We start from the raw sequence: 144179 nt of genomic DNA, 5'->3' as shown, positions 1-144179 counted from the left end.
AGCAATTATCATTGCAGAAGGAATAATAGCATATTTGTGATACCAGGTGACATCAGAGGAAGAGCTATTTTTCTTATGAGGGTCCCTAAAGAACCAAGTTCTGTGCCTAAGGAAAAAACAGAACATTTATATCAAGATCCATTAAGAACACATATTGGAATTTTCCATGTTGTCCAATGCTGTGATATTTTTGCTTTCTTACACTGCCAGCCAAAAGCAGGGAGGGAGGAGGGTGGGAGAGGAACAATAGATCAACAGTTCTATGTTTAAAAATTCACAGCACCTCTGCTACACCATAATATTATGTGACAATAATGTTAGGCCTCTGATTTATACCAACAGATGCAGGGAAATTCCAAATTAAGGCTGTCATTCTCCCCTCGCTGCAGATCCTCTGCTGGTACAACTTTATGTAGCACCTCTGAGTTTGGTGGAGAGATGCCAGTTTACATCAGCTGAGGATCTGGCCCACTGCGGTGCGGAGGCCTTAGCTCTGTTTAAATCAGATCCACAGTTATTGTTAACAGAGTTGCTCGATACTTAAAATACATATTTACAACGCGCAGGTGTAAAACACACACAGGAAGGTCATAAATTTGGAAGCTTTCATTAAAAAGCTTCCTAGTTATGAATGGATTTTTAAAATGTTCCCTTTGTTTTATTTTCAAAAGATGTAGACCGCTGGAAAAATATGCAAACACTATGCCTTTAAAACACCAAATGCAAGTGAGTTTTAATAACCTATCAGGATCTTAGTCCATCATAATATTTAATCTGCATTACATCTCACTTCCTAATCGCTACTTTCATTCCAATTGTGAGCAGAGAGGGTGGGGGAGAGATGAGAATTTCAGATAAGTGCCAGTAAAACAAGTTTGCTCTACAGCTGGCAAGCGCTGTGCACACGTTAACGGTGCCTTATGGCAGTATTCAATCAAATGATTCTATAAACTAAAAATAATCACTCTAATACTAATACCTATTATTCTTCATTGTTACTGGTCGCTATGGTGCTGCATCTGACTATGAAGAATTCACCGCCATTATTACCCTCAGTGTCTCTCTCTCTCTGAAATGTGATCTAATTGCAGAATCCACACCTGTTCGACAGTTCAATAGAAGCCTGCTTTTGATGGAAGCAGACTTTCAAGCACACACACACACGCTCATACACAGGCACACGCGCACACACAAATGCGTGCACTCTTAGGCACACACACATCAATTCACGGAAGAGTTCAGCTGGAGGAAAAATAGAGTGTGAGTTGATCAGAAAATAATATTGCGAGGAGTAAAAAGGAAAAAAAAAAAAAGCTTGTGTTTTGTGGTCATTGGAAGATTGCTGATGGGTGCATAAATAAAGCATGCTGGAACATCTGTTCTTTGTTGTGCATTCAGCTTTTTAATGTCTTCAAAGAGCAGCACTGACGCATCACTGACTACCACTCCCCATTCAGGCAACATTTTACCAGAAAATAATAAACCTTCCTGGTGGGGTGCAAGGAGCCAAGGCATTTGGGCAATGCCATTAATTTGGAAATATCTCTTTTTCTGGGATTTTTAAATATCTCTCCCTTTGAACGTTGTTCAAATTTTGGGATCCAGCCTGGAGTCCCTATCAGCCTGAGCAGTAAATCAGCCTGAATATTCCACTCAAGCTTTTTCTTTCTGTACCAAAAAAAAAAAGAAGGAAAAAAGGAAAGGAGAAGGCTGGTGTCAAGTCAAAGTTTATGCACATTTCCCCCTTCTCTTAATTCTATTAATGCTGAAAATTCTGTCCAGAGGGATTGTTTTTCCTTAAGTTACAGTATTTATTTATACTGGTAAAATTCAGTGGCAGCAAAGACCCCTGACAGTTTAACAATATTGGCTGGTTATTTTGATACACTGTGCTAGGCAGCAAAAGATTAAAACCAGAGCATCCTAGACTGAGAGAAACCAGCTTGAATTCTAAAATAAAATTTTATCAGCATGGATTTCTCTTGCCATAGGCTATGAGGCTACTATGAATTTCAGATGCATCACCAGAGCTGTCAATGAGGTGGAAAGATGGGATTGGCATTACAAAGATTTGTTGCAATGTGATTCAATGTAATTGCAATCGAAGGTATAGCAACATTAAATCGCAGCTGAGAAAGAGCTGTTTATGCATGTACAGTATAGGAACAGGCATTTGCCCTACCACTCTAGGACCATGATGACATCTTTTTTGTGCTACTTTCTTCTGCTCTGCTCTTTATTTTTAGGTCACAGCTCAAAGATATTGGAATACCAATTAGATGCTGCTGGGTTACATTTATAATGAGCCTGACATGGTCTTGTGACAGAATGCTTCAGAAAACACAAACACCTTTTAGGACACTTTGGTAATTAGACAATATAATGTCTCTGTTCTATGCTAAGAAGTTTTTTGCCTCTTGATAGTTCATCTTCATTTTATCTGCTCTGACAACTAACTGTTGTTGTGTAGTCCAGCGCAGGGAGTAGAGGGTGGTCGTTCAGGCATACCATTGACATCGGTGGGTACCATTCCTCTTGCTTTGGTAAGAAACATCAGTGATGTCCATGAAGCTTCTTAGCAAGGTTTTGCCATCTTAGACCAACTGAACCCTGATCTTAGAGCTGGGACTTGGGGTGCACTCATGTCAATCCTGAGGAAAACTGTGTTATTTTTTGACCGGAAAAAGCAGGAGATGTATATCTTCCTTCTCAGTGTATTATGAAGCCTGTGGCATGACAGTGTTACTACCAACATCAAAGGGTGTCTTGCTATATATAGATTTTAATAAGAGCAGGAAGAGTATCACCAAGATCATTAAAGTTCTCATGGTGCTTTGAGATCCTTAAATGCAGTTAGGTAAGAACAGAGGCACCATATTCATCACAGGCATTGAAAAGCTCAAATTAATACATTAGAGGCTCACTGACATGAAGGACGAATCTTCCTATGGATGAGATCCTTGTCCCTGCAGCTCCTCAGTGCTTGACATTAAAGCAATGGATTTAATTCTCAAAGCACCCCTGACAAAAAGGAAATAAACTATCCTGATCTTGTGGCTGGGGAGCCAAGGCAGAGAGCAGCTGCAACAGCTCACAGAAATCAAACTGGAACCCAAGATTTCAAATGCTGGCCACCTCTGTCAGGTAGTGTCCTTCCTGCTCCTGATGCGGGGCTGCCTTCTGCTCAGAGGGGGCTTTACTAGCATACTCATACCTGGTCAACAGAGTGGGGAAAAGAGGAATGTACCCCTTCTCACAGATCTTTGGCTTCTGCACTTTTGTTATTGTTCTGCACTTTAACCAAGGAATTGTTTAAAAGGGGCACAGAAAGGGAAAAACAAAAAAAAAGTGCATGGAAATATTTTTATTGACAACGGAAGCAGGACAGGTTGACTCTAATAACACAATATTTAAATGTGTTTGTTCCTCTGCTTAGAGATTCTTTTGCACAGTTCCATTATGCTGTACTTACATAGTAATTGCTCATTGACCATTTAATTACACAAGGCTGTCACCTTTACTCATACTCGGTACATGGCTTCCAAATAGTCACTTTGGTATCAAGGAGGTGGGGGGCCGGTTCACCTGGTAGCAGTAGGCAATATGAATAGGGGGAGCAAAACCTGGCCTGCAATAATTACCATGTAGCGACATAGTGTTTACATAGTAATTACCTTATTATTTTTATGGAAAAATACATGATTATTCTTGTCCTCCAGCCCAGAGTGCAGGCCACACAGTAATTACTTTTGAGCATAAGTATAATTGTACAAACACACTTTTTATCTCCCTGCCTCTTTTCTGCAAGCACATAGTTAAATGTGTTCACTGAACACAGTTACTCTGGGTATTTATCACCGCATCTTATTTAAGTCCTGAATCAAATAGTTGCTTTCTGGTACATTGGCCTTATAAATTAAAAGGTCATAATGAAGACTTTTCCCAGAAAGCAATCACAATGTCCACCTAGATTTGCTTTTCTTAGCCTGTGATTCTTCATCAGTGCATACCTTCATCCCAGGCCTATTGGGGCAACGGGTCAAATCCTTTTGCCTCTGGGAACATCTGTTAAAATAATATTTTAGAGCTCAAATGGACTTGGAGATATACACTGTGTGTCCTTGACAGATGGGGTCAGACGCTTGCTATAGTCTGAAAAGAATATATTGACTCACTAGCTCATCTTCTTTTCATAGTGTGAAGTACTCCATTGATGACATTTCATGTTTAAGATGTAGATAGCTTTGCTTGAAAAGACAAAGCTGGAGGGAAGGGAAAGATGTAATATTAGACAATCTACATACCAATGTACAACAAAGGCCAGTTTCAATTCTGAACTGACACTGTAGGTGGATTTTTACAGTACTTGTGACTGTTACTAATTGGGACTAAATCTGAATGTTCTGCAACATGGCTCAAAAATAGTTTAGACCATACAGGAGGAGTTATTTTCCTGTACTTCTTGGGCATCAGTTTCTAGACACTGCCAGGGTTGCTGCAGAAAGAGAAAGAGAGAGCTGTGCCCAAGCCTTGGATGAGGAGGGACCAAAACAACAGTTAGTGTGAATTTAATGTCAATAGGTTTGTGTCAGTTGACAACTGAAGAGAATCAGGCCCAAAACAGACTCATAAGAGTATGATCAGCTGTGATTCAATAAATATCTCTAAGGTGAGAAAAATCTCTAACATATGAGATGAATATATGAGACGAGAATATATGAACTCCATGTTTAAAAAAAGGTATATTTTTTGAACTGTTCAATCTACTTCTAATGCTACCCATGAGTATTTCTTAAATTTGTATGTTTTCCCTGAATGCACTGATTGTTGAAGAAAAAAAAGGAAGATAATACAGCACAATATCACCTAATAATTTACCCCCATTTTTTAAAGGAAATTGTCAGATATCCTATTTGGAACTTGGCTATTTATGTTAATATGTTACCTGAAATGTAAGTAGATTTGGGTGTCTATTGCACTGAAGACATGACAAAGATTTATAAAGCTTCATCACAATGAGTAGAACTCTCTGAGAATATTGACAGTGACTAATGCTGCCTGTGTCTCAATGGCAGCACTCTATACCTTACCCATTTTCTACAAAGAACAATCATATTACTACCGATTAGTTCTTTCTATCCATAAATGAAAACCCTCCTTGCTTATTGATTCACTTAGTTCAGTCATTTATGATACACTTGAGTAGATATATTCTAGTTTAAAAAGGCTGGGATATTTTCTTCTGGTCTGTGATGGGCTTGGAGAATCAAGTTTGCAATCCTGAGACATTTTACATCTTTAATAAAACCAGTATACACTTTTGTGGCTTATAGAAAGTATTTTTGGCCTTTGATCTCCATGTCACTCAACACACAGAGACCTAGCCAGGAGAAAACCAAAGGAATACATCTTCTTTTAGCCGTGTGTTCTCTGCCAAAAATATGTAATTCATTGGCAGGTCCTTGGTTGTGGATGAACAGATAAAGAGAAAAAGGATATAATGACATGAACACAATGGAAGAAAGAATGGTAAAAGAGAAAATAGGCAAGGGAAAAAAGAAATGTGATGCATGGTAAGAAGGAAAGGTAAAGAGTAAGGCTTCAGAAAATGCTTTTTTTTTTTAGCAGATAGTGGTGCATGCAGCCTTCTTTAAAGTGTGTGATGTGCCCTCTAAAAATATTAAATATCTCACTGTCTCCATGAGTCACATGAATTATTTTTCTCATGTAGACATGGTTTCCACCACTACCTACAGTTATCTGAGAGCTACAGCATGGTTTTCTAATCTGTTTAAAAACTCTGGTGGACTGGGTCTATTTTCTAAAGAGTAACTGGGAACTTCAGTAATTAAATACCTGTAGTGGGGCAGCAGAGCAGATGAGGGGAGGAACATAGTTTCATCTTGCAGACTACAGAAAGTACTTAGCAGGCTGTAGCTGACAAGCAGTTGCCAAAAGCTATCTTCTTGTTCATTCTGTCTTAGTATGGAATTCCCTAGTCTTTGAATGCTCTTGAACCAAGTTGAGAACATGTTAAGAGGTCAAAACAACAACAAATGATAGGTTTCAATCCTCAGGAGGACTCTATGAACAAGTGAATTTCAGGGGCCCTTCCACAGCTAAAAGATAGCCAGCAGCTATGTTGTGACCTTTCAGATTATTTCCCCTGGGTGTCTGATGGGCCTAACACAGGTCCCAGGGGAATAAACCTCCCTACCAACCTTCGTCTAGTTCCACTCGAGAGAAAGCTGGACTTAAAACAGAGTGTCAGAAGTAAAGGTCAGTGCTTTATTTACATGAACTTTATATGCTAGACTTCTCCCCTTTGCTTTCTCTTTCCTTCCCCAGAGATCGCTGCTTAAATCATTCCATCCCCTGAACTACTTCTTAGTGACAATTTTTCTTCATCCACAAGCCAGGGCTAAAGCAAGTCTTGTCTTTTAAGACACATATTCAGGCAGTAGTATGGTAAATAATGGCAGGTTTTGTCCCATAATTTGTGTGCCTTTCCTCTGCTATCTGAGGTTTTCCTAAGTTTCACTATATACGACAGAACAAAGTACGTATTTGCCGTTAGAAGCCAGAGAAATATCAGCATTTGAGAGAAAGTACCGTTAAGTTCCTTATTTCACAGGGAAGAGTTGTAAGTAGCTCTGTCTTGCGAAGTGTTGTGAAATCCCCAGAAGAAAAGGTCTTTGTTACAAGAGTACCTATTAGACTTGAAAAACTCTGTACTCCTGGAACAGCCTCTACTTTCAACCACACCTGCTTTTTTTTTTTTTCCTCTCATTGGTAGGTAGGGAAACTCATTTAACAAAGTTGGGCTTTCTTCCAGTGACTCCTTATATCAGTGGAGACCTTTCTACTGACTTCAATGAGAGCTGTGTGCAGCTCCTGAATTGCTATCATTTTCCAACTAGCAAAGACACATGAGCATCTGGTGCTGTTCTAGCAAACTTCTTACACAGCCTTGGTGAGAATTTTGAAGCTGACATAGAAAGAATTTTCCAGGGCTCACAAGCTCTTTGTATCTTCTTTTCTTTTTTAAAAAAAAAAAAAAACAACACTCCTGACATGCTTGTGATACTGTTTGAATATGAAAAAAATAGAAGATAAAGCTATACTGAGCATTGTAAAACATTCTGGGCAAGCGTTTGCTTGAGTTTAAAAATGGACTTGCTTCTCTGTGCTTATACAATTTTTTAGCACTTTGGAAAGAACTGAGATATGTGATTGCTCTTGGAACACGGAGTTCAACCCCATCCCCCAGACTCGGCAGGCGACGCGAGTCTGGGTTGTGAAGAAATAGCCATGCTGGAGGCAACACTGGCACAGGCCTCCTGGGGTGGCTTCTTCCTGAGTTTGGGTGGGCAGTTTCTCTGTCTCCCACTGTCATGGCTAACCTCTTTCATGTGGGGCTGAGGAACACTGGTGACAATCTTCCCGTGTTAGCCAAATGATGTCTTAAGTAAGGTTGGGGTGCCCAGTGTAAATATACACATCTAATACAAGTCTAATCCTGTTCATCTGTACTTTCCCTTTGGAAACAGATCACCCATTCTTTTTTTCCATCCTGTGAAGCAAACCTTATTGTTTTTTGTTATGATGGCACTAATGATCTAGAAACAGGAAAAATGCCATGTGATCTGTGTGACCATAACCGTGAAGGGGCACAACCAAAATTTGTGTACCTAGTGTCAAATATTCACACTAAACTACCTGTGCTCTTGCTATAGAGGAAAAACCTACTCAAACTCTGTGGAATGAGAATCACATTTAGGAAAAAGCAGTCTGCTCACGTATGTGCCATTAGTAGAAAGACTGGCAAATAAATTATCTGCTGTGAATTACACACTAATACAAGTGCCTATGTGATGTGTGTCTGCGAATTCATTTACACATGTCGAGCTATATGTATGCATATGAACATAAGTGGATCTCCTCTCTACCTCTCTTTCACCCGTTGGTACAATAAGGACCATGTTACTGCCATGTTACTCCTCAGACACAGTGTCCCATCTTCTGTAGAGGCTTGGGTATACTTGCTTTTTTCCTCTCTTTTTAATCATTTAAGCAAAGCGGCTCTCTCCTTGATACCCCCTTCCAAAACTCCCACTCACTCACTTCAGAACAAATCCAGAATTGCTTGTACGTGTGCGCGTGTTGAACAAACCCTCATAAAATGCCTATCACATCATTATTTTGTTTAAACATTTTTATTTCTCCAGAGAATTTAAAATACACAAACATGTGATTCCATGAGGAAATGATCCAAAAGAGATTATAAATACAGCTATAAATGTCAAAGTTCTCAAAACATTTCACTGGCTCTATCTTCAGAAGAGACTGTTTACAGAGAAAACCCACGTCAATGTGTTTTATTATTGTTATTGTGTGTTAAATGTTACAAATGCAATCTGTTTGCTTTACACGTAAACCATAGTCTCCAAATATCTTTAAGAATCACCTCTAATAGTTGTATTCAGAGACAGAAGTATAATTTAGTAGGATATTAAGCAATCTCTCCACAGCAGGAAGGGTTTCTGAGTTTCATGCAACTCTCATCAGAGGCACCTATGCTTAATCTCCCCAGAAATTACTGTTTTGCAGTGGATCATCACCCTGGGCTCCATGTTTGTGAGAGGGATTAGAACACAGAAAGCTCAAAATGTAGACCTTTCAAAACTTGAGTTCTTGCAGACTTGGGATCGGGCTGTTTTTATTTATTAAGAAGAATCATCAAAGGCTTCTCCCCCCCGCCCCCCATCATACAATTTTAAATTTCTTTCTGCATCTGTCTTCAAAGTGATGTGTAAGAGACCCCTACTATGAGAAGTTCATGCTTCTTTCCTTTTTTGATGCAAGAGGCTGGCTCCAGAAATGAATGATTCTGAATTCACAGAATCACAGAATGTTAGAGATTGAAGGGGACCTCAAAGATCATCTAGTCCAATTCCCCTGCCAGAGCAGGAACGCTTAGATAAGGCTACACAGGTAGTGTCCAGACAGGTTTTGAATGTCTCCAGAGTAGGAGACTCTACAGCCCCCTGGGCAGCCTGTTCCAGTGCTCTGTCACCCTCACTGAGAAGAAGTTTCTTCTCAAATTTAAGTGGAACCTCTTGTGTTCCAGTTCGAACCCACTGTCCCTTGTCCTACCGTTGGTTGTCACTGAGAAAAGCCTGGCTCCATCCTTGTGACACTCACCCTTTACACATTTATAAATGTTAATGAGGTCACCCCTCAGTCTCCTCCAAGCTAAAGAGCCCCAGCTCCCTCAGCCTTTCCTCATAAGGGAGATGCTCCACTCCCTTCATCATCTTTGTTGCCCTGCGCTGGACTCTCTCCAGCAGTTCCCTGTCCTTCTGGAACTGAGGGGCCCAGAACTGGACACAACATTCCAGGTGTGGTCTCACCAGGGCAGAATGAAGCAAACAAGCACCTGATCTCTTGCAAAATACAGTATGCCTAGATTTGACAGTGTAAGTTTAAAATCCACAGCATGGAATGAAATATAATACAGAGGACTGGAGTAGCATATAGCTGAAATTTGACATGGACATTTAACTTGTTAGGAAAAATATTAAGACTGGAAGATCTTTTTCTTTGCTCTACTTGAATGTTGATCACAGCTTGTTTTTTGCAATTATGGAAAGCAAAGTAATATTTAAATTTCAGAATTTCTTTTTACAGGCTGCATAGGAATGTCGGATATAATTTCCCCATAGTCACAGGAACCTGTGGGAGACATTTTGTCTGAAGTGTGGTCGCAGAACATCCATTTTATGTTTCACAAGCTGCAAAGTCTTTCACTATATCCTATCCACTTATTTAAAGGCAACATCCACAAACTTGGAGTGTTCCACAGGGGGAGATCAACAGTGGACAGGGATGTTCACCAGTGCACTAGCCAGTTGCGAGTGCATTTGTTAAAAGAAAACACCTCTGCAAGAAGATATATCTTACTATCAGAGAAAACAAAATTCCTCCCAATTCTCTAACAATCTTACATAGGGGAAAATAAAAAAAACCTTCCTGAGTGCAGATCAAATGTAAAATCCAAATTATGTAAACAGTAAATTATGTAAATACAGACTTGTGTGTCCCTTTTTTCTTGATGTTATTGTCCTTCACATTTCTTTGTAACAAGAAGCATAAAGGGCTTGAAGTGCACAGTATTTCAACATGCTTCATTTCAGTATTTCTGTAATAAGTTGTGCTTCTAAACCCTTGGATTTCATCAGTAGCAAATGGTAAAGTTTTGTTCTGAACCATTCATCCTCCCTATGCTCTAAACTGTCAGGAACTTGGAAGAGAATGAACAGAATATGAGAACAATCTGACCACAGCCCCCTCCAGACCTGGGGCCCTATGGGAACTGTGCACAAAAGGGAGAAAATCTGACAGATCAGTGGGGCCAAATCACTTGCTCTTAGTTTTTAGTGGTGAAATTTATTTATTGGCTAGGATTTACTGGCCCAATAGTCCAGGATTAGAGGTTTATCTCCTGAAAGCGGAATGTTTAATTCTAGTTTTGATTTTACCCCAAAACAAAGTCTCTGTAATTCTGGTTTTATGATTTATTGGCTGCAGTTTTCACGAGATGAAAGTAGGAGTTCAGCAATCTGTTCTTGGAAATCCAGCATTTTGCAAGGATTCTCTGTCAGCAAACATGTGATAAGCAAAGACATTTTCTCGAGTTTCAGGCCAGTGGCTTATTCACAAGATATTTTCCTCTTCGAAAACAGGTCTTCACTCTTACTGTGTTGCTCTATTGATCAATCTGTTTTGAGAGAGCGTGAGAGCTCAGAAGAAGGAAGTTTCTTTTTTTACCATATTAAATCCACTGTATTTGCCTGAGCCAGACATGATTATTCTCCAAATGGAAAGGGTTTTGCTCTAAGTATCTTGTAAGCTTTTCTGGATGCTCCTGCAACATGCAGGGAAAGGAATCAGCTAAGCTTCCAGAGATGAACAACTTTGCAGAACAACTCCCCATGGCAGAGGGAATGAACACATTGCCTCCTGACACAAGCCTTTACCCACATCACTGAATATTTTGTGTCTGTTGTGGGAAGGGAAGAAGGGAAAATGGTTGCATTCTGCCAAGCCTGAAGTGAAGGACGTATGTGAAACACATAGCTTTCAGAGCAATCCCAATGCTACCGTAGCCTACACTGCCTGCCTACGTGGGCACGTTTGTTCACACAACACTCAGAGTAAGTGCTTACCCTTTGGTGGGACCTGGGAAGTTTAGTCTTTATCTATTTTTCCCAAGGAAAAGGGTAAAGTTTTGTTCTGAACCATTCATCCTCCCTATGCCCTAAACTGTCAGGAACTTGGAAGAGAATGAAGAGAATATGAGAACAATCTGACCACAGCCCCCTCCAGACTGTATAGGACTTTCTAGTCCTTGAGGCCATCCGTGGCAAATTGATCCACATATGGAAATTTCCTATAGGAATGTGGTACATGGCAATGGTGAAAGAACATTTTCAGCTCTGATCTTTCATCAGCTTCTTCTGGACTTCTGCAAAAGTTCATCTTTTTGTATCTTACTTGTCCACACAGAATCAATGCCACAGTCGTCACCCTGTTTGTGTCCATTGGCCTCTCTGGGGGCAAGGATTGAGGACTTTGAATAAATATTTCGTTTGTTCTAGTTTGGATAATTACTTGATAGCTGGCCTGTGACTGAAAACATAAGAGCTTTGGTCTGCGACCTCTAGCAGAGGTGCCTAACACTGGAATTCTGATTAAAAAAAACCCACTCATGGTGATATTACAAGCTCAATTATTTAGTTTTCCACCTTAGTGTTCAGTAACTCTGGTGTTCAGTACTAGCAAAAATCTTGCAAGTAATAGAGAAAAATCAGAAGACTTTGATGCTTACATAAACCAGAGTCACATTACCAAAACCCATCTGATCTTCAAAATAGTCATAGAAACTTTTGAAGAGCAGCATGTTTTTGTAAGACTGGTGGTTCTTTTTACCCTCTGTGCTTGAAACACTAAACCAGTCATACCACTTTCCACACTTGACAGCAACAGTAAATTCAGAGACTTTCTGGGAGAAAAAAAGCTGGGAGGAAGGGCATGTTTTTAATATGTCCTTCTCATTGCCATTCACAACCTCTGGAAAATAGAAAATGAAATTTTCTACATTTAAAATTTTGTGTCACCTTTTCCTATACTACATTTTATCAACCGAAGATTTTTAGGATTGTTTTGATCCAGATTCCCAAGACAGAAAGAGTAGGAGAGAAATCAATGCATTTGAGTCTATGTTTTTGCTTCAGCTTGCAATCCTGAACAGATTATTCCATTTGCTGTGCTTCAACTTTCACTCTTGCGAAAATCGGAAAGAAGAGCTATTTACTGCAATTATTTCCCTACCCTCTATTCATGTCTAAAACAGTGACAAAAATATAATGGATCACTTTGTTCATTGGATAAACAACCCACAAATGCAACTTTATAAGTTACATTCCCAGGAAACAGATCTATAAACCTCGTAAAAGCACCAAGACCCCATCAGGGATGTTTGAACTAAATCTTAATTTGTCATTCATGAACACTTCACATGCCCCTCTAAATGAGTTATGTACTGCATCATCGACAGGAAATATAACAGACTGCACGTTGGAGATACCAAAAAGGGCTTGTGGGAGTGTTTTATTGAGCATTGCACAGGTGTTAACAATAGAGTGGGTAACACAGATCAAAGGATTGTGCAGAAGCCACTTGATAAGTTATAAATTGTTCCTCATCTACCTTGTTTGATAATAAACTGTAGGTCCACTCTGGCTCTTCCATTCACCCTGTGAGTGATATCTCAACAGAATAAAGGTGAACAGTAATGATATCACTGCTAACTTGACTCCGCAGCTTCAATCCCAGGTGGTTTTTATAACAACTCAGAGCAAGTTTGAGGCTCACCTAAACTGTGATGATAACAAGTCTGGCCAAAAAAAAAAAAGAGCCTGCTCTAAAAGAGCCTGCTCTAAAATAAACTCAATTTCCCACTCTTATCTGGTCTCCTCCATGACAGGGATGGCACAGTGGCAGTGGGAGATAGCCCAAATGGACAACAACACATCACCATGGTGAGACTGTGTACTTAGGTATCTGAAGGACCTCCTCAGCAATGAAAACCAGCTTGGACAGTGGAGTAAGGATGGAGTCATTCAGTTGAGAAGGATTGCTTCCAGACCTCCAAAGAACATTCCATAGAAAAGCCAGACAGTAGTGATTTAGTTTTCAGATACTAACTTCTCTTTGTAACAGGCACGGATTTATAGAAGAAGGGAGATTTGAGGTTACCAGGTGATTGACATGATGCGGTGGTACCCTAATAGCTGTACACCCACCTTCTCAATCTTCCCTCCCTCCTTTTCCATCCTCACTGGAGCTGTATTATCTGTCCTGATTATCAAATGAGGGTGTGAAAAACCAAATGACTGGGGTCATAGTGTCTAGAGTTCTGTTAGAACTTTAATCTTCTCTGGTTTTCTTTCAGTTTGCAGGTTCTCCAGTTTTCTGTATGCTTGAGAGCTTTGCTTCAGATCAGTAGTCATGGTGGCAAGTGCTGGGCAGTGGGCTGAAACAGTTTTATCTTGATGTGATAAAATAAAAGTGCATTACAAATGGCACTGACAAGGTTTTAGTATTGGCAGTCTCACTGAAAAAAGGATGCGAAGAATGTCTGCCCACTGGTCCCAGAAGTTGTTACTGCACTGACTGTGCTACAGAGGCACTTGTGGTTTTTGAGACCAAAGAAACAGATGGAGACAGAAAACACTGATTTCCATGTATACATTCTGTTAACATCTTCTCAGCTTAAAGTTCGCTTCACGTCCTTGAGCCTTCCAAATAGCACAGTAATGAATATGGAATAAAAGTGCGTGTTTTTGACTCAGCATCAACAGAGTACAACTCAGTACTCTGTGAAAAGAAAAGTACTGTGAAAGAGCCCTCCTTCTAAAGGTTATTATTTTTGTCTGAAGAACAGAGTCACATAGCAGGCAAGGCACCAGTTTGCAAGGCATTGCACTGAAAAACATTAGGGGCAATTCTTACTCTGAAGACCTTGCAGACAACTTGGGATTGCTTTGCTCATTTTATAAATAAGCAACAAAGGCAAGCAGTGACTGAGGAACTGCATCCTGTTCCAGTGTCCAAACCACGGGAATTGTCCTCTTTCTCACAGCTGCCCCATGTTGGAAGTGTTAGCTGACTGTTGACTCCCGATATCTAAGCTGTAAAGAAAGGTGCTTTGTTTGGAAAAGCCCAACCTAGCAACAGCCAGAGCAAGAAAATGAAAACATTGCATCCAGGCACTTGTATTTTGAAGTTTTGAAAGTGTTGGATTTTTGTTTGTTTGTTTGTTTTTTCCTTAGTCTATTAATTTGCTCTTCCAACCAGTAAGTCCCACAAAGACACAGCTCTCAAGGCACAGACCTCGCCAGCAAACCTGCATCTGCAGAAGGTCCATCCTTACATTATATGCAAATCCTTCTGGAAGCTGGGAATCATTTGACTTATGATGTTCCTGTCTCCTATACCCAAGTCATTCATCTAATTTACATGTATTCAGCTGCTTGTTTGTTTGCTTAGCATGCAAAGTATCAGTTTTTAGAGAGATTCACCATCTATATATGCTCTTTATAGGGTGTGCTCATGTGTTACACAAAGGCTGTTTTGCTGTTTACCTCCTGCTGACTCCCTGAAGAAGTTTGTGATGAGGTCTCCTATGCACTATGTGAAGACTTAATTCCATGCTGTATAGTATGTATGATATAGTGTGCTTCTTTATCCACCCTTGTTTTTGGGCTGACGCATTAGTTCTATGGTCTTCTCTCTCTCCTTTTCTTAGCAAATGAGACACGACATTGTTTTGCATTCTTTTTGTTCACCAAAATAAACAAATTATGAGCAGTACACAACACAGCAGGGTGAGTGGGTCAGATAATTCCCTTACGCACTGTCAGGAATCACTGAAAGAATGGGTTCATAAATCCTTCCAGGACAAACTGGTCTCCAGCCAGAGTGGTGGCATAACCTTTGGTGATGTATAACTTTCAAACACAAGTTCAGTCAAACAGAAAGTTGCCCTTAAAAAAAAACAAACCAAAACAAACCCACCCACCATCAAGATAGAAATTAAAGAAAAGACAGGCTGTTTCTTCTTTTTTCTCATGAAGAGTATTTTTCAAATTTTCAAACATGGTGCTTGAAGATGACATATTTGTCCTTGAGCACCTTGAAAAATGCAGCTAGGCTTTCAGAGTTGATGATTCAAATTTCCACTGATGATAACGGGGTTTGGATCAGGCCCTCTGTTTGTACATGCCTTGTAAGTAAACAGAAACTTTAACATCTCTTGCTTGTAATCCTCTCATACGTGCAGAGAACAAAATTCACCATGTGAAGTAAGGAAGGAATAAAATAAACATATAGGTCATGCTTGCCAACAAAAGCAAACAGCAGGCCCTCCAAAGCAGCCTAAAAACCTGCCTGTGAACAGTTCTGGAGTCTCAGTGCCATTTTAACATAACAAACCCCTTCTGGGACTGCCATGGTAATTGCTGCAAGAAAAATCATTTTCATCTGGTAGCTAACTATACTGTATTTCAAGCCAGTGCCTAGATTATCCTTAAATACCTTTGACCCCAGGGAAATTTAAATTTAACCTTCTGTAACACTGCATTTGCCAGTTCCAAATTACCATTACCATTATTTTAAGTTATATGTTTGATAGACTATGTGACCTAGTGTAGATAAGATATAAATGAGACTGGTCAAAAGTAAACTATTGTTTCACAAGCTGTTCTGGGAATTGATCAACGTATTAATGTCATATCTTGCAGAGTTGATTGATCAAGTGAAAAAAAAAAAAGAAGAATAAGAGAGGTTTTAATCCATCTGCTTTCACAGGGCACCCTTTCAGCTTGTACCTCAAACTCTTCTCTTTCTACAGCTGCAGATAACCCCGGGCTGAAAAGAGAGGGGTAAAAGGTTTTCTCCTGAAGCAAAGTTACCCCACATATTGGACTGTAGCGCATTTGGGATGAAAAAGACATCATCCACTCATATCCCCTTGAGATCTAGAGGGCAGAAATGAATGGTTCACATGGTATCTCTCTAACTACTCAGTAGCATCTCCATAGGAATGTTGTTCACAGGGTAAATGTTATTTTTGACAATGCTTTCTGGAAAGCTGTAGTATAAACACCAGAGTAAGTTCAATAACATTCATATTGAGAGCGCTGAGAACTGGGAGAAAAAGACCTACAGCTTCTAGAAGCCTGGAAAAAAAGCTAAGAGTTATGTAAAAAATACTAGAATTAGTAAGAATCTCTCTTTGTCCTTCAGCTGTCCTCTCTTTTTTCTATTAAATCTTTAGCAAAAAATTACAAGAGTTCATCTATTTTATTAACATCTTTTCTTCCCAGGAGAATTAGATGGGTGCAGACAGAAAGGATGGAGAGGATTATTTTAGGCTAGTACCTAGGGTATTAATTATATACCTAGGGTATAATTAGGGTATAGCCAAGAATTCTGGGATAATTATAGGAAATGGAAGACCGAGGCTGAATATTTGAAAAAATTCTTTCTGTCTGTACTGAGTTGTAGAATAGTTGCCCATGAAATGTTCATTATTTTGCATATGTGAAAAAAAAAAGTGATGGACTATAAATTGGGCAATATATGTTATAAATGTCTTTGCTTTCAAAACATGCTTCTCACTTTAAGTTCCAGATGATCCACATCTGTTGGTGTCCTCTGGTTTTCGCTTGTGTATTGTTTATATCAGAAATAAGAGATCATGGGATTGAGGTTAGAGAGCTGTTCATGTGCTTGAAATCCTGAGATATTTGCTTTTCCATGCATTGCTTCTACTATTGTTACTGTTTCAATGACAATTGCTCACCTCTTTTTTCCACATCATGTCTAACCTGTTGCTTAGGGAAAATGGAAGCTCTGCTGGGAACTACATCACAAGGCGCAAGCTTTCTATGGAAGGAAGATGAACAGGGTGCAGGAACAAGTCTCTCCTAACTCTGACTTTGGGGATTATCTGAAAATGATAAGGAAAATTCAAGAGGAGGAACAGAAGGAGGACAGGATGAGTCCTCCTACTGCTAGCATAAGAAGGCCACCCAGAATGAAGCCAACACTCATTCGGCTGTGAAAGAGACTGTATTCTGTCATGTCATCTATTATGTTGCTCAGCCAGAAGCATGAGCATGAGCAGAAACTCTTCCAGTCACATTAGCTACAGGGAGGGAGGGCTTACGGGAGCAATACCATGGTAGCTTGGGTAAGTGTTTCAATGCCAAACACCAACTCAATTGCTAAACACCAACTCCAGAGCTTAGCCCACCAGCAAACTTTTCAATCCACTGATGTGTGTGAACATTTTTCAGGGCTTCCCACAGCACCTGCAATCATCCCTTAAAGGTGTTCAGGAGCTTGCAGGGTCTGATCTGCCCCAGAGCATGAACAAGTGTATGCAGGTGAAGCACAGGCAAAAACATTATTTGAAATGTCCTTTTAATGACCATGGGCCTCTGGGCTGTTCCACTAGCATTGACTTAGGCTGGATTATTTGTGTACTTTTTCCTCCAGCAGTACCTGGTAGTGCCTGCCACTGAGCTTCTTGAGGGCAGAGAAAAGGGAAGACTGAAAACTGCAACTAGTATTTTGAACTGCAGGAGAGTGTCCATATTTTTCTCTTGTTCTTTGCAGGAAGCTAATTGCTGTCATCTTTCTGGGAGAGAGTGCCCTTACAATTGAATCTCAAGAGTTTTATAACATGTCTTAAAAATGGTTTGTTTATTATTTTGAGTTTTTCCTGTTGTTCCTCCCCTCTCTCCACTGTTTTGTTTCAGAGAAGCTAAGTGTACTGTACATTAACAGCTACAGCAAAAATGACTTTCTGTTTTTTTCTCCAGATTTTTCATATGTTTTTAATGACTTTCAATCAGGGACAATCTGTAGTTGTAATAAAGCAATGGATGTTTATTATTATTGCTATTACATTATTATTATTAGACTGTACACTATTATTATTGAATTATAAACTTGAACTCTGTGGCGCATTTTTACAATATTCTGTGACTTGCAAGTGTTTGGGGGATCATTTACATAAAATGCAGAACTGATGGAGTTTTCATGCATCCTACAGTGAAATTCACTTTGTAGATTTGTTTTAAAAGAGTAAAGTCACTCATTTTTGATTACCTTGGTAATTTTCTCTGCCTCTAGTTGGTCACAATTTTAATTTGAGGAAAGGATTCAGTGTCTCAGAGACACTGGTGGATCCTGCCAGTGAATGCCACTGCCGGTGGGAAGTGCTGATTGATATTCAGAGCTTTAATACTTCCCATTTTGCTGAAGGAGGAGCTTCATCACAGACATTCTAGCTCTTTGGGCCCTATTTTTCACTTTTTTACATCCCAACCACGTGTCTCGCGCTGTGCCACAGCTACAGTACTGAATTCCTCATCAGAGAGCTCTCTGAAAGCAAGATAATACTCCCGCAGTCTCAGCACTTACAGTGTCCTCTGGGAGGTAAAATATCAGTGGTGGGGATGGATGGGACCTGCGTTCTTTTTTTCCTCTGCTTTCCTTGGTGCAATAAAAAAAATACATACAACTTCTCTTGAAGAGGGGCATTTGTTTAAGGTTGTGCAACTTGCCATGCCCTGAGACAAACACTAGTTACTGAATGGACAGATTTCAAAGCCATCTGGACATCTGTATGGGTTACAGCATGGAGGACAGCAATCGTCCCTGCTGTGATCCCAGGTGGGTACTGTTTTTGAAGGGTTCACAGGCACACTCCCACATCTGTAGGGTACAGCAAATCACAGGGCACACAGGTGTGAACTGGAACTGAGCAAAGGCAAAGATGATGGCTCTAGGCATGAAGTTGATGGTCCTGTTCATCAGATCTGCATGACAGTCCATTTTCTAGGCATTTTTTGAACAGGATCAATCAAGGGGATGTTTGAATACCTGGGATGGTTTGATCTGTGATTGTGTCAGCCCTGTGAGGAAGCTTGTCATTCTCAACTGCCCCTTTGCTGCTTTATCCACCAGCTTTTTCTCACCATGTCCTTTTTAACTGGGTGAGGTTCATCTGTTTTCTCACCATGTCCTTTTTAGCTGGGTGAGGTTCATATGTTTTAACCCTATGCTAACCAGCCATTGCTTAAAATCTTGCTGCTGAGCTGAGAAGAAAGCCAGTTGTACACCCAGAAAGCAGTGCACGGACTATGCTTTTCCCTCCAGCATCACACAAAGATGTCAGAAATGTCTCCTTCATGCTCACGTTTTCAGCAGCTACCCCCAAACAGCTAAAGGATTAACCTCATTCTTCCTTCTGAATATGGCTGACACAGGCCACGATGAATGTGGCGTGACAATTTCTGATAATCTTGGCCTTTTTTTTTTTCCCCTCATGAAATACATTTATTTGTATTTTATCTGCTTTTGGCAAAAGCAAGCAAACAAACAGACAAAATAGCTACAGTGGAAAGGTGGGGCCTGAGGCCTGCAGGAAGGCAGCAGCTTCTGGCAAAGAGCTTCAGAAAAAGCCCAGAGGCCCCCAGGGGTGGGAGCGCTCTTTTAGCATTTCTTGGAGACTTGAAAAGGAAAGGACAATGGTTTTAGGATCCAGGCAGGTTATTTCTGTTAAAGCTCACAAGACAGTAAAAGTAGGGGTGGGTCCATGAAGAGTTTGGGCAACTTTGGTCCCCCGGAGTCCCCAAGAGGAGAGGCCACCACAGCCCGATGCCGCATGTGTGTAGCTTTGAGGAGCAAGAAGGCAAAGGCAACCCTGAAACCCAGCTTGTGTGAGTTAAAGCAATAAAGTGGAGAATTGCAGCCTCCAGGGAGAATGCTGGGTGGAGGACACGCTGGCAGCGCAGGGCTCCTCGGGAGCTGTGTCGTGGACCTTATGGTAAGAGCAACAGGTAGGAAATGAGGTGAGCAGCCATGCTTCAGTGAGCAATGGGGTCATGACCAACACTTTCTTGGCTGAGGAGGTGACGCCTGAACCCAGAGCTGTGGTAGCTGTGGAAATGTTGCATCTTCGTGACGGTCAGTGGGCCTGAGAAGGAAAAAAGCAACTTGTCACCTGTGCTGTCACTCATCCTGGCCGAGGGTAGGCTTGGACTATGGCCAGCATGCTCTGAAGGCTGGTAGTTGGCCATAGGAGATCATTAACATGCTCTTATTTTATTTCCCTTTTGTTCTTCTCTCCCTTTTGCAACAGATGTTCTGTTAGTGAAGTCCATGTGCTTAACTCATTGCACATGAGGGAAAAAAAAAAAGAGTGCTCCGTGTGCACCCAAGGCACAGGTTTTCTTAGATTTCTGGGCTTGGAGCTTATGCCAGGGTTTAAACATTTCAGGAAGAATTCCCTAGAGGCCCTTTGCAGCTGCCAAAAATCATCCTGTCAGACGGGTTGTAGCTCCATGACTTGATGCAAGGGAGTGGGAGGACATGCCTGCTCAGCATGTCACGGCCCTGACACCTCCCTGTGCTCACGCTGCTCTTCAGGAGCCCACCCTGCCCGGCAACAGGAGCACTCCCAGAGAAACTCTCCTTGCATGGAGCTATTGATCTCACCAAGTGGTGCTGTAAATGTTCACTTACAGCGTGGTCTGTAATTGGGAGGAAGCTGAGATTTATTGAAGATCCCCTCCTCAAGGGGCCAGGGGTATTAATCTGAATTCAGTGGGTCCTCATTTTCCCAGTGACAGGACTGTGCAGATCCTCAATCATGGCCTTTTCTCTTTCACAGCAGCAGACTCTTTTCTTCTTGAAAACTAGAAGGGCAAAGGCTTCCAAAACAAAACCCCTTGTCATAGGTTAAAAAAAGCACAAAACACTAATTAAAATAAATAACTAAGGACATACTGAGAATGTTTGCCCACAAGGCAGGTTCTTGCAGGCTGTATTTTTCAACATTCCAGAAAATAACTACTGAAAATTTTGCCTTTTTTTTTTTTTTTGCAAGCATCTACTTGCAAAGTCCTTTCAGTAGCATGGTAGTTTCTCTTAAACATTTATCACGTCGCTGTTTGCAAAAAGGCAGTGAATATTTTCTTAGCGCATTCTAAATTATTTGAAGCTTTTTGCTAAAATAACAAATTAGTGCTCACCTTAGCCAAAACCACAAATATTTGTACAATTAAACAGCAAGCTTTGTAGTCAGAGTAGGAAAAGCATTCTCTTGTATTTTGTGGCGCCAAGCAGATTTTTTTTTGTCCTGCTAGGTTAGGTTAGATTAACCAATCAGATAAAAAGAGTAACACTGAATGTATGAAACAATAAATTAAAGCCTTCTTTTTTAGGACTACTTAATTCATTAGCTTTGATATTTGGAAAGACTGAAATGCTGTGGAGGTGGGATAGAGATAAGGTCTTATCCGGCAATTATACCTATGGGTTTTAGAGGATTAAGGAGGGTTACTGTAGCGTGCAAGTGGGTCAAAACCAAGTGAATAGAAAGCAAGCAAGGTGGCATGATACCTTCAGCTATATCTCTTAGAAATGTCTCTTTTTTAGGCCTCATGTAAGTCACTGTTATGTAAGTGACCTGCACTCAGTCTTCCTTGTTTTTGCCTCCTGTCCGTTGTAGGCAGCTGTGAAGAAGGTAGAAGTGAGAATAAGGTTAAAAAGGGAAAGGAGAGAGATTAACTAGTTCCTCCACCTGGAGCAAACCTGAGAAGAGCTCTGAAGGTGAGGTCACTGTGCCAGCAGGGAGATTTCAGGAGAGGGTTGACATGCCAAGAGGTGTCCGGTAAGGAGACAGTTTTCTGTACAACAATGCAAGGAGCCTCTGCTGTAGGTACAGGGCAATGTGTGTGCAGATTCTGTGTCCCCTGGCTTGCAGAACACCCCTTTGGCAAAGACCCTTCTTGCGGGAGGAGGACATTGGTGGGATTTAGGTTGTGCACCAGTGCCCGCTTAATTTACTATTTCCTGTGATGACTGAGAGTTGGAAAAGGGGGTTACCGACCATCAGAAGGGAATGTGCTATTTTATATATGGTACATCATCCTTTTATTGATAGATGTAACTTGCTTACTCTCTCTGTAATTCACTAAGGACAAGTGAAGGCCAAATATTTCAAACGTAGTTGTAAAAGTGATGCCCATAGCTGAAGAAAAGGGTGTAACCCCCTCCTCTCCGAGAAGAAACATGGCTGTTTTGTGGAAAGTGTTGACATACTAGAAACTATTCCATTGCTTTAATATAGAATTTCAGCTTTTCTGTTTCCAGGGATATTTTCATAAAGATGTGGTCTTTATTGCTTGAGAGATCATCTGCTCCTGCTGCTTATTCATCACTTGCAGCCATATAACACACAGTCCTCTGTGACATCATAATCATCTCCAGAGCAACTAATTATGATGCCACAATCACAGGAGTGACTTCAAGTGAGGAATAAGCAGCAGGAGCAAATGAACTTGCTAAGTAACAAATAGTCTCTTTTCATGCAAATGTCCCTAGTAATAAAATAGGAGGAGGGGGGAAACCTACAGAAAACATGACACATGGCCAGAAATGTTCATAAATAGAACATTTAACAAAGTTTTTCACAAACGCCCCTTTGATGTCACATGCTGTAACTAGCTTCTCTGGGCCAAATTCTGAAAAGCTGGAATAACTCCAAGGATTTGAGTCACTTGTATTGGCAAGGAAATGTTATGCACCAGATTACTTCAGATTTGCCCCAGTGCAACTAAATCTACTATGGAAATAGAACTGAAGCAACATCACAAGGGACTTTCATGTTCAGATTAGGCAAAAGACAGGAAAATTGATCAGAATTGATAACTCTCAAAAAACAATGGCTTTAAACTGGTCTAGAATTTGTTTCTGTAGACTCAATGGCTATACATACATAAGCATGAAAGAGAAACAATGCTTTCCACCTGTGTTACAAGCCTATCATAATCTTGAAATGTGGCCCTTAAAAAGATTAAAATGGTGACTTCGGCCAGAAAATACCATGACAAACCTCAGATTTCTTGTGGATCAGCTTGGTTTCAAATAAAGGGGGGGGGGGGGGGCGAGAAATGAAAAGGATTTTTTTGGAAACCGAAGACTGGGTGAAGAAGTAGTGCAGTTGTTTATTGTTGTTTGGTGGGGTGTTTTTTTTTTTTTTTAATTTCCAGAAAGTATACTCTGTATTGAACAACAACAGATGTCCTAGGAGTGAATGCAGGGCCGTAATTCACTCTCAAGGCTCTGCTGCTGTTCATAAACTGCTCAGGCGCTGTCTGACATCGGCAGAGTCCCGCAAGTGAATTACAGCCCCCTACCCACATTGGGGCCATACATTATTGGATGCAACGGACAGCCAAGACACAGTTGGCTCATGTCACCAACTGGTTTGCAGGCAGACTGGTAGTGAAGCAATATTTTTATTAATCAGAGATATTTTTTCTAAACACCTTTATGACTTAGGGAATACATTCTGAAGCAAGTGTCAGTATGGCAGAGCTGGCTGCATTAACTTTGGGATTTGCTGCTAGAGGAGATGCAAGAAGCTTTGAGGAGCATGTTAAACCTCCAGGAGAACATGCTGTCTGAATTTCATTCATTTCTGCCTGTTCAACACCATGAGAGTAGGAAAGGACATTAGTGCCCACAAAATGGTCTGGGGAACAGGTGTTAGAGCCGATGGCAGGTTAAAATAGACCTGGAGGCTCCAAGAAATAGCCGTTTCCCTACTACTAGAGAATAGCCCAGATGGTAGATATTCTGATATCAGTGAATCTTTAATACTATCTCATAAAGATTTAAAATGCAGTTCAATTTCAGCACAGTTATAAACTCACATCTTACAGTCATATCAAAAGCTCCCTTAATACAATATGGCTGCTTGCACTAAAAGTAACTTAAGCTAAGGATCACTAGTAAATCACTTGTTTTATGCTCAGTTTCTCTGAAAAAGTATTTCCCAGATGTAGTAACTTTGTTCTCAGCATTTTCCTTCTGGGATTTAAACAACCCACAATCTCTTCTCATCTTACTAGATACCTAAAATGCTACATATTAGAAGAAAAATTGGCAAGAATTCTTCACTTGAAAGGAATATTCCATTTATTTAGAATCTTTAATAACTACAGAGAACCTCCCCCATCCCCCAAAAGAAGACTTTACTACCACTCCTGTCCTCAAGTCCTGGTGCCACATCTCCCATAATTACCAACTCCCAGAGGCTGATTTTGAAGCCATCTATCTGGAACAGGCACAGCTGAAAGGAGTGGGAGGAGAGCAGTGACTCAGCACTCCAGACTATAGCGCAATTTGCTTTCTTTTTATTTCCACTTCACCACTAAGAATTTAGCCAGAAAGGTTAAAATGGGGAACCTGGCAATAGTCAGGGCCAAAGTCAGAACTGTAAAGAAAATTAATGATTTTTTTTTTGTTGTTTACTTATTATGCTGGGGTTTTTCCTCTGCAAAGCACTGGGGAAGGATGGGACTATAAAAGCCTACCCTTTGGGTGAACTTATTATATTAATACGGCCCAGGTAGTTGCTGAAAACAAATTAGGGAAATCCTGTGATAGCTTTTATCAACATATTGAAGAGTTATATTTTAACTACTTCTTTGTTTTCAACACAAAGGAGCTGGTGTTAGGCATCAAATTTAGAAGAGGAAAGAAATAGTATGCTAATGTAATTCATGGTCAGATGATACAAAGTCAAAAGAAGTTGCAAATCTGAGTGAAGATAGAAAAATTACAATAGGCCATAGAGAAGCTAGAAGCATTGGCAAAAAACAGCATAAAGAGATTCAGTGTGGGGAAAAACAGTAGCTCAGATAGAACAATAGAGGCAAGTGATCCAGAACATTGAAATTCAATGGAAAGCAAAAATATGGAAAGCAATTGCTCTGTAAAAAAGGAAATGTTGTTACTGGGCAGTAATTAGATATGTGTTTGAATTGCAAATAAATCAGCCAAACAAAAAAAAATAAAAATCAGGCTGTATATGTCAAAGTGCAACATGAGCAGAGACAGTGGTTCTTAAGAAACTGCTTAGGTTGACTCTTCCTTTCTGAATGCCAGACTAGCAAAAGAAAAAAGTCCTAGCAAGTCATTACTTCTTTGAGTCTTTTGTGAGGAACTTCATATTTGTGTTATCTTTTATCCTCCAATGCTTTTCAATCAGTGAGGGACTATTCTACTCTGATTTGAAAAACGCTCTTGCCTTAATTGAGTCTAAATTTGTTGGACTACCCCAAGGCCTGAGTCTGCCCATCCACATGCAAATGCTGACTGTTCTTCCAGGTACCTCTGTTATTAAATAGCCTCTCTGCTGACATACCCATATCAACCATTACTGAGGGTTTTTTTTCTGTCTTGAAGAAATACACTAGTCTCAAACCAGTCATCTGCATGTTAAGCTGTATTTAGAACAAATCATTTTAAAGCAAAACAACAACAAAAACAACAAAAGAGCCATGCTGATTTTTTTCTAGATTTTTAACAAAATGTTTGATGTTGTAGAGATTTCCAAACAATTAATGTGAAATTGGGGATTGTTGTTCCCATGATTTATTTACCATCTATAGAGAACTCAGCTGTGACGCTGCTGCTATTGCTACTTTTCCTTCTGCATTTAGAGTTGAAAACTGGTAAGCTTTTTGTTGGGGCACATTTCCATTGAATTAAAGCATACTGGCACTGCAAGATTCAAACTATAGCAGTGTGAAACAGTCATTTCAACAAAGCACATGCAGAAGAGGCTGGCTTGGGGGTCTTTTTTCTTCTTTCTCTCCCTGATGCACTGTGTAACCTTTAGAAGTCCTGAAGAGTCATGTTTTTAAACAGAAGGATATTTTTGTGGAGAGGAAGGTAGCGCTGTTCCCACATCAGGGGAAGGCAGATCACCTGTATCCGATGGCTGTTGTTTGGAGCCAGTGTTCTCCCTGCCTATTCAACGCTCACCACTTGCAGTTAAACAAGTCATCCTTAAAGGTCATTTCCTCTTGTAGGCTTCATACCCCTTCTAGAAAACTGCAGTAAATTTGTGACACGCTTCATTTGTGTCTAGAAAGTATAGAATAAATAAAGTAGGCAAATACCTCGTTTTCTTTGGAGCACTGTGGGCTTGCTGTCAAAAAAGGTCCTTTTCCACAGAGGAAGAAAATGTCCAGGTTGCAGCAGATGTAAGGAATAACTTGAAGGATGCCCTGAATTTTTGTTCTGTACAGCTTAATAGAAAAAGTGTTGAGCCATCAACAATACATTTAAAGTGAGCTTAAGTAGTGTGGAATATTTTCATGTCCCATCTTATCTGAATCACTGTCATTTTACTCCATAAACTCACCTCAGCAGCAGAGGGAGGGGTGGAGGGAAGCAGGCTGGTTGGTGGTTCATCACAGACAACACCAACCCTTCTACCCTCACCTCCTGCAGATCCCCTTGGGCCACTCCAGGCAGGAAATCTTTGTCCTGGCTTAAGAGACTTCTTCAGTCACTGGTTTCCTTACAACATGATTCAGCTGGAGCTGCGAATGTTGAGCTGTTTTCACTAGGCTGTCTTTTCGCAAAGGCAAATCTCAGAGGGCAGGGGTAGCTGCTGGGGCCCAGCTGCTTTCTACTTGCTCCAGCCGGAGTCAGGTCTTCCCTGTCCACATGCTTTATAAGCACCTAAATTAGCAAATTTAGTTCCCCCTACACTTTGCTGGCCCCCGGAGGGGAATAGTTGACTGGTTTCTGTCTATATATAGGATAGAGGGAAGCAACACAGAGATTTGTGGCAGAAGCCGGGAGGGGAAGGAGGATATTTTGTTTGTGCTTTCCTCAGCTAGAAAAACATTTCGATTTTTTTTTAACCACTGCTACAGAGAATCCTATTTCCCCTGTCTCTTGTTTTAATACTGTGGGGCTGCTTTTAATGGTGGCAAGGTAGCCAGAATTAGATCTAATAACGGCCATCATATAGAGAATCCTAGATGCAGCGCCACATAAATAAACCAGACTGGGTATTCTAGAAAATCGTAAAAATGAAGTAAGGAAGGTGTGAAGTTAGGGGGCTGATTTATATGTGGAAAACTCATGCCAAGAATATTGTTATGGGCCTGGCTCCTAGAGGCAAGATTTGTTAGCAGAAACTGTCTCTAAATATTTATGCTCAGCTAAATAACTGCTAAATAATTCCCATTCTCAGCTGGAAATTCAGGACCAGGCCTAGCCCAAATGGGTGGCTAAGTAGGATGGTATATTGGTATTTTATACTGCAGTCCTCTTACTCAATGACACTTGTAACTTTCGGGATATAATTAATCTCTTTTTATAAAGTACTCTTCATGGTCTGTCATTGGAACTCTTCTTTTAGAAGTATTTCTTAAAAATAAATGAAGCACTTAAAAGGAATGTATTTGGTGCTATTTATTTGGGAATTAGTGAAGAAAGTTGCGCTTTTCTGCTCTGACTGTGTACTCTGCTTTGCATGAACTCTATTTTAGTCGGTTAACAACTTTTTGTGTGAAAGTGAGATTATGCTATTACTGTCATTATTTAGGCTTCCGCAGCTTAGGGACAAGATTTTTTTTAATGTTCTTTTTACCATGTTGGCTAATACTTACTGTGCTCAAGATTAATGGTGGGCTCCCTGTAAGGAGTTTTTTATGGAGAGACTCTAGAAGAAATTACCTCTTATGAACATACAGGGAAGAGAGAGCCTCATCACTCAATGCAGCTGGGAGACAGACATCTACAGTACAATATTCTTGTATTTTCCTCATCTCAGAGCAGTGTTACAGAGATGTGGCAAAGGGGACTATTTTGAGTTTATGATTGTGAAACAAAGAAACATTTTAAAGGGACCTTGTCAAGATTGGGGATTCTGATATTGGTACAGACCCTCCCGTGGACTGGCTTTTGGTTACCTCTGTATTCTCCCCCAGACCATCCCCTCCTCCCCACAGGACCCCTTCTGTAAATCTGTTGAAATAACCCACTGTTGGGATTTATTAAAATCTGATCACAGCAAAAGGGAGAGGAATTGCTTCTGGGTAGTTAGCACAGGACTGCCAGGGCCTGGCAATGAGCAGCAGGCATCGCAGGCTACTCTACACACGTGCTCTGGGATCTGGGGGTTACGGATACCAAATGGTGTGATCTTGCCATCGATGAGTCAATGGCTTAGTGGTTTTGAAAACTGAGCCCTTATTCTCGGAGATGAAATGGCATTGATCTGTTTTGAAAATCAGATGCTAGGAAAAAATATATGTTTTTCCCAAATAGAGGTTGGGGGATTTCTCCAGGCTTTCACCTGCTTTGATCTGTAACTCATTTGTACCACCAAACTTCTGGACAAACCTGTCATGGGTTGCCACAGTAGAACCAAAATCTTTCCTTGTCTTCTCTCAGATCCCTTTTCTAAAGCACTGGACTGCCAGAAGCACTCCCTCTCCAGAGTGGGAGAGGCAGTTCTGCAATGTTAACAAATGACTGGCCCACAAATGCACCCTAGAAACTTAGGAGTCTTAATCTCCTGGACTCTAAAACTTTATCGGATTTATGGAAGATAAAGTATCTTATATCACTTCAATGTAAAAAGCAGCACCTATCTTCTGAACGAGATATATTTTGAATATTTATGCAGGAACAGTTCCTTTATGCATTTTCAAATGTTCCTGATCTAGTTTAATCAATTAAAACAACATTAAATTCATTTGAATATCTCAGCTCTTTCTCTTATCAATATAATTCTCAAATGTTTTCTTTTCAGAGCCCAAGGTGATGAAAAATAGATTCATTTACTCTATTACTTCTTATAATTGTGGCGCCAAGATTTTTTTTTTCCCTAATTTTGAAGCCACAAGAAGACTTTATGTGGCTCTAAAACTGCTGTTGGTTTTCATACCACAATACTCAAGGGCATATCTCTCCTTCAGGCTGCTATTGTTTGCAATCTGGAGATAAAGGCACACTTGATAAAACTCTTTTAATGATGTTAATATTAATACTTTGGTGGAATACTTTATCCTCTAGTAACAGCTTTAAAGAGTTTGTTGAGATTTTGTCATCTCATACATTTTAATAGAAAATTAGGTTTGTGATTAACAAGAAAAATATATCTACCTGTTACTTTATTTTACTTACAGTGTCATATAATGGCTGCCAGTGGAATAATGTATACCTTGCACCATATGTAGCTCAGCATTCATGGTGAATACTTGATGCTTCAGACAGAAAGTGAGGTGCAAACTACTTATGAGCATTAATATAGGCCTTGCTGTTCAGTGTCTGTCTCTTGGGAAGCTGTTCACGGAGGTAAGCTGCTTCAAATGGGAATGTGCGAAGCACTTTTCTCTGAAGGAGGGAAAGCCCCCAATCCCACAGGTAAATCCAGCTGCTCTGATACTCCCTTTGCAAGGAAAAGGTCATTTTCTTATCTGTAAGCCAGCAGTGCTGTGTAGGCTCTGGAGCTAAGCCAGGAACTTGTAGTTTGTCCCTCTCTGCTCCTTTGGGAAGTTTTTATAGTCAAGGAAGAAGGAATGGCAGCTTGAGAGCACTTTACTGCAGAGCCATGGTGAGGAGGGCAGAGGAGTCCCCAGCTGTGGAGGGCTTTGTTGGCTGGAAACATCATCAGTAACTCTGTGTGTGATCATAGTTGCTGAAGCCATGCAGTGTCCCCATGGAAGAAGGCTCAGGTGAATCCAGGGCAGGGAGATCCCATGCTGGCTTCAGCTCCTGAGGAGCTCAGGCTGCAGAGCACGCAGCACAGAACCACGTCCAGATCATTGCAGCGGGGTCCACTCTCATAAAAGCCAGGTTAAAGAGACAGTTCAGGGGCCGCTCGGTGCTTAGGGACATGCCTTTACTGCTGCGTGTCTAACAGCCATGATGCATACTCTGCTCACTCCTTTAGCCCCCATTTCCAACCCCCTTTTGCCATATTTGGCATGGATCTCCTGAGTCTCAATCAAACCCGCCATCCTCAGGGCTTTAGGTTCAGGTAGTCACAGTCACATTTCACTACACTGCCTGCTTTAGAAATAGAAATACTGATGACATCATTAGCTATTGAATCCGCATCCAGCTCTCCAACAAGTACACAAGCAGCCTAAAGCAAAGGCTTAAAGGGACTTAAGCCCCTACATGAGAAGTTCTCCTATGGGCTGTAGCACTGCTCTCTAACAGGTTTTCTTAAGAGAAGTGGAAGCACACCTGCTTAAAGGAAATCTGATCAAGACATAGTCAATGGTATCCAGTGCTATTGCTCTATAACAGGAGGGAGGCAGCATTCACCAAATAGGCCAGGTTTACTCACATGAAGGAGAGCAGGGAAACAACCTCCAGCCCCCTTGGTGTAGGACAGCGCTGCTCTGCCCAGCATGGGACTGCATCGCAGTGATGGGAGTGATATCACTATCCTTGCATGGGTCAATCGCTTCAGATGCTATTGCATTCCCAGCTGCATAATTTATTGTGGTTGCCACGTGAGAGCTAACGAAGACAGCCAGAATGAAGTGCTGTGCCAGTAACAGCCTCGGTAAATTAAGTAGTGATGGGCCTGAGTGGTAAGATTTCGATATGGATCTGAATTTTGAACAGCTCGAGTTCAAGGGAGCTGGGATCCTGGTTTTGGGCCCTGTCCCATTTAGAATTACAGCAAATGAACACATCACCATTTTGAACCCAATGTTTCACACTGTGATAGTGGCTGTGGGAACACTTGATCAGCTGCTGTCAGTCAGAACAATACATTGGCCAGCTTTGTGTCAGCTGATGAAAATGCTGCAGGAAAAAGTGCAGGCTTTAAATGTCCTTTGGTTCTTTGGTTTTTTACTCTCAGGCTAAAAAAAAAAAAGGTCTTCATAATAATAGAAATAAGAATGAATTCCCTAGATTCCCCTCTCTTTCAAGCTGGTAAAACAATCATCTTCTCTTCTTGCAATGCTCATCAGAGCTCAACTTTTTGTGTTGCAGCCAAGTACAGAAAAGCCACTGCAAATTAGGGAAAATAAACATTCTCTTCGTGTTTGTCATTTGAGGCTATCTTAACCTGATTCTAGCCGATTGACACTTTACAGGGCCTCATTACACAGCCCAGCTATTTCTTCACCTGAAGGAACTTGCCTTCTGCTGAAAAACTTCTCAGAGAGAAAGAACTTTTCATCTCTCACTTATGGAAAGATTTCGATCTGATACTAGACAGTGTGCAGAATTCATGCTTCATAATAAGCTTGCACTGTGAATCAGGATGGGACTTTAAAGTCGTTTGGAGTGGTGTAATGTGTTGATGAAAGATAATCCTGCTTGGAGATCCCTAAAAAGACATAATGACTATTGAGCAAACCAGTAGGACTAACTGCGCTGGTAGTTCAGCAAGCTCAGTCTGTATGAGTGTTTGTTCGGGCTGTTCTCAGTGAGCCTTATCATCTTCCAGGTACGCTATCCAGTGTGTAGCTTCTGGGTGACACTTAAGTGGTATGTTTTCCCTGAGACTAAAGCTTCGTTGCAAAATTCTGTGTATGTTGGTTACTTTGCAGGAACTGCAGAGAAACTCTGCCAGGGAGTGTAGCATGACAGGAAGTCTTCAACTTGCATTAAGAAAATATTATGTAGACTACATAGTAGCGTTCTTCTATTTAGTGAGGATCTGGACTATAATTTCCACTCATCTTTACAATCTCAAGTATTAGAGGTCTCCTTGATCTGTGTTAGATGTCCTATAGTTATGCGCATGAGTACTGGAAATATAAAGTAAGCAAAAATGAGTGATTTCTTGCTGAATGCCCAGTGTTCACGACACTAACTTTTCCCTTCCTCTTTCTGCTGCCCCAGGATTAGTTAACACTATTTTCTAGAACTCTATGTGTAGAGAGACAATTTATCAGTTAATGTATTGTTTGATTTGCTATTCTAGATGTAGATGTTATTCCTGAGAGTTTTTCTTTCTTTTTTTTTTTTTTTCCAATTTTTCTTCCAGCGTCATTTCTCTTCCAGATAGTTCACATTGCCCAGTGTAACCTTGCTATCAAAGATAATGGACTTTCTAAAAGACTCTTTAAGTCACTTCTTCTGTGAATAATCCTAATTGCCTAAACAGCCCATATGGCTTCCATGAGATTACTTGTTTAACTAATGGTTTCTCTCTCATGCCTTACTGTCTCTTTCAATCCATCTGGTAATTCAAGGTTATAATTGGTCACAAATACTTTGTTAATTTGTTTTTGCAATTAAAAAAAAAAATCACTGAAAAAATGGTTCTTCTTTGCTCACCTTGTAAGGCTATCACTCTTTGTCAATTCAATATCCTAATGACAAGCATTTTGAAATGTTTTCATTTGCTCAGCTCTTCTGACTAATATTTTTAAGCTTCATTTTCCCTTTTACAAAGCTACTGCACTTACCCAATGTGTATGCCTGAGAGTCAGTCTGACAATATCAGGTGACAAATATGATTTAGTAAACATGGTTATTCTGAGAAGGGTATTTCTGTCTTGACAGTACCATCATGTCTTGTGGTCCTTCGCTGTCCTACAGTGCCTTTTGAGCAGTTGTCTTTCTCCAGTCTCAGGAGAACTTTTCAAGTGTGACGAGGTGATAATCTGTAATAGGATTTCTGCCTACAGAGTACTCACAGGATTTTGAAGCTAATAACTTTAACTGAAGATATTAAGCATTCTTGAAGGAAGCATGCCCAAAGAAAGAGTAATCTCAATTCCAAGGCAGAACAACAGATCACCAACTTAAAGGCTAACAGATGAGTGCAGATATTCAGAGATCATGGCTAATTACATCAAAAGCTGGCAACCACTGAGTTCTAAGTATCAAATGCTGTTTCTCAAAAATAAGTGATGTTGCTCCTACCCAAGAGCCTGCCACCACTGTCAAGAAGCTCATAGAAATGTTCGAGGTCTCAGTGGATCTACACCCGAGCCATGGTATAACTTTGAAGCTGCTGGTGCACAGATACAGATTAATGTTTGTGTGTTCAAGACCTAGATAGTAGTGCTCCAGTCATAAGTGTGAGAATTTCTTTCTTATCCTCTTGAAAACAATCTTGCTTACTATTATTTGATGGGAAATTTTGTAGGGAAATAGGGTACCAACAGTAATGGTGAAATGTTTCAAGATGATTATAGGCATTCTGCAAATACTTAGTCCACTGTTCGTTCTGTCACTTATACCACCAATCAAACCTTGGAAAAGTTTAATCTGTTTATTCCATTATGCACGAATACTTGAGATATGTCTATCTCTCGCAGTTGCAGGGAGTGGATCGGCTCTGTTGAGCTCTGTGCTCTTAGCTCTGCCTGTCTGCAGGCAGGAGTTGCTCCTCTGTGTAGTTTGGAACAGCTCTACCTGCTGTTTCAGCTCAACCCGACTTCTGTCCTCTGTCCAGGGGTGAGATTTCTCCAGGCACAAGGGTGGCTTGTCTCAGCCAAGGAGTCAGGCAGGATGGAAAGGTGGAGAGTCTGAGTTGGAGCACCGGGCTGGCCAGACAGTGTAGTTATGTCTGTGTTGTCTGAATTCCCTTTTCTTTCAGTGACTCTTGTCCTTGGACTCTTGGAGCCCTGGAGACCTATGCAAACCAGGTGCCCATAGATATTAGTTGTGAAGGAAAGAAAATATTCTGCAGTAGTTTTACACTAAATTTTTGAAGTTGTGCATTTGTATTGCTCTATATTCTGAGAGAACATTTGTGAAAGAAAAAATGGATATAAAAAAAAGTGAGTGAGTGCTGGGGGCTCTGTAGTTTGAGTTCCTAAACACAAGACCTCATCTTCTGTTTCATTATAGTAAATGGCAACTTGACCAGCAATTTGGGGAATACAGTCCTTATGAAATGCAATGTCAAACATCCATTTTTAAAAAGTCCATTCTGTGCAGTTTTTATGATACATTATTTTCTCTATATTTCAAAAGTGTCATCTGTCTTATGAAGGAAACACTTTCTTTGAAATAGATGTATATGGAGAATAAAAAAAATGGGTTTCTAGTCAAGACCAGATGTAGAAGTAACTATATTTTAAGTAGGAGGAGCTCTAAAAGGGCAACATGGAAAGTTACCGTGATAAATTTAGTCAGAAAGTGTCAATGAAATAACATGGAGTTTAGCACTTAAAAAGGCAAACCTTTTATCCATTATTAGTTATGACCGTAATTTCTAGCTCATAACAGCTCACATAGAGATTGCTATCAAGAAATCTTCATTTGGAGTGAGAGATGCCTCATCAGGTGTGCTGGAGCACTTGCTACACTTGCACCTTCCTGAAATTGCCTATAACCGTGACACTTACTATCCTGCTGTTTACTCACATTTAAGATTAAGAAATTATTCATTGTTTAATACAGCATGTAATGCCTCCTCTAGAAAACACCTCATCTGTGCAAACGTAGCATGTATTTATTATGAATGAAACTCATTAATAAGTAGTGCAATCAATATTTGAGCTCTCACAAATATCAAATGTTAGAAGTTGCTGTTTGGCTGCTATTCATCTTAATGTCAGGTTTTGGAGAACAGGTTGTACTTCAGATGAGGTATCAGTTTCCATAAGTCAGAATCAGAAGTCATGTCACCTGTTTTGCCATCTACTAAATCTTTCATCTGTCTCTTACACACATGCACACAAGCTGCAATCACTAGTTAAGGCTGTGATAATTACTGGCTTCACTTTTAGAAGAGTTTGCCCCACCAATATGTTTATGCCCAAGTTAGGAATGTTTTCCAAATGACAACCCCTTCAATTACCTTCTACTCAAAACAATTTCCTCATTCTTAACCAGACTCTCATTGCCATCCACACTTCATCACGTGTGAGGCCTTCAGTCTAGTCCAACTCCCCAAAACTCAGAAAAAGTTGAAAATGTGAGTAGGACTGATCAAATTTTTCAGTGTGAACCACTGTGTATTCTTCTGTTGGCTGTTTTCCTTGCTGTATTTTTCTATTGTGAATCCAGTGCATAGAGGTTGCACGAATACAGACCTGATGAACAAGCAGGGCTGTAGCATGAGGTGTGTAAGGTGAGTATGAGTAAATGAATAAATCTGCAGGAACTGAGAAATGATCGCACTGACTGAGCTATGGGCAAGGTGTGAGATTTAACATAATTAGAAAACTACTGCTTTTAAACAAGTTCAAGCCCTCTCTGACCATGGCTGGAGGTCACAGAGATAAGCAGCTTGGGGGGTCCTCAGACCATATATGGTCTTTGCAGGTCACTGCACAGGTTTTGGTCCTGGACATGCACCCCACACCGTAGGGTGAGCAGCTCCTGGGGTGAGCAGTCCCCTACTTTCCCTGTCCTCTGTCCCTGCCTCATCCTGCCAGGGATGCTCACTTCCCTGCTCTGCCCCTCCCCCTTGCAAGCGTCTGTCCTCCGATGGGCTCACCACAAAGGCCAAGTGCCTCCTCCAAAGACTTCTGCTGTTCTGTTTTTTTTCTGGTGAAATTTCTCATGAAGAAATACTCACCTAAATAAATAAGATATACACTTTGCAGAATGTTTCCCAGATATGACGCTGTTTACTATGGTCAGGAGAAGAAATATTGAATTAAATGAAAAACTAATTCAGCTGTTTCTCAGTGTTTCTTGCATTTCTCCTGACAGGTCTTTGGACTTTGAGTGATGTCCTTTTGGGAGCCTAAACGATTCCTTTTTATAACTTCTTCTTAACCTTTGAATTTCTTTTATTGAACATGAGATTACACATATTCTGTTCTTTTTTGTTCTTTATCCTTACATGAATTCTTTTAAAATGCCTGTTCTACATTTATTTTATTTTTTTTTTCCTTTTGAGAGAGCACCAATCCTTATTCTACATAAAGCTGGGCTGGAGCCATCCTGTTATTTGTTAGGGCTGATCTGTTCAGATTATTTATTTTATTAAGTTTATGAGCATTGTAATACCTGAGGCATTCACAGACAGACATCCAGGCATCAGGCTTCATAGCCTCTCTACAAGCAAATACATAATACAGTAAAAACTAAGAATGTAGCAGGATCAAGAGTGTAAGCAGAGTTCATAATGTACAACTAACCTCATTAGTTGTATGAAGACAGATACCACAACAGTAGCACATATGCATACAATTTAATTCTGTTACGCAAATATTTTTAAATGTCAGTATGGCACTTTCTAAATTGAAATTTCAGTCTTTTGTTTTGGGGATGTTAAGAAGTAAAATACCTATCTGTTCCTACAGGAAAAATAGATATAGGTTTCCTGATTCATTTTCTGTGATAGGTCTAGAAACCTTCCCTCCTCCTTATCTTTTTCACGTTTATTTTCTTCAGGTATGTAAGAAACACATTTGCACAGCAGTTCAACACAGTCTGTGTAAATCAGTGTCACTCCATCCAAATAAGCAGAGCTATGCTGATTTACACCAGCTGAGGCACCAGCTGAAGATGGTCGTAAATTTTGTGGTGGGTTTTGACTTCAGAGTTCCTCCTTTTCCAAGGATATGTGTGATGAGATCTCTCATGTAGAGCATGGACAAACACACTATGCCTTTCCTTTTAAGAAGCTGTGCAGATTTGTGCTACATATAACCCCTAAAGGTGTTTTTAACTGTCCTTGATTGTTCTTCTACTAAGACGTCAGTTAAGCATAGTTCTGAAGGGACACAGATTTCTTACTCTGACTCTAGTTTTCCATGCTTTTTTTTTTTAAACATTGACATCCTTAATGCATGAGATGTTAATTGAATAAATACTACTTCAAGCAGCACATAGGTGAACTTAATTTTTAAGGGAGAATATCCTCCTCTCTTAAGCATCGCTGAAGCTTATACACAGAAAAAAGAACAGTTATCTGCTGAACTGTATCAGCGTCCTCTGATATAGCCATCTTTAAAGCACTCCTTTGGGTAATAGTACTAATTAAATCCTGCAATGCTTATTCAGTCTTCTGTCCATAAAAACTCCCACTGATGGGATCTGAGAGTCCTCTGAAAAGCAGGGCTAACTTTATTTACGTGTATAGATATGGATTCAGATGCCTAACATTACACAGTCTGTTGGAAAATGTTGGCCCCCATGCTCAAGGACCACAGAATAAGAGTCTTCAGAGATGGAATGACAGTCAAATAGGGTCTTTCACAGCCTTCTACCAGTATAAAGATGCACAGTAAACTACAGCGTTAGACTGCTGTGTAGAATGTCTTTATTTCAGTGAAAAAAAAAGCATTTAAATAATAGAAAAGGAAATCAATAGTGACTGATTCCACAGTATAGAAAGAATTTGTGGGACATGAGTTCAAGGTAATGCACAATTACAAGAATAAACCATTTCAACTACTCATCCATAATGCTCTGTCCCAAAATATTTGTTAACTGCTCTGGCAATAAGCTCTACACAAAGCTGTCAATATCAGAAAAAGTGGTTTCTTGAAACATTGGTTTGATGAAAAAAAAAACAGAAAAATGAACTATACCATAATGTGAGCTGGTCCTATTGTATATGAGTAAGTCCTTTTTGAAGTTTTGTCACAATTGAGTGCATGGCACATGACACAATGCTGATTCTTCTATTAATTGTGATTTGATATCTCCTACCTTGTCCTGTCCAGATTTCTGTGATTTGAGCAGTGGAGCTTTTTTCCTGACTGAAATAGATCTTGTTAGGAAGTGCTTTGTGATCTGCCTGGATCTTACCAGGTTTTGGGGATGAGTCCTGTATTCTCCATTGCCAGGTCATTGTGAACATGATCTTCTTCAAAATGTCTTCGTAATTCCACTTAAACTTGCCAGATCCTGGCACCTCTGTTTTTAAAAGCCTGATGGGAAGTCCGTGAGACTGTGACTCCTAAGACAGATTGTCAAAGCTGCATGATTACATTTTGATGATTTGGATTTTGAAGTCCTGAAAGTTGAGCATCTAAATCCCTTTGGCCTTGCAATGCTCAGGGGACTGAAGAGAAACAGGGATGGTTTCTATATATCACTTGGAAGAATATCAGGTAGTTTATTTTTGCTTGTTCATCCAGCTGCTCAGCCATTTACCGTCCTAATAAGTCTAAGTAGGCAACCTTCTGTTTCCCTAAGGAGTCTAGATTGCCTGTGGCTACGTGGACTAGTCTCTAAGAGGCAAAATATCCTATATACAGAGGAGGTTGTGCTGGTGCATTGACATTTGCTTGGGGAGGGGAATTTGCTATTGCTGTCCATCCCCTCAACTGTTTTGCGGGCCATTTGTGTCCCTTCCGCAAAGGCCAGGGATCCCACGTGTTAGTGGCCCACCTTCTGCAGAGGTGACCCTCTCCCCTCTGCAGGTCTGTGGGCACTGTTCTGTCCTGGGGTGCAGGAAATCTGCACCCTGACGTGGGATCGGGGCCGACGTGGCTCAGGCATCGCCTCAGAAAGCTGCTTGGCATGCAGTGTGCCTGCTGCGCTTGGCAGCCCGGCACTTCATGGCTAATCAGCATGTGCTGGAGCACAGACAGCACAGTTTAGAGTGGAACCGACCCCCAAATGTCCCTTTTTGTGAAAAAAAAAAAAAAGCAGCAAGGGTCAGATTAAAGTAAATCTCATAGCTGAGATGTCTAGGCTGGAAGCTCTTTTTAGTCTTGCTCCTGGCTCAAGGTGGCAAAGGCCAGCTGGGTGTGCCCAAAGAGGGGAGCAAGACCCCCTGTCAGCTGTCCCCCATGGCCATGCCACCCTTGTCCGCAGCCCCCCGGACTAACCAGCCGGCTGGTAAGCCTGCAGGGTAACCGTGCTCAATCCTCAGCCTGCCACAGCTTCGTCTCTGGGGACAGGGGACATTTATCTGATGTCAGCTGTTATCAGTTTGACATTAATATCTCCAGCAATTAGTGCTTTTACAAATCAGTAATGAACTGCAGCTTTAAACTGATTTTAACAACCAGAGCACACTGCCACTAGGAAATGAAAGCAAATTTTTTGTCAGCAATATTTCCACTAGGAAAGAGAAACAGACTGTACCTGCTGTACCTGCTGCTGAGTCCTTTGTATTGTGTTTTAAAGAAAACTAGAGTTTTGTTGCCTTTTTAAAAAAATTTTCCTTAGTAGTAGAAGATCAGTTTTTCTGGCTGGACACAACACAGGAGAGAAACTCTCAGCCTTGTAATTCCCTCAGACAGCCAGTGAGCTTGCAGGGCAATTATGGGCTTCTGTGGATTAGGATAAATAACCTCTCTGAACTACAGTGTTGCTACAAAAACCAAAATATATCCTACAGCAATCTCTGCTGTGCTTTGATCTAGCTTGAACGTGCCAAAGACTAACTCAATAGATGATTTTCTCATAAGCTTAGCAATACGTAGACATACTTACAGTATTTCCAAACAGCTAAAGCAGTGCTTGCTTTTCCTCACTCCTAAGGCACAAGGAAGCTCAGTGTCACTGTTTTTTTCTGCAAAGGGATCCAAGGAGACATGTTTTAGTGTGTTGTTATATTCTCGTGGGCACTCAGAAGGTCCTGGATCTCTGTCTGGGAATGGCAAGAGAAATGAACAATTCTTTTTCCCAATGAAATTTTGAAGTAATTTTAGGAAAACAAAAAAATGGTCTCATTATTTCCAGGAAGATGCCAAGGATGTGATTGACTGAAGGCCCGCTTGGATCTTAGTGATGTGTAGGTAACCAGATGTCACATTCTCGATTCCTCTTTACCCATGTGTCTATCATGACACTGCTTTTGTTCCCTGGCACAGAAAGAGATGTGTTAGTATGCTCTTCTAGGCTTTTTGGGTTTCTCGGTTGTAGAAGTAGGAGGAAGGAGCAGATCCCCTCTTTCAGTAGTCTTCAGGGGCTCCTGGCCTTCAGACAGTGAAATAAGGAAACAGAAGAGTTAAAAAGGCAGAGGACAGGGAGCAGCAGAGTGCTGCTTAACGCACAGCTTTTCTTCCAGGATCAGGGTCCATCCCATGTCTGGGGCTGCTGGGAGTGTGTGGGGATCCTGCTGCTGGATCAGGGTGCTTCACCTGAGCCCTTGTCCACTTACCATCATTAAAGAAACCACAAGCTTTTAAATGAAACATGACTTAGCCATTACATTCTGGTTATGTTCCAAATGAGTAATCATATTTTGCACAGGTTGTCTTCAGGGAGAGTTTTTGATCTACACTTAGGATACTCACTATTAATAATGGGGACCTTTGCAGAGGTAGGTGATAGCTCATTAACATTCTTCCCAGGACCTTCTGTGTTTAGATATTGTGTTGATAATGCCGTCTTCTGGTACAAGTGCTCAGAAATAAAACTAATATAATCGGCAAATTAGCTGCAGAATAATAAGCTTCATTACAGCTAGCCAGCTACTCCAGCCTTCTGCTTTTATCAATGAATTAAAAGCTCTTCATCTGCAGTTATTACTGTAACATGACACGGCAGCAATGCTGAACAGTTGAGAAGGCGATTTTGCTTTGATAAGCATGGTCCCCCACAGACTCTGTGGTTCTGTAGCATACATCCCTAGCCTTGGGATTGTTCTCCATAATCAAAGATTTCATTTAAAAATAAAACTGCATTACATCCAATGTGCCTGTAAAGGCAGCTTTTAAAATAGTCCTCCAGTGTATGACAGCGTCAGGATGTCAGTCTGAGTCTGCAGGCAGACAGGAAATTACCCAACCTAATTCAGCCACTACGATCCTCCATGTACTTTGTGCAGGGGACAATGAGAAAGTGCTCCAGTCCCTGCACTAGGAGTAACTGTGACAGTGGATTGTCTGGAGAAACCTGAATTTCTCTTTGGGCTTCTGGATTTCCAAGTGGATCTCTGTGGAGCGTGGGTTCTTCACTGTTGTCGGTGTCTTTTTCTGATGTATTTGTGTTTGTACTAGGTAAAAATTGTAACTTTCAATCCTTCTCCTTTCTGAGATTTAGAGATCTCTATGCCGACCCTTTCCATGGTGGATTTCCCATGATGTTTGTTAGAAGCTTACCTGGCCTTTTAGGGCTGGTAGATGAAACAAATGTATGATGAAAAACAGCCTGAAAAATATTTTGAGAAATAATTTAAAAGTAGTTGTCAGCTCAAAATCTGTTTGGAAATCCCTACTGATTTCAGCAGAAGTTACCCTGAGCTTACATCTCCCAGGTACCTAATTACACCTTTGCTCATTTTGAAAGGGACCTTGTCACTCCTTGGCTTTGGCAGTAGCCAAAACCTGTCTCTTCCAAGGGGAAAGTCCCTTGAATGGTGGTCACCAGACACAAAGACACAAGTGCCTTGTAAGAGTGCTCCAGAATGGATGTCTTGGGTGCTTGTTGCCCAGGCTGGAGAAAGTCTATTTGAAGCAAGAAGTCTGCAGAAACTTCAGCTACATTTCTCCCTGCATTTGTCCTGCTCTGGGCATTATGCTGGGTATTATTAAGGTTGGAAACTGCTGCAAGAAATGGGAGGAGAAGGTAAACCCAGAAGAACCCAAGAGATGTGTTATGCCAAAGTTTGACCACAGCCACCCTCTCCTCACTGACACTTTTCTCAGGTTTAAAAATTGCTAAGCAGTGTAATAGCACACTAAGGAAGTGGGCATACAAAATCTTTTTTCTGACGAGGAATTTATCTTAAAAACCTCATTCTCCCACGCTATCTCCAATAAATCTGGTAACAATATTTCTGTTAGTCTTCTCCTCCTTCCAAAAATGTTCCTGCATGGTACATTAGCTGGGATGCTGGGAGCAGCCTCTGCTAGCTTAAGTACAACTTAATACACCCTACTGGCAGAAATAAAGGGTTGACATGAAGGTGCGAAGGAATATCCAGCAGATGCTCTTTAGGCTGCACTACAGTTCAGGAAAAGTATGTACTCATATGTAACAAATTTAAAACCATGAAAAAGCCCTCCCTTCAACATATAGAAAGTCATTCTTCCTTTTTGGAAGTTTCTAGCTTTTAATCTTCTTTCTGCAGAGATAAGCATATACACTGAGTGCACCCTATGGAGTCAAGAACTTGGAAGAGTATTACAAAGATCCTAAATCTTTATTAAAATGAAAAAAACTAAAAGAAATCTCAGCCTGAGTCCCAGTGCCTTTTGAGTCCTTTATACCTGACTACATAGTTCAGTATCTGGAAAGAGTAGCTGTTATCTATTTATCTGTCTATCTATCTATCTATCTACCTATCTATCTACCTACCTACCTACCTATCTATCATCTATCATTTTTAATTGAAAATTGTATTTCTGAAATAAATGCTGTGCAACAATGCTCAAATAATTTTATTTTTTTTTAGTTTGCATTATTTTTTGTGCATGTATTTTGAAATATCAGTACAAAATGAAATGCAATTTTGAATTCCTTCCAGATTGGCCATAGAAAAACAATGTTTTCCTAACAAAACAATTATTTTTACACTGATTTTTTTTTTTTTAAATGAGAAAATGAATGGGGGTTTTGTTGTGATTTTAATCAACTTTAATAACGATTAATACCAGATGTCACTTTATACTGAGTCTTACCATCACATGCCACAGATAGTACATGTATTACATGTTGGCTCCAAAAATAACCAGTCCAATCCAGGTAACATTAGCCTTTGCAGGTGCTGATGGAAGGCCGGGCAAGAACTGCTCTGCTCCTTGGACAACTCAGCTGCTGATTGCCAAGGAGCTGGTGTGGAGGGGCCTGGTGTTGCCAACTAGTCAAACTTCTCAGTGGAATCAGTAACACCACGAATATGCCAACATTTCTGGGCTTGCAGGTTCTTGGTGGCCTTCCTGGTCATGGTATCCTGTGCTGGACGAAAGCCAGATATTTTCATAAGGCCAGGGCAATAGGTTTCCATTTTCCATGAGGCAATAGTCCATTTGACAGCCAGTTAATATCTATTGTATTAACTCCTTCGAGGAATTTTTATTTGGATTTAGTAGGGCTGAGCATTGGTTTGATTTCTGTTGCACATTCATCTCTGTGTAAAGATGAGGCAGGACTATTTCTGCGCCAAGGAGAGGCCCATCATTGCAGGAGACAAGAGAACAAACATTCTCACAGTATAATCAATCTTATAGAGCAGATGGATACAGTAATTAGAGCAAAAACAATTTTGCCAAGAATATTAACATTTCAACAGTTTATCAGAAAGGGGGTGTTGACACCGGTCAATAATTTTCTGATTATTGCAAAAACATCTTAAGTTGTTGACTACTTTGTGCAAAATAGGACAGACTAATTTTGGCCTTCTGACCTTGTTTACAGCAATGGGAGGTAGCATTGCCACCAAAACCTTTCTTAAACAAACAAACAAATAAACATGTGTTTTTCCACATGAAGGTATCGTAGGCCATAAAGATGTATGGGTTTTCCAAAGAGCATATTTATTTATATTTTACTCAGTCTCATGATAGTTGGGTGCATGTTGCAAAAAATTAAACAACTGTTGCCAACAGTTAGCACAAGTCAAGCCTCCCCCTCTTCCCGTGCGTGGATGAGATAAACATCATGCCTATGAGCCCAAAGGAAAGAATAATAATAAAAAAAGAACTTAAAAGAATCCAAGTCCATCAAAGTTTAACACTCCCTTCACTGGAGATGAAATATATTCCATTTGATTTCTACCAACTGAGTGAAAACCTGGCAAATCTTTTTGAGACATGGGAGCAAATACTGAAATAAAATGAGCATAGATGAGGGGTGGGACATTTTACTGCCATAATTTTATATTTCAGTCATCTATTTGTGTTTTATTTTCTTTTTTCCCTCCTCACTTTATTGCTTCATCCATTTTTTTTCCAATATAAAGACAATTCTTCCCATTCACATGTTTTCTTGCCTGTATTGTTCCTCACTCGTGTCTGATGCTGTTCTCCCAGTGCACCCTCACTGGTGGGCCATTAAGATGCTGTCACACAGCCCCAGTGGATTTCCTGCCCCCATGGCCAGCCCTATAGCTCACATTTGAGTGTTGTGAAAGGACTGGGAGTGCAGAGAAAAATTCACTTTGTGTCTTGCTTTCCTTTAATAAATCACATGAGTTGGGCTCTACCAAAGCCCAGGAAGGAGAAATCAGCAGAAGGGATATTCCTTGACGTCAGGAATGCCCTCCAGCCTACCTGCCAGTCCCCAGTGCTGAAGAAGTGGATAAAAGACCACATCGCCAGCCAGAAAACTGCAGTTACCACTGCTCATCTTTTGTGTTGCATACAACTTCTTACTAGCAGCACTAACACTTTGCAGCCAGTGCTTCATAGCCCTAAACTATGGCGGCACAGATATTTTGATAATGATGAGCAGTGCTTGCAGCAAAACCAAAGAGCTGTAGGGTAGTATAGCCTCAAACAAGATTTTTAAACCCCAGTCTCAGGCTGGCTGAAAATAGGACCAATTCCTATCATAAGTCAGACCAAAACAAAGATGGTACTGCACCAACACTGCTCCCCCTTCAGCATTCTCATCTGGGCCACCTATGCATTCAGAGACCTGAGCCCAAACACTAGGCTGCAATCAGAGTTGTTATTAGGGTTCAGAAAGTCAGAAAGTCACAAAGCCTACAGCTCCAGGGACACCGGGGCTGCCAAAGGCATGCCAAGGGGAGCACACCAGTGCACCAACATTGCTCCCCCCACAACTTTCTCATCTTGGATATCCATGTATGAGCCCGAGTCACTGGGAGGTGTTAGGGTCACAGTTAGGGTTAGGATTCCAAGAACCACAGAGTCTACAGCTCCAGGGACACTGGGGCTCCAAAAGGCATGCCAAGGGAGCAGGGAACTGCACCTACGTCTCTCCGTCCACACCTTTCCCATCTGGGTCATCCATGCATGTGGGGACATGACCCCAAGGACCAGGTTGCAATTACACTTATGGTTAGGGTTAGGGCTATGATTAGGGTTCTGAGAGCTACAAAGCCTACAGCTCCAGGGACACTGGGGCTGCAAAAGGCAAGCTGAGGGGAGCACAGCACTGCACCAACACTGCTCCCTCCACACCTTTCTCATCTGGGCTACCCATGCATGTGGGGACCTGAGCTCAAATTGCTGGGTGCACGGTTAGGGTCACGGTTAGGGACAGGGTTCCGAGATCCACAAAGCCCACAGCTCATGCATGTGTGGACCTCAGCAGTCAGGTTTGAAACAGCCTACCATAGACCCTTGCTCAGTAGATAACGTAGAAGTTAGGAGTGTAGTATCCCAAGTCTGAGACTTCTTCAGATATTTTTAGGTTGTAGGAATATCTGCCCCAATGCCTCTTTAAGAACAAGCTGATGTGTTAAAACTGACTGGCAGGTAAAGCTTTCCTGTTGTGTCTTGCACCTCTTACTCATTTGCTGGCTTTGTGCAAGGTAGAGCTGCCCTAGGCTACTCTACATCATGACCACACTGGTTGGGAGTTGGCTGTGACGTTTCACCTCCTTTCTTACTCTAGCAGTGAGTTAAGCCTTTATATTATGATGTCTAGAAAATAATGTACTTTTTCCTCTTGCTCTAGCAAAGTAGTCAGAGACCATCAGGAGAGCGGCTCAGCAGGTGCAGTAGAAAAGGGGCAGCTGCTACTCAGTGCTCTTGCAGCTGCTCCATGCTGGACCCAGTGGGTTAAAAGTCTGGACTTAAAAGTCCTTGTGAGAATAATTGTCCCACCTACTAGCTGTCTGGCAGTGGTAGTGATCAACAGCTGACATACTGATTAAACAGGGGAGAGAATGGGTAAGCAGATAGACTTATATTTGCAAAAATAAGAGCACATGAAATTGAAGATAAATCACTGGAAATCTGCCCCCTTGAATCTTTAAAGGTCGGGAGCGTGGATCAAAGATCAAGAAGTTCAGGAAGCGGCAGGGGAATAAATACCCTGAAGTACCTGAAACAGCCTGAGTTTTGGCCTTCAAAGTTTGTGCAAAGCATCTCCCAAAAGGAAGTGGAAAGGAGGAGGGCAGTCTGAAGCCAAGCCCTAGGGCAGATGGTGACAGATGCTGCACGCTGGAGCAGTGCTCCACGGGACATGATGCCAGCCCGAGGGTCTGCCTGCACAGGAATGATACATTGGATTAGGCTATTCACCCTGGCTTCAGGAATGAGCTGTATCAAACGTGAAATGCAATCACATTGCTTTGATCTGCTTTCCCACGGTGCATTTTTGGTCCAACAGTGCACTTGCAAGCGGGCTTGTGCTCATATGCCGTGCGGCACCCTGGGGAGGTACCCCTGGCTGCAGTGACAGTCCCTCTGCTCGTGGCTCCCCAGAGTGTGTTGCAGAAAACCCAATGACAACTGAAAGAGACCTGGGATCAAACTAGTACATTCCCCTGGTTCTTCTCCCAGCCATCCTGCAACACACCCTAGAAAGCTTGTGAGTGATACCTCATGAGGGGATGATGCAAATATATATATTTTTTAATTATTTTATTTTATTTTTTTTTTCTGGTCATCTTGCAAGCCCTCACTTAATCTTTCCCTGGTGTGAACCTTTCCCAGTAGGCTTTTGAAGAAGAGAAAGGAACAGGTCATCTAAACCTGACTGAAAGTGGGATGTGTACAGAGGAAGCTGAAAGAAAGGTGATACCACGTGATAAAAAATGGCCTAGTTTTGTAGGCGAATAGGGTCAAAGGAGCCTTACTTTATTCTTGCTGCAACTAGAGCATAGTTGTGAGTAGCGACTGCACTGGTACCATGGCAATGACCAAAATGATTTGGTTATAAATTTTTATGCTGGTATGCGTGGGAGGGTATGTTTTGTAAATATGAGGTGACCTACTCCTCAATGAAATTATTCCGATCAGTTGTTTTAAAATCTAGTTATGAACAAGATACAGAATTAAGTACACAAACTGCATTTAGCATATCTGACCAAGAACACAGTACAAATCTCAGCCCACTCAAATTCATCTCACTTGTGGCTATGGACAACTCAAAGCAACAATGTCCCTGACTGGCTGCTGGACATTGTCCGTGTGGATACCATCACTGGGCCACAGAAAAAAAAAAAATACAGTGTAATATGCACATGTTGTCTGGCACTACCGAGTGAAAACAATCCTTGGTCTCTTTAAAAGAAGGTCAGATTTAACCTTTGCTTTCAGAAATTCTTTGAACTTTTTTTTAAGCTGTTTTTGCTTTTGATATGAAGGGGTGTGTATAGCAGTGAGTTCAGCAGTTAAATGTGCGGAAAACTGCTCCCTTTTGCTGCTTTTTCATCCTGCTAGTTAATGATTTTGCAGGTATTTGCTAAAAGAGCAAGCTCTCAACTACCTTTTTGCAAGCCTTCTCTGTTTAATCTTTCCTCTGAAACAACTCTGTTAACTTTGTTCACTCTTTCTGTATTTTTGCAGGACATCCAGTATGTGAACCACAAAATGCTCCTCACTTAGTTTTTCCTGGTGGCTACCTCAGATCTCCTTCAATTTTAACTAGTGTTGCAATTCTCCAGTCAGCGCTAAGCATGACTGCCTCCAATAAGTTCTTATTTAAATATTTCTTCTCACTTCTCCTCTTTTTCTGTCTCCTTCAGTGGCTCAGCTGATATTAAATCCTTGTTAGGCTGGGGATATAGCAGTTTGCCTACTAAGGCAAGCCAACACCACCACCTGTACTTATTTCCCAGTCCAAGCTGTCATGTTGATAGTGATAAATAATCACTTTTCCTACACTTCTGAAATGACATCCTCATTTACCTTTCCCTGCCATAGTTTGATCTAAGATAAGTTGTCTTCTGAATTGCTTTCCTCAGGTAAAAATGTTGACTGTGGATGAAAGGCCATGTTTAGGCTGATGATGGGAGAATAAAGAAGAGTTAAGCCATTTTGGGGCATGCTACACGCAGGGAAGTCCCCTCAAGACAGGGCAAGAAGCGACACACAGCTGTGGGCAGTGCTGCTAGTTGTCAGGATGGCATCCCGCTTTAATGTGGATGTGGAAGAACAATGATGTTTGTAAGGTTGGTCCCACAAAGACTGTTTATTTGGTAATGTGAATAACAAACCAGAGTGTTCTCTGCTTTAAATTCTGTTCTGGGAGAAAGTTCCCTGCAAAGTTAGTGGGATTCTGCATGAATTTTTCTGTCCCCAACAATTTCAAATCATTGCAACTGATGCTTTAAAATGATTATAGCAGTATGAAATCTCTCTCTGAAGCCTCTTGGGGCAACTTTGTTGCTCCAAAACTTCAGAACTGTGTGTTCTTGTACAACTCTGTGTGCCCACAGAAGTCATGTTTTATTCTGTTCTCTTTCACTATAATAAACATCTGTGCCATACAACACTTTTTTTTTTTCCCCTTTTTTTTTAACTCGTGGCACATCTGGTCTGAGGAGGAGCAGAGCTGTAGGAGACAGCTCAGAAATGTAGGTTTGAGGCTGCAAACATACTGCTTGTGGTTGGATGTTATCCTGGAGGAAAATTAGGGTGTTTACAGCCTGGATATTGATTTAGCACATTGTGTGGGTAAGCAAATAGTCTAGAAAGTGAGTCCTAAGTGCATCTGCCATGGTAGCTGTCAGCCTGCAGCTGATGAAAGGAATCCTGCATATCCTACACATGGGGATAGTACCAGAGGACAAAGTTCTAGGGGTCCTCTTTGGCTATGGACAGCTGAGGAGGCTTTTGTCTTACCCTGGATATTGCCTGCCAAGATAAATCCCATGATTGGAGACCACTGCAAATTTCAGATCAGGAACATTTTCCAAGGAGTCTTGGCAGCACCTTGCAGCATTTCCTGGTGTCACTGTAGCTCAGCTTGCAAAAAGAGCCAATTCCTCCAAGCAAGGGTAGCTATTGTGGTTTTACTGATGCTCCCATCTTTCTCTGGTGCCTTCCTCATTCTTTTTTTCTGCTCCTTCCTGGGATGTATGTCCCTTTGCTCCCTCTACTCCATCAGCTCAGAAATTACTTGCCTGCTGGTAGGTTCACTCCAGTTGTCGCTCTCTTTCCTATTCCAACGCAAGTGGCCTATTCCAGCAACTCTGCAGGGCTCACAGTGAGAACGGTGATGACAAAGGGTAGGTGACATCAGATACACGGAATCACACAGAATCGCAGAATGTTAGGAATTGGAAGGAACCTCGAAACGTCATCTAGCCAAATCCCCCCACCAAAGCGGGAACACCTAGATGAAGTTACATAGGAAGGCGTCCAGGTGGGTTACATTCAGTCCTTGCTGCCTCATATTAAACTGCAGCACATATACCTGAGCTCTGGCATGTAACCAGGAGAGATGACATTTGGGCAAGATGACCCAGAGCAGGGAGGGCATCTGGGCCAGGCGAGTGCGAAACAATGCGGCATGGGATGGCAGGAAGACTGCCAGCAGCAGGGTGGGTGAGAGGGCTCCCATATGAACCTGAAAGCAAACAAACTCACTGCCAAGTAGCTCTACTCCTGCTCCAAGGGGGATCACTTATTGCAGTTTGAATTATTAGCTCATTTGTTGTAGTAAAAGACTGTGTGGACGCAAGGTGCTGTGAAGGGACCAAACTAAAATTACATCTGTGTGCAAAAAAGGACCTGAGAGTATACTTACATCCCCACTTTGCTACGGGACTGTTATCAAAGCACAATATAAATCATTATGTAAAAATCAAAATAACTTTGGTCTCTGCAACGTACCTGACATCAAAGCACAAGTTCAATAAGTTAAGCAGATCTGCTAATATTTGATGCTCAAGTAGATCTTCTGTAGTATCTAATTTATACTGCTCTTAACATATGGGGCATTTGCTTTGGCAAATGAACTTAGCAATGTTTCCCAGCCCACAACCAAAGTCCTGACTCAGTAAATCACTCAAACAAAATCACAAGTTTGGGGGAATCTTTCTCCATTGCTGCTCCTTCCTGACTTAAAGAAAAAATTAAGTTAAATCATTTACTGCACATTTTTTATGCATCATCCGAGCAATTTAAAGTAGCTATACAAACCACAAATATAAAGTCCTGCATTGTAGGGTAGGGAGTCCTTATAATGATAAGCAACATTTGTACGTGTGACTGGGGCTTGAGACTGTCCCCAAGCCATGGACTTCTTGGAATCTGGGGCCTCTTTGGTTTTCTTCAGATTTTAAGGGGACTCTAGCAGATACACATAAATCCTGCCAGTTAAATGTAGATTAATGGGAACCAGCAGGGAGTAGAAATAACCTCCACTTTTGATGGTAAACACTATAAAACATGGTAAATACTTAGGTTTATTGCAAAAACTGTCCTGCCATCCTCACCCAGCACTCAGTTCCCTCTTTTCTAGGCATTTGGTTTTCTTTGCAGCTTACATTTTATTCCTAGTAAGCAATATTCTTTCCCCATACTTTCCTAAGTATATATGAAATACTCATTTCATACATGCTCAGTGGACTCCCACTCAGTGAGTTTTACAAGCAGCTTCCCAACTATTAGTGTTTTGATGTTTCAGTTTGTGTTATTCGCTACAGAAGTTCAGTCTGACTTCTTAATCTTTGCAGAAATGGAAAGGCTTTTTTTTTGGTAGGATTATGTCAGATGGTAAGATGAAGGAACAGAAAAGAATATAAGGTAATTTTCTAGGTAGTCTAACATAGTCCATGGGGCAAGGTGGCATATGCTTGTAGTAGCTTAGTACCTAAAAGTATAAATCTCTCACAACCCCATGAAGTTGGGATCCTTAATACACATATCACCTTTAAAAACGCTGCTAAGGATTTAACAAAAATGGTTCTTGTCACTTAGGCCAAGTTAAAAGACTGTACTTGCAGTCCATCCACTGGGACAAAAAAATGCACTGATTCAAACCCCTGTGCAGCTAATATGTGACTACAGAGGGTGAACTGCTTGGGAAGATAACCTCAGCTAAGCTAGGAGAAAGAAAAATGAAGATAACAGAAAAGAAATAGCTATAGTAACCATCTGCAAGCACATATAACCTCTACTTCAGCACCCCCAAAAGTTAAAAGGATAAATATGGTTGGTTGACACTGGGTGGACATCGAAGCCCACCAAGATGCCCTATCACTGCCCTCCTCATCTGGACAGGGGAGAGAAAATATAACAAAAGGCCCATGAATTGAGATAAGGACAGGGATAGAGATCAGTCTCCAATTACTGTCATGGGCAAACCAGATTCAACTTGGGGAAATTAGTTTAATTTATTACCAATCAAATCAGAGTAGGGTAATGAGAAATAAATCCAAACCTGAATTCTCCAGCTCCTCCCCGCGAGTGGTGCACGGGGACAGGGAAAGGGGGTTGTGGTCAGTTCATCCCACGTTATTTCTGCTGCTCCTTCCTCCTCAGGGGAGGACTCCTCACATCCTTCCCCTGCTCCGGTGTGGGATTCCTTCCCCAGGAGACAGTTCTCCAGGAACTTCTCCAGTGTGAGTCCTTCCCACAGACTGCAGTTCCTCACAAACTGCTCTAGTGTGGGTGCCTTCCATGGGGTGCAGTCCATTAGGAACTGACTGCTCCAGCGTGGGCTACTCTTTCCACAGGGCCACAGGTCCTGCCAGGAGCCTGCTCCAGCACAGGCTTCTCTCAGGGTCACAGCCTCCTGGTCACAGCCACCTGCTCTGGTATGAGGTCTTCCACATGCTGCAGGTGGGTATTTGCTCTACCATGCACTCCCACAGGATGCAGGTGGATCTCATCTCCACTGTGGACCCCCATGGGCTGCAGAGAGACAGCCAGCCTCACCATGGTGTGCACCACAGGCTGCAGGGGAACCTCTGCTCCAGCACCCAAAGCACCTCCTGCCCTCCTTCACTGATCTTGGCATCTGCAGAGCTGTTTCTCTCACATATTCTCACTTTCTCCAGCTGCTGCTGCCCATTTTTTTTCCCTTTATAAGTGTTACCTCAGAGGCGCTACCACTGTCACTGATGAGCTTGGCTTTGGCCAGCGGCGGGTCCGTCTTGGAGCTATCTGGCATTGGCTCTGTCAGACTTGGGGAAGCTTCTAGCAGCTTCTCACAGAGTCACTCCTGTAGCCCCCCTGCTACCGAAACCTTGTCATGCAAACCCAATAAAATAAAAGGAAATTGCTTTCAAAACAGCAAAAACAATTCTATAAACATTTTTCCTTATGCTTCTATAGGCTGTTGGATTTATTGCCCTGTTTCTTTTATTAGGAGAGCTGCGTGTACCAGCCTTTAGCATGTAGAGAGGTGTATTCCAGGAAAGTCTTTCCTTCGTTCCCTTCTATACTGCATATACATGCATATTAATTTAAAAGCATTTTTTTTTTTTCTTAAGCAGCCCTATTGCAACGGTCGCTTGGCAATTCAGCCAGCTTGAGGGTACCAGTGGTGGTGTCCTGCAGGTCACACCAGCTTGCACTGCATGGGCCACATTTCATCCTGCCCCGTGGCTGTGAACAGGGCTCTGTCCTAGCCTTGAGTGGCTGTGTGGCCATACAAAGCAATGATCCCATTTGAAATGAGTGAAGAAATCCAACGGTAACTGCAGTGGCTTCCCTGGACCAGGCTTTAAGCTTTGCCCTTTTGCCAGCAGCTTAGCTTTGGGTTATCAACAGCTTTATAGCTACTACAAGTCCCTTAAGCAAGGGCATAGTTTGACTGTCCTTTCCTTGGAATGCAATGCCAAATTACATGTCCATGTCCCTTCTAAGGCTTAATAACCTCCCTTCCCCCCACCTCCCTTTCCTCATCTTTTCTTTTAAGTGGACTGTATACCAAGCCCAAATAATGGTGCAGCCCCAACACAGACCCTGGGGCAGCTAAGAGGTGCTGCAGCTGGGAGCTGCTCAAGACCCCCAAAGGCGCAGAGAACCTAGGCAAACTGTGGCACTTTTAAACCTGTAGAACCAAAACTCGCTTTGTTGCCTAATATGTATCCTCCTAAAGAACTTAATAGAACAAAAATGAGAAATTTGCTGCAGCCTAAAAGTCATTTGTGCCTTTGAAGTCCACCTTGACTTTTGCAAACTTTTAGTCATTTTAGAAGAACTGAGCTGAATTTGAATCCCGAATCACATAGAGTGCAACTTGTTTCTCTCCTATGAAAAGAGAACAGTGTGTATTCCACAACTTTCAGCTGCAGACTTTTCTTTAGCCTAGACGTGAGCCTTGCATAAATTCAGACCTCACCAATTATTATGGCTTTATCAAGAACCTTATTAGTGATCATTAAAAATAAACTTGCTTAGAAGGTGACTGCTATATGCAAAGCCCATCATTCCTATTTGCTTTGTGACTATTAATGTTTTTTTTTAATGCTTATACATTAGTGCAAGGAATAGTGTTAGCATAATTCTAGTGTAAAATAAAACCAGCTGTATCCATTATAAGTGCATTACTGCCAGGAACTGTAAATATGTTTATGCCTGATAGCCTTTTGACTCAATAATATCCTGCTATCTCTGTTGGGCAGGCAAGTTTTTAAACCAAGAAAAGACAGGTTATGATTTTTATAACCAAACTGTGTTTCTTTTTGAAGTATGTTATCTAAATTCAATTTTTAAGGCGGTCATTAAAAAAATCTGCCTGTGATTTTAAAGGAGAACAATTGAAATGTCATCTTCAAAGTGGTGGCAAGAAGGTACAATGTGCACTAAGAACAAGTTATTCCTCCCAGATACACACATACGCAGACAAACCCTGCCATATCATACCATACAAACAATTTTAATTGTGTAGTTACAGTCAATAACCACTCCTAGTCAGAACATTTCTGCATAAAGAAAATTGTGATACACTTATAAAAACAGCCAGCTGTAACAAAATAACTGGTGTTTTCATAGCAATAAACTCATAAAAAAGAAATACACCTTTATACAGAAAATTTATACAGCTGTAGCTTTAAAATTGATTGTAAACCAAAGGAAGACACATTGCAAACATCAATTATTTTCACATTAATTGCATAAGTTTCTAAGGTGATCTATTAGTTTTATTTACCTAAGCTTATTTGCATGATAGTAAAAATTGCATACAACAATAAGAGTGAAGCTTATAGTATGAATTGCTTGGATAACATAGAGCACTTTTTATAGGCAACTGTGTAAAGCACATTTTCTCTATTTAAAACTTTTAAGACACTTTGTTTTACTGCCCATCAAAATACATTTATAAATAGAAAAAAAATCAGTATGATAACAAGAGAAGCAATATTACATTTAACGGAAACTTCCAAAAAATTAATTACAACATGATGCTGCAGGATCTACAAATAAATAATGAGGACTAAATTGTGTTTCACATTTTCCTTTTCATTTTGTTTAAAACCATGTAACAATGAGAATGGAAAAAAAAATACAGTGATCTTTATTTCCAAAAGAAAACAAATCTGAATTACGGCAGTGCCATATAATACAAGGCATTTGTTGGCATATGTTATCTTTAAACTGCATTCCACAGTCTATAGTTCTTTTGTAACATACAATAGAACAAGAGTAACAAACTCTTTTTTATTTTATTTTTTTAAATAAATGTGAGTTTCCAAAGATCAAGTGTGGAGTGCTACAGTAATAATTAAAAAACAAGAACAAAACAGAAACGAAAAACAGTAAATCACAAAAGTTGTAATGCTTGTCTGAAGGCTCCAGAATCAAAATCACTGGTATCATGCTTATTGGGTACACTCGCAGTGTATCCAGTGAACACAAATTAATATCAAACAATCCTCAACGCTTCAACTGTTGCTGTGAAGCAGTTTGTAAAACAGAGTAAAACATCTAGTGCAGTCTGCATTATCCTTTTTTTCAACTTTTGTGCAAGTTTTGGAAGATTCATTGGCCAAACAATGAATAATAAAGGTTTTTGACAAAACGCAAGATGGAATTTTCATTTCATTACTAAATACCAGTGGCACTGTTGAAACAAAATAATACTTTTAGATCAGTCTTTCAATTCAGCATTAATCTCTGTGTTCCCTTCTACCGATAACTCGTCTTCTAGTTTAACTGAAAAAAGTGTGTTTGCATTTTTGTCTTGGATGCTGTCTTCTAAATCCTTGAGCAACTCTTCTTCCTTGTACTCTGCAACATCCACCTCCAAACCAGAATTGTCCTTCAGCTTCCCATGGTGCTTGAGATAATATCGCTGGTTCTGAAAGAACTTGATAATGGTGTACTTGGGCAGGTCAAGCTGAGCAGAGAGAGTCTGGATTGCTTCTTCATCTGGATACAGGCCTACGTCTTGTATGAAACTCTGTAGGATCCCTAGGGCTTCAACAGAAATCTTTGTTCGTGGTCGGGGTTTCTGACGATTTTCATCCTCAGATTCAGCTGGTGATGCCACTGTCGGTTGCCTTGGGGGTAGCCTGGGACCTGGTTGCTGTTGCTGCTGCTGCTGTTGTTGTTGTTGCTGTTGCTGTTGTTGCTGCTGCTGCTGCAAGACAAAGCATAGCATTTTTTTTGTACATGTATTCTTGCTCATAATTTGTGTTACTGAGAAAATCCAGGGTTGTGGGGGGAAATTGCAAAGCTATAAACAAAGGCTTAGTGAGTTTAAAGAATAAAAAGGAAAGAGAAAAAAAAAAAAAAAGAAAAAAAAAGGCCCATTATTGCTGAACCAGAATTAAAATATGAGTTAGTAACTCTCTGTACACCTCCCATGCATCTGTAATGTCTGTGAGCAGAGACCAGGGATAAAGGGTCTGTAAGACATGGACAGAGAGGAGGAAGGAAAACTCTGGCTTTGTCTGACTGAAAGCACTGATGACATGACATTGGTGTGGTTTAGCTGACAAATTTTAATGAACATGCTCCATGAGTCAAGTGCAGACAAGGCAAAATGCTAAGTAGCTGACATAGTATAGGATTAACTTCACCAGCTTAGCCAGAACTGTAGCAAGGGCAAAGTGAGAAAAATGCCAGATGAGGGCAAACGCACAGGAGCTCTGCCAGCAGCAGCAGCTGCTGCCCAAAAACAAGGGCTGCAAATCTAGCAACAGCTAAACTAAGCGACGAGGGGAATCTGGGTGAAGAAGTGCATTTTAGCTTAAGTGAGGAAACATCCCACTGCTGATCCAACCTTAGCATGCACTGAAGTCTCATCAAGCTTGCAAATGTTACGTTAGCTGAAAGCACCCAACATCACGCTGTCAAACCTGGCCTCGGCAAGGACAAAGAGATCTGGAGGTAGGAAATCTGTATTTCTCCTTTCAGCTCTGACCCCTCTTGCCTGTGATCTCAGAGAGGGTCTTGTCTTGCCTGTGTTCAAGTACCCCAATGTATAAACAGGGAATAAACATATTTACCTGGTTCTGTGTTTGTGCTGGGGATTATTTAGTTAATATTTATAAAGCACTATGATGCAAAGCTCTAAATAAGTTGCACTATTATTATTAGAAGGGAATATGCTGCATTCCAAAAACTGAAGCAATAAAAATGAGCCAGTATGCACATCAGAAGAATAAGATAAAGCAAATCATGATGTAAATAATTAACAAGAGCTTAAAATGAAGTTTTGCAAGCATGGATTCAGAAACCTTCTTAAAAGGTGAGGCACTGAGCCCCAGGGATAGAAATGTTTTTCTCATCTACCACGGGAGTACAGTACACCATAAGATCATGTTTAAAATCAAAAGTAAATTTATCAGCTACTGTTTTTGTTGACAATTCTTTTGCTTCACAGCACAGGAAGCACTGGTTAGTAAGATATTTTGGATCAGCAAATTTCTTGTCATATGGTACAAACCACCAGCTATTATTAAAAAACAACAGCAGCAAAACAAGCAGTTGCTATCACTACATTTCATTTCCCTTTGCAAGTCTCCCCTCGACAATTTTTTGTGTGTTGGTAGTTGTTCCCAAGCTTCCAGTTGCAGCAGATCCTAAGAAGCACAAAACACTGTATGAGCAGTACAATTCTGCCCACTTCGCAGTGCCACTTGTGGTTGTGGAGACTTTGCATAGGTCTCAACACCCGGTTTAGAAGCCACTGCTTTAAGTGATCTTCTTATTGTAAGATCTGACACAAATGCTAGTGGAATTAGGGCTCTTGCCTCATCCATGTTCACATCCTTTCATGTTTTATGGTGTGAGCAGTCCCGTTCAAGGCTTCAATCCCAAAGAGATTCAAGACTACTCCCAGCACATTAAATTCTTACAAGACTGGAGGCTTTGTACATACAGTTTGAAAACTTGCGTCTTAGCTACACATTTATGCATCTACAATTACCATGTAGAAGAGCAGAGACAAAACTCAGGCCAAATCTCCCAATCCTTACTCTTACAAGTCATATTAAGAGATTACAATGCAACTGCTTATGTGAATAATATTTGTAAGATCAAACACACAACTTTTATCAACAAGGCAAGAAAATCTAAGTAAGTACCATAATGGTTAAATGTTTATACTGTGCATAAGCTTCTCCTTTTATCCCCTTAAGAAGTGATTTTATTAAAAACAATGTACATTTTCAAACAAGTGCTGTTTTATTACTTAATATAGATCTTTCTCTCTCTTTTTGCTAAATCAAACAGCAAGTTTCCAGGCTTTCACAATTATTTTAGTACTTGATATCCTAAGGGATTGTCTTATTCAGTTTGCTTTATCTTTAATATACACTTGTGTTGTTTCTGGCTGTGAGATAACTCTATCCTTCCTAGCTTTGTAAATATTTTTCTGTATAGGTAGTACAAATGATACACTGGCTCTCAGCTGAGGTTGGGAAAGCACCGGGTAATACCTGCCCTTTAAGAGGGAGCAGTTAAAAGACTGACCTCAGGTCTTTCATGAGAAGGGATTAAAGAGTCCCCAGCTCAGAGAGACAACAGCTGACCTGGGCTACAATATTTAGCAAAACAGCCAGCCACGCTCCCAGCTCGTGGTGCCCGTGCGAGCAAAGGGTGAGCGCAGCCCCCGGAGGAGGGGGCACCGCTAGTGCTGCCCCAGAGTGCAGGGTGGCTGTTTCCGAGCCCCGTGGCGTGGGTTCTGCATCCCCTCCTCTCTGTCCCTTGTGCCAGCTCACCTGCGGAGCAGCACCCAGCCAAGGTCCAGTGGTCAGCAGGCCTGGTAAGAAAGCGCCTCTATGCTCTCCTTTCCCAAGGGTGGTGGGAGAGGGGCTCTGAAGGAGAAACAAACAAACATTGACTCACCCCACCCTCGACTGGGGTTAAAGTGGGACGAGGAATCCCCTTCCCTTCACTCCTGCCCGGGGCGAGCCGCCGCTGTTGAGGGTTTGAGCTTAGCTTTTGCACAGCAGCGCAACGAGGTCCAGGCTTTGCTGCTGGTCAGGTGTTTGACAACGGGTGCCAAACGCCTTTGGGTCCTGCCACCTGTCTTGCCAGGGACAACCAGCACGGGGGCTTTGCCCTGCCCGGCACACAGCTGCCGCTGCACCACCACGGCCACACACGTTTGCAAAAAACCACCAAACCGAAACGAAAACCGTGGGTAGTCACACGTTCTCCTTTGAACTCTGGTGGCGGATGGCAGCGTGCTCTTATCTGCTACCAGGAGACCTGCGTTTAGCCTGGCCGGGAGGAAAGAAACACTAATTTCCTTTGCTCCGTTTAAAGCTTTATTTACTTAGCGCTCTGCAGGATTGGCCAAGGTAAACTAACCTGAATCTGTTCTGCTGGCACATGGATAATGTGGGAAGGCCTGTCACCATGGTGATGAACTGCATTGCTTTCTTGTTCATAAATGGCATCACGTTCAGGCTGAGGAAGACTGAGGAACCTTCGGATCATGGAGAGATTCTCCCAGAGGGTCCTGTTCTCTGGTGAGGGATCTTCTTTCCAACGTAACAGCTCACAGAGCCACCCCTTGAAGATAACACCAGCAAAACATTAGTTTTTTTCCTCACTTCACGAGGGGCAAAATGATGGTGAAACATGTACTTTAGCGGTGCTGCATTCTCTCATGCTCTGCCCCATTAGGAAAGCCCTTTCGCTGCACAGGCTGGGCTCAAGGCAAACACCGATACACCGAAGGCTGCTGCGCTGTTTCACAAACCCTCACCAACCATGAGCATTTTGGAAAGCACCTTCCCCTTGGTCCTGCACCACAGTGCTGCTGTTTGCTTAGAAAGAAACCGGTGGATGAAGACAGAAAGCCTTCCACGATCCCCTCTGCAGGACAGGGGTTTCACTTATGCCAAGGTATTCTCTCTGCTGCCTCTTTTTTTTTATGCCAGGCTGCACCCACCCGAGAGCATCTACACTGTGTTTCGGGAGCTGTCAGATCATCTGCTGAGCAATTCTTAAAATCCTGGTACTACTACTCAAAACAAGAAAGTACTTCAAATATCTACCTTGACTCTAGGGCTGCCTAAAGTAAATCATAGCAGTAGAGGAGCTCCCTAATGTCCTTTCAAAAGACAGGAATCCTGCAGTCAAGTAATATTTTCTTCTTATCTGCTACAAGTAGTGGTGCCTCTGCAGGTGAACTTATTTCAAGTGATAGATGATTATCTCCTTCAGGATTTTTCTCATAAACCCAGAAAAAACCCCCGAACAAAACAGTCTCAGTTTTACGTGCACTATTAGGGCATGGGGGGGAACAAGATATGATCAGGCTTCTGATACATGCTTTATACCGTTTCCACATCATAGGACAGCAAGTTGCCTAAGAGCTTACCTACTCTAATTCACACATGGTTTTGAGATACGTACTACAAAGTCAGCTACAGAATCACCTGCAAGAACTGCAGCGGTTGCTAATTTGCTGCTAAAAGAGACATACAAGTTAATCTTGAAAAATTAAAAATTGTTTTCTCATGCTGCCTTAAAATTTAGTTGAGGATTTTTTCTTAATTACGCATTGATAGTTTTAAAATAAGAGTGCAAATGCTCTAGCTAGTACAGTGTGCACCAGCAGCAATTTTTTTGTATATTAAATTTTAGAAACAAAATATTACATGTATAAAACATGCACACTTCCTTTCTTTCAGCTTCAAGGATCTGTTTTCAAAACTAGGTCCATGCGATTTTATTTCTTAGTACTGTAGGAAAGATAATGTGACATTTTATTGAATCAACAAATAATATAAATGTGCAGAAGCTTTTAGATCCTTTTTATATATACTGGTAGTTGAAAAATGGTTTATCCAGACTAGTTTACTACTAGATACAATAGATACATAGACACAACATAGATATGTATTTTCTTGAAGACATTCATATCTTCAGCTAGCAGCTAATAAATGCAGTGTAAAAATATTGTCATGATAGGAAGAAGTGAAAGTAAACAAATAATCTTAATTCATTCACATTGTATACAAAAATATTTAGTGAATTATATATACAAATTTGAAGTATATTCTGTTTGGTGTAAGTCGAAAACTGAACAAATGTCACAGGAGAAAATGCCCCCAAGAAACAGAAATAAGCAAAATGACAAATGTTAGAAAGATGATGGTAGCAGAGTCGAGAAAGCAAAAAAATGTAAATGGGGCAAAAATCTGCTGGGTGCTCATCAGGTATCCTAGGGAGGGAGGGGAAGCAGAAGGGGCCCCCTGCACCCCTGGGATGGACCCAGGGATGGGCCCCCCTGCAACCCATTCCTTAACCACACAGATGCTGGGTATTGCCCCAGAGCTTAGCAAGCTGGGCCAAATACCTTCATATAGAGTACAGAACATACAGCCTACCCCAACTGGAATCATATGTCATGTTTTTAAAGCAGTGGCAAGGGGCTGTGAATTCTCCCTCCTCATCCTAAGATGCCCTGGGACCCATTAGCAGGTTAGTGTATGAACTCTCCTTGATCACTAACCAAATCAACACGTTGCTCGTGGTACCCTGCCCACCTCGCTTCCATGGGGATACAACGCCAGATTATGCTCAACAGCAGTATTAGTTTTCTGCAGCAAGTTAAATGATGGGCAATCAGAAAACATAGGTAGTTTGCTGGGAATGTAGGGGAGAAGAAGATGAAGAGAAACAAATCTAGATATTTTTAATTGAAATGCAGTTCTAAAATTTTTAACTAAGAAAACCTACCAGAAACCAACAGAAAACAACCAAACAAAAAGCCCAAACACCAACTCAAAAAACCCAAACAAAAAGCCCCCCACAAAACCAAAACAAAATAAACCCCCCAAAATATAAAAAACAAACAAAAAATCAAACCAAAACAAAACCAAGACCAAGAAAACCCCAACAAACAAACAAAAAACCCCCAACGAAACAAAAATCCCAAACAAACAAACAAAGCAGCCTGCCCTGAAGCATAAAAAGAGTCCTTTGGTTGTCTGGAGTCTGCACTGCTGCACATTGCAGTTGTTGGTCCTCTGTCTAGTGGTGGTGAACCAGAGAGCAGAACTGACTTTCACGGCAGTTTGGTAGAAGTAAAAAACAAACAAACAAACAAAAAAACCAACCAATCAACCAACTGACCCAAGAAAACTTGTCTTCTCCTATGACAGCTCTCTAAGGTGTACAGACAGACTGGAAAAGAAATTGCACCACATATTTAGAAGCTGCACATATTTTGTCTGGTGACCATGTGAACCACAGATTTTTTTGGGAAAAAAAAAAAAAAAGTCCAGTAGTAAAAATAATTCCTAAACAATCACATTTTATGCCGATTAAACATATTTCACAACAACTAAGAAATTCCTTCTCCTATTGCTGTGTTTCTATATTTAATAGGTCAGACCTTATTTTTATTAATTACTGACAACTAGCATTATATTCCCAGTATTTTTTTATCAATTTATTATTTTTGCACTCACTGAAATAGTATTTCTAATTCCTTATCTAAAAATGATCTGATGAATTGTAACCTGAAGCATGTCTGTGCTAGTCTTTCAGGGAAGCAGTGATTTTGAAATATTGAAATCAGATGCTTCTAACAAGGTACACACAATAAGACTGCTATTCTACCTAAATGTCTCTTTTGCACTGGGTTCTTCACGTTTTTAGAAAAGTAGACATACTCTGATGTAAAACATATGATGGGCAATGTGGAAACAACCAACTGAATTCTTCTAAAATTACAAGGATAGAAAAAATGTTTTGGTCTTCATGGTTTATTTCTGGAAATATTTACAGAAATATTCTCAGAAAGATTCTCAGGAGAGACAGTAAATGGTCAGTTACAGAGGCTATAGGGGTTTGCTTTATTAGGAGATCATAAACTTTATACCAATACGCTTTCTTTTGGTTAAAAGGAAACAAACAAAAACCTAATTATTTCATTTAGTTTCAGGTTCAGAATTCTGTATCTGACCTAAAGGTCATTCATAAAAGCCAACTAAATGAGAATGTATGAAATGTTTTGTAAATATTAGGAAAAGCAATCATACAGGCTTTTCTAATGACAAATTTTAAGTTAGTTAAAACAACAAATTTCAAGTTAGTTAAAATTTGTAAGTTTTGGTTCCTTTTGATCTAAAGAAGTAGGAACTGCTGTAGTTAATGCAGTTGAACTTCCAAGTGAACCTAACAAGGCTGATTTTTCTCCTCTTACACTCATTTAAGTCTAGAATGACTTCTGTCTAGTTCAAGCAATTTATGCTGAAGGAAGGCTTGGACCAGTGTGTTTTCATCTCTTTATAGTCTTACAGGAAGTGGAAAGGACCGCAAAATAATAAGTAAATATTTATAACTCAGATTAGATCACAACTGGCTTATGCAGCAGATATAGTGCATTGTTAAAAAAACAGCCTTAAAATAATTAAGCTGATTTATCTATACAGCAAGGCAAACCCCCCAAAACTCTGCAGTGACATTGGGAACAACCTTCATTTTAAAACAGTAAATTTGCCAGGCAACATTACACTGAATATAAAGAGAGTACAAAGCAAAATATAAACATTAGCCACATGTAAATATGTTTGGAGAACTTTCAGGATGTTACTACTTTTCAAACTGACAAAGTTTAATTTGACACCTTCTGTTCTAAAACCTTTGTTTCTATTCAAAATCACGCCTTTAGCTGCTATCAATCACTATGCTCTCCCTATTACTTAAAATACTGGCATGGGCCCTGGATAAGCTGAAAATGCCATGCAGATGAATTCTGAGATAATATGTTCAAACCTGTTATATACAACACAAATCCTGCAAAGTTATGTATTGTAAACCTACATTTATTGGGAACTAAAAGTCTTAAATCCATCTGCTACGAAGAAAATACTGTTATGCACTTTCAAGTAACCAAGTACCATCTGCAAAGGTCTTGCTACAGTAAGCAAGAAAATGGTGAAAAAAAAAAAAAAGATGCTAAACCTAAGATATTTAAAATAAATAAGAGTCTTCTGCTTGGTTTTCTGATAGAGATTTAGTAAAGAAACATAAGACATTAGAGGAAAAAAACCTGTGAAAGCTGAACTGCCAAACTATTGCAGAAAAAGCGCAAAGAGGATAACTGCCAAACATTAGACTCTGCAAGACCCATGAACATGCTTATTTTGAAGAAAGCATCTATGCATTTTATCCACATATCCAAATGCTATTTCATTCAGTCTGACCTGTGCTGTGTTTAAATCAAATCTTCTGCTCTTTTACATGGAGTTTCTAACAAACTATTCCTGCATTTCTTATTAAAAGAAAAAAAAAGATCATTGAAATCTGTGCTTAAGGTGTAAATACCAATCCTAACTAGATCAAAGAGGGCAGCACTACGATCATGAACGCTGGGCTTTCCAAATCAGCAATAAACACATCTAGTCTGGGACGAAAGGGATTCAAGGTGGAGCAACTGAACTCTGTTGTTTGGTGAACTTGTTATTGTGATAATAATTTGTCAAATGATTAATATTTCTTACAGAATAAGTAACAAACACTCCACCAATTTTTTAAAAGAGCTGTATTTTGAATTTAAGTAGGCAAAATGTTTTGGAGTATCAATACCAAGATATGAACAATTTTTCTTTGGTATAGTATATCTAAGATTATTTTGTATCCTTCTCTGGGGCATATAGTATAATAAAAATATATAGTGTTAGAAATCAGTCTAAATAGGGAGGTATTTGATACAAACATTTTAGCAAAAAGTGTGAATTGCAATTGAGCATCTACTGTGAACAAAGACTAAGTACATAATCCATTAAACAGTACTTCTAGCTCAAAAATTTGAGTATTGTCAACTAAACTAAAGTAGGCATTTTGAATGAGCATGTTTTCAGCAACTAACTATAAAGCTAGCAATTTATCATTCAGCAAATAATTTTCTACTTTTAAAAGAATCAGTAAGTGTTACTTATGCTAATGAAGACTCTGTTTAATCTGCCCACAAACATGCTAATAGAGGGCATTTTTTTTATTTACAATGCTGAAGGCACTCCAGTTTATAAAACACAGATATGAAATTACACTTGGTAAAATGGGCTCTTAATTGTCTGAGCAACCCAAATCCTTCACCTTTAACACAAAAGCTTATAGACAAAACAAAGGAAAGAACTCATGAACTAAACTTTAAATATTGACTTTTTCCCTTTCAAAAGCCATCCAACTCGCTTTACAAATCTCATTTTTGTTCCAGACGGCTGCGTTCATCATAGGTATTTCCATTTCTTTTCAAAACAGAATCCACATATAAAAGAGAAGAAAAAAAGGCTGACATCACCACTCCAGTATATGCACTAAGTCTTAGTCTTGAGTATTAAACTTGTAAGCTGCTCATTGTACAGAAAGGTTGCTTTTGGGAAAGTCATAATACTTTGAATGAGATACATAATGGTAGCAAAGGAGTACTGAAAGCATTTTAAATTATTTACTAGGTTAAAAGGGTGAAATGGTACTTTAAATACATCAAATTTCATCATCTGGGCCATTTTTTGGTGGCAAAGTGGTATTGATCTTTCCAAATGCTTAAAATTAACTATTTCCAGAAGGTCATTATTTGATTAAAGGCATTAAAGTTGAGGGCAAGAAACGATGCACTTTGTCTTCTTTCCCATTCAAATAATCATGTAATTTAATCAGAACTATCCCTTCATGTCCTGTAATAAAAATGTTTGTCTTAAGATATTGTTCTTTACCTAACATATTAACCTTTAAATGTTATGAAGTTCTTAAGAATAATCTCTGCTTAGAGAAGATTCTTCCATAATGCAATGAAAGGATCTCCAGCATTTAAATTGATAAGGCCAAATTTCCCCTACACATTGACTGGAAAACGCATTAAACTCTTCAACTGAGATTTCTCACAGTGTTCAACAGGATGGAAAATACAGGGAGTTCTGAAATCAGTAAGCTCATGCATATGGCATTGAGAAGCAAAATAAACAAATGTCACTTCAGCACAAACAAATACGACAAATAAGTAACAATTGACACTGCTTTAATTTATCTATGAAACGTGTTTTGAGTTATATTTGTCTTATCTGGCAAAATACAGTAGGGAGCACCCACCACAAGGTAAGAACAGAACATACAATTCAAAATCCCTTTTCAGGCTGAGGTTACTTAAATCTGACTTCTTTCTGGGTGAAATACCTGTGGGTTCAGACATGGGAACAAGCCTAGATGATGAAAGCAGTCCTTTTTTCTGTAAATGTTCTTCTGGAATTTCCTGATTGCAGGAAAATTTATTTTGACTGCAGGTTTATCTTTCCTAAAATACATAAATTGTCCTGGTTATCTTCCATGCAAAGCTGAGTAGACCTAAATGCTTCACAAAAGAAATGAAATCTATTAAAAGAAGGGCCACTGTGTATTTTTACAAAATTTTAGGAAAACTAATCACCTACCAGTCTTAGTATTTTTTCATACCAAACCACACATTTGTTAGTGAAAATCTGTTCAATTTAGCTTATATTTTCAAATAATTTTAAGAACTGACTTGTGAGGTACATACTTTCAAATAATATTAAAAACTGCTGACAGCGTTCAATACTTTGGGATTTCCCAATTTTACTCACAAACCTGTGCATCTTTAATTCAAGAAGCAAAAGCTGCTTTTCAGCCTGCTCCAGAAGATGAGCAGAAATACTGGAATATGAACGCTTCTTCCTGAGATGTGGCCTAAAGTGATAATAAATGTCTCCAGAAAGATGGTCGCCTGACTATTTTATTTACACTAATCAGCCTTAAGTTTCAGGCTCTGCCTTTGAGCATTCCCCTAAATCAGAGAAAGTTTGAAACCTGAAGCTGTCCTTTATCTCCAGGTATTTCTGGTTTATCTATTTCACTGGCTTTCATTACTAGAGCATTGAAAGGGGAAGCCAGATGTGAATTTTAAGTAAATCTCTATCTGCCGTCATAATAGATGAGATTTAGCAAAACAAACAAACTGAAAAGCCCACAACCTCATAGGGCTTTTCAGAAGAAAGGTAAACTTCACTAGCAGGAAAAACTTCCTTTGAAGAATACTGAAACAGATTATGCCATTTCCTTAAATTTCTTATCCAACCCATTATTCAGCTGCACCATCTGTCTGGATGTTATCGCCACCTTTTCCCTGGGTTGTGGGGAAAAAAAAACGTAAAATATGACCAAACAGCTAACAGTCATACTGACAGTATTTCAGTGCAATTTTTTTGTGTGTGTGTGATATTGTAGGGGAAAAGGATTCTTAATGTCTCTCCTTCACTCTGCTTTTTCTCCTCTCTAGCTGCAGCACTTAAAAATTAAACACATATTTCTATTCTTGTAAACATCCAAACAAATAAATAGGAAAATGAGACTTGCTAAAGCAACTTGTAAAATTCGGTGACACGCAGCAAACGAGGTACAAAACCAAAGCAGCCTGGAGAGCTGTGGTCCTGCTCCTGCACCCTCATCTGTCATACGAAACCTGTCCCTCTACGCGGAGCCACAGTGAGCGGCTCAGAGCCAGCGCTGCTGAAAACTTGTTGAATTAAGGGCTGAGGATGCATCAAATCTGGTGGGTACATTCCCTGTGTATGAGTACTTAAGACGCACCACCAGCTCATGGAAAGAAAAATCCCGTTACTCTAAAATGGATTGAAAACCTAAGTATCATTACTTTTTAGTTGTGTACAGAGAGAATTGAATAATCTAAATGAAGGGCTTCTCCGCAGCTTGGTTTCACTGCTCTCAGCCTCTTCCACCTTTCCTTTCCCGTGTTCACATGTATCTTTTTTACAGTATTGCCTTCACTTGCCTAGAAATGATAGATAGGCACAAGCCCTAATCAGAAACATAATATGCATGCCTTTGAAAATCTTACATAAAATGCAACTACATTCGTATGTAAAAAGAAGGTAAAAAAGTAACAGATGCAAAAAAACAGTGGGTGAAGCTTTATTCTGCCTTCTTCTACTCCAGATCCTTCCTCTTTCATACACACAATTCAATTGGCATTGTAACCACGAGATACGTGTGACAGAAATTGACTTAATGATAAAAAACCAAACCAAAACAACAACAACAACAACAACGAAAAAACAACTGTTAATTATTAAATAAGTCAGTCTCAGTCTGGTACATTAATTTTAAAGTCCGTACAGATGAAATGGGCCAGCGAGTTTCACAGAGGGTGACTGGTAATATCTTTTACTTTTTTTATCTTTTATCCCTTTATCTTTTATCTAAGTAGAGAGAATTACTGATTTCACTGCAATATTGATGCTTCCCTTGAAAGTAAATACAATTCTAAATCCAACCATGACCCTTAATAGCCCATATATATTTATACTTAAACATGCAATCAATTTTTGTATGGCAGCAGTTTAGTTAGAGTCTTTAATAGAAAGAGACTCGCAATTTTTAAAATCTTTTTTATGACTATCAATTTACAAGTGGACAGCAAATGCTTATTATTCCATTGCTTACAGAGATTTAACATTTGCTTTGAGGGAAAGACCCCCACTAAAAAGGCCATAGGGCCAAAATGTCACTTCCGTAATTACTTATATGTGTGTACATCATGTTGTTAGATTTATTTTTTTTAAAAGGATTATAATTTCCCAGAGGGACTAATTTAAATCCATGGCTTCTTGTCATATGCTTTTTCTTTCCAGAATTCATTTTGGATCAGAGGAAGTTGTACCACACACTGAGGAATCACAGGCTCATAGATATTTGGACTTCACTGCAAATTCAGTTCAGCTGACAAGATGTTCCAACAAGCAACATCATTCCAAAACATACATAGCTCAAATCCATTCTCAGGCATCCCTTCACATTTTTATGGCCTAAATGTTTCTATATAGATTTGAATTAAGATATTTAAATATTCTGAGAAAATTTCTTCTAACTTGTCTCTTGCAGTTCAGCTGGCTTCTGTGGCTCTTGGTTTCATAGTGAAGAACGCTTAATGTTCTGATAATGCCAAGGCTGAGGGCAGCCTTACAGAACTTAAGAAGTCACTTTTCCCTAACTTTCCTCTAGATTTTATTAACGACTGAAACAGTCAGAAAATTAATAACGCATATAACCTCATTGCAGTTAAAAAAAAAAAATATATATATATTTTAAATCCACACCTATTAAAGACAGACACTTCCCAGCAAGTTAGAAAAGAGTAACCACAAGCATTTATCTCACCTATGGATAAATAACGGCAGTGAAGCCGTTACGAAGCTAAAATACCCTTACTGCAGTACTTTCGCCTGGGGAATAGACTGGAAAGAATAGGAGAGCTGGATCAAAAGGGAAGCTGCGGAGATCATGTTTCTCCCTCCTGGCTGGCTGAGGATGGGAACCAACACAAGAGTGTTTCCAGGTTGTTTTTGCCTTCCGGATGGGGACAAGAACAGCCACAAAGGAAAAGCTCCTGGGGAGACCAGTACTTAGCATCACAGTTTTCCTCACCAGCCAAGAAAAGCACCAGCCAAGCTGAGCCCCAGCCAGCAGCTTCTGCCCTTAGATCAGGCGCTGCGTGGAGCAGGCACGCTTCCTCCTGCCCTCATCCCGCTTCCCCAGGTGAAAAGGATCAATCCCTTTAGTTAGGCTCTCTCCTCGTGTTAACTAAGAGTGGCAAATGATTTCTCAGAGGTGAAGCAAAGTGGCTGCCCCCAAAATAATCTCATTTAATCCCCTGATAGCTTTTTAAAGAACATAACTCTTTTTATATAAACAGTGGAAAGTTCCTATATCTGCAGAGCTTTCTCTTGCATGTTACATATAGCAGAGATGCTAAGCACCAGGCTCAGTAAGATACCTAGTAAACCCAAAGATGTAACCGATAAGTGTGCAAATCTTGCTCAGTTGAGGTCCAAAACTTCGGGGAATTCTGCTAAGGACAACTCAGTCCAAACGCCTTTACTTCACAAAGACCCTGAGGACTATTTTCATTTGCTTCTCGAATGCCATCCTGAAGTAAGAGAACGTGACACTGCACAGGAATAAAACCCAGATGACTGCTGAATAACAATGTGGATTCAGATAAAATTTGGCAGATTTGGAATGAGATAAATATTTGCAAATTGGAATTCTTCCCCACTCAGCTAGCTGCACGTTTGCCCTGGTCTATTCATTGTATGCCAGCAGTTTGGAGTAATTCGTAACCAGAAATCTGAAGTCTGATTTGGAGGTTAAATTTGAGGCAAATGAAAAAACTGGCATAATGAGAAATTATTAGGAATAGTGAAATTAAGAAGTATCTACAGCAAAACATTGTCTCATTTTCCACCTTGCACCTAGAAATCCTGTAACATTCTTTCAGGTGGTGTATGTTTTGAACTATCCAGTTTAACATTAAGGGAGAAAACACAGTTATCTGTTATTTCTTACTCCTCCCTTCACCCAACAACCCTTCACCTGAATTGTAATCAGTCACTCCTTTGACAAACCGCTTCTCAGACTGCTACTGTATATTTGTGTTTGCACAAGATGCCTTTATTCTTTGCAGTAACGTGTTTGGCAGCTCTCGTTTTTTCAGGAGGAATTTTACCCTATCATTTCCTGTTTAGTTACGGGTTCAGCTCGCTTTTGTTTTCTGTGCTGTTTGCTCGGTACTCTCCTTCCCCCATTGCCGGGAACCACGGGCTGCTCGCTAACTCCTCAGCCTCCTCCTCGGCTCTGGCATTACAGCTTTGTTTTCATTTCCCTACGTCATTAACTCACTCTCATACAGCTCACTCAGACTTTCCCCCCCACTTTTCAATTTTTTAACAGTGCTTTCGTTTCTTCACATTAAAACACTGATATGCCGAATCTCAAAAAGCCTCTGAAATGAGTGATCTGCCCACAGCAGGCATGAGGAACCTAAGAAACGGTGGGATGTCCGGGGTGCAGCTTTGGCATGCAGGAGACAGCAGTAGGACAGGAGAAAGGGGAAGATGGAGCAAGAGTGGATGGGGAGGGTGCATATGGGAGAGAAGTGGGGTAGGAAAAAGTCAAACGAGCACTAACGGGAGAGTTGTAACGAGAGGAATTAGTGAAAGTAGTGAGAGGAAAACAACACAGAAAGCGGGAAGAGAGATTAAGAAAATCCATCCTGCCAGAAACAGCACCTCTTGTCAAGCAGACAGCAGGTGCTGCCTGGGGAAGAGTTGATTCATGCATCTGGAGTGTAAGAACCAAAACACCCTTACCTAAGAAAGAAAATCTAAAAATAAAGACTCAAAGGAGGTGGGAGATGGTGCCGTGCCTTTTTTCCTTTGGCAATCCAGCGCTTTCCGACTGCATGACATTTTTTGAATGCTTTTGCCAAGAAACGAGAGCTGGATTTCCGGACCCTTTCAAGAATCCTTATGATTCAACTCAGCATTATCTCTTCCAACACGAGCCCATCCTGCCCTCCTCTTCGCCTTATTCCAGACTCATTTTTGAGATATCTGCAGCCATAGCACTTCCAGGGCTTCAGCTGCACCTCAGGGATACGATTTCTGCTTTGTTTGGGGTCTACACAGACCCAGGGGGAGTCAGTAACAGAAATGGCACTGCCGTGCAGCAAGGGATGCTGATAGTACACCTGCAGTGACCTACTCCAGCTCCGGGGGAACTAGTAATACAGGCAGTAACTGCTGGCCCAATGGTAAGATCGTGCGGTTTTTAAGCCTCTCTGCAACAGTCTCTGGGGCCATGTATGCAGCCAAATTTTCTGCTATGATTCGTGCCTTCAGTGGCTTTCAAAACTATCCTGCTCACCTCCTCCTGACCAACTTTGAGCGCTGAGTCTTAGTTCCCTTTTGCCTGCACTCTTGATATTGCCACTGCATCACAAATCACTGGCAAAGGATAAAACAGCCTCTTACTTTCTTTTTTTTTAAACCTCCCCTGGAAACCTTATTACAGATTACATTTGATGAATTTCTATCAGATGCAGTGCACCACTCCTCTCACCTGACAATACCTGCAATAGCTTTGGGGAATTTGCTCAGTGGCATTCTGCACGCTTACATTGTTTTTCCTTGCTGTAAGAATTGTTATAGAACCTTATAATTAAAACTTTCTAGCAAAACTGCATTATTTTTTCTCTGTGTAGGAAAAGTAGCCAACACTGATCTACTAAAGAGTAGTTGGTTTAAAAAAAACACAAACCTTACTAAGTATTGAAGGCTGTTTAATTAGGGCAAGATGAACAATTTAACTGAAAAAATAATCATTTCTAAAAAAGCAAACCGATTTCCAGCAATATTTAGTTTCCTAAAAACTAACTGTAAACTGGAATGTTTTAATTAAAAAAAAAAAAAAAAATCAATTTTCCATTTGCCAAAATTCTAGACACTTTGAGGATTCTTTTTTAAAAATAATCTTTTCCCCAAAGGAAGAAGGAGAGGGAAGAGTTACCGAAGAGACAAAATTAGTGGTGAAAAACTTTGGCAGAAAATTCTATTTCTGCTAAATTCGGGTAGCAGTGAAGACTACATTTTTGGTTAGGAGCTCTTCTTAAAGCAAGGAGTTTGCTGGCGTATTATTTTGAAAGAGAGCACAGTAGGATGACTTCTTTAATAAGTGGGCATAAAACCCACAGATTAGAAAGTCTCGGAGCGAGAGACAAAACCCCCGTGCGACATCTGATTTCTTTGCCAAAGCAAGGAAGGTTTTTAATAAAGGTCACAGAGAAATAATCTTCAAAGACAGCAGTGTCTCTTTCCCCCTAAATGTTTACTCTTTTATTTCGCTCCTTTATAGTGAAAGGCAGACCTTAACATGCGCGCATACACCACACATGCACACACAAAAGGAAACAACAACCAAAGAGGAGGGGAAAAACAAAAAAAGGAAAAAAAAAAAGAGCCTGAAATTTTAGTTACACCACATGTGGTTTTCATTTGTGAAAAATGAACAAGCTGTTTGTGGTTAAACTGTCTAATCTGCTGTTATCAATCTAGCGCTGCATTCAAGATTTACAGGATACATCAGCTTCTGTGCCACATTAGCTGTAAAAGGGAGAGGGGGTGGGAGGAAAAAGGAGGAGGAGAGAGTTTATCCTGAGGAATAATATTTCCAATGCAGCCACACTCACACTACATCTGGTTGTGCTGGTAGCGGCAGTTAAATTGAAATATTTCACAGCGTGTGTCAGAAACATGCAGAATGGTAATTATGACAGATCTGATTAAGCCTGAGTGCCACTAGCTCCCTGGCCAGCTCCGGTTGTGCAGGTGTGACCTTGTGCGTGCCTGCGTGTGTAAATAAAATTAATTACAAGCGAGAGGGCGAAGGCTTCAGTGACATCACAAAGCGGAGAAACTCCCAAGGGGGAGACCTAATGGAATATTTTCCCTCAGTCTAATAATACAGTTCATATTGACTTGAGGTAATTAGTGGGATCATTAAAGCAGTTTTCCCGGCGTATTTGGCTGCCTGATCAGATTAGTGAAAATGTTCTTCAGAACAAGCCCTGTGTGGTCTGCCAGAGAAGGAGGAAATAAAAAGCAACAAAGCATATTTTGGAATGATAAGCAGCGCTGGACTTTTTGCACGGCATTTTGCAGGGCCGGTCTTGGGAGCCTCGGCGCCGGGCTCTCCTGACCGATTCCATCTTTCATCCCAGGCGCACGTGCTCCCGCTGCGTGTCATCTAAGACTTCTAAATTTTTGTTCCTCTGTCCTTCAAAACTATGCGTCCCTATCCCTCGCTGCTTCAAAACAAACAAAAAACCCCAGATAAAAGCCTTGTGGAAGTGCTAGCCTTAGAAGAACTACATACAGGGGGAAGGAAGAAGAATAAATACGTGATCAGCAACCCCTTGCATCTCCCCTAAAAGATAACAGAACATTGAAGGCACTGGCTTGAGAATTAGTAACATTTTCATTTGCTAACGAGCTTACCCCAGCAAAAAAAAAAAGAAAAAAAAAAAAAGTTTAACTATGATATAAAGTCTTCCACGGTAACAGAACACAGAGCCCTAATCAAGAAATGGACCATTTGTTTAAAAACAGTCTATTGAGCATGCTCTACCTTGCAAATGGAATATGCCAAGCTCTGTCACAGATGGCAAGCTTTGACAGTTCCCATCCGTAGCGTCGATACTCGACAGTTCAGCACAAGATCAGTGACATTCTGTCTCATTAGAGCCACGCTAATTATCACAGCTAGTTTCAGGGGAAACCATGTGTTGCAATGGTCAATTTGAAGGAGTCTGTGCATCAACAAACTGGTAATAAGGATCAGACACCTTATTATATGACAGCATGCTGCCTATGATCTGATTTACTGAATCAGAGGTACTGAGGCAACACTGAAGCCTGATGGGTTGTGGAATCGCGTGTACACAATGCGTATCTAAAATATGCTTTAAAAATAAAATGGAGCTATATAGAAACAATACAAATAAAAATTTTTAAACGGTGAAGTTATAATGAGGACTTTCTTCATTTGTCATTAAGATATGCAGAGATGTTCAAGATCTTGTCAGTCAGTTTTAGCTTTAATCAAATCATATAAGATAAATAATTCAAAATGAAAACTGTAAAATTATGGATTATGCTAAATTATAATTCATTCCATACTCTGATTTTTCAGTTTCAATAACATGTACCAAACATTCCTTATGTTGTACCGTCTTGCTGCTTTAACAGAATTTTATATTTTGTAAAGAGCTTTCTCTACTTGACTCTCTTTTTTTCATTTGTACATTTAATGACTTGAACTTGCACTTCTCCTACCTTCTCCCACACATTTGCGCCCCTTCCACCAGACAAAAATCATCCAACTAAGAAACCCCCCCTTTGCTGTTTCTGGCCACCTGTGGGGCCGCATCCTGCCAAGTGCTCAGCGGTCCCAGCACCTCCTGGGGCTGCGCTGCAGGCTGAGGCCACACGAGCGTTAAGCATTAACCCTCGACAACGTAGGGCAGGTGTGCGCCGCATCCCCCAAGGGAAGCCCTCCTCAGGGCTCAAACATACAGCCTTTCCTGAAGCTGCTACCAGTTCTTCAAACAGCCTCTACGCGGATTGTAAGCGGTGTTTGAACAGCCCGTGCTGCCGCCCACCTGGCTGGGAACCTCTAGCTGGAACCGATGTGACCCCACGAGTAAAGCGAGCTCAGGGGGCACACTTTTTCATCCGTCTATCAACAAACCTGGCCTTTGCCTTACGCGCTGAAAGGGCTGCCCAGCCCCAAAGATCTCTATGAAGAGGTAAATATGAGCCTCGTATCAATTAAGTATTTTCCATCCTTTTTCTTGGGCTTGAACTATTTCAGGTTTTAATGTTATATTTTTTTCCCCTCTATGCAGATTTCCATGGGCCATTGCATACTGATATGAGCAACCTCGGAGATTTTAAGGCAGTTTCTCTTCAATGCATCTTTGTTGATTCAAGAAGTTGCAGTCTACTTTTTACTAGCAGGACTCACTGAAGTCAACCCACTCCACCTAGGTCATACCAATAATGTAGGATATGGCCAGGATCATTGCTTCTCCAGGTCTACCCAGATCAAGCAATAAGTGACATAAACTGAACTCAATTTTTCTACCCCCTTCTGAGAATTTATTTAAAAAAAAAAGAAAAAAAAGAAAAAAAGGAAATTTCCTGAGGTTTTAGCCTTTATTTACAAGAAAACGTGACATAAAAGAAATTAAGACATAGAGTAGAGGAAGGACCTGGAGGGCTCTAAGCATTCCTTTTGTTCTCGCAATAGAAACCCAAAAATCTCTTTCCCTGCCACTCAGGCAAGACAGAACACACTATGACTCTGCAACATGATATTTTGTGAAAGAAACAAATCAGTTCTATCTGCCAAGTTTCACAGTTTCACTGAATGACACGCTGCTTTATGGGGCAATTCTTGATCGTGCACAGAAGCCCATCTTGCTTTCTCAGTTCACGCTCTCCCTCTCCCATTCCCGCTGACACCTGATCCTGTCCTGACTCATGCTGCTCATGGCACCTCTTCAACTGCCACAGTAATCACATCGGGGTAGCGGGGAGGGGAGGAAATGAAAATTTTAAAATAAAATTTAAAAAATAGAGGCTGTTGTGTGGTGTACTTCTGCAGTTAATGTTTTCTGACTACTGTATCTCACCTTCCCATGAGGGCAAGGAGTTTATTTCCAGGTGGATCCATGAAATGATGGCACAACTCAGAGCACTTTTTTTTCCACCTTGTGTCTCCCCATGCAGTATCCCTCCCTGCTTCACAGACAATCCACTGTACACTCATGGTGTGGGGGGAAAAGGTTTTTAAGCCAAGATTTAAACCCAGGATGTGGCTCAGCTGCTCTGAGAAAGACAAAGGCAGGAGACAACTTGATGGACACACAGAGTGATAGGCAAAGGATTGAGCCCTTGCCTGTCCCCCAGGCTGGACCCCACCAGGGCAGCCTGAGGTGCAGTGCCCTGAGGAAACAGCTTGGAAATAAATTTCAAGACCCCATTCTTAAAGCCACATTGTTACCAGAGGGTTACTGTTGGTGATAAAAAGGTTTCTTTTCCCTCCCCGCTGGAAAATTGTTGAATAGATCGTTCTATATCTGCGGTAATGGCATGTTACATCTTCGTGCCAGATCCACAATACCAGGCTTGTTCAGTGTGGGAAGCTGTTTAAAAATGACTTTCCTATTAGAGTATATAGCTCAGTCTCTAGATGGAAAAAGCCAGATCAAAGATATAGCATTTATAAAACTGCTGGTTAAAAAGATAAAAGTGAGATAACAGACATCAATTTTTCACTATAAATCTCTGGGTTTACTACAACATTAAAATTTCCAGTAAAAGCAGGGTTTTATATACCTGAACTCTAATGGCCTATTCTGAAAATATTTATGTCAGAAAAAGCATGGTATTTGCATGCCAAAAGCAATTTTAGTGCCAATGTTTAGCATTCCCTTCCCATTTAACTCCTTCCTGTCTACTCTGGAGTGTTAGATACTCTGCCTAAGACCTACCCAGCGTATCTCCCCATGCAGACTTTTGGAGGAGGATGCTCCAAGTGCATACCAAGGCAAAAAGTCACACATTTCTAATAAAATACCACTGCACAAAATACTTGCCTGATGGTTTAGGACAGAATCTCTAGCAATGGTTTGAACCACTGATTTTACCTCCATGCTTTGCCGGCGAAACTACTAATTTCCAAGGGGCTAACTGCCTAACCAAAGGGAAAGACAGGGACAGAAGGACAGGAAATTGGGCAACACAGTGCAACAGCTCAGAAGTAACGGGTCAAAACTCTCTGTAATTAGATAAAATTTATGGAGGTGTGGGTAGTAGTCCATCGGTTTTATAGTAAAATTAAAATTGGGCATGATTCTGTGAGAGCCAAGTCTCTCACCTTCAACATACAGGCATTTTGACTTGGTAAGAAGGGAGAGCATTCAGCATCTACCTGGTCATAATATACTGATCGTCAGGATTGATGTTGCAGAAGAGTACTGATATTACCTAATTATTCTACTATAAAGTAAACTTACTTAGGTATAATACTGCAGGATAATGGCCTTACAAAATAGCACGTGGTGCTCTCAGAAGTACAGAGGTTGATATTACTTCAATTTTTGCAAATTGTAATTTCTTAAATTTAAGAAAGCTTTAGCAACGTAAGCTGATTTTCAGCAAAGTTTTGCTTTCTTCTCTACTTCATAGTATCAAGTGAAGCCTGCAGCTTTTCAGGACAAGCCATTAACATAAACGTAACTGCTTAAAATACAGCAAATATACAGGAGCGCTACAAGTCCCCACTTGCCTTATCTCTCGGGGATCTTAGGTTTGGGGTTTTGTTTATTTGTTTGTTTGTTTTTATGGAATAAAATTAGATTTCAGCATCTGTCACCATCAAGAAAAAAACTCATCCCTGGCTCCCACATGAAAACATTGTAACCAATGCACAGTTACTGAGCCATGATGCCTTAATGATCATTATACAAATCAACTTTTTTTTTGTTTGAAATAACAAAATCAAGAATATGCTTTCATAATTACTGGAATCAGACTGTCAGGTTATAAATCTAATAAAACCCAATATGATTAAATTGTAAAAGTAATGCATAACACACAAATGTATATATGTGTGGATTCTTTTCATTTTGACTTATTCAGGTGTGCTGATTAGATCTTAGTAAACAATATTGTTAGTATTGCTCTTCTACCACTAAAAACCACCAACCTGGGAGCAGCCAGAAAGCACTTGGTAAACCTTTCCGTCTTCCATTTGCACGTATTTTTCTAAAGCTCTCTTTTTAACATAACTTACCAAAATATACATTAGGCAGACAACTTGCAATAAAAATGTAAGATTTTAAATACTGACGTTAGGTGTTTTGCCAATTACAATTCTAAAACTCCCCAAAGGCACGATGTATTCAAGCAACTTGAATTATAATATCTTCCTCAGCTCCTCACTATAACCATAGTAACTTTTAAAGTATATATTTTGAATTCAGCAGAATTTGAATTTATTCTGCAGATTATATATTGATCCTTAAAAACATAGAAATTTCAAAGCGTACAGAATGTATACATTCCTATATGCAAAAATAATTCAACATTTGAAGGAATCTTCTAGCTAAGTCTCCAAACTTGTGCAAACCCATGTGCCAGCTGTAGCCCTTTTTCTGCGGGAAAGCCAACAAACTGCCAGCCAAGTGCACCGTGAAACTACGGGTACACAAATCATCTCTCACCTAAGCCAGGGCGTGGTCTTACCAACACCACTGCCATCTCCTCCTGCCCCCGTCACCCTTTCCTTGCCCTGCGCTATGACCTCTGCTGCACCAAGCCCCTGTAGGCAGTGGGTTCATTGAGCATCAGGTCCTCTGTCAATCAGGTAACTCTCGCCAAAGGCACTAACACAGCGCAAGGGAGGATGCTCGTTTTTTGCCTCGGCGCTACCTAAATAGAAACCTCCGTGGCGCATCATTTAACAGCTCTTCTGCACAAAGTGCTCTAGTCAGCAAAACATTATCTGCAGTCTCCTGGCTCAGGCAAGCCCAGCCACCTTGCAGATGCTGGCTGCTTAGACACCCAATTTAATGTTGACTTAAATCAGTTCCTTAAAAAAACAAACAAAAAAAAGGCCCTCCAGCAAACAACTATCTTTGTCCATTGGCAGAGCTGTTTTAGGTCACATACTGCCTTACACCATAACTCCAGACTACGCTCAGGATTTAATCAAGTTTTTATATCCAAAATAAGATAAGAGCAGCAATGTTCAATTTTAGAGATTTTTAAAAACAAAGCTGTTAACCAACATGTCATTTTATATTATGTGTCCTCCAGACTTTTCACTGTACCTGGAAGTGATTATCCCAGGATTTCCAGTTCTGAGCAGGAAACCAATATCCCCAAATTAAACAAAACAAAACAACAAAGGAGCTCTCTCAAGAGAGGTTCTTTTAAAGAATAAGTTTGGGCAAGCCTCTTTTTTTTTGTGCAAGGGAGACTTCTTTGCCTCATGAAATATTTCTCAGTACCCTTCACAAGCTCCTATGCAGAATTTTTTACAATACAGATATTTCCTTTAATATACGTGGCTTTTGCTACGTATTTAAAGCTTATTAATTGGCTGACTAGTAGTCAACTGGTTAGAGAAGACTCAATACATTCAGTTTACCTAAGAGGTTACTTCTCTGAAGCAGCTTTCTATTACAAATAGCACTTAGGCTAACTACAGACCTGAAAGTTTGCTTAAGACATAAATTAACATTGCATTGCTTAAACTGGGGAGAAAACCTCTGAGAATACAGACATAATCTCCACAATAAAAGGGAGAACTATGTGTTTGGTGTTGATTGTTTTCTATACTTGCTAGCAAAGTCTGTACAAGAATCTAAAATTTATACCAATACTCTAAAAAAACTGCACTGCATCCTCTGGAAGCTTCTGTGCTTCACTTTGACTACCTGTCCCTTTTAAAGTCAGCATTGGAAGAGCTGTCCCGCCTAGAAATTTTTAGACTATGCACTTAAATAAATACACTATCATACAGATCAGATCAAAATTACATGGACTGATAGATTGGCTTCATAACTTAGTTTTGCAGAGAACTGAAATGGAAAGGTGAAGGTGTAGAAAATGGACAGTTCTCTAACCCCGAGTCTTGACATGTACATAAAGACATCTGAGGAGCACACAGGTTGGAAGCTGCTGTAACATTCTATCATAATTAGAAACATTTCAAGAGCCCTGTAATTTCCAATCAAAATTACAGTAATTTCCGATATACAAGCCATGATTCATGACAGAATTTTTACATTTCATGGGAGATTATAGTGGCCTGATGTATGACACACTGAGTACAGCACTAACATAAACAATTCAGTTTAATGTTTAAACAGCACTTGGTGTTTAGAATCGCACAATAAAAGAAACATATTATTGTAGAAATTATCACTTTGACAGTGATTGAAGGGTAGGCAGGCATGTGGCCTATAAAGCTGTAATTTTTACAGTCCACAGCTTGAGTTTAATCATTTTGATATAACATTTCCAAAATATCCCTTTAAGTGCTCCTTACAGCATATAACTTAAGAGACAACATCCTTTCTGTACAAAGAAATGCAGCAAACTCCAAAATGTGAACAACACAGAAGTCAAAAGTTAAAGACTATTAAAAGAAAACCAGCACTAAAATGCTGACAGCCCAAGAAACATTCATTGGTCTAACTGATCATTATCAGCTTTCTGTGGAAGATGTATTTTTCTATGAAGCTATTTTAGAAAAGGAAGAATGACTAGTGGACTTAACATTTAATCTAACCTGAAAATTCAAGATTGCAAACATTGGTGCCTCTATGATTTCTTTCAAGCATTGATATAACTGCATGTAGTCTTTCCCATTTTTCTATATGTTTTTCCTTTACTTACTTCTTTAGTACATTCTCACTCAAATCAATGGATTTGCATACTCCAGTGATCTTTCTCAGAAGACATGTTGCTTATGATAATCAAACCCAACAAGTGCCTGCTGATTTCGCCCTCTTGCCACTATACTTGACAGAAATTCTTCAGTTGAAGAAAACAGAATAGGAAACCACACAACCAAGGCTTAAAACTGAATATGCAATATTGTGTGCACACACACAAGCAACCATGCAGCTATCATATTCCACAAAGATCACACATATTTTCTCAGACGCAACTTGTATAACTAATTTGTTGGGTTTGGTTTTGTCTTGTTTTTGACGTGGACTGTGCTGCCCCACTTCCCACGGACAGTGGGTCTGACTAAATATTTTTGCCAAAAAAAAGAGAAACGTTGTGTTCCGTGTTGCAATGTATGTAATTGCAAAACACCAAAGCCTTGAGATGAATTTGGCAGCAATAAACAGAGCTCACCCACAGCTTTTGCCATATCCATGCCAGCTAAGAATTGATGAACCTGATGCTCTCCGAACCACCCAAGACCCACAAAGGCATCTTGCTGGTGGGGAAGAGGGAGGGATGTGTCATGGGAAGCCGCTTCTCACCCCTGCCTGGTCAAGGGAAACCAAAGGTTTCCTCTGGACTCAGCAAGGAGCTCTGAGTTGCGGCTGGTGTGCTAGCCCGGCTGCTCATTGTAACTCACAGGGAAACAGATCAAAACCGGGGAGGCAGGGAAATAATCACGCAGGACAGGGAGGCCGGTGCGCCCCGGTAACTTTACCTGGCTTTTGGTTGCTGCAACCTTTGCAAACAGTGCTTGGGACACCTTGGCTCTCTTCATCTCCTGCTGAATCTCATCGTAAATGGAAGCATTAATGTTCATGGAATTATTTTCTGTTTTTCCATTCCTCTCTGTAGCAATGGTAGCAGTTTTGACCTAAAAAATACATTTTATGAGACATTTTTCATTATGAAAATGTTATTTTCTTCTGTTTCCCTCCCCAAGCAGTTCCCTTTTCCATTTTATTCAATCTTGCTCTGATATTCCTTCAGCTTTTCAGAGACTTAATGTTATAAGTTATCCATGGTTCAGGCAACTGGGAAACAAGAAAATTCAGCATATTGTAAAAGGTGAGTGCATCTGAAATTCAAGTTTTCATTAACTGACCACTGTGAATTTCAATGTCATAAAACAAATTAGGTGGAAACTTGTCAAACAGACTTGTAGAGACTTGTGAATCTTTACATTATTTCCTTGCCCCACGTAAATTAAGCGAAAAATATAAGTGCAGCATAAAAGAATTTTTAATGAAATAGAAACCAGACAGATACATCTTGATTCATGCTTTAAGTCCAGTAGTCAAATGCATGATAGTGTAGAAAAGTCGTGGCTTTAGATTTAACTTTTAAAAATATTATCTCATCAGTTTAATTCTTAAGCTGTTTTGAAAAGAGTAATAATTTAGAATAATGCATATTTTAACCACCCGTTCATGAAATCAAGATAGGGCTTTCTTAAAACTATCAATTCTAGTTGTATTTCACTTACATACATCAAATATTTATTCTTCCTGCAGTCCAGGTTAAAAAAACAAACAAACAAACTAGGATGAAAACAAGACAGAATGATTACACTACCATCTCTGTGCTGCATCCGTAGCATTAAGGAAAACTATAAAAAAATACATCAGTAGTGTCATGATGTGACAAAGACTATCCTTTCCTTCATCCCTTGTAAAACACCAAGAATCATACCACCAAGGTTACAGGGTAGTTTCTGCAATATCAGTTGAGAGGCACAAAAAATCAGCAGGTACTCAGCTCATCCTACAATATTCTCAATAGTTAAGGGTATTGTCTTTCTTTAGCATCTACTCTTGCAACGCTTGCCCAAGATCAGTGGACCTAATGGACTATGAATCCTAAAGTGGACCATAGGAAAGGAAAGACTGGATTTCTGCCAAGAAGCTGCAAGGTGATAATGCAAAATCAAACCTTTAGATTTCAGTTCAAACCTACTGGTTCATCCTGATGTTGTTGAGAGCTGAATTAATTTAGCCATTCAGAAGTTGCATTTCTAGTCTAAGTTAGTCATTCAGGCTACCTCTAAATCTAATGGATGGAACTTGGCACTTCCAGAGGATGATTCAGCCTATGTGTCTAAAACCACACTTTCACTATCAGTTTAATCCAGTGCAAGTCAGCATCTTCCTATGTTCTGAAGTCCCTTGAGGTTCAAAAGGAAATCATGATAACATGATAATTCATTTTCTAATCTCACTCTCTATGAGCTTTTATATGTCACAGGTCTCACGCTATGAGAGTCAAAGGTTTTGGGTGAGAGACTTAGGCAAATCATCAGCCCATTTTTGCCTAGAAATGTCACGCTCAATTTGTGTTAACTATGCTCCATAGTGCTTTTAAGATAAAATAATCTAGCCCAGGAAGTGGGAGCGCATGCCACTTTTGCTGAGCCTGATTTGTCTATCAGGCTTTTCAGGAGCAGTGCTAACACATGCCCATTAGCTGCGAGGGCCAAAACCCCAGCAAGAACAAGGCGTCTGCACACACTTCCGCCTGCCTCCTTCTCACAGGTGTTAACATTTCCTGGTGTCTGAAAACAGGAGTCTTAAATAGAAAAGGGAAATGAAGAAAAAATCCTAGAATGTGGAATACAGTTTATGATGTGATTTGCTATCATCTGAAAGCAACCATTACTTTGCAGCCGTGACCTGGAGTTCAGATGTTTCCTTTTCTGAAGAGTGACATTTTACAGGTGACACTGCAGTAGAGGATGGCCAAGCCTGGGCCACCAGCTGCTCAGAAACATTTGAGGCACCTGGCTATGGGCAGCGTGAGAAGCAGCACCACAGAGCAGGAAAACACACGCCTCACACTGGGCAAATCTGCATGGAGCCACAAGAGCAGGTGCATCTACTGAACACCATACAGTGAAATAATTTGAAAACTGCAAAATCAGTGGTAATTTTATAAACTTTAAATAAAAAAAAAAAAAAAAGACTCAGTAAAAGATAACTGATAACCAACAGGGATGTTAAATATACAACTGGAGACAGCCTTTTCAGCTTGCATGTGAAAATCATGCTAAGCTGAATTAGAAAATTAAAAAGTGCTGGTTTTGTCAACACACCTTCTCCGACCTCGGGTTTAAATTTTGGCAAAGTTATTTCATTCCTTCCCGAAGAAATATTTCTAACTTGTAATTAACCTTTGAGGGTCCTGAGGAGAAGACTAGAAGATGAAGATATTCAGCTAGCATACAGAAGTCCACAGTATCTTTTGGGAAGGAAACACTTTGCTCTTGTGATCTTGATCAAAATGTCTCTCTTCTGTAAGCACTGCCTTTTTGATTGCTACTCAGCTTCAAAAGACAGCTTCACATTGTAGCAGTACTTCATGGATCACTTAACTGAGCTGTGAATGCCCGGATCATTGAAAAACAAGACTCACATACCATGTTGGAAGCAACTTAAAGTGTGCATCTTGTTCCACACTTTTCAATGCCTAGTTCAATACAGATATGCATTTAACACAGAATTACTAAAAATCCTCATTCTGGTTAGCAAATCACATCTGTCTTTATACAGGTACAACAAACTCAACAGCATCTAAAATATCACTGAAGTTAAAAATAACAAACAAAACCCCAAATTCCTATTGCCTTCTGTTGATACTGAATTAGGAAGTGAATAACAGAAGACACTAATATCTGCATCAAAAAGCCATATTAGCCTGAAGAGCTTCAGGAGCTATAAAATGATGGGTTTGGGGATTATCAAGAGTTGTTGTTCACAGCCATACCCTTTCCCTCTCCAAATTACATCATTGGCCAAGTATAAAAATTCTTCCCCCGCTTCTTAATAATTTCTCTTCAAAGATCAGGTATAGACTGTGGCTGGACTAGATGGACCATTGGTCTGCTCTGGTCTGATGAATTCCATGCAATAATGCTAATTAACCTCTTGGAGAATATCCATACATAAAACTGTTTCATAATTTATACATAGCAAGCATCTAGGCTGTTGTGTTGAATTTAGAATTGAGTTCAAGACAGAAGCTGTTTGAAGCTGGGTTGAAAAAACACCCTCCTCCTCAAAAAAACCCAACAGAAAACAAAAAAGCCTTCAACAGTGCAACTTCAGGACTTGGGAGAGGAGGTGGAAAAAGTATTCGTTTTGGAGAGAAAAACAAAACAAAACATAATCTCTTATCTCATCCACACTTAAGCACAACCTCCCACCCCACCCACACTTTTAGCCACATTTTCTGTTTAGGAAAGAAACCATACATCATCTACTTTTTTTTTTTTTTCACAGTAACCAAATTTTTCAACCACTAACTGAGCAGAGGAGCATTCTTTTACAAACGAAACACACAGAGAATCAGAAATTTGTTTGGCCATCTTCCTATCACAAATCAATTAAGTCTTTTAAAGACACTTGAAAAAAAATGACACATCCACCCCTTCCTGGCCTGCCCAGATGTATCTTCTCATCAAACAAGACTGATTACAGTAGCAAGAACTTCAGGATTAATTCCATTTTCCTAAACAAAGGACAGGTTGTTATAGAAGGAACAACCAATATGAAGAGGTTTTCACAAACAGGGAAGCTTACTTCTTCCCCATCGAAATCGAAAGAAAAAAAATCTTCTATAACACATTCTCATAAGTACTGTTTTAGCTTGGGAACAAAAATCTTCTTTAATCCTGGTTTAGCTTTTAATATTACATTGTACATTAAAATTCATAAAGTAGTTCATTCCAGGCAAAACAAACTACTTTTCAGTTCTGCTCTGCAAATAGCACAGGAGGTAAAATAAATGCTGTTGCTTTCAGAACAGCTTTTATCAGGACAAGGTTTACTACTCCATTATTACAGTGGCGCCTGGAAGTGCAGTTATAGTTAAGTGTCAGGGTTTCCATTAACTCTCCTCCATGGTGGTTCTTGTGAGGGGGGGGCAGCGAGAGGGTTGCATGTATTATTTTGTTCACTTTTACTTTCATTAAATTGCAACTTGGCACAAAGACTATCAACTTAAATCTCAGATTTTGCAGACATAAAAATAAAAATTTTGCTGGTGGTGATGTATGGCATGTGTGTGTGTGTGTGTGTTTGAACTCCAGGCCTCCACTGTCAAATTTTACAAGAGCTGGTGTTATCCATAGTTCCTTGCAATACAGGTTCAGTGGTCCTCAACCCCCAGCAAGGCAGCGTTCTCCCCAAGACCAGTCTTTCAAGAGTGACAACCTATCTCTAGGACCCAAGCTGAAATTGCTTTAGCAGGAAGGAACTGTAATTTATCTGTAGTCAGAGGGAGGCCAGGATTACATTTATGAAAATGAAGGGTTTTGTCAACTGAGTACCCAGAAACATGACTCACGCAAGATTTGTGGATACTTCTTAAAATTATATTCTGCTCCTGATGTTACACATACTCTGTTTTAACACAGAATGACGGGCCCCAAGAGTTAGAACAAATTTTCTTTTGGTAATTTGGGTGGTGAGAAGGATTTCTTCCTCTGCCCTGCTGAAATGGAAATGACTTGTCCTGAGAAGGAAGTGTTCATAACTGCAGGATGACTAATGAGCTTTAACCAGAATATCTTGGAAAAAAAAAGTCACCTGTCTCCATCCTCCTGCCAATCTCTACTAAGGAGGAGGGGGTCCTTTCTCCCTCACATCCCAAACTACACTGATCAGAGGGAGAGGACAACTCTAGCACCTCCATGGGGAGCTCCATCCAACCTGAACATAGCTCCACACTTGGCATCCTCTTATTCCTGCACAACATGTAATAGACTTCTTCTCTGAACTTGACTTTAGGGATATCCAGAAAGGTTTTGAAGAGGGAAAAAACAAAACCAAAACAATAAAAGAAATTAAACCATGTCTCCATGCAGTACCTACCTGATGGAGATGTTAATATTTATAAATTCCACTGCCCCAAGAAAGAGCCTGACAGACAGGCTTCTGCCTTATGTGGCAAGATGAACAATGTCCAAGGGAAAAATTCTTGTGTATGCCACCTCCTTGTGCTCAGTTCACCAGTGTGAAGATAGTAGCAGACTTACAACTTGACCAGCTTAGAGGGTTATACACATATCCCAAAAATTCATGCATTAGAAGCTAATGATTTCAATTAAAAAAAAAATATAGTAATAATAAAAAAAAAAATGCTGGTTTGTTTAAGTCAGAGAGAAAGGGAGAAATAAGGGGGACAAAGAGCTTCCTAAAGGATTTCAAAAAAGAATTGGAAATAATCCAGGTACATTAGCTCAAGTAGCAACTAGTAAGAATGCTGTAAAAAATGAGATAAATTCACCACAGTTCCTTCTAACTCAGGCATCAGGGTATATGCTTGGTGAGTTCCTACTATCCTATCAGACCTCCAAGGTCACGCTTTCTGTTTTAGTACGTAACAGCATGCAAAATTCACACAGAACAAGCTCAGCTGCTAAATGGTTAAGTCTGCTCTACTGTCTGGCCACCAGTTGGCAACACAAAAATGCAAAATAGATCCTTTTCAGGATGTTTATTTTCACATCCTCTTGAAACTGATAACTTGCAATTGCAAAATAAACCTTCATGTGTGGCATATTAGCTCCCATTTTTCATGGTTTCATAGTTTAATTGTTTCAAATGATACACTAGTCTTAAGATTTAATATTAAGTATATTGGCTCTTGCATAAATTCTGTTCTCAGGATAAATGGTCTGTTTTGTCTTTCAGTAGTTACCCAAGAAGCTCACAGCTAAACTATAGACAAATATTGTACTGGATTCCTGTATAATGAACTTTGCATAATTGCTTATAATAAACTTAGTAGTAAGGACACTAGTACTTTTATTTCCTTAGTATCAAATATTCAATAAACTGTGGACACATTTAGGGGAGTATCAAAGTAGCAGTCTGCATTAATAATTTTGCAGTATCCTGACTATAATTTATTTTTGCTACAATTTGTAAAGTTATACTTGCCAATGGAACAACTAGAATAATTTCATTATTATTGCTACCATTAAGTATTATACTTACGTTACCAACACGGATATTTCAATTTTCAAACCTGGGGCTCTGAATATTTAGTAGCAGGTGGCACGTGCTACACATGTTTACAGGTGGTTTACTCTGGCAATGTGTAAAAAGGTCACATAGAATCCCAACTCAGATGTTTCTACATCCTTGGTCCACCCACTAAGTAAAGTGCATATGTTTTGCTTAATGACAGAGAGCAATACAACAAGTAGAAAAATAACTATTTTGTCCTGTAGGTCTCAAGTATTAATCTGAAAGGTTTCCTTGTTGATCTCTTTTCCTTTTGAAAAGTATCATAACAAAACCTTTTGCTGTTTCCACTTCGAACTGTCGCAATTAGGTTAACTATACTCCTGACTCTCGCTAAAAAAAAGAAATGTAATTATGAAGAAGAGCACAGCAGAGACAGATAGATTCCCCCCTCCAGCCCCTAAATTTGGACTTACAGTATGTTTTGTCAGTTAAGAAAACCCCTAAGTCTCACTTTCTTTCTGGCTGCAAGGGATTTATACAGTTTAAAGTGTGAATTAAAACCAATACAAGGACTACCTCTGACTTGACATCCTTCTGGAAGGTCCTGTAATTAACTCTGTTCTTTAGCTGTGAAATTGCCCAAGACCACTTGAGACAGAGTGAGACATTACCTTGGCAGAAAGAGATAAGTTAAGAAGGAGGGTTAGCATTTGCTCTGAATTACTTGGGCTGTGGGAGCAGGTAAAGATATTAAAACAAACTCAAATGTTATTTTAAACACAGTTATCTACATTTAGTTATTTTCCACTAAAGCATTACTATGTAAATAGATTCTCATCTTTTATCTTGAAGAGTATCTATAGTGGATTTCACAGACTAAACTCAGTTAATGATAACAAAACTAGACTATTAGCACAGTCTGTTCTTTCTGCTAATTTTTTTTCTCTTCTTGCGAAAAGCACTGCAGCAGGTTAAAGCGATCTTCTGTCCTTCCTTTTCCTACAATTTTGTTAGTCATTACTTTAGTGTGGTCCTTAGTATCCATTAGCTGCAGGAAAATTAGAAAAATAATCTCAAGGGATTTATAGCATTCAGAATGGGTATGGAATATAGTCATAGACACAAGCCTAAGCTTGGTTAGCAAAAAAACTGATCTGCATTTATATATTCAACCACCACGAAATTCTCACAATCCTAAAGCCTTGTTTTGTAAAGCAAATCTGGACTGTGTATACAGCATGATTCCCATATATCTGAAGATCAGTTTGGTTTTCCCTTGCATAGGCACAACCTTGAGCCACAGCAATTCAGAGTATTTCAGAAATGATACAGTTTTTTGGAGTGTTTAATTCACAACCGTGTTTCTTCTTTGTGGATATCCTGTGCATTCCTATGGCTCACATCCGTATTTCTCATGTCCTCACACCAACATCAGTTTCCTTGACAGACACAAGGACTATACCACTGAATTTCTGGATTCCACTCTATCAAACTTTATAATTTAGGGAGAATTAAACATTGGTTTAATCCCACTACATTTTACAGAAATCAATAGTGAGTTTCATTTGAACAAATACTAAACAAAGCTTTAATGAGCATATCCAAATCTTTCAGAGCAATGGATATAGCAAGTCTGTTATGTTGTCCAGTTGTCAATATTTGACCTGGTGGAAGTGTGACCTGCATTTTGGGATGGAGTCTTCTTTCCCTCATCCCTTTAATTTTACCTGTTCGTTTTCTGGAAGATAATTTTTTAAGTCAGTATGATGTACTCATACTTCTGCTTTCATTCCCACTCATTTTAGCAGTCCAAATCCTTCAAAATCCCTATTTGAACATCCAACATTAAAAACAACACTTGAGAAGTATAGGGAAAAATAAGCTCACTAAAAGCCAGCATCTTCCAGGCCCAGCCAAGCTTGTGCCTCAGTGAAACAAGGAAATAAACCAACTCAGTAGGGGCCATAATGGATAGAATTTATCTTAAAACTAGAAAATAGGTAGTAATAAACTGCTACCATCATCCATTATATTTTTTAAATTAAATTTGTGATACGCACTTCAAATAATGATTCCACGAGCATTTAAAAATGCAACAGTGAAGGCTTTCTTTTTTTTTTGTAAGAAAGGTACCACCCAGCAGGACAGCAAGAAAACGCGACGAGCAAATCTCAAAGACAGAGAGAGTGGTTTACTTGTGGAGGCCGGCTGGGCGGTGTGCTTATGAGTGGCGCAGGGCCCATCGCGGAGGCTGCATTCAGGCTCCTTTCCCTTTCGTCCTGGTAAATCCGATCTCGTTCGGCTTCTGGCAGCTGCAAGAAGTTCTGCATAGCCCGAAGGTTTACCAGCAGGGACTGCGAGGCAGTCTTGGGATCCTCTTCCTTTCGGAGGATTTCTGAGAGCAAGCCCTGTAGGGAGAGAAGAAAAAAATAGGCTGGAGAGTTAGCCTAGGTGAGCGCCTGTAAAACCCTGCCCTGCTTATCAGTCCTTTTCTTCTTTCCACTGGGCTGAAAATGAGAGCAGCAAATGCACTGTTCACTCCACATAGGAATATATTAATGGCAATTTAGGTAGCAGAGAGCCTCAGTTGTACCCTTAATTTTATTAAGCATCTGTTTTACATACAACATAAACTGAATCTGCCTAATAGGTCTCCTTCCTTTTACTAGCTTAACTTGCCATGAAATCTTTCACAGTCAACAATCAAAGACGTTAAGAATAAGCAAAATACAGATAGTCCAGAGGCATGACACTGGAGTGTTCTCAGGCTTCCCAGAAAAAATGCATAGCCATCCAAAAAAAACCAACCAGTCTTTCTGCATTTCTAGCAACTTAAACAGTGATATTTCACAACTCATCTGAGATGATAAACTCACAACGTTCCTAAAGTACTGCTTAACTAATGCGGGTCCCTAGATTTTATAAGTCAATATTTTGGTTTTGGAGTTGTATATTGGAGTTTAACAACGAACGAGGAAACTCGCTATTGGATGCTCCCCCTTGTTCCCTCACCAGGACAACCCTAATCCCCACCTAGTCCATCACCTGGGCTATTTATTTGGGCACCTGCTGTGCAGGTTCAATTTCCTAAGTCCACTTGCCGTTGCTGTCCTTTGACCAGAGTCCAGCAACAACAGACAAAAGCAAGCACTGGGGCATGACAGGAAAACAGCAAACAGGGCATCTGTAGCAGTGAGCTGAAGATGAGCAGGCTGCAGACCATAGGGTGCTGCCAGTAGCTTATACAGACCACACCAGGTTTCCTATGTAATCATTTCATCTTGATTCTCAGCAATAGAGCAGGCCAGGCAGTCTGGGACACCTAATTAAAAGATAAAATATTTATGAACCTGTGAGTGCAACTAGAACTTTAATGCCAACAGGTTCTTGAAATCTGCCCCCTGCCAAATTGTCCTTTCAAATATGCCAGGCTACAAAATACTCCACTGTCGTGAAGCAACAAGGTGGTGACATGAAAATTAACTTTTGCAAAAGCAAATGTAAACTTCTTTTTAGAATAACTACTGTTGCCATGCTGGGACAAGGACAGGGTTGGTATAGGAGGGTTTTATTGCTAGCAGGACAAGGGAACATGGTTGTGATTTTAAAGGAATAACACAACCCAATGTTTCTTTTCCTGAAGAATTGTTTTAAGTTAACTGGGGTAATGGAGGGGTGAATGGAGGGAAGGAGGCAGGTAATAAAAAAGCTAAAAGGAACTAAGAGAGTCAATCCTGACTGTAGATACCCATTCCTAAGAGATTGCAACAGAAAGCTATGGCCCAAGCCTCCTCTGTAGGGAAGTCTGATGCTCACAGCACCTATGGTAGTTGTCACCTCTCTCTAAGGTCTGATCCTACCAGGCAAAAGCCCCTTACAAAGGTTCTGCTGCAAAGCTGCTGCTCTCAGCTGTGCTTAGCCAGGGTCGGAGATCACCCAGGACAGCTCTGAGCTGTGCATATGCCCCATTGCCCCTCCATCCAGAGGCAATGGGGATGGAGATGCTACCACTACACTGGGGCCAGTGCGATTCTCCTGTCCCTTTCTGTGCTTGCACACATAAGAGGGAATGGGATGGAAAACATAAAGAGTCTCTCCAGCACTAAGCAGGAAAGTAACTTGGAGGAGGATTAAAAAATAATGATAATCCTGAAGGATACTTTCTTACCACTATTCTTCATCCCTCCTATTTTCTGGTATCCAGGTAGAAACTACTCAGAAGGTAAACAAATGAGTTACAAACAAAAGTGGCATTTGAGAGGAGTATAAGTTTTGATTTTTTTTCTTAACGATAAGTCTAATAATAAATTTACTTATGAGCAAATACGAAAATTAAATTATCGCCTAACATTGTTTTCGACTTCTAAGTTCTCAAACTCACAGTTACTATTGTTCGTCAGTGATATGGTTACACGACCCATCCTCTAAGGGAGGCAAAAAATGATTTTGTGCCACTGGAGACACGGCAAAGCTGTCTGCAGAGCACAGGATGTATGACGGAGGCGTAAACACATGTGATTTCTGACTGCTACTGTGCTGAAAACAACCCCACCAGGATTAAAAAGAAAAAAAACCCTAAACTCGAGTGGAGTGATCACTGGCAGGAGAGGAGACTCCTTACTAACAGACAGCCCACTGTTAGCCACAGGAAATGTCCTTGAAAAATACTTTAGCCCATAATAGAAAATGTTTGCTTGTACAAGCCTTTGCCACATAGTGGGCAGCTAAAAAAAGCAGAAAAGGCTGTTTTTCTTGTGTAACTTTCCCCCTGTCAGTGAAATTAGTAAACAAAGAAAATTGTTTTTTGTATTTTTCCTGCGTTTGTCAGTACAACCATTGCTGCAGGACACCTCTTAGTGATTAGAAATGCCATTAAGTATTAATTCCCCTCTCCTTCCCTCATCACTGCCATGACTCTTTGCATGAGCTGGGAGCAGAGCAGAGGAGGGAAGATGAGAGAGTGAGGAGAAGACATGGAGGAGGTGTTTGCTTCTAGGAGCTTTGAGCCTAGAGGTCAAAATATGTGAGGAAATAACATTAAAAAATAAGGTGTAGTACCAGGTGCAGGCAAAGCTTGCCTACCTGCTTTGCCTGTTTCAAATATTACTTCATTGCTACTGCTTCAATTTTCTGAGCACAAAACTTCAGCTAAAGATTGTTTGACAAGATGTAAAATGGGAAAATCCTAGAAAGAAAATATCAGCTCTCACATCCTGCCCCAAGCTGACGTGCAGAGATTTATTGTTTGTTTTACCAGGCTTGAACTGGTTTGCCAAGACACAAGTGTTGGTGTGATGTCCTGATATTGTACCTCAGGTTGCATAAAAGCTAAATGCTCTTTTGCATTGAGATTATATATAATAAACACTGTTAGGATCAGAGTTCTCCTCACTGTTTCTCACTTGTATTCTTTTTGCACTGAAAATGTATTTTCTTAAAATGTTACCAGGTCCTACTGAAAAAAAAGTTTACATGTCATCACAAGTATAATTTATTCCTAATTGCACAAAAATGTTCAATAAATATTATCAAGGCTTTCAAAAACCAATTATGAATTCTTTAAAAATGGAGATAAATGAAAGTGTCTGCCAATATGAACAAAAACACTGCCTGTCTGGCCCCCAGTTTGTCTCCTCTTTGAACGTAATCACTGATTGAAATAGATTTTATCAGCTTGATAGAACTTCAAAGCTCCCAGAAGAAAAATGCAATTTGCCCAAACCTCCCCAAAACATACAGAACATCCCTGAACGCTATTCCTCTCCATTGCAGGGTGTTCCCATCCCATGTCCAGGCAGAAGATTATTTGCAAGCCCCACACACAAGCCTGGATCCCTGCCAGGCAAGTTATAAGCAGACACATTTATCTATGTCGCTTAGTAGCAAGAGGAGAGCTGTCATGATAGTGTAATAGCACCTTTTTACCTTTTATTCAATAGTGATATGGATAGTGTGCTTTTTCTTAAATTACACTACGAAGAATTATATGAATACAGTGGCAATTTCTGTTATACTTAAGCAGGCAAATTTCTCTCTACCACATAATTTACAGAACTCAAATTCAATAAAACATTACATGATGGTCCATTACTGTTATCAATTTTGAATAATCCATCTTCATTTTTCATTTTACTGGAAAATAAAGTGTGCCAAAGACAAAGTGGAAGAAAAAAAAAAAAGTGGCTGAGAAGGTGGTTTGTGTAAACTTAGATTTTTTTTTTTTTAAATTACATGGAGCCGTTTACTGCATCTAAGCGTTCTCTCTCAAAACAGCAATTGCCCAGAATTAGCATGAGCACAGTCCTAAATACACAGAAGTTTTCATGTATGAGAAAAGGCATTACACATGAATGAAAGGCAATGTATCCTGGCAGCTAATATTTTAAACAAGTATGGAGGTGAAGTAGAAAGCAGGGGAGAGAAAAGGTATCTGGCAGAAACACTGAGAAGTACTCCAAAACCTTGAAGTGAAAGACCACCACTGTTGGGAAGAAGGAAAATTACAATCGTCAGATATGGAAAAAGCAGCAAAAAGCACTTCCCCTCCTTCCGCGAAGGTGGAGCCGAGAGGTCACCTCTGTGCAGGAGCACCCGAGTTCACGCAGTCAATGTTGGGGTTGAAAGCGAACACAGAGACTGACAGCCCCAAGGAGCCACAGTTCCAACCACAACCATGACTAACGCAATTCCTCGCTCGCGCGGTACGTGCACGTCACCCTGCCATGCACCAGGTTCAGCTACACCTTCAAGTCAAATGTCAGACCTGATTGTGGGAACCCAAGCTTTCCGTTCCCTGACTCATGTTTACATTTACAAACACATGACAGAAACAGTGGAGGAGTTTGTTTGTTTAGGGCTCCGAAGGTGGTTCAGCAGAACAAACGCCAAAAAGAACAAAACGGAGCAGAGATACTCACAGTTTAAGTGCAAATTTGCAGAGGCAGATGAGCCGCTCTGCTGACAGAAGGCTGGGGCAGAGGCTGGTGTAGGGCACCATGCTTTGGGGGGCTTCTCCAACACATCAGTGCTATCACCCCACAGCTGCTTCCTGCCACCAGGGCTAGAGAGCTCATCGTAAATGCCATTCTCCAGCCAGCAAAGTGCAGGAAAAAAAATTAACTTGCCCTTTTAAGAGAGCAGAGGTGTCTGCATGGTGCACTGACATCGGCTGGAAAAAATACTGTGTTTATTAATTTGGTCAAATGGCGACTGGAACAAAAGCAGCTCAATTTACCAAAATTACCCTAGCAAACAGAAAGATCAGTAGACACATTTGGTAGCCATGCTTGAGGCGAAACTCAGGTCTGGTAGCACAAGGCCTGACTCAACAAACCTTTCTACCATGCACTACGAAGAGGCACTAGCAGCATTCCATCTGTTTCTTCACAGCCAGTGAGCTGGAATTGCCACTGCTGAAGGACAAATGCAGCTTCAGACCCCACTGAGATCTGAAGGCTTCCTTAGAAGGACCATTGTGCAGTTTCTCATGAGGAGATGTGCTCCACCCTTCAGAACCACTTCTGCTGCCTACAACAATTGTTCTATTGTGGACATATAGATACTAATTTTCATTCAAGTTATAGCTTTTTGGACTCCTCTTTGATGAAACTTTGCAAGGCATCTTCCTGAGAACTACATATTTTTGAAACTACCATTTTGAAGTTAAGGGTAGGGGGGAAGCTATCCAAGAAAAGATTAAGAACCCTCTTTCAATTTTCTTAGGTGTGGCTGAGGGTTTCTTCTACCTTATAAATAGATGAGAATTTAAAGAAAAGACACTTTAGTTTTCAGAATTTTACCAGATTTTTCCTTTGAGCCAAGAAAAGTGGAAGTATTTCTAGTCAACAGTTTTACCCCAAAATCAAAATTTCTCAAAAATTAGGGTCAAGTGTTGAGTTACCACACCAAACTCATACAATCTCCCAATCGCACCCAAAAATGCCACCAAATTCTGCATTCATACTGCGGAGCACAAGTCTGTAAAACAAGACCTGCCAACATCTTCAGCAATTCCACCAAAGTGCATTTTTATTGCCAAAATATGAAGCTAAATTACTCTTAGTTTATAGTTCACTTCCTTCCTTCACTTTTATGCTGAAAGCAAATCTCTCCCCCCATCTGAGATGGTATCTTGACATCAGGGTTTGTTTCTTTTTTTTTTTTTTTTTTTTTTTTTTACACAGAACTCCTAACCAATTTCAGTGAGATCTTTTGCCTTCAGAAACTGATGGCATGATACGGTCCCTGGACACAGCTCAAATATGCTTATGACAGTTTAAAAAATGTCAGTGGTAAGCCTGAGTTAGCTTCTTATCTCAGAAAACAGCAGATGAATTTAAACAGGCATTTCCACTTGCTCTAGCCAAAAAAAAAAAAAAAAAGACAAAAGATATTATATTAATATTAGAAAATAACATCAAAATATCATCAGCTATTAAAGTGCTGCCCTGATTTTTGTTAAATGTGATGTATCCTTGAATAACCTGAGATAAATTTTGAAGTACAAGTAGTAAAATAAATTCAAGTGCTTTCTTATAAGAATCACTGGTATCTCTATCTGTATTTATACTTGGACATCAGCTGTTACTGTGGGTACAATTAGCAGTTTTCAGTTTTGCTAAGGTGAATGTGCTTACAACAAACTTCTCTGGATTTCAATGGGGCTCCTTTTCATATTAAAAATATGCTGAGCTATTTCTTGGCAACACTGAAGCTAATATTGCCTAGGCTCCCAGTATTTTTCCTTTCTGTTCCCTACGTTTGCCACAATACATAACAAGTACCGCAAAATCTTAGGTAGCTAACTGCAAATACTAATTTGACTAGCTAACATAATTTTAGGATACAGGGATACTACTCTGTGTTCTTCGAGTAGATTTGGTTGAAAATTGCCAAAAAATATTACATATATTTCATATATTTTCAACGGTATTTGTTTTCAACGTTCATTTTGGGGTTTCCTCCCAGTTTTGGGTCACTTTGAACATATTTTACCAAGCTGGTTAACCACAACATCTGTGGAAGAATTTAACTTCAAACAAATATTTAATAACATTTGCAGTGAGAAAAATATATAGTAATCAGGAATCAGTATTTACACCAGAAATCTGGTTCTACAGTTGCATTCATCACATCTAAGAGCATCTTCTTACATTTTGTCATATAAATTCAGTGTTCGGTCAGAACCTACCATCCTTGTATTTCAGGCAACAAATACTGTTCATGCACAAACGGTAGAGACCAAATGCCGCATGCAAAACCAGTTGACAAAAACATGAACAAACAACTTTGGAGCAGGGAGGAAGCTGTGAGAAAATAAACTGCTTTTAGGTAAGGCTTTCTCAGAAGTATCTAATAAACTATTTACTTGGCTTTTTTCCCAGGTAAGATGGCAACTGCAAACCATGGTAACTTGAAGCTACTATTACGTTTTTTCAATACCTGATAGCATCAATAGTTAAAATATTAAGCATTGTATTAAATGAAACTCTATGTCACTTATTTGTAAATATAACAACTGACACTGCCTGAATCTAACTTAGGAAAGTAATACTTGCATGAGTTCAAGTATCCCATGAAATCTGGTATGAGAGACCCAGATCTTGAAAACCTCCTCTGCTGTTAGGAGGAAAGACACACACAGAGCTCTACTTTCTTTTAGTTAAAGGGGGATGTAAAATTTTTAAGGTGATAACAATACAGAACAATTACAAATGATATGCTGATTCAAACCTGGTAACAGTGCATTTGACCTGGAATTTTTATTCTTTAAACTATGCAGGGAGAAACATCAACATTTTGAGAGAAGCCCACATAATGATTTTTTTTTAACTGTATTCTACAATGGACAATTATTTGTTGCTTAAGTTTAAAAATGTGGAATCCAAAGCAAATTTACCTATATCTTTTTAAAAATATTTCATTAAAAAAAAAAAAAAATCTTGGTTTATTTTCTGTTAAAACAGACTTCTAAAATTTTGAGATCTTATTATTTGCATTGGATATACTGACATTTCCTCCATAATTTCTGCTTGATTAAATTCCATGCAACATGGCATTAAGTTAAATTCATAGAGCAGAATAAATTATAACAGGGTTAGCTTCGAAAATAGGTGTAAAAAATAACACATTTTAGTGTTACTTATCAGCTTTGCTAAGGCTAGATTTTTTTCTGCATTGAAGAGCTGAAGTATATGTTCCGATGTGGACATTAGCAATCTCAGCAACTAATGTTTTTGCCACAAGCTACAGAAATACATGAAAATAGTAGATGGCCTAAAAATAAAGCTTTTATTTTTAAATCTTTTTGGAAGCCTGAAAAGATGTTGTTAAGGCCTTAACTAGAAAATATTACAAATAAATGCAAACATGAATAAAAAATATCATTCTCAAGTATACCTGTGAAATAAAACAGGTTGTTCAGTACATGCGTGTGGTCAGTACAGGTTATACCTTCACAACGCAAAAGGCAATCTGTTGAGGGACCTTGTGAATGGTTCTGTGTAGAGCTGCTCATGTCTTTCCCAGGGAAGATTAAGATAATCATAAAGCATCACAACTGGAGAGGAATCAAAGTGTCTGAAAGAAAGTGGGTATTGCCACAAACCAATCACTGAAGGTTTCTGTACTGTATCAACATGGACTCTGGTCCTGCAAGGAAGCATGGTTCCTTCATAGGAGCTAAGTTACAGGCAGAAATGAGAAGACAGACTTAAAAGGTGATATTTACTAAAGAGAGAGAAAAAGAAGAGACTCAAGTTTAAAAAAAAAAAAGAAAAAAAGGACTGACCTGAGTTCGGTTAAAAGCCACACGTGCAAATACTGCCTGTGAGATTCCTGCTCGTTTCAGTTCATCACGGACCCACTGGTAGATTTCGGAAGACACCTCTGTGTTTGTAGAGACCTGCTGCTCCAACGGCTTGTTCATGGATCTACTGACAGGAGGAGGGTGGTTCAAGTACTGTTGGTTTAAGGACTGCTGGGCTAGAAGTCTGTTCACTGCATACTGCTGGTTCAGCAACTGGGCCATTACCAGCTGCTGATTTACCAGCTGAGGGCTAATGGGAGTAGATACAAGTCCAGGGTGCAGGTTTGGAAGCGGGGTCCGAACTGATGGTTGACTACCATGAGAAAGCTGAACAGGGGATGGAGGCTGTTCGGCTGTGTTCCCTGGGACCGGCTGCTGACCGAAGTTGACATGGTTGGCACCTTGCTGGGACAGTTCAGAAAGGCTATCCATCTCAACTATGGTGGAAAAGAAACATTGAAAAAGCCAATATTAAGACTGAAAATCACAAACTTTGTGCTCCCTGTAAGATGAGCTAATAAAAATAAATATGAAATGCCGTGTTCAGGTTTAAGCTTACTGTACTCTCCAGCTTAGATCAGCAGGCCCATAACATCCCTATTGCAGCTATTTGCCTTCAAAATTTAACTACGAATAATGGTGTAGTGGATATTTTTCCAAAAAAAAAAATCCAGCAAATTGCCCATGATCATCACTGGGCCATTAGAGGAACCAGTAGAACATCAGAGGCAAACCTATGTGCTGGAAATCACATACGACGAACTTCCTGAGAATTTTGCAAAAGCACAATGCAACTGAACCACGAGCATGAGGCTGCAGAACGCATCCCTGCAGTGATGGATGCAGGGGGCTTCTGACAAGGCAGTTGGCAACATGAGAGGGGACAAAAGCGAGAGAAGGGAAACCACTCCATGCACTGCAGAAGATGCAAGTGAAACAGTAAATGCATCTGCGCAAACGGCAAGGAGGGCTATTACAGGAAAGCACGCCCCAAACAGAGAGAATCGCCCAGTGACTGGTTTTGTTCCTCTCCTGGTGTCCCCACTACAACATCTGCAGTTCCCAGCCACTGGAAATCTGTAACTAGTAGGGTGGGGTGTGGACCTCCCCATGCTCTGCTAATTTCTAGATGCTGCATCAATTGTACAGGACTGCTAGGAACTAGTATAATTTATGTAAATTACACAGATGGGCTGCTTTATCTTGCAACCATGTATGCATGTTTTTTTTCAGTGACTTGCAACATGGTTGATTTTTTTCTTATGTTAACTCATCTGCCTTGACACACCCTCCTTTTTAATTAACAACACAGTTTTTTAAACTACAAGAGTGCTTCCAGCTCCCCTCTTGTGCATGATGAGACAATATAAAATAACCCTAGGCTGAAGTAAAGGAGTCTCCTTTTTATCAATGTATATCACTCTTTCATTTTAAACAATCTCAGTTCTAGAGCTTTAGCAATGCTGGTCTGGAAATAGCTTTAAGAAAATATGCTTTATCTGAAAACCAAAACTCTAGTATCTTCATAAGTGGTGCAGCAATTTTTTCCTTATATTAGTAAAACATATTTTTTTTAAAAAAAAGGCAGCATATGAGTTTTTCATAGTAATTATGATCTTCACTAACAGTCATTCAGTGCAAGACCACCCTTTCTTCCACAGGGATGAGAGCTGGAAGAAGAAATCAGCACCTGGATCCCCACCTGCAGCCCTGCCTTTCTCCTCTGTCCTATCATGGGCAGAAAATTAGAAAACAAAACAAAACAAAACAAAACATTGCACTGTTCTGCAGAGCAGCCTGGAACCCATAGTGTGGATCAGTCCCCCAACAGAGCACCCAGTGCTCCTCACCCATGTGGCTTTAGGGACAGTGCTGCCTCTTCTTCCAGCATTAGGTTACACAGGAATATACAAGCACACGCATATTTCCTATGCACTGGCTTCATGGTCCCTGAAAAATGGATGGTGAACCTGTCTTTGCAGGTCACGTAAGTCAAATTTTGCAGGGCTAGCCCAAAGCAGGAGCGCCAAAGCAATGCAGGTGGGAGAGGATGCTGCGGAAAGGTCACCCCCCAGGCAGGTGCTCTGCACAGGGACCATCTGAAACCAAGTGAAGCCTCGCCACCGACTTTGGTGGTCTCAGAAGAAGGGTTTGGTGTTGTACAGAAGGTACGACACAGATAAAGGAAAGAAGTCGCCTTATTTCACTAGTGGAAAGTAGAGATTAACCCAAGCGGGGCATTCACTTGGAACAGTAATTCAAGCAATTATCACAAAAGTGATGCATTGTCTTCATTACAGCCTTAAGCTATAAAAGGCAAAGAACCTGTTTTGGTAGATGAATTATTTGCTTCAAATACAGAAAGCTAAGTCAAGCTCAAAATTCAGTCCAAATTGAGGCCCCATTTCTTCATTCTGTTGAAACCTACATAGAAATTTTCTGACATACAGTGTTCAAAATTATGTTAACAGGTTTAAGAAATAGTTTTAAAAAGGGACATAACAGAAAGATGAAGGTATTACTGAATAATTATGTCCCACTGATGGATTTTTTTCTCTGTTAATTTATTCATATTTCCTACAACAAGAAAACAATTGTCATAATAACTATTTGTTAAAATGAATTGAAATCACTGTCCCAAAGTTAGAGAAAGATGTGAATTTCTAAAATCACAGCATTCTTGTTGGAAGGCAATGATAGTTATAGAAGCCTGTTTCTTTAAATATACATTAGCCAGAGCGAGAAAAAAACACACACATGAAAAAAATCAGTCCATCACAGTTCCAGAAACAGGTTTTTTAAACAATTATTCTGGATGGTAGAAGATCAGATTTACAGAATGACAGCTTTACATCTCTGGAAACCCAAGTCAGTTTGGCTGTTTCAACAGCAAATATTTATTTAAATGAATTCTTTCACTATATATGTACTTTCTACATCTACTCATCAAAAGCATCCTAAACTTATCGTGAAGGGACCTGGCTTCTTATATGACTATGACAGACCTCAACATGACACATAATGGTATGTATCCACCATCACAGCAATTTTTTTTTTTGCTTACCCATCATATCTTTTGCCTTCTTGAAATGTTTATACCACCTTCCAAATTCCTGACATTTTGCTGCTGAGACATTTGCATAGTAAGTGCTGTTCACAATGGAAGAAATCATACTCTGTATGAAAAGGGGAGAAGAAAAAAAAAAATCTGTAATACAGAGCAGTACAAGTCAAAGCACAAATTATTTCAAATGTTGAAACCATTATATTTTTAGAGTTTGAGAACCATATTGCATTTTCAATCCTAACGTCCAAAGCCTTTTAAAAAACTCATTAATTGAGCATTAAAATAAACCAAGGTATATTGTAAACAGGAGCAGAAAAAGCAGGTGTACTATGGGAAGAACAAAGTTATTGATCAAGAAACATCAGGTAACGGGATGTGCTCTGGATGGACGATGCTGATCTTGAAAGTGCATGTTATTTGTACTACTTCTGCTTTTAAATTTGATTCACCCTTCATGCACCCACACAAGTTTACAGGTATCCAAACCCTACACTGACTCTAGAAATGCAAGCAATGCCCCAAGTTATCCCTGCCCACTCCCTTTGTGCCACTTATCACAGGGCAGACCCCAGAAAATCATAGGATGAAAGTTTATCTGAATGACCTACTAGTAGGATAAAATAAGGTGGTTTATAGTAAAACAGAATTTTTATGTAACAGCGCAAAACAAACCTAGACTTGCTTTTCCTAAACAGAGTATTTTAAGTGATTTGCAGAAACAGGCTTAAGAAAAGCTCTCATTGTCATGCCTAATTCTGTAACTGAATATTCGCTGTAAAATAGACTAAAGGACGATACAGATATTTTTTTCTCAAAGGTTCTCAAGATACCGGATAGCTACAGTGAGAAGTTTACCTTCTGCTCGGTTTTGACCAATTTTTAAATAGGGGAATTTACAATGCATAAAATTTTCAGTTCCAGTACATTCCTTTACAAAATCAATTAAGACTAAGCCTTGCAAAATGAGATAATGCTCCAACTTGAAAATTCTACTCAGTATATGAAGTATGAACAACAGAATTTGCAAATGTAATTTCAATAGACTGAACTTTGCCACCCTTTAGATTTCTATGTGGAAAGTAGTTACTTTTAGCTTAGCTACAGGAATTGTCCAGTGTACTAAGAAAATAACGACGGTGAAGAAGACAAAGCCTTGATTATTACGTTTCTTTGCTATTCAGCATGTAACACTTAGCTGTATTTGTGCTGTCATAAAATCGATGTAGAGCATCAACCCTTTGTTACACAAACTGCTATAACCACTAGAAGAAAGAGTTTGGAATAAAAATGCAATAAATATTACTATAAGTCTTCTTTTATAAGGCTAGTTCAGCTTCTGAGTAAAAGTACCTTGATTATTGATCTTAGTGAAGTTCATTATAACCATATTCTAACGTATTACTCAGTAACATACTATTTGTGGAGGCTCAGAATTGCTAGAGTGAGGCAGTATTATTTATGACAAATGTGGATACCCTCTACTCACCAGGCAGCTATTTTAATGTTTCTCTGAATCACCAAAATTCTTACCATTCCTTGATATTCATCTGGCATTTCTGAAATTAGCTAGAAGCCTTTGTCAGTGGTATAAAAGGAGAATGAACTCTTAATAGACTACTGCAACTGTAGCCTGAATGACCTGAACCAAGCTCAGCTGAACCCAATTTCAATTTCCAATATAATGGTGGTATCATTAATGTCTAATACTTCCGAAATTATTGGTTAAGTTCTTTTACAGATTAAACAATTTTAAACAAGGGAACGTGATACATAAGGTGTGATTTCACAAGTGCTTTGGATCTGAACTGGTAAATTATATGAATGCACAGTTACTGTACATGCAAAACCTGCAGGTCTGCACGTGTGAAACGGGGAACTGCACATATAATGGGCCATCATCCCATATTAGCCTGTGCATATTTTGCGGATGTCATTCCGACTCCAGGGCAGTTTTCTCTCATTTTACTTTGCCCCTTTCGGATGTCTTCTCCTGCCTAAATAACTTTAGTAAGTACGAAAACATGTACATTAATAATAATTTTAGCAAATTACCTATTGTTGATGAAGGTGTTTGTCTAGGATTTCCTAGTCCTCCCTTCCACGTCATTTTACAAAGAAGATATGCCAATGATGTGGCAGTTTGTGACATCACTTGCTTCTTCAGGAATAAATTTAATGTAGTTACTTTATTTTACAAGCAAATAGGGGACTGGTCTATTTAAATAACACTGCCAGGAATTTTAGTTTCTTTGACACTATGTGAATTTCAGGCTCTGATGGCTAATATTGAGATTTTACTCTAGCGCTTCAAAGTAGATATAAAAAAAAACTAACACAGAGACATTAACACACATTTTAAAATGAAAATTATCTTGCTTTTTCTTTGAGAACACTTCACGCAAACATTCAAGTGATATTACCTACTCTAAGAATCTTCATCAGGAAGAAACAATGATTTATTTACTAATTCACTGAAGGCAAAATTTTACAAGCCAGATAAAATATTACTACCTTGTTAACTCAGAAAAATAACCTGACAACATTGAATTTCATTGTTTCTATGCTTTATTCATTATGTTGTCATCAAACCTGCAGTCACGTCAGTGCAGAAAGATGCAATTTGCTATAGAAATTCCTGTATAATTCCTGTATATTTTAATGGCAACCTACACATACAAATGCCCACTATGCTTAGGGCTCAAAAGTACAGATTAACCCTATGAGTTAGTGGTCTCTTCAGAAATCCACGATCTAGACTGGAGGCATATTCAAGTTATTCTTGTTTCCCAGGTCATTATCTATAAGGAGCTCCCCATGTTTTGGCTTATACTTATCAATAATCAAAATGAAAATTATTGTATTTGAAGCACATCATATTCAGGTAATACTGTACATAGGCATTCCTTATCTGTGAGGCACACAGGCAGATGCCTTCTACATATAAGAATGATGAATATAAATATATCATACAAATATTCTAATGCATCACATTCATCACCCATGATCTGACTTCTTTTTCACATGTCGCAAAGAAAATTGATAGAACACGAAAACTGGTCACAGATCCGCAATCTTAATGTATCTCCTCAAAGTTTATCCTTGAAAGTAAGTTGTGAGACCTCAAGATCCAAAGTTTCCCTCTTTGCACTCTCTCCATCCCTCCCCACCCCCAACCACATCACTTGCAGTCCTGTTCTGAGAATCAGGAGATCTCATCTGAAATGGTGCCACCTTCACAGAAATCCCACTATTCTGGAATGATACCATCTGCTGCAGCCCAAGCGCTCTTTTTTTAGCCAAATAAGTTAATTAAAATTAGGCATCCAACAACCGTGTGGAGGTAGGGGTAGAATTGGTTCTGAAGTTCAGCTGAGGTTCACCCAGTGTAGTCAGAATCAAATCCCATTCTCTCAGGAAGATTAAATACCAGAGATTTGAAAGCCAGACACAATCATTTCCCAAAGAAGTTAAGGAACATCCTGGGGAAATATCATAAATCTCAACCAGAACTTTTTTCATATGCCCATCAAATAAAACCCAATAAAACAGTAGCACCGGACACCTTTCAGCAAGGTGTGTCCTGCAAGACCCAGGAAGGACCTGAGACTTTTGTGCCACCTGGTCGCTGCAGCCACTGCTGCAGGTGCTACACAGGAGGCATTTCTGAGCCATTGCCTCTAATGCTGCTTTCCAATCAGGTGAAGTATTGTTCGATAATCGCTAAAAGTATACTGTTGTCCTTTTTGCAAAACAACAAAAACAATGTTAATCAGGTTAATTCAATCATCTAAACCAAAACTGTTCATGCTTTTCTGCCAAATCAACCAACCACAGCAAAATCTGTTATCAGTGATTGCTCAGCTTCCAGTCAAAAAAGCTTTTAACCCCCACAGTCCCAAAACTTCCCCAAATAACCTTAAAATTATTTTTATATGGGCAGAATGAGGTTGTTTTCATGCCTCATGAAGGGGTAGTTGGGCTGCAGTATTTACACAGAACAAATACATACTAACAGACTTAGCAGAGAGTAACACACACTGCAGCTTCCTAAAACAACTTGGCTGAATTAGATATCAGGGATTCCTTTGCAAATGAAACGTTTCCCTCAAAATAAGCATTGTAACCAAAACTTATTTGGGCCTTCCAGGTTGTTTAACTAGGAAAAAAATAAATCCAAGCTTTTTTCGCAACTCATTCATCGGTGTTTAAAGCTTCAAGCCTGCTTCGTGTAAGGGGCAAGGGCTGCAACAACTTATTTACACAATTATCTAAATACGATTAAACAGCTGATGGACAAATATTAAACTGGAAAATGTATAGTCATTTCAGCTTAATGTAATCCTCTTTCTGTAAACACCCAAGATGATTTTTTTTTCAACCAGAACAGTCCTGACATCTCATAAGCCTAAGGGTGAATAGCAAGAGATTGTTTTTGATAGTTATAAATATTCAAAAGACATGCAGACCATCTGCTTTCATAATACAGGTAAAGCAAGACTGAAATGGTGACTGCTGTATAAAAATGGTTCTTTTAACAAAGTCTTCCTCTCCTCGAAAACTATAAAGACAGATGTCAAAAACTGTTTACACAGGGTAATCAGGAGCGTGCAAAATGTAATATTCCTTTTACACACAGTGCTTGCTAAAGAGATTTTTTTTTCTTTTTCTTCCCATCTGTGTGTTGCAACACATTTCTACAAGTTAAAAACATTTTTTCAAACAGAGATCTCATGAATACCCAAAAACATGCTATCTGGTTTCTGAATGCTAATTAATTTCAACTAAGGAATCTGATTTTTTTTTCTGTAGGAAGGAATGCATGCTTTTGAAATGGAGTTCTTCAACAATAACAGACACTGAAAACAGAACACCCCACAAGTTTAATTTTGTACTAGTTTGACACTGGCTATTTTCACAACTGTTTTACATTCAAGCCCGCATCTGCTAAATCTGGCTATAAGACTGACAGGAACTATTCTCCTGCTTTTCAAATGAGATTTTATTTGTGTTTTACTATTTATCAGGTTTTTCAGTATAAAGCCTTGTAACAACATAATGGTTTTGTCAAGTGGTAAGTAGAAGATACCTCGTCTTCCAGCAGAATATGAACAGTGCTGCCCATAAACCCTACAGTCAATTTTCAGAGCTGAAACGCTAATCTTGACAGTAACCTTTTAATGTATTATATTAATGGCACAGAGGCATTAAGCACCTTTTTTATAATTCTCAATAAAATGAACATTTACTGAACAATCTGTCAAACTACTGTCTCCATTTTTTAAAGCCAAACTTTTAAGGCTCTACTCTATTTTCCATTCCATAAATCCTCTGCTTTATACCCTTAGACACCAGCAGGGTAGCATGTTCCAGTGCTGCAACCCTAACACACCTTATTTAAAAAAAAAGCTATGAGTCTTTGTCCCTAGACTTAGTTTGAATAGTGAAAAGTTGCAGAACAGAAAAGAACTTGAAGATTTGGCAGGTAGCGGGGAGAGATCTTTTCATAAAGCACAAAGTAACTTTGTTTCCCTCGTCCTGGCCACTATCAGTGGCTTTTGTTTGCGGAGAAATCATGAGCATCAGTTTTTAATACAAGCCAAACTCTTAGGAGTGCTTATTTCTCAGGAGGGTCTACATTAACATTTTTCAAATGAGAAGGGAACATTCAAGCCCCAAACAGATAACACAAGATTATCCCCAAATCAAAAGATTTTAACCTGCCTCAGCCTACGCCAGCCCACATACTGCAAAAACCCAACCAGGGCAAAATGTTGTTCCTTGTGTTCTGGTATGGCAGAGAATTATCATCTGCCACTCCACATAAAAGCAGATCAAATATATCCAGCCACTAGCTGGTTTTTTTGGACAAGGAATCGTGAAATGGGCAGTTTAATTGCATATGAAGGATTATGTTAAATTCCTGGGTCCATTACCTTGAACTATAGCAAGTAATGCAAGAGAATTTGTCGTCATATGCCCTATAAACGCATAGGATAAGGGAAAAACCCACAGATGGACAGAGAAGAAAAAAAAACTTTTGTTTGTGCCTTTGGCATTGCACTTGGATGGCTATCTGACCTCCATACTGTTGCCAGGGTCAGGAGAAATAAAGATCTGCATGGCAAATGCTGGTCATATAAGTTAAAACTGCTTAAAGGCAGATTTTAAATGACGGCACAAGCTTTTCTTCCAATATATGAGCATGTCTTTCTTCCTACCCTTGTATAGCCTAAATTGTCTTCTCCTCCTTTTCTGCCTTGTGTTGTCTTTAGGTATTATAAATGTACATATTAACATAAACATAAAGCTACATTTAATATAATGAGGGAAGATATAAACCAAAACCAACCCAAATCATATCTACATATATATATACACATATATTTATACATGTATAGAAATATATCCTCACATGAGAAGATTTGGAAAATCAGAAATGAGGATTCAGCACCTGAAGGAACTGAACCTTGCACTATTTTTACCATTTTGTAATATAAATTCCCAGTTGCTGCATGACAGAGCAGCATTCTCCCAATGTTTTCCAAGCATCTCCCACTGACAGATATAAATAAAGCTCAAATAAAAAGCTGCTTCCCAAGATACTAGTCTTAGATCTACAAAGGTGAAAAACTTAAAAGAGAAAAAGATAGGTAGATGGGAAATGTTAATTCAGATTTGAAGAACTTCATAACTGCTTTACAAGCTTTATGGTATAGTGCCTTAGACTCAAAAATAAAAAGAAAAAAGAGGGAAAAAAAGTCATAACCTAAACCTATAAAAGATAAGGAGAAATAAGTCATTTTTGTCTTTGTTGTCAGACGTCCAACACTAATCTTCTTAAGAATCCTGATTTTTACCACACACTATAAATGGCAGGTACTTAGTAGTAAAAGTCCTGGGTAAACCCTTCCTAAAATCAACATGGATAAAATATAAAATGCAAAATAATCAATATTTAATAAGTTAATTCTTCTTCATGGAGTGAAAATTTTTGAGGGCTGAATTATTGCACCCTGAGACTTTGATTCTTCAAGTGCCTTTGCCAGAAGAGCTCTGAAACAGGACAGGTCCATAGGTAAGGAAAGCACTATCCATTTTAGCCAAAAATCTGCTTGAAAAAGCTGTTATGAAGTAACCAGATTGCTTTAAGCTGCTCTTTCAGCTTGCATGAGGAATGCACATTTTCAAGGGCCCTCCCCACTGCTCCTATCTCAGTGCCCATCACAAACCCATCTTGAGGCACGCACACAGAATTTCTGCTGGATGAAGCCAAACCCAGAAGCCATGCTCCAAATGTGGCTGGACTTCCACAGGACCAGCTACTCCAGGGCAAGCTCCATCCCTCCTTCTCAGGCCTGTAATGTAGAGACAGCATCCTCAGCCCCAACCATTTCCCCCTCTAGGTTCCTGCTGTTCCTATGCCAGGCAGAGCTCTAGATGAAGCCTGCACACCTGTGCTCACTTTTCCTCAGGACACAAGGAACAAGACTAGGAGAAGCTGGAGCCCAGGAGGACAATCCAGATCATGCGCTGTGGATGGGAACAGGACAAACCAGCATTTCTGGTACAGGAATAAAGGCTGGGGTAGGTGGGACCTTGGAGATCTCACTAGACTGATCTGATGAAAATCTGGAGCTAAAAGACACCTTCATTCATCCTCTCAGGTGGATTGTTTTTATTTCCAAGCACTCTGTTCCAGTCAGGTCAGAACGCTTCTGACTTGTTTCCTATCTGGAAAAGCCAATCCTAATTCATGTGCTTCCAAATGCTGTCCTAATGCAAATGCTTTGTGTGACAGGGGACATTTTAGATATCTTAATGCATTAAATGCAGCTTTGGGCATATAAAACTTTTCCACAAAAATGAAATATATACATTCTCCTGATAGAGATGTTTGTAATTGTTCTATCTTCAACCAACCACAAAGGTTGTCTTCCAGTACAGTTTTTGTAAGAGGCTCTTAAAAATTGCTCAGCATTATCCACCACGTTAAGGAATATCTCCTTGCTGGGAAATAGGACATGATTTTCAGCGAGTCTTTTCTCGGATTCCACTGTTCTGGTAGGCAAAGCGTCAGATGTCTGGCATGAAGTTGAGCCCTAAGGCACAATGTCCAGACAAGAAGTCATCAGACACAGTAGCACTAACAGTTGTCTTGCTGAATTTCTTTTGCTATTTAGGATAAATCCTTTCTTTGATACCTTTTCCTACACAAGTTTTTGCAGATTTTTAAACCAAAAGAGACCATTTTAAGCATCTATTTGGACTCTACATTAAAAGACAGCCTAGAAGCTCACCTAGTGATTTCTGAATTCAGCCAAGTTACCTGTGGCTGAGCTAGAGCAAACATCTGATATTGATTTGAAGACTTCTTGTGCTGGATCTTTCACCACATCGCATAGTAATCTCTTTCACTAAATACATTTTTTTTTAATATATGACTAGCTCTTACTTTGAACTTCATTGATTTCTGCTCCCAGTTAGTGCATCTCTCATGCCTCTGATTGCTTGCTTTAATACTTCTCTAGTGCCAAATGTAACATACTCTGCCTGTCCTTTGTTTAAATGTTTAAGTGTCAGATTTATTGTTTCAGGCCCCGTGTCTCTTTATGAGCCACTTGTACTTCTGATCATTCTTAATCATTTAGACCCAGATTCTGGGAGGATATTTATGTTGCTAAAAGCACAGGAACAAACTTCTTTCTGTCCTAAGAAAAACACCAAAATTTGCCAGGAGAAAAAGGAGTTAAAGCATGAAATTTGCTATGGATTCTTCACTTCTGCTAAGTAAAATCATATGAAGGTGACATTTTAAGCAGCTTTGTTAGCCAAGATACTAGTTTCCCCTCTGTGTTGCTGCCTTTCACTGACAAGAGTTTGTGAAAAGTATAGACACTCTGAAGAATTCATAAAAAGATGCAAAACTCGAACGTATCTCGACAGAGAAATGTTTCAGCTAGCTTTCCATGTGAATATACACAAGCACTTTGAGGGTCTATTTATTAAAAGATTGTTCTTAGTTACCCCTCGTATTAAAATAAATAAATATAGATAGATTAGGTTTAGCACACAAAGCACCTCCTTACAATAAGTGCAGAATGGGGAGCACAGCTATAAGAGCCTGGGGACATAGTAGCTGTCAAGTATATATTGGTGGGATTTTATTGTGATACATATACGTACATATATATATACACACACACATATATCTCCCCAATATTCTGGAAAAGCCTAGATATGCCGATTCCAATACAAACACACTTGGTAGATTTAGGGAGCAGAAATCTCCATCTCCACAAAGACCAATGACATGATATCCTCCACGTGTGCCCCAGTTTTTCATCATCATGAAACTCATCCTTCTCCATGACAGTTTACTAAAAAGCATCAAATTCTTTGGAAAGGTGGCACAGCCAGGCACACCTTATGCTTTAGTGCAGTTTTCTCCCCTCTTCTAGTGCAAGCTTATGGAAGAACTGCAACTCTCAGTGTAGGAAATCTTGGTACTTAAAAAATAAAAATAATTAAGAGACAGGTGTATATGATGAGAAACTTTCATGTGTTCCCACCCCTGGGCAACAGAAGTTTTCCCTTTTGAGTAGTTTGTTCCCTGGCTTGGAGTGAGGCAGGTCTGAGGTTGCTGCTGTCCTGAAAAACCTGTTCTCTGATCATTGCTGCAAGGTATCAGGGAGAATCTGATACTACTTATTCTGTTCTTAGAGAAGTGTCCAAAGAAAGAGAGACAAAGCTCATCCTTGCCTTAGGTTTTCCTACCATGTTTCTTGGAAATAAAAAGGAAGAACCTAATCACTAATTTAAAAAGAAAGAAAAAAAAATATGTAAAAGCTTTGGGAGTTTTGCTCAAGGTCTTTTTGAGAAATGCATCTCTTTTCTTCTAAGTCATGATCGGAGCCAAGAACTGCAATGAGTCTGGTCTGACAAGGTGAGAGCTACTGGTCTCTTTGCATTGCCTCTCAATAAGTGGGTCCTGCTTTGCTTTCATTCCTGTCAGGTAAAAAGATCATTACCAATTCAAGTAATTCTCTCCAGACACATCTTTATGCCTACAGCCCTGCATCCCCTAACACAGACATACCTCAGCTTTCAATCTGCTGACAGTAACACTACAGCACCTATAGAATTTGCTCAGCTTTTGGGTGGATTTTATAACCACTCTGATCTCTGTGCCTCCCACAATTGCTAGTAATAACTGAACCAGTCAGGGAAGGTCTCTGCAAGCCAGTCACAGCAGTGATTAAAAGGTAGACATACGTATTTCCTCGCCCCTTAAATAGGAGGCTTAATTGGCGATGTGGATAGTAGCTTCCTAATGGACAGAAATTAAACTCCATTTAATTCCTGAACAGACACTTCCAATGCGCAAGGTTTACCACGCATTTGGAGCGGGGAGGGGGGAAGGAAGGAGGCACACGCACAACTCTTTACCTCTGACAATCACTGCGGAAAAGCAACATGAGGATCAGAATGGCATAAGTGTGGCAGGTGTGAATTGACCTGCACTGGCAAAGCTGCAAGCTGGGAAACTTGTAAATCACATGGTTGTGCAATACTTGGCTCCAGTCAGTGCTATCATGTTCTTTATTAAAAAAAAAAAAGAAAAAACCCACCAAACCCAAACTTAAAGACATGTAGATCAAGTTAAGGGATTAACTGTCAAGTGACATTACTGAAACAAAGACAATATATTTCTTTACTGTTAATGAAATTCAGTTAAAAGTGAAGGAAGTGATAAAGAAAGTGCTGTTTTGTAATGTATTTTACATAAGAACGCAATATAGAAAGGGAAGTGCAATTAAATCTTAATGTGGACTTTTTTATTTTTAGTTTATCATCTGGTTTACATTTTGAGCCCCTTTGCAGCAGTAAATTATGCTGGCATTTCTTAGGGAATAACTGCCATGTTAATTTAGTTTAATAAAATAACTGACAGAAAAGGGGGAAAAGAAGCAAGAAGAGACAGTAACCCCCCCCAACACGCACTCCTTATCTTTAGCTAAGTATTCAAATGCTTTCTATATGAATTGTCCGTGGTCCAACTCCAGCACCATGTAATAATACAATACATTACAACACAGTACAATGCAATCTTGGGTTTCTGTAGCGCCCTTCATGCAAGCATCCCAGGGTGCTTTACAATCATTATGAGTTAAAATTAAAACTGAAGCACATACAATTCCTAATAGAATCATTTTAAAAATGCTAAACAGAACAAATAACTTTTAAGTCTAGATTTAAAAGTCCCAACAGCCAGAGCTTTCCTTACTTCAATTGGCAATGAGTTCCAAAGCTAGGGAGCAAAGCGACTAAAGGCTCTCTCATGTTATGTTAAAGGATCTCTCATGTTGTTTATACTTGTGCAGTACTCTACAGCCAACAATTTGCCAATAAGAAGAAGAAGAAGAAAAAAGAGAAAAAAAAAAGACTTATTTGCAATCTTGCTTTAAAGAACACTGGAGGAGTGGCTTGTTATCCCTCTAATAAAGTTATGGAAAAAATAAAATAAATAAATCAGGGGTTGCACTCGGCCATGACTGTGTTAAGAAGTATGCAAGAAACATGAATGAATGAATACAGAATTTTGTAGCAGTGCATTACTTTACTGCCTCAAAACCCACTAAATGTAAAAAGAAAAATGTTTTCTATATCTATTAAGAAGAACATCACTGCAAATATTGGAAGTGACAGTTATTCTAGATACCATTCTAATGACCACTGAGTGAAACCAGAAGTCGAGTAGGGCTCAGTTCTACAACACATGCACTTTCTAGAAGGAAAACGGACCAGAGAAAACTGTGCTGTGTTCCTTTTTCACTTTGTCACTTCCCTAAAACTTGAAGTCTATATGAGGCAGATAATTGTTGAAGTGGCATAGTTCTCAAAATTGCTGAGGTACAATCCCAAGGGGTTAGTGCACAAAGCAGGGAGCACAGTCCCAAAAATGTTATTCCCCTAAAAAGCATGAATTTTCTATTTTGTTCTTAGGAGATCCTGGCAGAAATCTCCACACAGCTGACTTTATGGGTGTAAGGAAAAAAAAACAAAGGAATCAACATTAGCACCATCTCTCTATTGGACACTTGACAGTTTTTCAGAAGCGGAAACACATGACCTCATGACAGAACAGATACGAAGGGACACGTTGACACCTTACAGAGTCCTCTGAAGTCAGAAACTCCATTTATTCGAGAAACAAGGTATGCTCCCCTTCTCCCCGCCATGATAAGTCCAGGCCCCATAATTGTTTTGGAAAGTGACTTTAACATCATCATCATAGTTAATTCTAATGAAGAAGCAGAAAAAAAAAATAGCTATGGAATCATAGAATAGTTTGGGCTGGAATGGACCTTCAAATGTCATCTAGTACAACCCCCCTGCACTGAGCAAGGATGTCTTCAACTAGATCAGGTTACTCAGAGCGTCGTCCAGCCTGGCCTTGAATGTATATTTTGTCCTTTAATAGAGTGCTGCCCAGATAAAACAGTTCTAGGCCGACATAGCTTTAATACTGAGAGCGATTAGATGCATTTAAAGAACATAAATCAGTGATCAAAAGATCGGGCAATTGAAAGGTTGAGTATCCTGCAGATGTCCTCACACAGCTCTACCAACACACGTATTTCATCCTCTCCAACTTGTCAGCAACAGGCTTTGTACTGCCCATTCTAGCTGGATGACTAAAAATCACGAGTGCAAATTTTAACAGTTAATTGAAAATGTTTTAAAAATCCAGATACCATGTCAGCTTGAAGAGACATCAGAGTGAATGCTCTTGAGCAACTGAGGGGTGGGTTGAAAGGCCCTGCCTGCCAAAACCTGAGCCCAGGCCCTCAAGGATTTACTCCCCTGAAATAATTAATGACATCTTTAAAATCTAAAGTACAGTAACTTCTAAAGTGAAAAAAAAAGGAGCTGCATTCCTTACTCAGGTTATTAATTATTGGGGGAGGAGGGAAGGAAGAGAAGAAGAGAAAAGAGAATCACAAGCTACAAAGAAATCTAAAGACTTGATCTCAGGTCTAGGCAGGTAAAATTGAAAGGGGAGGGCAAAAAACACCTTTCAGTTTCGTAAAGTGTGAATTAAAAATTGCTCATAAAATGCATGCATTTTGGCAACTCTTAATAGCTCATTCCTGGGTTATTTATATGTCTAGAAATTTTAATTTTAGCAAATGTAATTTTTTTTGGTTGGGATTTTTGAGAGGTGGGGAGAGTCAGAACAGTAACAAGAAAATGTCAGAAGATTTCTGTTATGCTGCTTATTTGTTATGATGGCCAGGTGCCTTCAGATCAGGTGAACTGAGAAACACTCATGTTATGAGAAAGTTTTCTGTCTGGTATCTCTGCCAGATCACATAAAGCCTGCACAATGTCTACACAAAACAGCACGCAAATTCAGGGCAGGATATTTGACGAAAAAGCAAGGTATACGATCTATACTGTGCCCGTCTCAGCTGAAGACAGTCATTCACCACAGCATGGAAGTTTGATCAAAATACAGTCAGAATATATATATTTATCATAAGTGCAAAACTATTCAGACTTCGGTATTGTATCAGTGTTTGCTGTGTGCACATACATTTTATAGAATGCAAGTGTATATCCCTCTAACTGTAAAAGAATATGATTCCCCCATCATCAAGAGCAACATTTTGTAAAAGACATTAAAGGCATGGAGGAGGGGAGAGGTGGTGGTACACACAAATATCTTCAAAAAAATTCAAAAATAATAATACAATACATGTAAATTACTATGTCCATAAGTATCACAGATTCTGGATATATTCCATGAAAATACTGCATATCCTCTACAAAATATTCTAATATATAATAAACCATGAGATTTGAGATTTTACTATACGTCAGGCGTAGTTTTTTTCTCATCTGTGGCTACCGACTGTACTGAAAGTTAGGCTAGCTATACTATGGGGGAAGAGAAAGAATTAATACCTTGCTTCAGATGTGCTTTTGCAGTGGCTTGATAAAGTGGAAAAAAAAATAATTAAAAACTCAAGTCTGTTTGTGAATACTAACAACAATCATTTAGAAAAATCTTTTCGTAGAAAACATTCAGGTGAGATAACACCAGTGGGAAAGTCAATGTCGTTTGATCACTGCCATATTTTCAAAGCAGTGCCCAGATACTAATTAATCTTTACAATCTCTTCGTTTGGTAGGTGACTTGTTATCTTCCTTTCATAGAAAAGGTCACAGGAACTCAAGATAAGGGGTACATCCAAATGTTCAAAAGCACACATTGAGTTTGTTCCAGAATTATCAAAATAATTTCCAGCCTTTTATTGGGCCAATAGCCCATGTTGATCCCTGCTCCCTCATAAAAGCTTATCCAACTATATATATATACACTCAGAGAGAGAGTAAGAGACTATAATTCAATAGGGAAAAAAAATAAAACACCACCAAAAAACCCTCAGCCTTATTAATATCAGTATAAATACAGTCTGTAGTATTTCAGTTAACTGTGGAAGTAATAAGGGACTTCCGCACTAGAAAACAAAATGGAGCAAAATTGTGAAAACGAAGTATGAAAGTGCTAGGACTAAGGCTGAGTAGAGAGATGGAAAGACTAACATTAAATAAATGAGAGCAACAGGCCTGCCTGATCACTTTAGAGCAGCTCCCAAAAGACTAAGGTAGAGTAGAGCTTATGTGCAAGGGGTTGGAAATAAGAATTGATGGTAGAACAATTTCTTTACAACCCTTTGGAGACTGAAGAGCCAAAACAGGAGGGAAATGAGATCTAGGCCACTTGCAAGATGCACTGATTTAATGGAATGTACAAGATGTCCCAAAATTGAGCCCAAGATTAAATTCCAAGTTGCCTTCCCCATTAAAAGAGGTCTGGAGAGCAAGCAGAAATGAAGCGAGCCGTGCGTATCAAACACAAGAAGTCTTTCACCCAGCATTTGCATATGCCGCTAGTCTCTAGCAATAAAATCTGCAAACCGAGGTAAAGCATGAAAATACACACTGCAGAGCATAATTCAGAACAGGCTTGGTTTTTCCACATGAAGTTTGCAGCGTTTTTTACCTTGTCTGCTTGATATCAAAAAATGTGAGACTAAATCTCTGGACAGACGCCTGCGATTCCACGGCAATTCAGAACCATGCATTTGCTCCAGTCCATCCTGAGGACTCCAGGTTATATCTACTGAGATTCCCTATGATGCAGGCTCTTATACTGAGCAATAAAACCTGGCCTTTGGGGGGTGGCCACAGCAGTCACAGAGTGAGACAATTACAGAGACTTCAAAGGAGAGCACGTATCCAAGTCTCCTAAGGAAAGCAAGAGTCACAGTGATATTTTACTGAGGAACACATAAAGAGCTCATACCTGTACGCCCCAAGATTTTAGTTGGACAAGAAAGCAAATGGGGAAAAAAAAATAAAAGGAAAGGAAAAAAAAAAAAGCAAAGCCACTCAGGTAGATGGTGCTGTTTTCAAGACTCTATAATTAAGATAAACTGGAGCTCAAAGTTTGTTTGCTCACATATTTTCAAGCTATTAAATATATCTCCAACTATAAAAATGGTTTGCTTGAGTTTTTTTGCAGTACACAGAATATCAGTATTCTGAATAAATATGAGCAATTTTTAATGCACAAAATGAAATATTAATTAGGAAAATATCGTAAATTCTGTGTGAGGATGATGTTTCTCAGTTTTCCGCACTTACATGGGTTTTGGAGATGCCACGCATTGAGTACAGCAACTTAAATACAACAAGACCTTTCGCACCTACACAAAATAAAGCACTGCTAATGACAGTGACAGAAAACGATAACTACTCTCGTTTCCACTTTGAGTCATTTTTCTGTGGTTAATAAATTATATCCATAACAGTGTTAATAAGTTATGGTACAGTGTCACTGCATTAGTTCGCATTTGTGATGAAGCACTTCATATGGCATTACCTATGCCCGTGGAAATACATAACAAACACGAGAGACCTCTTCTCTGCCCTCAGAAGAGTCTCCCATGCTGGCATTTTGACGGACCCTCTAAGGAAACATTGCCTCCTGATCTCTGCCTTGCTCTTACTTCTCACCTCTGTTGCAGCAGCACACCACTGCAGGGCAATTTTCCAAATTTAATACGTTTAACGAAACACAGATACTGTTAAATCGGTGTCCTTTCCATAGGTGCCATATATGATGAGGTATCAGTTAGGCAAATAGAGGAAGGATTTGGATCAATTTAGTCATGTGAAACGGACACTATCAGATCAACACATCTTGCCTCAAGCTCCCGGAGGGAAATAGGGAGATTTAGACTGACTGATGGGCTCTTGATCAACCACTGTAACAGCTTGTTTTTTCCAAAAGTTAAGAATAAATAAATGTATTTCAAGCTCGACATGATTTGGTCTTCAAAGAAAAAAAGAAAAGCAGAAGTTACTTAAGTTCTTGCAACTCAGCTACTGCAGCGCTGGTGAAGATAAAGATGACAAAAGCAATAAGCATGCTTTTAACAGCAGAAAGAAGTTCAAAGCTTTATTTGACAAATAAAGATGTGCAGAACAGTAAACAAACAGCCCCAAATCAGAGTTATGTAATCTGAGGTTTTGGTCATCTCTAGTGCTAACTTCAAGAGCTGTTATTAGGCAAGATAGTTTTTGTCCATTAAAATTATTATATAAAAATTCACTACAGTTTAAAAACAATTTTTAAAAGAGTATAATTATTGAATTGTCTCCAGTACATGATACCTTCTCTAGTGCAGTATTCTTTTTAAAAACTTTTTTTTCTGCTTTATCATTGCATCATCTACATATATACAGAAGCTGCTACGTGAAACACAATGTCCAAATAGAAATGAAATATTCCATCTCGACAGAATTTACTTGCTTTCCACCAGCATCCATTAAAAACTAGCACTATTAGATTGAAATAGAGAAAAGTGCCAAATTATCCGCAGCCTCCGTAAGACCGCACTGCAAAAGCTCACATGCTTTTATAGTAGGTACATACAAGATAACTTTGCAGACATATTACTGGAATGGTTTGCAACCAGTGAAGATAATTTTGATTATTTACACTTCAAAACTTCCTATACTGGAGCCACATCACTGCAAACAATCTAACCACAGGGAAAAGAAAGCAATGGGAAAACAGCCTGCTAATATATCTGCTGGAAAGGCACACAGAGAAAGCGAGTGGTCCTCTATAGATTAACTGAAGTCTTTTGGAAACAAAGACTCTGATATTCTGAGCAAGAAAAATCAAATCCCCATAAAAATACCTTGACTACCTTATTTTACATTTTTCCCTCCCTAACACAACTTGCATCATTTATTTGTACATTGAATTTGTCTCCACTTCTCCACTGTACCACAACAAAATACATTTTAAAATTTAAAAGGTAAAAATAAATATGATGTCCCCACCACAGTATCATTGGATGCTGTACTGCGTAGAAAAATAAGTTGTGCCTTCACAGTAATTTGACAAAAGAATGACAAAAAAGAACAATAGGACTAAGGCTTGAGCAAAACATCAGTTCAATATTTAGCAATGCATAAATTGAGGTTTCATTTTTGTTTAGGTATATTTTGATTAGAACTAATAAATGGCTGATTTTCCTTTAGTTGTTTGCAACAACAACACATCATCCAAAGAGCTTTATTCTTTATTCCCTTCTCATATAGCATGCCAAAGACTGTCTCATTTTATGAATTAGCATTTAAAACTATGGTAGGTTATCTAACAAGCATTCAGATTCAATAGTACTTTTGACAGCAGTAAGTAAAGAGCCTTTTAACATGTTGAACACATGTGTTTGAAAAAAGTAGTTACATCAAAGCAGTTCAAAGACTGAAGACAAAAACCAGTTAAAATCCAGTTTGCTGTGAGGCAATTTTAGTGTGGTGTAAACAACCTTTCACGACTCCCCATGGGAAATGTCGTAAGACTGCGTTCAAAATGAATCAGGCATATTTATAAAGATCATGAAGTGGTCAAATGAATTTGCATTTTTGGCAGATTCACTCCACGGGTACTACTTGCTACAGTCTGTAGAAATCTCAAATCTCACATCAGCGTTGCCTATAGTGCTTTATTATTTATTACATGTTATGCTAAGTACCTGTGAAAGGGGACATTCCTTGGCCAATGAACTCTGGTTCATATCCTTCAGTAAGTCCTTCAGAGCATTTCTTACTGTTGTGTGAGACCATTGTTCAGGAGGCAAGTCTTCTAGTTTAGGGCAACTATTTGAAACACAGATTAGAAAAGGGATTATTACAAGATTGCATCCTGCTGCAGAACATTCCTTTAAGACAGACAGATTTCATTTTGCGCATCAAGCAGATGCATCTGGAGATTGCTCTCGGTCTCCTGATTGTTCCGATTAGTTAATTACTTTATACAACACATCTGCTGTATTGATGCATGAATTATACATCAGCTGCATGTGGCGACTATTTTTTCATGTTACTTCTACCTTCCTGCTCTGATGCGCTTGGTAAAACAATTTAAGGTGTAATGCTTTCTCACGACTGATCATGAAAAGCATTAATATATTAACCGTCTTTTTCTTTTTTGTTACTGTGAAATTTAAGAACCTAGACAGCAACAATAAGTGTGAGCAAGTCATTCTTTTACAAAATGCACACAGATGGTACTGTTCATGATATGCAAAAATATTTTTCTCTTAAGTAAACTTTATGTAAAATGCCTTCTTGTAATGCATCATTTAATTGACTAAAATGCAATATAGTTTTAATGAGATATCCAAAGAAAATCTATGTATCAGAGCTATAAAAGTTTTTTTGCACTAGTATACTGTAAGTTAAAGAAGAACCAGAGTAACTAAAAAGGAATTTAGATAAGCCTTTGTACTTTGAGCACATAGCACAGTGGGAATTAAATACAAGTAATATTAACAGTAAGAGCAGACAAGTAACAGTTCACGTCCCACAACTGGTATGCAACTTACCTGTGTAACTGGATTTTCAGTGTGACCACATGATACACATCTTGCAGCATGTCTGCTACTGTAGCATCAGGGGCATCTGTCACATAGGAGAGTGGAACTGGATTCCACTTCCCAACCTGGATAAGCCCTGTGGGATTTTTATTTTTTGAGGGGAGGGGGTAGGGAGAAAAAAGGCAGGAAAAATTGGAAGGAAAAAAAAAAAAAAAGTAATTTACCTGCTAATCCCTGTGGGCAAAAGAAATATCTGATTTTAACAAGATTGCCACCTTTGTTTCTAGCCTCTTAAATCTGGCAAAACAAAAGAACACCCCTCCAAAAAAAACCAAACCCACCCACAGACCACCGAGGATATGCTTTATCTCTATTATGAAATTATACAAATGCCTTACACTAGAGATTTTTTAATAGGTATAGAAGCATATTTTCCTAAGTTCCCATTAATTCAATAGGACATGATATAATAGTTAACATTCCTCTTAATAGATGAGAAAGGATTTTGCAATGCAGGGACTCAGTACAAAAAAAAATACTTTGCAGTCTATAAAACCATCAGGAACAAAATAAAAGAAACAGAGCTGGATATTCAGTCATAAATGCAAGTTGACTCTCAATAGTCCATCTGCTCAAATATGCTTTACACTTCCTTGTGGATCCTCAGTGGAGCAGATTATTAAGGTCAATAAGCATACTAATGATTCAGTTGAAGTCTTTTTTTTTCTTTAAACAACAACAACAACAAAATCTACCTCCACATTCCCCATGAACAAAATGTGCACTAACTAAACAAAAATACATTAGAAAAAAAATACAGAGACAGAATCTGCAAGAAGTTTAAAAAGTAAAACCTGCGTCACATTCCTGAAAGAAATCCTACCCCTCCCCCAAGACCCCACAAACAAACATAATTCATCGTACAATTTCATAGTCTTATTTACCTTTTGCTTGGGCAGCAGAGCTGTGAGAATATCCAAGTGATAGCAATGCCATTTCAATCAGTTGGTTGAAAAGCATATCCTTCCTCACCAACACAAATTCTGCATGCTCCTCCTTAGAATCATACTCAATGGCATTTTCATAATGTTCCACTACACAGAAAACTGGAAGCATACTTCCTATTAAAAAAAAATAATAAATTTAACATATTAAACTTGAGGTAGAGTATGTGGGTCTGTACAGCGTTATGTAAATAAAACCTGTACAAACAGGCAGAGGAGGCATCAAGAATCATCACAAATATTTGATAAACATATTCCCTGAGTCCTTTCCCCTCGCCCTCCCCAAAAAAGATAAAGTTCCACAAAGCATACACCTCTCTGAAAAGCAGAAATGCAAATTTATCTCGCTTGATCGGATACAGATTAAAGAATTACCTTCTATAGAAATAACAAGGTTGAGTGAAGAGAAGTTGATTCCCTCTGTCCTGCCTGATTTGTTGTGAGTAGCAGGCAGCATGAGAACCTAAATACATACTGCAGATGTCTTCACTGTGAGCCATTTTAGTACCAGCTACATAATTTTGTTCGTTAACATTAAAACTTTCTTAGTCCTGCCAAAAATATTTAATTGCCTTCAACATCAACAACAAATCACCTTGCATGTTATACATTCGCTCCGAAAAGAGTACACAAGGAAACAAGGCAAAAGTTAACACTAATTCATGCTTCATTCATTGAGTGCACTTGAGCACTACTTTCACTCGCATCTTTAAGAAACAAATCATGATTTCACTGCCTTTTTCAGAAGTGTACCTACAGTTTGGGCTTTTTTTTTTTGTTGTTGCCTCCTGCACTTTATTTTCCACATTTCTGGCATTCACTGCTATTTTGGTATGCCTGAAAGTAATTACTAATTTCTGGTTTTGTAGCATCCTACGACAAATGCTTCCCTATGCTGCACAGAATATTAAGCAAACAACCTTTTGCCTTTCCTTTGGCTTTCCCCCACTGCATCCCCACTTCTTTTTGACAACAGAGAAGTAACAAATGACCCAAGCTGTTTTAGGGACAAAGTCTCTCCTGGCAATCAGATTTCTAGACTTTGTGAAAATCCTTCCTGCCTCCCAGACAGATGCAGATGACACGATGACCTCGGACCTGCGGTCTTAGGCCCTGGTCCTGTCCCGCTGTCTCTAGCAGAGCAGGTAAGGATCTCTTAATGACAGAAAGCAAAAGGGTTAAAAGCAGATGTACAGAACTGTCTTATGGCAGCCTGCCAGCGGGGTATCATCTTTAGCATAAATGATGACAAGGGTTATTTTAACAGGGCACCCAGGAACTCCAATTAGTCCTACAATGTTAATGCCTCTATAATCACTGCCCTCTAGACTTACAGAAACCTCCAAACCTGCTAAGGTGCACCAGACATACTGTAGTCGAAAAAGGAGATTTACTCTTGACAATAGGTACACGCTTAAAGACTGCATCTGTTGATTTGTGCTCTAATGTATAGCAAGAAATCATGATAAAAAAGATACCTCTTAAGCACGTATGTTTAAACTACATCTGTTCACCAGAGAGTCAATCTCTGGCAAACAAACCCCTTCAGGCTCGCTTGGAAAAGCTCACAAACTCACTCCAGTTTGCCCAATAGGCTCAGCATGAAAGACAAGACTAAAAGCTTGCCAATATTTATGTAGTGCAGGAAGGAGCCTTTTTTTTTTGTCTTGTTTTTTTAAACCTAAGTGAGACTGGTCAGAAAGGGAGAGAAGACCAAAGCAAAAGCAGTACATGCAAATTGGTGATTTCTTCTTGGTTTTAATTAAGCTGTGGAGAGCTTTCTAAAACACACACATGCTTCATCTGCAAAAAAAGGTAGTGTTTTTGATTTTTTTTTTCCCCTTCCAGTCTCTCACAATTGATGTTTGACCTACTACTGTCTGACTTAGAGTAAGGGCTTGAAATTCTTAAGTAGTTTCACCATTAATACCTGAAGATAAAATGTAAACAAAGCTTCATTTTAACAAACAGTGCAGATAGACTCAAAGACAGCTAAAGCTTATTTGCTTTTTCCCTTATCAGCTCCTACAAATTAAGCTATGATCAGACACAAAACTAGCAACACACAGGTACTTTGCTGCACGTCAGCACGCTTTTTGCCAGGTACACGATCTCGTGAGTTGCAGCGTTCTGGAAAATGTGGTACTTTAAACAACATGGGATGACGTTCAGCGTTGTACAGCATAGATAATCAGAGGTGGATCCTGACAGCGCGACACAGGTATCATCTGACTACAAATCAAGCCACTAAATCTTTTAGCAAACTGTCACTAGTGTCCTTCTGTTAATGTGAAAAATGTTATACGGGAGAGCACAATCTCAGCTGGCTGATCACTCCTGCTAGTACTTGGCAAGAACTCCAAGTGCAGCAACTTCATAACCTTCTAGTATTAAAGGGGAGAGCATTGGTCAGTGCTCGCTGCTAAAAATACAGCATGATTTAAACCTGAAGGCAGTGTTAGAGCTTTTGCTGAAGGTTTACGAGTCTGTGTAAACAGCACGTCTGCCATACGGAGCACTGAAGTCTGTAGAATCCTTGTCTAAAACTGTCCTGGCATTAAAGTTTGCTGTGCAAATATCACATAATACCAGAGACAGCTGAAATCTCCTATTTAGGAATTTATGGAACTTATATGTTTGCAGGCGTCAGAAAGTCCTTTTTATATAGCCCCACTGCTTCATTGTACAATATTAATGCACTCTGCTTGAAAAGCCGTAATAAATTATATTTTTAATGCTCTTACCCTGGCTTTCTTAAGATGTATACATTCTTGGCAAACAATCAATAAATAGGGTAATCATGAGCAGAGGCCAAAGAATTTGCTGAAGTGCTGTTTTTCCATTTTTAATAGATAAAGATCTAACAATACGGACTGCTGTGTCTGTTCATTTCAGGATCAATATATTCTTTGTTTTCGCCAAACCGAGGAAAAAATAAATGATTGTACGATAAATGTTATGCATTGGACACAATGAAATTCCTCTGCCTTCTAACTTTGTGCATTTAATAGTCTTGGTTGCATTTTGCACTTTGCTTAGCAAATGCAAGAAAAATCTGGATTATAAACATACACCGATTATACTGAGAAAAGTAGAGGCTGTTTTAAAACAAATGCCAAATTACATGCAGCATATTTTAATTTAAATTAACAAGCCTGCAGGACATGGTCAAAAAGACTTACACATTTTGATAAGCAAAATTTATAGATTATTGTCCATTCAAAGTATTTTCAATGCAAACAAAAGCCATCCATATACAAACATGAATGATTCTAAATGTGCCTTTTCCTTGTGTAAATGTCTAATTACAGCAAACCAGCCACTGAAAAATATGACACCCAAGTTGTTCATTGTTCAATAATGAATTGTACTTAAGAAAATAAACTGCGAAGATTGACATCATAAATGACTTTTCCAATGCGATACCTAAAGATTTACACTCTCTCCTTTAAACCACCTTGCAACTGTTATGGAAATACTGCTGCCCTTCCAAGCTTGGACCATCATTAAGAGGAAAGGCGAGAATTTGTTTTGGGGGTCAGTACTTGCTCTTAGATTTTTTTGCGTTTCTTAGCCCAACGCATACTCAAAAGAACTAATGCATTATATTACTTCAATTTCAATGTAGGAATTTGCTTTCATCAGGGCAGCTAGCCTTTACCTTAACAAAAATCAGACTCCACCCTGTAAAGCAAGATGCTCCACCCAAGCATGAAGCTTACATTTCCCAAATGTGATTTATATCAGAGTTGGGAATATATAGTATTTTAGAATGGAGATTTAATCCTAAAATATAAATGAAGTAGTATGCAAAAGTCTGCTTTCCCTTCCCCAAACATTAGAAAACATATTCCTTTAATTCAGAATTATCAAAAGTATTACCTTTTCTAATATTAGTTTTCATCAGGTGTCCAGAGTGTTTCAAAGGCACTCCTTGCATTTTAGTTCCCGTACTTCCAAGTCTTCCTCTTCCTAATGGGCTCCCATTCTGTTCCAAGCGCGCAATTTTGGCTGGTGGACCCTTCGGATCGCTTACATTGTTAGACATTTCTGAGTGTTCTTTCCCCTGAGTTGCCTCGTTCAAATGATCCATACTCAGTCCCGCCTCTAAAGATCACCTGCCATGATTCAAAAAAAAAAATAAATATATATATATATGTTGTACACGTGTGCGCATATGTATACGTACACAGCCCGCACATGTACAGAGGGAGATATATATGTATCGTAAGCTCATAAAGAAGAATAAATAACTATTTTAACTGGAAAGAAGATGCCTTTCATAAAATAAACAAACTTATTCTCCAAAAATGACCTCATACCCCAGTTTATAGAGAGATCGCATCATAATCTGGTGGAATTATTTTTTAAAAGCCAACTGGAATATCCCTTTAAAAAAAAAATCTTCAGAGATATTCTACTAAATTTAAGAGAGATTAAGACTCGTATAAATTATGGTGATTGTCAAGGTACGTTCTCCAACACAGCAATTGTTACAAATCTCACAGAAAGGTTTGTTATTAACCCCAGGGTTTTTTATTGTATTAAAAGAAAGATGGACAGAGAAAAATATTCTAGTGAAACATTTCTCAATCTACTTGATTTTAAAAATGGATGCATAATGACAGAGAGATAGTTAAAACTTCAGTTGAGGGAGCAACAGATTTATTAGAGATGTGGAATATTGTCCATTTACAATTCATGCCCCTTTAGGAGTAAAAGTTGGAAGAGAATTTTACATTTAACTTCAGAAAGCAGTGGCGGGAGATGGTTGCTTTTGAGTTTCCTAACCAATGTTATACAAAGAGTCTATCAACTTTTGCAAAGTTGAAAATATGCATACAAAAATTTTCAGATGTTAAGAGTTAAATGGAAAAATTTATTCAATTAAGGAAAAAAAAATGAAAGGCGAATGTAGCATCTCGCAAAACATAATGCTGGAAAAAGACCCCACAATTTCTACAGTACTTTTGAAGCCCTTAAATACATATATATAAAGAACCTGGATGATGCTAAGTTACATTCTGGCACAGCTATTTGGAACCAAAAAAACCCACAGAAGTAATTTCAATAGCAAATTAAGCAAAGGTATATGTTAGCATGCTTATATTTCCCTTTTTATAAACTTTAGAAACCTCTGTCCATACCAGTTAAATCACTAAAAATCTCCCAAAGCCTTTCTACTCATATAATGGAGTAAGTTTTGGAGTTTTTTGTCACTCGTCAGAATGTTTTGCAAAGTACATTTAAAAAAAAAAAAAAATCAGTTGCAAAGAACAGAGACATGATTTCGTTCATCAATATTGTTCAGACTGTTAAGTATTTTACTTTACCTTTCTCTGACTAAGAAAGGTGTGACTACACTGACAATTATATATGTAATATAATCACTAAGGACAGGTGACTAGACACTAATTTATGAAATACTATTTACATTAGCAAGCACAAACACTAATACTGGGGAAGTCATATTTAGAAAGACTACTGCGAATCTGATAATTGCTACTTTCTTTCAGTTGCCTAGTAATTCAATACATTTTCTGCACATTTCATAGGAAAGCTATTAAAGTCTAAACATCTTGGGATTTTTTTATGTACTGCTATGTTGTTGGTATATATGTCAATGACAATTCTGTAAACTATTTTTTTCCTGTTTGAACACCGTGCTGCTCTTCCCGGTATGGTGAAGAAAGAGGTAATATATTAACCTGAACGTTTACAAGCAACCTCAAGAATGCCACTGAATAGCTAAAGTTCAGAAAATCGTTATTTTTCCTTATGCTGTAAGGTGACAGGCTAAGGTTTACCATTCATCTTGATCCCATCTGTTTTAGGTTGTGTGTCTCCTTAACAGTAAACCTGCCTATTTTAGCCACTTTTCAAAGAGATCTTTTTTTTACTGTATTAACTCCAATCTAAGAAAAGAAATACAGACTCAAACCATTAACATCTTCCGATGTTTCTCATGATGCTAACATACTATAGGGCTGCTTTTTTGAGACTGGTCTCTCTCGAGAATAAGAGGATTAACAAAAAAAGAAAAAAAAATAAAGGGAGGGGGAACAGGTTTGGTTTTTTTTTTTTTTAAAAAAAAAGCCTGAAACAAGAAAATCCTTGTCACTTTTGGCAACTTCAGAAGTACTCTAAAGCACCGAGGTTCTTTGCTACAAAAAGTATCTAGTCATCATGAGTCAGAATCGCACTACATCATGTACAGTGAATAAAAGTGATAGATCGCAGTTTAGTTAATACACTGACTACAACCAAAACACCAAATGGGTCATTTTCGCTTGGCCTGAGAATACCCACCCATCGGCATCCTTTCACCGCTTAGTCATCTTGTAAAAAGCTTTATGTTACAAAGCAAAATTACATGCACATAAAACACCTAATTTACTCATTTAAACTCTATGCCCAAGGCTAAAGTTCACTGAAACCTCAGTTTGGAATAGTGATGAGCAAGAACCAGCGTGGCCTGCCCAGGGAGAGGGTTGCAGGGAAGAACTATCATCTCCGCCGGTTCCAGGCCAAGAGTTTCCCCGGGTTTCGCATTTAGGCATCTTTCACAACTACAAGTTTTCATCACAGGCACTGAGAGAACAGCACAATTTCAAGGCACAGTTTCCCAGAGACAGCGTACACGTACGGGCACACCGCGCAATTTCTGAATGAGAGTCGGTGCGGTATCTCCTTTTGTCGCGATGTAACGCCGCCGGTATTAGATTATTTCTTTCTCTCCTCCTGAATCAGCCCCCTCCCCATGCCTTTCCCCTCCTCTTCCCTCCCTCCCTCCCCCATAAAACCCCATAATCACATTTGAGAGAGGCTCCGCACTTATCCGTTCCATATGGCTCTCACAATCCAGGCCAAGCTTTCCCTGTGACCTTTTAAAGAGACAAAGAAGCAAAGTACTTATCTAGAAACAGAAACACTGCAGTTTTCTGAGTGAAATTAGCAAAACCGACCCGAAACTCACCACTTCAAAACTTGACAGCATATAAATAATAAAAACAAAGGAGGTTTCCTTTGCAGCCCGAGCTCTTGAAGAGGAAGAAGTTCAAGACTGATGTTTTCTAGGTCCCCCCCTTTTTGGAGGGGGGGCAGCAGACCTGAGGACTACTTCCCCTAATATTCTCTTATTTTTTCTCTTTTTTTTCTTGTTGCTATTTTCCCCTAGGCGGGGAGGGGCAAAAATAGATAGCGAGAAACAGAGTAGCCATGAGCAAAAAATGGCAATGGACAAAAAATACAGATTAAATATCTTTCGAGAGAGACAGTTTTCGATGTTTAGCAACAGAAGGAAGATCAAATTGATCAGACAAGTGTAACGCTCAAAGCGAGGAATTCATAATAATAATAAAAATGCAGTAGCAGGTTTAAATTGAGGTGGAGGGTGACTTAAGTCTAGCTATCTTTTAAAAAATAAAATCAATGCGTACAGAAGCAAGTGAGAAAAGGGGTTATTTAAAAAAAAAAAAAAAAGCAAAGAAAAAAAAGAAGGCAGCTTTTCTATCCAGTGTGAAGAGCAGAAAGTCTACTTCTAGGTTGTCACTTACACTATTATTCTCCAATAGGCACCCAGAGGAGCAGCACACACAGAAGGAGCCCGCTCCCCTCCCCCTCCGCAAAAATACACACCGTAACAGCCCCCAAACTTTCTGTGGAAACCTCAGCCCCAGAGATCGCTAGTGGAGATAAAAAAAATTTAAAAAAAAGTGTAGAGAAAATTGCAGGAAAAGGCACTAAAATGCCACTTTTAATCTCGCCTTTGCGGTCCGGGGAGAAAAAAAGGAAAAAAAAAAAAGGCAGAGAGGACCTGTCTCCTCTCATTTACCGGGGGCTGTTGTGCGAGTGAGGGGGGAGAGAGGGAGCGAGAGAGGAGGGGAGAGAGAAAAAGAACAGAGGGGAGGAAGGAAACACACACAACAAGGCACACACCACCACTACAAAAAGTGACGAGGTTTCACTCCCTCCGAGTCCAAAACCGGGAGAAATTATAATTAAAAAAAAAAACAACAACCCAACCCTCTCTCAAAAAAAAAAAAACAAAAAACAAAAACAAAAAACAAACGACAAAAAACTGGTTCTGCTTCTGTAAAGAAAAAAATGAAAAAAAAAGAAAATCTGGGAACTCCGAGAAGAGTTACTCCCAAGAAGGGGTAGAAAAATATAAAATAGAAAGGTTGCAAAAAGCCAACAACAACAAAAACCAAGCCAGCAAAGAAAACAATAATAATTGAAAAAGAATAATAATGGTAGGCTTTGGTTTTTTGTCTTTTTTTTTTTTTTTTTAATTCTCGTTTCCCCTGGCTGGCTGAGTATGGTTGTTATTTAGGCCGGTTTGATGGTTGTTGCTGGATGTTACACGGATATATGTATGTGTGTGTATGTGTGCGGGTCCCCGGACGGAGCTGCCTTGCTCTGCTCTCTTCTCTTCCCCCCCCCCACCCCCCCTTCTCTCTCTCTCTCTCTCTGTTTCTGTCCCCATTAAATTATTAGTTGACTCATCACTCCTCCTCCTCCCGCTGCTGCTGCCGCCGCCGTCCCCTGCTCACAGCCTCCTCTCCGCTACCGCTCGCTGCCGCTGCTGCTGCTGCCGCTGCTGCTTCTTCCTCCTCCTCATTTTAATACAAAATAACACCGAGGCCACCGGCTTTTTTTTTTTTTGGCTTTTTTTTTTTTTTTTTTTTTTTAAAACAGCCCGAGACGGGAGGAGGACGCAGCCTCCCTGCTGCTGCCCGGAGCCCTTTCCCGGCGGCCCCGGATCATCCGACGCGTCCTGGGAGAGAGAGAGAGAAAGTGGCAGAGGAGGAGGATGAGGAGGAGGAGGAGGTGGTGAAGGAGAGAGGTGTGGGGGAGGGGAGGCCGGCAGTTGGGGGGGTGGGTCGGGAGAAGAGAGGTGGCAGAGGGGACCGCAGCCAGGGGCGGGGAGGGGGCGCCGGGCCGGGGGGGGTTGAGGGGGTGGCAGCCGCCGCCGGTAGGTGAGCGGGGGGGGGGGCCGGGGGAAGAGGGCGTGCGGCTTCCGGCCGCGCACGAATTTGCAGCCAGCTGGGTGCGGGTGAGGCGGCCCTGCCTGCGCCGCGCACAATGCCCGCCGCCCCGCGCAGGCAGCGCGCCCCCTGCGCGTACGCACGCACATGGCAGATGGGGGCCTGCGGCGGAGGGAGCGAGCCGGCGGCAGCGGGGTGTGGGGGGAATCGGGAGAAGGGGAGGGGGAGGAGGAAGAGGAGGAGGAGCAGGGGTGAAGGCTGAACAATATCCTGCCGCCGCTGCCGAGGGCGCCGCAACTAGCGCAGCACCCGCCCCTCCGCGCGGAGGCTGCGCGGGTCGGGCCGCGGCGGGCAGGTGCACCAGGGCGACGGGAGCGCGCTGGGGAGCGGAGTTTCCGCGCCGGGGTGGAGAGAGTGGGGTGCAGCCGCGGCGCTCGGCCCCGCGTACCCGCAGGTGGGGGCGCGCCGCGGGCGCAGCCCCCGAGGAGCCCGCAGGCCGCCTGGGGAGAAAGAAGTTTTTCCTCTCCCTTATTATCAGCAGAGGTAAAAGAAAAGCACCAGACAGGTTTTTAAAAGGCGGCAAAAGCTGGTGACGGAGTCCCTGTGCGGTGGAGGGCATCATCGGCACGATAAGGGTGAGGCGGTGGGCGCCGTGGCCGCCTAAATCATATACCAGCGTACCCCGGGTCACTGTCATCAATCACTCCATGCTCATAATGGTGAAATACTACGGCCCCACCGCGATTGCGGGACGTCGCAAAACTGTCCTTGTATCGTGTGTGCAGATCAGAATCGAAAGCCACCTGTAAAAGGTGAAAACTAAAAGGTGGTAACATCCTGACAAAATAAATAACTGCGAAACGGGCATAACTTTTTCCCACAATGCAGTTGGGAAAAAGTAACCCAACTAGACAAACTTGAAAGCAACAAGTTTGTACAAGCTGTGAGATAAGAGAAAAATTAAACTTCTTTATTGATAAAATGCGTAGTGTTTGAATAGTGTGTCTAAAAGGAAAGTTGCATCATCAACCAAAGCAAACATGAATTACTGCACAGGCAGATACATAGCCAAAATATTTAGGATAACAACTTTAAAAACCAAAACCAAACAACAACAAAAATACCCACACCAAACTGCACATACAAACTTGAAGCAGCAGCAAAAGTAGGCAACTGGAGTGACTAATACCAGTTCTGTAATAAACAAAATAGCATGGCCTCTTGAACAAAGAAAAGGCCAATCAATAAATCTATGAAGAGCAGAATTATCACTACTTGTATATTACTTACTATAAAACAAGAGGAATGAATTTGAGACTTGATAAAGAAACAAGCTGACGTTTACTGAAATAAGCACAAACAGTATATATGGCATACAGGAAAAAGAAAATGGTAATGGGGTGAAATACATAAAATATATTCACCAATGCACAAAATAGATTATAATCTCAGAAGCAAAGAAATGCAATGCTCGAAAATGAATGTGTTGCATAATGCTGTTTTTCAAAGCAGAGAATGTGGAGGTGGAACACATAGGAAACATGAAGAGTTGTACATATGTTGCATGTCCTGAAAAAGGTTACTGAGATTGTTACCCAGAGTACTGAAAAAGGAAAAAAGAAACAAGAAATGTTTCACAAAGAAAAACAAGGGAAAATGTAGATGACCTCTTCCATAGCGTATGATTAAGGGATAACTGTCTAGCGGGTTGTTTATTCAGAAAACAATCCTTTTGCAACAAGCTAGACTGACTATTATTAAAAAGAAAAAAAAAAAAAAAGAGAGAGAAAAAAAAGATAATTATTATTTCCCAATATGTTTGATTGAATACTTGGAGGAAAAACAATGTTAACTAGTTAAATTGAAACTTTGCGATCACAATGGAAAACATCAACATTGTATCATTCTTAATCCTTTTTCAGGAAAGCCTGATACTGGAAACTTTAGCAGTGAGCAAGACTCACTGCTAAAGAAAATCATGAAGGATGAGAGTTTCAGCTGGCAGTATGCTGCTTGCAGTATGATGGAGGAAAAGCACAGTGAAGATAATTTGAGCGATGCAGACCTGATTAGAGCAGATATTTAAAAACACTATTTAAAACAAGATTTCGGACTAAAAAAATGACTAGCAGATGTAACAATAACATCAACAAAAAGGGTTAAAATCTGTACTGAAGTAAGTTTTGCTTTAGTGTTCACAAACCATTCCCTTCATGGTCAAAAAAACCTTAAAATGTTCAGATTAAAACAAAGTGATTAATCTAAAAAGCAGAGACAGTGAATTAAAGGAGCAGGGAGATAACAATCTGATCATACAGGAGCACAGAAGGCCTAATAATGATATTATTATGCACACTAACCAAACACTGACAAACAAATATTCTGTTAATTATATAATCATGCATATGCTTCCTATGCTTGAGATAAATAATTATGGAAAATAACTCTCTTATTGAAACTGTATATATGTACTAAACCTTATAAAGTCCCTACAACATGGATTAATCTAATTCTCCTACATCACTTATGCCTGGTATTTACTACAGGCTTGGAAGGCTGAGCCCTTGCTTTGACTAGAATGCATGAATTACTGAAGGCTGGTATGTCTTGACATATAGGCAACAATCAGATTTCTCTTATCAATACCAAACTACTTGGAATAAATTCAAGATACAGATATCTGATTTTCATTTGACCTATTCCAATTTGCACTGCACTGTGTCAACTTTGATATTGAAATGCTCCACTAGAATAAAGATATTTATAATAAAAACATATATAAAGAACAGAAGATGAATATATATTGTCATGGATACATTTGCAGGCAATCATTTAAACATGCGGCAACAGTAACCACATTTTTCATAGCTTCTAGTCAACATACAACAGACAAATATAGGCTTAATAAAGCTTACTAATCCTTAATAAAGTTGTAGTGCTGTGTTTATGATATATAAATGCATTTTGCACTAGGTTGTGTTGAAATAAGACAAATACTTAAGAAGTTGGACTGTGTTTTTTCAACCCCACGGTGAATTAACTCTCGAGCAGCAGTCTCAGTAGCCGCAAAACAAAACAAATTCTCCAGTGTGGCATGCTGCTTTGGTGCCTCCTAAGGTCCCTATTCCAATCTTTTCTTGTTCAAAATAAATTGGGGAATATGGGCCCAAATCTTGAGGCTTGGCGCTTGTGCAACGCAAACAGAATTGACCTGGCAGCAGGACAAAACCAACACGGCCGTGTATTCTCTTTTATCAGATTTCTTTGGGGAAGATCAGGCTGATTGCATTTTATACATACATACATACATACTTCTGACAACTCTGTGGCCACTTGGGTGACTCATAAGTACCAGCCCGTGCTGGGGGTGACACAGAGCTGTGCAGTGGCAGCGGGACTGCCAGAAAACTCACTTCGGTGGGGATCTGAATGCGTTTTCCCCACTGCAAGGGGTGATGCATGTTCGTTTACAGCTAACGATAACAGCTAGACAGCAAGGCAATGAAAATACCAATCCATGGCCTTCTGAAGGTCAACATCTATGGCTGAAAGGTGGATGATTCCCCATGGGCTTGTGCCTAATTGCTGCATGGGTTAGAAGTGTGGGTTAAGGGGAAGGATGCGCCCTACTGTCCTTTCCCACCTCTACTTGGCACAGCCACCACTGCCATGTAGACACAGTCCTGCGGCCATACAAGTTTTGTACCTCGGATTGAAGTTGTTTTTCAGTCTCCTCTGACTGATTTCCCTTCCATTTTGCCCTGAACAATAATCCTTGCCTGACACCACTCAGACACTTTAACCAAACTGACCGAGGCGATCTTGATTTACATACAACCCAAGGATCCGACGCGCACCAACGTGAATCACAGCATTCTGTGACATCCCCCACGCTGAACTCAAAAGTTACATACCAACCTAGATTTTTTTTTGACTGCAACCTGCCCCAGCCTGGATAGGATGCCTGTCAAGAAGCAAAAGTGCTATGAAATGAAATTCATAGCACTGAAAGGCATCACACACAAGCTGTCGTCCCCTCTCACATTTTGCATGAGCAATTTCTGCTCGTTTGTGTTCTCTCACACACGATGTCCTGAAACAGTTACGTAAAATGAATATTTAACTTACAATAGTCAGCTGTATTGAACTGCACTTAATTGCTTATTAAGTGAAGTAAATTATCCTTACCATATTTGTCAGAGGTGAAAAACCTACATATATGGCTACATGTAGTGCATTCATTATTTTTCAGACCCCAAATCCCTTGGAAAGTATCAGATATCTACACAGTGTCCCATGGTGCAGTACTTTGTAGTTGGATGTCTCAGCTAGCTTGCAGATATGTAAAATCATATACAAACAGACATCTCCCTATTGATTGCCTCTGTGACGAGGCTCATTTACTCCTGCAAACAGTTTCTGCAGTGTATTTCAATCATGCAATCTTCTTTTAAAATAGAGTTGAATAAGAATATGCAAAATTTGGGTTTAAATGAAACAAGTTCCTTTTAGTCAGACTACCACACCATTTTGCGTAAGTCCTTTTCATAGCTGCACGTCTATTTTGACTTAAGATGCTTGCACAACTGAAGTACATACATACACTTGCTGATGTGGCCCTGACAGTCATTTCAGTTTGCCCCTTGATGCCAAAGGAGTCACGGAGAGGCACAATGCTGGAAGAAAATTGTGGAATAAAACATAACTAAACTGTTTTGCATGATGAAGTGAAGGATGAACACGACCACTAATGAGAACAGCAAGTCTTTCACCTCTGGTTGCCACAAGAAATCCTGAAATTGTTGAAATTGTAACAGACAGGTGTTCCTTTTACTGTAAAAGTTAATGTTAATGGATTAATCACATAAATCTTACTCTGTAGTTGCATAGTCTCCACTTGCTATGTGGACAAGCTGAGTCCACTTCCTAACTGTATCAGTATTGCAACTTCCACAAACACTGTCTATATATTATTTAATATAAGCCAATATTTTTATGACTATGGATTTCAGAACTACTTCAAATAAAAAGTTTCAGCTTAAAAAAAGGGCATTTTGTGGACCATATCCTCTTCCATCCATAATAGTAGACTAGATCCTTGATGAGTCATACTCATAATTTCCATGTGGCAGCTACAGCCAACTGCTTCCATGAAAAAGAACAACAACAAAAAAGTAATAGGACTTTATATAATAATATTTAATGCAATTAGGCAGCTGGAAGAAAGGAGGAAAGTTGGCATCTTAGGATCAACCAAGTTACCTATGTTGTAAGTTCAGCAGGTCGCTAATTTCACAGTTTTCTCTCCAGAGGTATAATTTATATGCCTGTCATGTGAAGATGTTCAATATGGGACATGGGGAGATGAAAAAAAGTGGTTCCTGTTAAAACACTAATCATTAAAGGACTAGATAACTCCTAGGCATGAGGTAAGCATATAATTGTTACCTGAAAGAATAGTCAGTTGATAAGCAGTTATTTTAGGGATGTGTCTGAATAGAAGTTCTATTAATTTGATGGTATGTAAACCATGATCCCCAGACATATAAATCAGTAGAGCTCCAGTTATTCTTACTTGTTAAAAGCAAAGTAACACCAAGTTATCTCCGAAATGTTTTGCAATATTGTCAACTGATTCCACTTCCCTTTCCTGACTGCTTCCTATCACTGCATTTCTCTCACAGTCAAAAAGAAAAAAAAAAAAAGGATGCTTGTAGGAATACAGAAGTTTAACAATTCTGGATGAGGATGAACTTCACACAGCCCAAGCAAAGCTGCACATTAAGGCAGAAAACAGCCTGAACCATTGCGGTTAGCACTAGAAAAGGATTTTTCAGGCATTATTAGCTATAGCTCAGATGCTCACACTGTTGAGCTCAAACCGCAGCGACTTGTTACTTAAGAATACTTCATCGCCAGGACAAGCAATCATTTTTTTCTTTAACCTGACGGTATGAATAAAATCTACTGATAAAAATTGAAAACATGGAAGATTTTAAGTCTAAGGAAATGGTTAGAACTGATTGATGACTTGAACTATGTCAAACTTTCATTATGAAACCCAAAACCACATGAAATGTCCTGTTTCCAGTTTCATTGTTAACTCAGAACTCCGCTCAGGTTCTGCTACACTTTTCGTAAGATTCAAAACCTTTAAAGTAAAACTGTGCATCTAAGTACGGACAAACTTGACAGAAGTCAATATTCATTGTACATAAAGTATGTGCAAAATGTGTGGTTTTGGTGTAAAACAAATTGAAAGTCGGTGGTTTTGGCCATACTAGCTTTTTCTTCTAGGGCTCCTTCCAATCTCAAACTCAGATGATTCCACAATAACAAAGACTAAATGAATTAGTTTTTCACAGCTCTTTTCAGGAACAATTAGCTCTTAATATTCACAGTTCTTCTAAGAAACGAGGTATCTGGTAACATTCAGGTGCAAGGTTTAGCATAAGCAGTGTCACAAAGATAAAGGTCATTTATACATGTGTCAGAGTATGCTTAGTTTAAATGCAAACAACATAAGGCAAAAACAAGTCACTTCAAAATGTGACTCCAAGTACCCTGCAAATGTTCAAAATACTTATCCTGATTTAGAAAAACAGTAAAAAGGGAGAAATTAACAAAAACATATTCAATTATTTACTGTATTTCTTTGCTAAAACAACTGCATTTCTAGATTTCCTGTGAAGTAACTACAGTGGAAACAGAGATGAAGAGCAGCAGTTGGGAACCCAGTAGAATACAATATTTTTAGGACAAAATTAGGTTAATATTTACAATAGTTTATTTATACTCATGCAAGCACTAGAAGGAAATGCCTGAATGAATGTGTAAAAATTAGTTCCTGCATTAAATACAAATATTTTGGGTAAAAGTTTGTATTTTATGTTAACATAAGAATAGCTAAATAAGAAGAAACTGAGGCATACACGTGAATTTTTCTAGCAGAGCTTCAGCTATGATAAAATATAATTTGAAACTAATTACTTTTGCAGGATCCATGTTCATTTCCTTAGGATTTCTTCCATATAATTTGTTTCTGGAAGGTTATACTACAAACTCCTTCCTGTAGTATAGATTTTTTTCCTTCAGAAATGTTAGTAAGATGCTCAGGAGAAATTTTGAAATATTCTGATCATGAAAGAGATGCGGTGCATTCTCTCAACTAATTTTTCTTTTATAGGTATACAGATGGAAAATCTCTCTGCGCCACATCTGAAAATATGCCACTTCAAAGGTGGGTGGAGCCAGGTGAAGAAATACTCCAAATTATTGCAGTCATAGAAAAGCAATGTCCAAATCAACTCATCCCCATGTTTCTGAAACACAGGATGCCTTCAAATACAAGAATACACTGCCATGAATCAACTACACAAAAACCCTGTCATATTGTATCCAAGCCCATGCTTAAAGATCTTTTGTGGGGGTTTTAAGTTTCTTTTTGTTTGTTTGTTTGTGTAAGGAGAGAGAAAACATATTTAGCTCTTCTTTTACTTAATACCAATTGGTTGTTGCCGTGGGCATATTGCAAAGCGTTATCGTCTTTTTTGCTTAATTTAGGTCTGTGAAAATCTTTCCATGACCAAATGAAGTATCATGCCCAGTCCATACTGAACTTCTTAATAAAAATCAGTAAAGCAATCTGCTGCATTGTCAGATTATTGAAAGAAATTTAATTAATGCCTTTGGAGGGAATGCCTATGTAAGTATCACAATCATAAGAATGTGCGTATACGCATATATGAATGTACATGTACAACCTCAGTCTACCCTGTTGCTTTAATGTCACAACACTATAGGCCATGAGCAGGTGAAGACAGAAGTGAACTCATATAATTTAAAACATTATGCTGACATAATTTTAAGGTTAAATGACACTGTGTAATTTATTAGAAGATTAAATGCTCGCTTCATCACAGGACAATTTAACTCTAGAAAAGGAAGGCAATATAGAAAAGCTACTGGACAAACAAATTAAAAATAGTTAAGTTAGAAACAGGAGAAAATGAGTTTATGCCTCACTGACAAAACCAAAAAGAAACAAAAAAAAGCCCAAACCCAAAAAGCAAAAAATACAAAGATGCATGAAAAGCAGTATGCTATGTTAGATGTTTATCTATACATAAGAGACAGGTGTCACAAAAACAAAACAAAAAAAATCACTAAGCTAAAGAGAAACTTTAACTCACCAGTTTCCATCTGTTATATCTGAATTCATGCATAATTGATTATCCATGACTGGTAAGTTCTTTTTTTTCACTAGCCTAACACAGTTTTCTAAACATTATGTGTTAAATCACCACCAAAGTAAAGGGTGTTTGAGAAACCGTAAGGGCAGAATAAAAAATTTTTAATGAAAAATAACATGTCAGTTAATAATAGAGCTGACCTATGTTTAAGAGGGAAATTTTAATCATGTGCATATTAAATATTAATAACCTATTCTGTTATTGTTATAATAAGGTTAAGTAAGCTTCTCCGTGCTTAAGGAAAGAGAAAAAGTAGGAATATGTAACAGTAAAAAAAAAGCACTGAGAAGCAGAGACATAAGGAAAATGTGTCAACAATAAACAAGAGGAAATGAGAAAGAAGGAAAAGATGAAGGTGGAAACTAATCTCTATGTGTCATTATGACTGCCAGAGTACTGGCAAAGAAGCAGCATCCTTTTATTTCAATTTTAATCATTTCTGAATTTTAATACCCTGCTCCTTTTGTAATTCTCCTGGCATTCCCTATATGCATCCATTCCAGCCAAAACACCAGTGTAAATTAAATGGCACGCAACCACACCACTGATGTAGTTCTCCCAGTAGAACCAATTGAGTGACCAAAAAGCAGAGAAGGTATGACTACTTTGTGTCCCCACAGACCACTGGCCAATTAAGTGACTTAATGTTCTTCAATTCCTTTAATTTTAAAAGAAGGGCAGTGGTTAGGTAACCCAGCAATATAGAGCCATTAAAAAAAAATAAAGCAAGCCAGTAGTAATACAATAATCAGTGACCATCAGGGCCTGGAAAAATGAGTTTGCTCTCACTGGCACTAAGGAGCATCACATGATTATTTAATTACAGCTCTAATTTTTGTCTCGTGGATGGCAACATATCAACAATTAATAGGGCAAATAGAGGAGACTGCATTTTTAAAGAGACAGCACCCATATGAAATACTGCTTGAAAATGCAATTTATCAGACAGTATAATGCTTTTTAAGGCATATCTCTCATCATGCCACATATTCAAAAAAATTCCACTGGTTCAATTTTCTTGCATGGTATCTATAAAAGTCTCCTGGAATGTTTAGAAAATAATAACTATACCTATGAGTATCCTAATTGTCATTTCAAGTGGCAATGCAGAAGTCAGCTTCTTGTAAGACATGCAGTCCAAATAAAGAAAGTAGTGGAATTACAACTTTCAAAGATTAAAATGTTATTATAAAATTATTACATCCCTTATCTTGAAAAAATGATAATAAAACTCTTCAAGAGTGGCCAATAGGATTATGGTATTCAGCAAGTCAAGTGAAGAAAAATAAGAAAGAAAAATAAAGTCAATAAAATACAGTCAATGGGACAGAGATTGATTGATTGATTGATTGATTGACTGATTTTACTGTGAAATTTTCTTATAAAGCATACTGAAACTAGGGGCTCAACACGAATATTGTACCGTTCCTGCACAGCACTGCTAGTTAAGAAGTGAAAAACAAAACCCGAAAGAAGATGTACATATGATTGATTGAAAAGCTCTGCTCTAAAATGGTTGGATGTGGTTCCCCTTGTGCCTTGTCCTGCAATGACTGCAGAGCAAAACCCGGGGAACTGTGGGAAGTTCAGTATGTGAAGAAGCACTTTCCACAAGCTGCACAATCACAGGAATCCGCAAATGTATTGAATGAAAAAAAATCTCATTTTATGCACCTGATCTTTCTTGCAAATGTACTCACTTTTTTTCACAGCAATGTGTGGACCAAGTTATGAATCCCACAAATTGATGTTATCCAGAACATGTTTCGGACAATATTCAATATCTGACATGGGAAAGGCAAGCTTCTCATTTCCTCTAAACATTAAGCTGTACACGTGAAAAACCTACCAAACTACTCTTAGAATTTTTTGAATCTTTCTTCTCAATTTACAACTTAAACATGCTTTTTCATTTGGTATTCTAAAATCTATCATCTGAAAAAGCAAATAAATGCTGAGTTTGGGTCCATATACAGGAAAAAAAAAACAAACAAAAAACAAACAGCAACAACAACAAAACACACACAAAAAAACCCCACACACAAAAAACCAAACCAACCAAACCCTATTAAACAACAGTTCAAGTATTATTGCAAAAAGAAGTGTATCTACAGAAGAAATACAATTACAATAAATACCCCATTCCTCCCCAAAATTGTGTAAAATTAAGCTGTTTACATTAAAGACATAAACATTCTGGATTTGAGATCTTAATCTACAATCTTAAAAAGAAAGCTGGCAAGCAAGAGCTTGTATGTAAAAGTATATATCATTCTTTTTCTGCACTGGTTACTATACAGATAACATGTCTCACAAAGACTGCAATTAAATGTCTAGTGCAGATGTAACACTAAAAAGCATACAGTATTATTATATTACAATGAATCCTTAGAAGCTAAAACTGTCATTTTTTAAGTTTTAAGATGCCTTTAATTATTCTTGAGACTTCTTACATTTATCAAGGAAGCCCACCTATGATGAAAAGCGTTAATGATTTGAAATCTTTCTAATATAGCTCTTCGCAAAAATGTTAATTTAATCTTTGATTACAAACATTTTAAAACTCGCTCTGCAATTTCTCTTCATTTTTTGGCTTTGGTTCTTCTATGAGTTTCCGTGCACGCACACTCTCTTGTTCACTTTCTTCGCTCCTCTCTTTCTGTCTTTTATGTAACATACTAGAATTGGGAATACAGGGTGTGCAGGATATTTAGAATTTTACCTTGTTCATTGCAAATGTTTTTAATTAGCTGGCTGTTACAAACAGACATGTATTCTAAGTGCAGTTACTGAAAAGGAAATACCTTTGTCGTACCTTTGCATGTGGGTTTGAGCTCAGAGCAGCAATTCTTTGTGCTTGTGTTGTACAATGTTTTCCACCCTAGGACTGATTTACAAGTATAAAAAATTAATTAATCCTTCAGTGTTCTATGAAACATATATGTTACTAATTTTATACCTGGGTAAATAAACCAGGAGCATATTAAGGCTTCATTTGTAGAAGGATTGTGTGCTGGAGCTTCCTCCTCTTTCATATGAAGTTGCGAGTGCTGAGCATTTTCAAAATCAGGCTTAAGGCGTTAACCACTACAAACGCGGCATGGTCAGTTATTTAACCAAGACTGCACATTTTTGTCAGGGCTGAAACCAGAAACAGAACTCCAGACAAGATTACGAGACAATCCTCCAGGTATATATGATCCGAGTGCATCACCACTTCTAGTGAGCAGCAAGTGGAATGACACACAAATGATTGCTGCTGGCCAAATAAATCCTGTCAGAGCAGGATCCTGGGAAGATGAGATGCACTCGAGGTTTAAAGCACCTCCCTCATCTCCTCAGGTCATATCATGTCATAATGTGCCAAGGCAAAGAGATAGAGAAGATAGTCGCTGGGAGTTATGCAAGGCCAACACAGCTGATAGATGTGGCCCATCCTGATGTTCTGCACCCAGGTGCAGCTGGGGTGACTGAGGTCCATTTGCAGGCGAGCAGATGCTTCTGCCTGTCTAACCTGCAGTTCAGAACAGAAAAGCACAAGGTGGCGAGAGCTAACTCTTGTGAACCTACAGCTGTGGAAATGTGTTTCCAACAATGTTTTACAACAGCTCTGAGAGAGGAGCTAGACATGCTCCGGTGAAAGAAAGCCTTCATACAGCCTGTCCTAATCCCAGCATACACAAATGCACATAGTCTCACAAGAAAATTGATCTCCAAAGAGATGGCTGTACATTGGTATTCTAAATAAATGGATAAAAGTGATCTTGGCATAAATAGTAAGTGTTACTGTGTCCCTCAACCCGTCTGAACACCTAACACGGATCCCTCATCAGAACTGTAAAACTGAAGGTCTACCAGCCTCTGCAGTGATCCATCAGTGTGCATGGGAGGAAAGTCAAGCCCAGCAAGTTTAAAAGGAGATTATTTACAATTCAGACAGTGCCTGAGGTATGTTACTACACTGTACTCTACTATTACTATGCCATTCCTACTATATTGCACCAGATTACTCAGATTAAGAGTAGATTACAGCTCATACAGGGTACGAGGACCAGATCAGAACATATGGACACAAACTACTGGCAAGTCTCTTTAAAATTAATCTCTGTCAAGATTTATACCTGCTGAGAGCAATACAGTGCAGATACCATTAGAAAGTCGATATTTGCAACGCAACAAAACGGTTATCAATTAAGTAATGAAGTGCTGGTGATAACCATGGTAAACTTAAATGGCACAGGATGGGAAATGTTTGAAAATACCTACACTTCGAAGGGAATATTATAGTATATCCTTTTTGAAGTAACAGTTACGGGTTGGGGTCTGGGCTGCTGAGAGTTCGTTACACTGCTCACATGGGAAATGTTAATGTTAAATGTAACAATTTCAGAATTTGAGGAAAAAATTGACCTCCCACATAGAGGTTATTAATGGAATCCTCTGGTGGAGAATTTAGGGAAGCTTTCTGCAAACTGTGGGTTATTCTCTCCGTGGTTATCTTCAGCTCAAAAGCCAGCTATCTGGGTACATTAGTCCAAGATTAAAAGTAACATCAATGGAGTTTTCTGACATGGACTTCATAAAGTTGCAAAATTTCAGTATAACAAGCAATAAGAACTGTAAGTTACTCTTTAACCGTCAAACTGTTTTATTTTTTTTTTTTTTTTTTTAGAATCAGTAGCAACTTTGTGACAACTAAAGTTTAAAAAATGCACTTGATTGCATAGTGACAGATTTGCAGAACATTTTTCATCACACACACATATGTGCTTTCAGTTATTAATAAAATGCTTCTGCCCTTAATCTGCCATTGCCTGAATATACAAATTCAGTGACTTGGATAGACAAATACTGTTAAGGAATTCTGTTTTCCCTGTTTGAGATGCAATTCAAATATATCAAGTAAAACTGAATACTATGTCTTTAAAACTGGCTTCTGCATGCCACAGAAAGGAATACGGAATCACTTTTCTATTAAGTTCCTCTTGGAGTGGAATGATAACAAAACTTTCTTTTCTTGTTCACCACCCCCACACCCCCCCACACACCCCCTTCCTTTTTTGCTCATTTTAAACAAGGAAGAGCCAGCTGCCCTGGAAAACACCACAGGTAGATATTTAAATGGAGACAGTCATTATTTAGTGGCGACAGGAATATAAATGCATGCACTAACCTATAAACTGGTGTTTACTTCAGGAAAGTAAGTCATATTTTTCCTCTGATTGCTGTGCTGTCAGTTTAATGCAGCGTAAATAAACAGTAGGTGCATGATAGCTTTAAGTAGAAAGTGTTCATTCCACAAGAGGAGCAGATTACTGAAGCTTGATGCCTATAATGGCAAAAGCAGAACTTCCATTTTACCTGAAAATATAGCCTCCCGTGTTAAGAGACTTGTGGCTTTTCTATTAAATTAATTTGTCAGAATTCTATGAAAAATATTACATACTCAAAGAACTTTACCAAAACCATTCATTTTTGCAGCCCTCAACTTGAACCATTTGAAAAAAGAAAAGCCAATCACTCCTCTGTAATTTCATCATCCCATTGCTCTAAATGAAAGCTTTATATAATCAACCTAATATAACAGAAAATAAAATGATATATAGAATTGCCTATACTTTGAGTTATTTTGTTCTTATAAATATATTCCCTGACTGAAACTAAAAAAATTCCCCTTTGGAAAAAGCAATGATTTCTGAGAAGATTGTATATACACTCTACATCTATTAACATAAATTATAAGAAAGTAAAATGTTCCAGATGTGTTTAAACTGTTGTAGAAGGAAAGTCTGTGGCTTCATTGGATATATATTAAATATATCTACAGAGAGCAACGGCAGTTATGTACAAGAGGGCAATAAAATCCTTCAGTAGTATCTGTTAAAATAGCATAATTCTAGAGATATGACTAAAACATTTTAGAAGTCTTATTTCCTCCAGTCTTAATTCAGAAAATCTACTTTTAATATATTTTTCTGTATATCAGAAGCTATTTCATTAATAATATTACTTTTTTTTTTTTTTTTCCAAATACAGCTGGAAACCTTAAGAAGGAAATTTACCAGACAATGCTTAGATTAAAAATAGGTGACAATAAGCAGGTGACAATACTTTCAAAAATTGAGTAGCTCATACAATTAAAAGATTTGGTGGGGTTTTTTTTCCAACATCAGTCTTTAGCTGATCA

The 144179-nt window shown here is 39.5% G+C and overlaps 1 protein-coding gene across 5 annotated transcripts; it reads right to left on the bottom strand.

Moving 5' to 3' along the window:
- Window positions 1–54562: 54562 nt before the first annotated feature.
- On the bottom strand, window positions 54563–124843 carry SATB1 (SATB homeobox 1; the record flags this gene model as incomplete). 5 transcript variants are annotated; one of them, XM_080340559.1, is made up of 11 exons in its annotated part: window positions 54563–55206; window positions 57794–57889; window positions 58389–58592; window positions 80658–80813; window positions 89103–89315; window positions 97697–98151; window positions 100779–100890; window positions 118904–119027; window positions 119756–119882; window positions 120691–120867; window positions 124633–124843. In XM_080340559.1, 11 exons carry the CDS (start codon window positions 124841–124843, stop codon window positions 54715–54717), a joined length of 2367 nt encoding a protein of 788 aa, XP_080196685.1. In that variant the 3' UTR covers window positions 54563–54714. The 5 variants fall into 5 exon arrangements, with proteins under 5 accessions (XP_080196685.1, XP_080196686.1, XP_080196687.1 ...); XM_080340560.1 differs by having other exon boundaries at window positions 54563–55203; XM_080340561.1 differs by having other exon boundaries at window positions 54563–55200.
- Between the last annotated feature and the right edge of the window lie 19336 nt (window positions 124844–144179).

Source organism: Nesoenas mayeri, assembly GCF_963082525.1.
Source record: "Nesoenas mayeri genome assembly, chromosome: 2".
Classification (NCBI taxonomy): Eukaryota; Metazoa; Chordata; class Aves; order Columbiformes; family Columbidae; genus Nesoenas; species Nesoenas mayeri.
The sequence above is the reverse complement of the archived record's forward strand: the minus strand, read 5'-3'. Positions and strand labels throughout refer to the sequence as shown.